General features: G+C 42.4%; 1 protein-coding gene across 2 annotated transcripts; it reads right to left on the reverse strand.

Moving 5' to 3' along the window:
- Positions 1–16,489: 16,489 nt before the first annotated feature.
- On the reverse strand, positions 16,490–87,632 carry RAP1B (RAP1B, member of RAS oncogene family). 2 transcript variants are annotated; one of them, XM_048835869.2, is made up of 8 exons: positions 87,477–87,632; positions 54,034–54,120; positions 41,212–41,280; positions 37,826–37,882; positions 29,795–29,935; positions 22,375–22,518; positions 20,707–20,822; positions 16,490–17,729 (listed from the first exon to the last, which is right to left on the reverse strand). In XM_048835869.2, exons 2-7 carry the CDS (start codon positions 54,088–54,090, stop codon positions 20,736–20,738), a joined length of 555 nt encoding a protein of 184 aa, XP_048691826.1. In that variant the 5' UTR covers positions 54,091–54,120; positions 87,477–87,632; the 3' UTR covers positions 16,490–17,729; positions 20,707–20,735. The 2 variants fall into 2 exon arrangements, with proteins under 2 accessions (XP_048691826.1, XP_048691827.1); XM_048835870.2 differs by lacking the exon at positions 87,477–87,632 and adding an exon at positions 84,859–84,881.
- Positions 87,633–144,179: the final 56,547 nt, after the last annotated feature.

Below are 144,179 nucleotides of genomic sequence, written 5' to 3' on the forward strand. Positions count from 1 at the left end.
CCTCCCTCTCTTTTCCCCTCCTTCCTGCTGACCAACAGTTTTTCCATTGCACCAGGGTTCACATAGGCCCTAATTTTTGAGGCAACACTGATAAGTGGGGTGGAAAGGGCCATGTTGGTTCCTTCTAAGCTACTCTGGCTATGTCTACACTACACACCTTAGCTGTGCTGCTACAGCCGTGCCGCTAAAAGGTGTGCAATATAGCCACTCTTTGTCGGTGGGAGAGAGTGAGGGCCGACAAAGCACGGTCCGCACCCACGCTTTTCATCCGTAAAACTTGTATAAACTTGTTCGGGGAAGTGTTTTTTCACACCCCTGAATGACAGAAGTTTTATTGATGAAAGTGCAGTGTAGACAAAGTCTAAGTCTTATTTAAAACCATCTGCAGTCACCCCTACTGGTCAGAACCCTTCTTCTTAGAAATTTCCCATGATTTCATTAGTTATTTTTTGAACCAGACATTTTCTCTACTTCATTCCTTCTGGCCTTATGACTCTACTTTCAAGGCCTTCCTTTTTCTTGCTAGTCTGGGCCTTTCTTTACAACACACATATTTCCTTACCCAAATTTAAGCTAACTTAATTCTTTCATTTCATATTTATTCTATAACTGTGGTTTCAGACATTTCACTGGAACACACGGCAGTTAATTTCTGTCCTCTCATTCCATAAGTGAGGGCTAGGAGAAAGACTTACCAGTCTATATATTTATAGAGGAGCTCTATTCATTACAGACCATTTCATGAAAGTTACCAGATATTATATTTTCTCAGACCTGTTCAGAATTCAGTGACATCAATCTCCTTCCTTATAGTTTGTTTATAAAAAGACATAAACAGTAGAAAACACCTTGCTTTGTTTATTTTAATTGTCCTAATTGTTGATTCCCTTAAGACAATCCTCCATCCTCATTGGAAAACATGATTTATAATAGAATCAAGAAGAACAGGAGTACTTGTGGCACCTTAGAGACTAACATATGTATTAGAGTATAAGCTTTCAAGAAGCTCAATCTTTTTATCTTGAAGAGTAGGTTAAGGGGTGACTTAATCACAATCTATAATTACCTACATTGGAAATAAATATTTGATAATGGGCTCTTGAATCTAGCAGATAATGGTATAGCAAGATCCAGTGTCTGGAAATTGAAGCTAGACAAAATAAGGCATACATTTTTAACAGAGTAATTAACCATTGGGACAATTTACCCAGGACTGTCCATCACTGGCGATTTATAAAGATTGGATGTTTTTCGAAGATATATGCTCTATCCCAAACAGGAATTATTTTGGGAAATTGTATGGCTGTATTATGCAGGAGGTCAGATGAGATGATCACAGTGGTCCATTCTGGCTTTACAGTCTAGGAATCCAATTTACAGGTAGCGTATGGGCAGTGGTAGTACCCATACCATCTTCTCCCCCCGCCCCCAACTGCTCCACCAATGTATCTCAACACCCCAAGGCAAGTCAACATTCAGGAGTATTCAGCCCTTACCTTTTTGATCAGACTGCTGAGGAGGAACGTAAGAGCCAAGCGTCCATTAAGAATTTGACTGAAACCACCCACCCTTTGCACTTTCATTTAATTGGAATGATACTAATAAATAAGGTGAAACTGTTGGCTTTACAAACTGTTTAAGGCAAACCTACAGCCTGGATTCGGCCCGCTGCTTCATTTCATCCAGCACTGGAGGGAGGGGAGCTGGAGGGAGTAGGGGGCAGGGCCACAGAGAAGGGGCAGCAGGGGGCTGGGCTGGTATAACAAGCCTTGGAGATCTTCTGGACTACAGTCAGAGAGAGTGGGTGGACCCCACAGCACTCTACCAGTGCATGGGGCTGTGCCCCCTGCATGTCCCCTGTTGTGTGCTCCAGGAGGTGAGAGCAGCTTTGCCTCCTGCTTCTCTCGCTTTCTTCAAGTGGATCCTATGGGAGGGTGCTCCTCACTCACCCCTGACCCTCTGGAACTTGCCATGGGGCCATTGCCCTGCAGGCCTGCCCACCTACCCCCAACAGGTTACCTGAGCCAGCTGCACAATATCCAGAGAGTCAGTTTCTGAACCGTGCCCAGGGAACATCTGTATGTGCTCATGCTTCACCCCATCCACTTCCTCACCTTCATGTCCTTTCCCGAGATTGAGTGGTGGGACCTGTTCCCTCCCAAGGAGGGCAAGACACCCCAGTAGGCCAGCCTGTACTCCACTCTGGTCCCACTACCCTCTGGGGGTATTAGTTGGTGGCTCCTCCGCCCAACTGTGAGCACAGGGATGTACCTGGCATGGTTCACAAAATCCCTGGACGCATGTCCCTTCTGCAGTGAGAGGGAGACCCTGGCACACATCTATTTAGGGTGCATCAAATTGCAGCCCCCCTTCTGACTCCTCCAAAACTTCTTACTATGGTTCTGACTGTACTTTTCTTTTCACCTCCCATCCATGGCACAGGACCTCTTCCTCAACCTTCTCCTGGCACTGGCCAAGATGGGCCATCCATCACACCAGGGGGAGGAAGCTGAACAGAGTGATGCTCTGTGAGTGCAGGATCTATTTCTGATCCTTTATACAATCACACCTCCAGGCAGAGTTCCTCTAGGCAGTGTCTACTGACTCCCTAGACACTTTGAGGAGCAGTGGGTGCTGTTGGGGGTTCTCTGCTCAGTGTTCCCACTCTGGATCTCTGATTTTCAACCTTTTGACTCCACTCCCACTCCTTTTTTTTCTCATTTGTTGTCTCTAGACATCATTTGTTGCCTGGGATCTGTGATTCCTCACCCTTAATTGAGGGAAAGGCCTTTAGTTTTGGGCAGGCCTAGACTCACCTGTCCTTAGCACTTCAAATAGTACACACTCTCCAACTTCTTCAACAAATGAGGCAGGGATTCTAGAGACAACAGCCTATTTCATTATACAACCCTGATGCATTCCCTGGGAATTGTCCATTCTGTGCAGTGAAAATGTTCTCCCATCCACCTCTGTCTCCCAGTCTCCTTGCCCAACCAGTCCCAGTCTCATCAGACTTCTTGACCCAATCTACTCCTTTCCCTCCCCTGGTCTGCCTTTTGTCCCCTCTGCATTCAAAACAAACAGCTTCCTCTTCCACTCTCCCTAGCTGCCAGCATAGGGGTTATTGAGAACACAGGGGAAAGAGGCTCCTTGCTTTCAGCTCTCGTGCCTGCCCAGCCACTACAGGGAAAGTCTAGTTTTGCCATTGTAGCCCAGGACTGGCGCATTCTCAGTTGCTCAGAGATAGTATATGCACAGTCTGGTGACAGAGCTGTGAGGAGATAGAGCCTGCTCCATTTGCTTTGTGGGGACAACACATGCCCACTCTGGCCAGCAGTATGAGTAGTGAGAGGCTCAGGCATGCTCAGTGAGGATAGAATCTTCACAGATTTTTGTCTGTTAAAGCCTCTAATAAGCATCTAAGGGTATGTCTACACTACCCGCCAGATCGGAGGGCAGCAATCGATCCAGCAGGGGTTGATTTATCATGTCTAGTCTAGACACGATAAATTGATCCCCGAGTGCTCTCCCGTTGACTCCTGAACTCCACCACCGCGAGAGGCGCAGGCAGAGTTGACGGTGGAGTGGCAGCAGTCGACTCACCATAGTGAAGGCACCGCGGTGAGTAGATCTAAGTATGTCGACTTCAGCTACGTTATTCACGTAGCTGAAGTTGCGTAATTTAAATCGATCCCCCACCCAGTGTAGACCAGGGCTAAGGCGGATTGCTTAGTCAAACTCTTGGGGTTTATAATGGGGATGGCAAAAGCCACATCCCAGACCACAAGGCCATCCCTGGTTAAGGACCTAGGGGTGACAGTGGACGAGAAGCTGGATATGAGTCAGCAGTGTGCCCTTGTTGCCAAGAAGGCCAATGGCATTTTGGGATGTATAAGTAGGGGCATAGCGAGCAGATCGAGGGACGTGATCGTTCCCCTCTATTCAACATTGGTGAGGCCTCATCTGGAGTACTGTGTCCAGTTTTGGGCCCCACACTTCAAGAAGGATGTGGATAAATTGGAGAGAGTCCAGCGAAGGGCAACAAAAATGATTAGGGGTCTGGAACACATGAGTTATGAGGAGAGGCTGAGGGAGCTGGGATTGTTTAGCCTGCAGAAGAGAAGAATGAGGGGGGATTTGATAGCTGCTTTCAACTACCTGAAAGGGGGTTCCAAAGAGGATGGCTCTAGACTGTTCTCAATGGTAGCAGATGACAGAACGAGGAGTAATGGTCTCAAGCTGCAGTGGGGGAGGTTTAGATTGGATATTAGGAAAAACTTTTTCACTAAGAGGGTGGTGAAACACTGGAATGCGTTACCTAGGGAGGTGGTAGAATCTCCTTCCTTAGAGGTTTTTAAGGTCAGGCTTGACAAAAGCCCTGGCTGGGATGATTTAACTGGGAATTGGTCCTGCTCGAGCAGGGGGTTGGACTAGATGACCTTCTGGGGTCCCTTCCAACCCTTATATTCTATGATTCTATGATTCTATGATTAAGATCCTGCTCCAAAGCATGGGGACAGTAATTTTTTTTTTAAAGAAAAAGTTGTTAAAGATCTTTAATATGGACAAAACCCTTTCCCCTAGCCTAGTTCTCAGAAACTGCTGACCCAGTTTGATTGAAATTTTCCAAAAATAAAAACTCAGCCAGAAGAAAAGATCCAGCATGTAACATTTCAGACTAAACAATTTGCAAAGTTATAAGCAACTGAAAACAGGGTTTTATAATGTAAAGTGTCAGGCAGTCTTAATAGGCAGCCCTACAGTTCCAGCTTCACCTATAATTAAACTCAATAGACCTTACTGAATGGGGGAAGCAACATAGTGACAGACGATGTGAAAAAAGCTGAAGTACTCAATGCTTTTTTTGCCTTGGTCTTCACAGACAAGGTCAGCTCCCAGTCTGCTGCACTGGGCAACACAGTGTGGGGAGGAGGTGAGCAGCCCTCAGTGGTGAAAGAACAGGTTAAGGACTATTTAGAAAAGCTGGACATGCACAAGTCCATGGGTCCGGATCTAATGCATCCCAGGGTGCTGAGGGAGTTGCCTGATGTGAGTGCAGAGCCATTGACCATTATCTTTGAAAACTCATGGTGACCGGGGGAGGTCCCGGATGATTGGAAAAGGGCAAATATAGTGCCCATATTTAAAAAAGGGAAGAAAGAGAACCCAGGGAACTACAGACGTCAGTCCCCAGCAAAATCATGGAGCAGGTCCTCAAGGAATACATTTTGAAGCACTTGGAGGAGAGGAAGGTGATCAGGAACAGTCAACATGGATTCACCAAGGGCAAGTCATGCCTGACCAACCTGATTGCCTTCAATGACAAGACAATTGGCTCTGTGGATATGGGGAAAGTGGTGGATGTGATATATCTTGACTTTAGCAAAACTTTTGCTATGGTCTCCCACAGTATTCTTGCCGGCAAGTTAAAGAAGTATGGATTGGATGAATGGACTATAAAGTGGATAGAAAGCTGGCTAGATTGTCAGGCTCAATGGGTAGTGATCAATGGCTTGATGTCCAGTTGGCAGCCGTTATCAATTGGAGTGCCCCAGGGGTCGGTCCTGGGGCCGGTTTTGTTCAACATCTTTATTAATGATCTGGATGATGGGATAAATTGCACCCTCAGCAAGTTCGCAGATGACACTAAGCTGCGGGGAAGAGGTAGATATGCTGTAGGGTAGGGATAGGGTCCAGAGTGACCTAGACAAATTGGAGGATTGGGCCAAAAGAAATCTGATGAGATTCAACAAGGACAAGTGCAGAGTCCTGCACTTAGGAAAGAAGAATCTCATGCACCGCTACAGGCTGGGGACCGACTGGCTAAGCAGCAGTTCTGCAGAAAAGGACCTGGGGATTACAGTGGATGAGAAGCTGGATATGAGTCAGCAGTGTGCCCTTGTTGCCAAGAAGGCCAACGGCATATTGGGCTGTATTAGTAGGAGCATTGCCTGCAGATCAAGGGAAGTGGTTATTCCCCTCTATTTGGCACTGGTGAGGCCACACCTGGAGTATTGTGTCCAGTTTTGGTCCCCCCCACTACAGAAGGGATGTGGACGAATTGGAGAGAGTCCAGCGAGGGGCAACGAAAATGATTAGGGGGCTGGGGCACATGACTTACGAGGAGAGGCTGAGGAAACTGGGCTTATTTATTCTGCAGAAGAGAAGAGTGAGGGGGGTTTTGATAGCAGCCTTCAATGACCTGAAGGGGGTTTCCAAAGAGGATGGAGCTTACCTGTTCTCAATGGTGGCAGATGACAGAACAAGGAGTAATGGTCTCAAGTTGCAGTTGGGGAGGTCTAGGTTGGATATTAGGAAACACTATTTCACTAGGGGGATGGTGAAGCACTGGAATGGGTTACCTAGGGAGGTGGTAGAATCTCCATCCTTAGAGGTTTCTAAGGCCTGGCTTGACAAAGCCCTGGCTGGGATGATTTAGTTGGTGTTGGTCCTGCTTTGAGCAGGGGGTTGGACTAGATGACCTCCTGAGGTGTCTTCCAACCCGGATATTCTATGATTGTAAAAAAGCCACAAAATAAATTTCTCCTCTCTCCCCCACCCTTGCACCAAAATTCCTGTGCGATGAGCCTGCTCCAGTTCAAACCAGGACACACTAAGAGTTCAATATAGTGTGGATAAATACACAAACAATAGTAGCTAATTTATTTCAGAGATGATACTCACACTTTAATTGTTAAAATGTTGCTATTGGAATTGCCCTGTGGGAGCTTCTAGTAACCTTCAAATTGACAATTCCAATAATGTGGCAAGGAGGAGCACACAGATTGGTTTTGAGGAGGGAAAGGAGTCTATTAATCCTTATCAGCTGATTCACTGATAGCTAGGCATTAGTAATTGCTTTAAAGGAGAAACCTGGGCTGTATTGGCTGAATTAAGATGGTCTTTGCTGGTAACTAGGTAATGCCCAAAAAAGGAACTGAGCTGATTGTGCTCTAGAAACCTCACTTGCCAACCCAGTCAGCAGTATTCACTATAGCCACTGTCCCCACCCCAGATGGATCCTTGGGATAGGAAAGGAAACGACTTATGGCTTCAAGAAAGGCATGGAGGCTGCCCCAAAAAAGTGGAAGAGGAATAGTTGTGGTAGTTAACAAATTAATTCCTCCTCATTTATTTAAAAATGCCTTTCATATCCCTTTCTGAGGCTGATCTTATTACCAGTAAATATGGGTAACGTGGTGTTGGCCTGGTAGACAAGTTGCCATGTTATAGGCTTAAGTCCTGGGCCTGGGAAGGTGAGTACTACACATTCCTCCTACAGAGGAGCTTCTTCAAGTAATTGCTTGGCAGACTGTAGAAGGAAACTGCATTCAGCTATTAGAGGGAAGACACCTAACAAAGGGCCATTGAGGGAGAAGTGAAGGGAGCGAGGGAGGAGTCATTGGATAAAAATGAGAGAAATCTCACTACCACCTGAGAGGGTGGAAGAGAACAAAACCTCATCAGCTTTGGTGGCTGGAATGTTACTGAAGTTTTGTCCAATGTGGGGGAGGGAGGAATTACTACTACTACTACTTTTGTAAATTGATTGCAGCATGAAAAGCTGCTGCTTTTGTGCAAAGGTGACTAGCTAGTACCTCATGGCAATCGGAGCTGTGTTTTTGTAAAAGAAAATGTTTAAACACTAAGTAGACTAAAGGCTCAAGGTAAGAATTATCTTTACGTATTAATTTCAATTTGAAAACCAAAGCTTGAGGGCAAATACTTCTAGATACCATTTTAAAAACAAAAATCCATGTTAATTCTACTAGTTAACTGAAAGAAATACTGTTCCCTCCAATATGACAGCCAGCACAATTTAGGAATGTAGATGGTCCTATTTCTGTTTTCTTCTTATGCTATGATGTCCCTCAGAGAGGTTGAGTTTATATTGCGTCCCCAAAGACACAGAGAAGTGTCCATGTTTTTAAAGAAGTTTTGGCTAGGAAATGTAAGAAATAATAACAGTATAAAACTACCGGGAAAGTGATGCAGGAGTTTTCCTAACAATTCCCACATTTGACCATCTCTGAACATTTCTATAGAAATGTGGTATTCTTACCTACCTGCTGCTTCTTGCAAAGTTATTTTACTCTTAAGAAACAAACTGTAGCAGGCAAAAGTTCTAACTATTTGATTTTTAGCTTAACCTAGAATTGGCACATCTATAGGTATTAAATTAGTTTCTTAACAAAGGTTCCTCTGAAGGTAATACTTATTCCCAAAGGTATAAAAATACTTAGGAACAGTAGGGTGTGGGTCTCAGGACAGCCTGCCTTCTATTCAGAGTTCCCCTACGGAGGTGCTATTACCTTGGGCAAGTCACTTAACCTCTCTCTCAACTTTCTACTCTGTAAAATGAATATTTTTACCTACTTATCTCACAGGGGTGTCTGAGGCTTTATTTGTAAAATGCTTTCAAATCCCCAACTGAAAGCGACATGAAAATTATTACTCTTATCTCAGGTATCTAATATCTTGCAGAAAGGTATCAGATGCTCAGTTGATTTCATAATAAGATGTTGATAAAATAGGAAGGATGTTTTAACACAATTTACAACTTGTAATAATAGGTAACTTCTTGGGTGGAAAAAGGTATATGCATACCCGTACTTTAAATCCCAGCACCCATAAACTAAATTCTATGTATTTACAGTGCCTTCTTGTTTGGCCTCCAGGCACTACTATCATCAACATAATTGTACATTTTAGACTTAATAGTATAAAAGACTATGCAAGTGTTGCCATCTGTCAGTTCTAAAGGGCTACTCCACCGAGCTCTGTAACCCCTAGAAGTAGACCTAGTTGAGCCAAACCTGATACCATCAGTAACCTATAAAATTGTAGCAGAAGCATCAGCAGTCGCCCAGATGCTTTGTTGGATGCTTTCTCCAAATGGATGCAAGCCCAGGCATGCTCAGTGTTTCCTTCCAGCTTCTTCTCCACCAACGACTATCAACGACCTATCTATCTGTCTACCTGTCTATCAACGACCACACCACCTATTGTCCCTTTTCCTTTTCTAAAACCAAACTGCTCCTTTCCTAAAATGGGCTCCACTGTTCAGCAAATGTGACAACATATGATTCTCTTGGACACTTTCATGCAGTGGGATAGCAACTTAATTCCTTGGTACTCTGACTGGTCCTGTATGTCACATTTTTATTTGTATATCAGTACCAGTATGGACTTTCTCTACTCTCTTGGGATTTTCTTCTCTTTTCAGACTTCATGCAGGACTCAGGTAAGCCAGCATACACCAATCTCTCTCAAGACTTTGATGATTTCTATTGTGACTTTGTCCAGTCCTGCTGCTTTTCCAGGTACCGTCTTCAGCATTGTAGCCTTGACATCTGCCTCTGACAGATCAACATCCATAATAATTGGTTCACATGATGGTTGTGTAGCATATAAAGGATTCTGTGTAGCACATAAAGGATCCTTGCAGTGTTCTCACCGTCACTTACGTGTCTTCCATCACAAGCAGTCTGCCCCCTCTATTCTGTATGAATGGTATGTTCCTCCTTTTTCCTCCTTTTGTTTCTTGTTCACACGATTGCATATACTTTTTTTTTTTTTTTTTGGAAAGTTGAGAGCAATTGTTCATCTCATAGAGCAGGGGTGGCCAACCTGTGGCTCCGGAGCCGCATGCGGCTCTTCAGAGGTTTAATATGCGGCTCCTTGCATAGGTGCCGACTCTGGGGCTGGAGCTCCAGCCCCAAACTTTCCAATGTGCCAGTGGTGCTCACTGCTCAACCCCTGGCTCTGCCCCCACTCCACCCCTTCCCCCATGGCCCCTGCCTCTTCCCCTGAGCCTGCGCACGTGAAACAGCTGATTGAGGGAGGCGTGGGGAGTGAGGGGGAGGTGCTGATTGGTGGGGCGGCTGGGAGGCACTGGGGGCTGGAGGCGGGGGAGCTGAGAGAGGGCTGCTGATGTATTACTGTGGCTCTTTGGCAATGTACACTAGTAAATTCTGGCTCCTTCTCAGGCTCAGGTGGGCCACCCCGTCATAGAGCTTGCCTAAAGTTAGATTTCTTGCCTTTGACTGCTTTGCTGCTCGCTCGGAGGCTTTATAGGTGGCAACTTCTTTTTGCAAAGAGTTATTTTACATCACTTTTCTGGCTTCTCTTATTTCTTTCTGCACCTTCTTGTTAAACTACCATTCTTCATGAAACTGTGGTCTACCCAGCTTAGCATGTCTACATACCGTCTCAGCTTCTCGGATCAAAATGTTCTTAAAGTTACACCACTCCTCTTCCGCTGTTCCAATTTGTGTACCTTTTGGCTTAAACCTTCCAGCTGTTTCCTTAACCTTATCTGCAGTCACCCCACACAATCTCCATATCCTGCTGAATGTCTTGCTGGTACACAGCTCATGCCAGGACCATTTGTCAGTTGCAACTGTTACCAGTGGCTTGTGTTGGGGTGTGACCATTTTTGCTCAGGTTAAGTTTACAATCCTTAACCTCCTCCTCTGGCTCATTTAGGTTAGCAAGAAATCTATTTGCTGCTTCAGTATGTGCAAAGATGACTTTCTCTTCTGTTGAACCAAGTGTTGGCATTTGCCCACTGATTACCTAAACACCTGTCAAACAGTGCAGCGTCATCTGCATTCTGCAATCCCAGTGCATATTGTCCCAGTATCTGGTCATAGCCTGATCAGCTTGAGCCCGTATGAGCAATAATTCCTATGGTTTGGCCATATCTTCTAGTTTCTGTAGACCCTGCCTAACCTCTTCCTCAGGACAATGTTGTTGTGGGACATATACCAGCACCACAAACAACCCTCAAGTCTTTGCTTCTATTCAGATAGTCATTAAATGGTCATATACCTTGATGATTTCCTGAACAGTGTTACCATTTGTTGTGAACCACACTCCTGCACCATTTCTCCTTCCACTACCACTTGTGTAGTAAAATTTACAGCCCAGACCCAGTTCTTGAGCTGCATTTCCTAACCATCTGGTGGACGTATATGTGGTCTCCCCTGGTCTCTCCTGTCTTGAGAAAATTTATTCAGAGTTTTCCTTCTCCTTGGTAAGTTGCCTGCCACGGCTAACAGTCCCCACCTACTCTGACCAGCCTGGTTTTAAAGCACCAGATACTTGCCTTTCACACCCCATGCTTTTTGTTTAGAATACCTGCGGCATTAGAAAGCAAGTAGGAGAAGTTTGGTGATCAGCAGCTGTGAGACACTGGCTATTTGGAGCCTATTTATAGGGACTGAGAACTTGACTCAGTCTGACCCCAGGCCATGGCAACCCTTTAGGAGGTATGCCTCAGTTCTTCATCTATAAAATGGGGATAACAGGACTTCCCTGCCTCTCAGGATAATTACATTAAAGTTGTGAGATGTTCAGATAATGGGGACCATTGGAAGATTCTCTGCACCCTCTACTGTAATGGAAGTGATAACTCTACTCTTGTACTAGGCTCCAATTATATACTTTCTACTGAATCCGTTTTACATTATGCATTGCAAAGTGCTCTAGTTTTGTGTAAATACTCTACATTTTTATTTCTTCATAATGCTTAAGTTTGATAAACCCTGCTAATCTTTACCTGCTGGAAGAAGGATCGACACAGCTGTGTCCTAATGCATGGTTTTTGAATTCATTAATGAAGCGTATAGTTTTTAAAAAAATCTTTCAAGTGCTAGTTTACAGCATATGCTGTGGCATCTCTAGTAACTAAGGTCTTCTGATTAGTTGTGGGTAGTCTTAAGATATTGAAAACTGGTCTGATTAGACTAAAAATATTGGGTTTTCAGAGCTGCTGGCCTAACTTTCCCTAGCAGTGTCAGGAACTTGTAGCTAAATAGTGTGGGAAAGAAGAGTGTTTCTTACACTTACTAGCCCTTAAACCAGCGGTGGGGAACCTTTTTTCTATCAGGGGCCATTAACACACACAAATCAGCCGTGGGTCACATACAGCCCCGTGGCAGGAGGTGGGGAGGCTCGGGGCTTCCTCTAGGCTCTGGGGTGGGGCCAGAAATGAGGGGTTCATGGTGCGGGAGGGGGCTCTGGGCTGGGGGTTGGACTATAGCAGGGGGTGAGGGCTCCGGGGTGGGGCTGAGGGTTTTGGGGTGAAGGATGGGGCTCAGGGCTGCAGTGCAGGAAGAGCTTTGGGGTGCAGTACTGACCGGAGCCGCCAGGGGCTGTTTTTGAGCTGGTGCTCCCATCAAAAACTGGATGTTCCAGCTTGTTCCACAGTGTGGTGGGGGCTGAGTGCTCCATAGACTCAGCCAAGCCCATAGACCCCTGGCTGCTCTCCCGCTGGGCCTCATCAGCAACCCCATGGCCTTCAGGTAGGGGCTTTCGGGCCTCTCCCTCACTGGTAGCAAAACCTCAGTGCAGTATCACCTGCACTGCATTCTCCACCTTGGTCCCCAACACAGAAGTGAGCAGCAGAGGGAATACAGAGGCCCCGGAACAAGAAGGGAATACAAATACCACCCTCCAAAAAAGAGACTATGACACTCAGGGATAGCAACAGGATGGGAGGTGGAAGTGGAGGGATCAGGAATGAGATTGGGATCCCCAATGGCTAAGCTGTGGTACCATCTCCCTAGGCACAGGGGCTGACTTGGCCGCTGTGGGGCCCCCTTTATGACACCAGGCTCGGGTGCCATGATGGGCTTGGTGCTCACACCCTTGGCATCAGGTTGGACAATGATTGATTTGGTACACATGGGAATGACTGTCTTGATTCAGGAGGGGGCCCCAGAAAGCCCCAAACCTGGCTGCTTGGCCCTAGCCATCTCCTCAATGGGCTCAGTGGCCTTGAGCAGGGGGCCAGCTGCAGCTGGGCACATGGAAGGAGCAGAAGCTGCCCCCATCATCTAGAGCAGGGGCAGTGTCCCACGCAGTACCCTGAGAAAGGAGCAGCAGGCCCTGTGATGGACTTGGGGCCCAGATCAAGGCCTGCTTCAGAATGTCATCCTCGACCTGGGCTAAAGGAGTTAGATCCAGGGCCACAATCTCCTGGCAGATCACATGGAGACCCCTGCCTGAGGGGGTGATTGAGGTGAGTTCCATCTCAGTGGGGTGGGAGTAGGGGGGCAGATGGCAGAAAGGTGGGGGGCTTCCCCTATTAGGGACTCTGAGGGGGGGACATCTCTGCCCCTTCTGCTGCCAGAGCTTCGTGAGGCAGCTCCAGTAGCTGGGCTTTCTGAGGGGGCCCAAAAGCAGGCCCTCCAGATGCCTTACAGGAGGCATCCTCCTGCTTCTTGACAGGGAGAGGCTGGACCCACATGTGATGTTGAACTCTCTATGATTTTATGAAAATATGCTAATGTGTGAATATAATGTAACTGAAATATGCTTCATGCAAAAGGTATCGTTATAAAGCTTATAATCTACTGAGTGTGGTCATCCTATTTGTATAAATATATCTCTCTTGTATCTGAAACTAGACATATAACTGAGGTCCTATTGTAATTATGCAAAGTGTGGGCCATTAATGGTAGTTTGGAATCTTGATGGTTCACATCAACTAGGACAATTGACTGTAGATGGCTCTATTTACTTGTAAGTCTTCCTGTATACCTGTGTGCTGGCAAGTGGGTAATGAAGTCTTACAGGGACATGTGATCATGTCACCTGAACTGGAATCCATCTTTAACCTGGTGCTTTTCCATTTAGAAGGAAGGTTGGGAACCCAGAGAGGGGAAAGAGATTCCTACCTTGTGCAAAAGCTATATAAGGGGGTGGTACAGAACAATGTGGGCTGCAGTCATGAGAAATCCCCTCGCTACCACCTGAGCTAGAACAGGAACTGTACCAGGGGAAAGGATTGGATCCAGCTTAGGAAGGAGTCCAGTCTGTGATAGCTTACTGAAACATCTGAAGTTGAGATTATCTGTATTCAGTTTTCTTACTGTACTAGGCTTAGACTTGAACGTTTTATTTTATTTTGCTTGGGAATTCACTTTGTTCTATTACCTGGAACCACTTAAATCCTACTTTTTGTACTTAATAAAATAACTTTTTTCTTACTAATTAACCCAGAGTAGGTATTAAAACTGAGGGCTAAACAGCTGTGCATCTCTCTATCAGTGTTATAGAGGGATAACAACTTATGAGTTTACCCCATATAAGCTTTATACAGGGTGAAATGGATTTATTTGGGGTTTGGACCCCAGTGGGAGTTGGGTATCTGAGTGCTGGAGACAGGAGCACTTAAGTTTTCAGTTAAGCCTGCAGCTTGTGGGGGGATGTGGTTCAGACTTGGATCTGTTTGCAGCAGGCAAGTGTGTCTGGCTCAAACCAGGCAAGAGACTGAAGTTCCAAGTTGGCAGGGAAAACAGGCTCAGAGGTAGTCTAGGCACATCAGGTGGGTTTCTGTGATCCAACCAGGCACCAGAACTTATGTTTGCTGCACTTCCTCTCCTCATAGCCAGTACCCAGGCCTCTAGGGTATCCTTGAAGGGCTGACCAGAAGGGGAGGGCGTGGTGCACAGTGCAAGAGAGATCACCTCAGGGGAAGCAGAGATGGTCTCCCCCTGAGATAGCCGAGGAGAGGACCTCTCGTCATCACCACCTTCTTTATATACACCTCCTCCCATCTGCCAGAAAGGCTTTTATCAAGAGCAGCATCTGTCATCTTGGGTGAGCATATGAGGGAGGGCAACCCCTGCACCCAAGCAGGATCATCAGCTGGGGAACTAGGTGGATGGGGTCAGCAGCAGAAGCAGGGCCTACACCCTCCTGAGCAGTGCAGGTGCTGGACACCCCTCCACACCAGGCCAAGAGACAGTCCCTCTGGATGTTCCCCAAAACCCATCAGAGGAAGCACCAAGCCTTCCCTAATGAATGGACCTGGTACAGGGCACCAGGAATGACCCCTCCAAGCTCCCCTTGCTATGCAGTCTGTCAGCAGAACAAGATGACATGGCAGAGAGTGGGGTCCTTAGGGCTCAGCCTAAGAGTGCTGAAGGGCAGTGTTAGGGAGGAATGGTGAGATGGAGGTGAAGACATGTACACCTAGGTCCTCCAGGGGTTTGAGGGGCACAAAAGAAGTCATCCCTGAGATGCCTTTCTCCACTACCTCCTGGGCAGCAGCCTCGGATGTCAGGTAGAGGACCTTCCCATACATCTTGGAGGCTGCTTCAAAGGCCCCACCACCCATGACAATGCCCACACAAAAGTTTTGATGTGGGGCAAGGCAGCCCCCAGGAAGCAATGGATGCTGTGCCTCCTGGTCAGGGTGGGGCAGGGGGCCTTGCCCCTGTTGATGTTGGATGAGACAGTGGCAGCAGGGGGCAAATGGCGATGAGGCAGCAGACTAGAGTTCAGGCACCTGGGCATAAGCTCAGGGTTCCAATTGGCAGATATGCTGAAATTCACAGCTAGAACTGAAGTCCATTAGAGCTGGGCTTTGAACATACAAAGTGCCTCACAATGCTAAGTACTCTGAATAATTAGGTCCTGGTCATCTCAAGCTGGGTATCCACAATTAGCAGAAATTTTTGAACCTTAATGTGTGCCTCAGCTTCCCATTTTACAGATGGTGGTATCACATCATTCCCTCACCCCATAGAGATGTTTTAAAATTAATGTATGTTTGTGAAGCACTCATATTACAGTGATAAGTGCCACAGAAAGCCCCATGAGGAAATTATTCAAACCCTTAACTGAAAACTGAATTATCTGCAGTAACACACGTTGACAATGAGGATAAAACAAAATAGTGGTGATCACTAAATGAGCAGTTATTCATCTATTCTGTGTACTGACTAAGGAAGGGGTCTTGTGGAAAAAGCAGTATGTGATAATGTCATGTAAGAGACAATCATAATGCATATGCAAACAAGGGGCTGAATTAAGGTGGCACAGGCAACCTTAATTCTACTATTTCCTAACTAAGTGCTTGACTTTAAGGTTGCAAAGTGTTTAAACTGCGTGTGAGTGTGTGTGAGAGAGAAAAAGAGCTAATTCTGGACCTAGCATGGCATAAAATATTTATTAGAATAAGTAAGTTTGCCCAAGATCAAATAGAAGTATGTTTTAATCCAGAAAGAAGCAGTATGTTAGTCCACTTCATAGAGACTTTAGTCATAACATGCTGATTTTAGAGATAAGGTAATTGTATAAAAACACAATAGTTAGGTAACACTTTCAAGTACCCCAGAACTGCCACCGAACATCAAAAACCCTTTTTATAGATTGCTTCCTTTAGTGTTTTTTCCACAGGGAAAGAAAAATTCAATGTGGTACCACTAGTGCTCTGAACCTCCCACATGTCTAGGTAACACTAGACAACATTTGTAGTCCTGGTCATCAATGGGCACTTACTCACCCATATTAAACTGGATGGATTCTTATGACCTGTGTTATGCAGGATGCCAGACTATGATCATAATGGTTCCTTTTGGTCTTAAGATCTATGAAGCCTCACAGTGCAAAATGCACATTATGTCTAAACTTGTTAAACCCGTATTTACTGGCACTGTTAAAACACTACACAAAACATTCAAGTAGTAGATAATTGTAATGCAAGCCCTTGCATGGCAATCCAAATTTATTGAACTACTGATGCTAAGTCATACAAAATTGCACCACTTTTAATTAAGGCTTTTAGTTTACATTTGGCCACCTCAAAGCAGTTGTAACATTAGGTTGGTCAATTTAAATACTGTGGCTCCCTGTTGGATATACACACAATCTTTACACCCAAACGTTAATTCATACAAAGCAACAAGGCATTGTTAAATAAATCAGCAAAAGTTAATTACTGCAACTTAGGCCCTGTGACCAATTACACATGATTAAAATTACTTCCCACATTCACATCCACAGTACTCTTCCACCATTTAACATCTCAACCAAAACGTTACACATGTAAAACAATCACTAACAGGCAAAAGTACTAAAACCTGTATATTTGGTATTGCAAATACACTTATGCATGAGCAAGCAAGGGAATTAACAGTGAGAATCTACAGCTGCAGAAGCCTGAAAATGATTTACAAAATTGTTAAATCATTAAAAAAATCATTTTAAAATATACACTTCTTGTTGTAGACCCCCACTGTACACACAACTATAAACATTGTTCCCTATGTAAACAAGGAAAAGGAAACATACAATAAAAGGTTGAAAAGTCTGGACATTTCCTTCCCAACAGATATTAAAGGCAATGTCTTTAGTCAGACATACTGAAAGGACTCTTATTTTAAAGACTAGATCACTGTCTCCACAGGTTTTTCCTAAAATTAAAAAACTAAAGCTGTTGTGTTAATCAAAGCGGTTTTGTATAATATGATGATGATGATCCTGTATTTCTTTAAAAAAGTTACAATAAGCTACAAATACCGATGAAGCAAAGTTATCTGGAGTAGTCTATATAGGAGCTCTTTGGACTTTCTTTTATTATGCTAAAATAGTGGTGCTTTCAGGATTTACATTATTGTACTCTCCAATAGAAAGTATGGGGATTATTGAAGTATACAGTACACAGTTTTCATACATGTACAACATCGGTGGATGAATGTCTCTTATCAGTAATACTGGATGTAGGCTCTGGTTTTACCAGTTGCATACAGTTAGAATATTTATAAGTAAAAATCTCTCGTGACACTGGAAAGTGATTACAATGTGCAAACTGATGTAGTAGCTTTCATCCACTTCTTAAAGGGTACCACCACAGGAAAGTCCATTTAAAATGTTGGTAGGTTTAATAAAGTTGGAATGCTGGCACTGTTGAATTGGGCAACAGTTCTTCAGACCTGTAATGAAACAGGAGATTAGTATTAAAGCACAGTTTTCTAGGATTGAAGAGTTCTGCATCTCAGTGTAACAAAGGTGAATTAGTAAATTTTGAAAGTAGCATTTAAGACCCTCACTCAGTAGTGTTTATAGACCCAGTGACATCAACTTCAAATCTAATGAAATTTAACAGTGAAATAGTCGTATTTTTAAGTGCAACTTGCAACAATAGGTAGAGTTTGATTTAAATTATGTCCCTTTAAAAAATATCCATTACCTATTACTAACACACATACCCCCCACCCGCCAAAAAATCAGCTCTCAAAAGTTCTGCATTTGGTCTGAAACAGCTCACGCACATGCTTAGGAAACAGGCCTCAACTTTCACACTGGAAAGTAAAAAGTTGTAAGACATTTATACCAGCAACTTTTTTCTTTAAGTCATGTGAAATGATGCATTTGACAGATTCTGGATCAGGTACAATGGAAGATTATAATAAAAATTGTTAAAAGGGCTCTGAAAATTAAGGTTTTTTTAAAAAACTTTCTGAATTTTTATAGCACACTTAATCCAACCCTTCATGAACAGATTTAGTTCAACAAAATGGGTTTTAAAGATCTTTTTCCAAGTGTATTTTGGTCAAAAGCAAAATTTTACAAGTACATTAAACACAATTTAGTTATAAAAGGGACCTTAGAAAAGGAAGTCAGATTGGTTAAGGAGGATATTGTGAGAAAGGGGGACTAGCTTTATGGGCCAATCAGCCAATGTGTCACCATAACTGAAGTTTTTGATAAGTGCATTTTATTACTTGTGTACTAGTGCATTACCTGGCCTTTTGCCTCAATACTCTAAAGTCATGGGTATTCACTGTAATTGGACACCTTTCACTTTCACCCTTTCAATGAAAACAGCCTTGGAAGCTGCCTCTTTAAAAGTTTCAGAAAACTAATCAGATGGAGAAGTTATGATAAATTTTGAAATGGGAACGTAGCATTATACGGGAAGAGGAACAAAAACAAAAATCTACCCAAAGAGATACCCCAGGTTTATTAAAAAATAAGTGTAAATTAAGTGTAGTTTCTACCTTTGTACCTTCCTTGTTAAATATTAAGAAGCAATGAAAAGCAGGAGTTTAAGTTTTCCTTTAAAAATTTCTTTCCATGTGCTCTGCCTACTGTGAGTCACTAGTGCAGTCATGTGAAGAACTAATCTCCGACACTTGGATTTGTAAAGACATTAGATGGGGAGCAAAAATACCAAACAGGTGGATGCTGATGCCCCATAGGCACACCATTTGTCAGTGTGAATTTAATGGGATTAGGGAAATATAGGCAGAATGCATTTAAATGACCTTAAACAGTAGCATCCATCATTTGCTATTAGAACCTTGTGATTCTGATGTAGAGTGATTGAAGTGGTGAGACTATGCAGCATCAAAGTATCAAACCCCCAATTTGTAGTACCAGGTTTAAAATTTCAGTGACTCAGCCATGAACAAAAATCTTTCCTGTTTGCTTGATTCTTGGATAAACTCTACACATGATTGAGTTTAAGCAGATTAACTTTCACTTCTGTACCAGCTTGCATTTTACACTGGTGATGAGCCCAAACTATGCAGTTAGGGTATGGATTATTATTAATGCATAGAATACTACCACTTCTACCAGTGTTCAGGGGCATCTATCCAGGGTTTTGGTCCAGACCCATCAGTTTACCTTTTTCTTGACAATCTCTCCAGATGCTTCTGGAACCAAACAATCTCAAATTTTATTTGGATTCAGACACTTCACTCAGCCTAGACTGTTTTTTGGCCAGATACTGGAAAAGACAAGACCATGCACGGTCTGAATTTTAAGACAGGTCTGCATGTTATCATGGTACTAATGATACCATAGCTCAGACAGCAAAACTCCTTCCACTCACACAAGCTTCAAATACACTGAGTGGGAGGGCTGAGGCAATCCTGTACCAGAACACCAGAAAGAATAGAACTACTGAAATGCAATCCTATCCATCTGAACAGGCTACTGAAGGGGGACAACACACCTGAAAGAATCAAGGTGAACCAGTGACAGTTATCCACTGACAGCACAACCACAAGAGTATAGCATTGTCTCCATATCCAGGCTGAAAACGCAAGTGACCAGGAAAAAGGAAATCAGAGGACACCCTGTGATGTCAGTGACTCACCAATTTCTCAGAAATCTTGCCAAAAAAAAGTGCAGGCTTGAGCTTGCTCTTAGCTTTCTTAAAATAAGGCATTAGTTAATTGTCACACCAAAAAAAGTTAATCTAGTAAACCAATAGCTCCAGGTAAAAAAAGTTTCAAGGAGTGATGCATATGAAACATGATTTTGACCAACAGCTCGCTTCCAAATATACACATTGCAACGTATCTTTCAAAAAAAATAAAAATGAATAACTCCTCTATCAGGACAATGTACTCTTAAGTTAGGGAAACCTACACAAGGCTCTTACAGTCCAGAGCAAGTTGTTAAATATAGCTTAACACACATTCTATAAGCCTATGTACATATTTACAGCAAATCACATAGCAAAAGATGACATTTTAGCTGTAGTATACTACAGTCTTCCAGAACTGCAATTTTGTCAGTAAGATACATTTTGTTTAATCGGACTTCATACAAGCCTGCCTATTTTTGGCTAGCTACATTTAATGCTTTAAGATATCTCATATGATATTTACATTTTCTGATGCCTATGCAAGGTTGTTTTTTTAGCCAGTCAAAAGATTTTGGTCCATCAGTGCGAGAGGCATATCTTATGCATGCCTTTGCATTTGACTCTGGAATGGAAGAGCCCAAAAAACTATTTTAAATACTTCTATTTCTATGTACAAACAAACAAACCAACCAACCTCAGATCCTATTTTGCACTCCTATTCTTTAATAGCTAAATTGAACCTCTGAAAACGGTTAGTGGTAGCTCAACAACAAAAAAGCTGAGAAAATTAAGAAAGTGAGCGAGCTTACCTGGCTCAGAGCTACAATACATCTATGAATTAAAGTAGCTGACACGATGACTTTTTGCGTGCTTTTCCAGGCACTGGAGTTTTTCTGTTAATTTGCCGCACCAGGTCATAAAAGATCTGCGAGCACAAGAAGTTCTTAGTTTAGGCAATTTAAGCCACTTCTCTGACTTCTAGCCTCTAAGCTTTTCATGCGTTTGTTCACTTAAAAAATGTGCACGTTTAAACCTTCATGTTTTGCGATCTATTTAAAATGTGACTACATGTTTTCTGTCTCCCCCTCTAGTTAAAGCTGCCAAGGTATAATACTTCACTTAGCACCAAGAGCAGCTTGTCTTGCAGGCAAAGTTTCCTGTATCCACATATATTTGAACTGTATTTCATACTCCAACATGATTAACTACATGCATCATTTTGATTTGTAATTAAGTGTTCAGGTCAAATACAGTGGACAAAATTGAGCCATAAGCAGTTTGTCTTTTGTAGAATCACTCCTTCTAAAGAGATAATGTCCCTTTAAGAGGATTCTACTAGAATTCTACTGTATATTTTAGAATGTTACATGCTTTTAACCAGTCAGATATAAATTACACATTTGATAAGATCCATCAATTTAGTGTTTAAATAGGAGAAAAAAATCAGTACTCAGATATTAAACGAGTTATTAAATTAGACTATCCTGATTTTTAATCAAAATAAAAGTTTCATTCAGCAGCTTCCTCAGGGGTAAAATGTGGCAATAATTGAAAAGCTCACAGCAAAAAAATGCATAAACTAGGACAGAAAGTGTAGGAACACATCTAATTTGGAATTGTATGAGGACTAGAATTTCGTGAGAACGCTAATTTAGATGCAAGTCAATCAGATCTAAATACTACAATTAAATAGCATGTGCTTCACTTATAAATAAGGTTCTTCCTCCTCTCAATCTCTGAACATCTTGAAACAAGTTCATAGTTTGTAGCTGCACTAGTTAGTTCCCGGGGCATTTTCCACATTGGAATATAGTCTATTCCTATCCATTTCTACTGCATGAAGTTCTAATCCAATAAAAAGCATTACTTTTACCATTAACAAAATGGATTTATCTATTGGCTAAAGGTAGTCTCCAGAAATTCTAAATAGGAAAGTATACATATTAGCTGTGATATAGTTTAAAATTAGATCTGCTTAAGGCCTACAAGACCCCAAAAGATCATTTATATTAACACAATTGGTAACAACATTTGTACAACACATTTCTTGTGGCAGGGATACTCCCTACTGGTCTCCAAAGAAGCTACCCTGCAGCTCCATCTCTATCACAAGAGTCAAAAAACTTGAAAAAGCAAGAGCACAAGTGTTCTGCCCAATGTTTTTTCAATGAACAATTGAGTACAATAATGAATTGCTTGCATGTTCGGTGAAAAATCTGTAACAAGCAGAAATGAAAGCAGTTGCAAGCCCAAAGCCTTAAGTTTATACTAGGAAGCTAGCTGTAAACAGCTAGGTAAGTCTTAATTACAAACATCTGACAATGTAAAATTTTTTGCAGCAATAGGGTACAGTTCTGCCCACTGAAATCTAAGGGAACTTAACATGAAGTTCAGAATTTTGTCCTTAGATAGCAAGAAGCAGCAGCAAGTTGTTAGAAAAGCAATTCATTCATTTTTCATAAGGTATTAAGCCTTACCTCATTAACATTTATTTTTGATTTTGCAGAAGACTCTAAGAATGCACAGTTATTCCACTGCCTTGCTAGATTTTGTCCTTGCTCCTTTCCCACAACTCTTTCATCTTCCAAGTCACATTTGTTGCCAACTAGAATCATTGGCACCTAAATAGGACAGATATTTTAAATTTATATATAAACAAAGCCAGAAGCTGAATTTCAACTGATGGGGAAGGGAGAAGAGAGAGAAAAAAAAGCAACGCAAGAGAAACCGGATATCTTACATGAAGCAAATTTTGTGCTACTTGTTAACAGTTACATCAAGTCACTTTGATTTGAAGATGAGGTTACAGAACTGTAAACTGAACTGCTGATTATCCCAGGATCTGGTCACATGTGCAAAATACTTCGAGTTCATTTTATTAATCAGCTCAAGCTATTCACCCCAAAGCCTTTCCTAACTGAAGACTACCAGCTGTATTCAGCTACTGAAAAAAAACTACTTCACTGGTTAAATTACAAGTTGAGATCACACAGCTCCTGTTCAAGTTTCCCACCCTTTCTGAACTTGAACTCTGACTTCAGCAGCACATGTGAAGAGGTGGAGGGTAGCAGTTGTATGGGTTTGCCATGTTTTACTACACTGTAGTTACTATTTTTTTTCAATGTGTACAATGGTTATATTTCTCATAAAAAGCAAACACCAAAAAAAAAAAAATTCTTCCAAGCCCCCAGAACCTTGTTTTCAGCCACATTACGGTGGAAAGGTTGCTCTTGCACATTCAAATCAACCATGTATAAATTGATAACCACAGTATTAGCGTTTTGCTCTAATCTGAGGCCCACATCAAGAGAATTCACTCCCTCTGGTGCTGACCTTATGCAAGTTCTCTAACTAGGTGGATCTTTGTTCTGAAAGGAGCAGTGTCATTACTTGACTAAGAAGCTTCCACATATAGATGGAGTTTCAATGAGCAACTGCGCTTAAGGAAAGGGCTATCTGGAATTCTCTGGACCATGACACCCTGAACACAGGCCTAGTGCTTTTTTTTGGGAACAATGAGCGTAATTAAACCACGGAACAACTTAAGGTTTGTGGTAGATTCCCCATCACAACATTTAAATCAAGACTGGATGCTTTTCTAGAAGGTATGCTTTATAGTTCAACAGGAATTATTTTGGAGAAGTTCTATGGCCTGTGTTATGCAGGAGGTTGTGTTAGATGATCAGAGTGGTCCCTTCTGGCCTTGGATTCTATGAATCCTCCAGGTCCTATTGGACCAGGATTCTTTAGAAAGTATCTGTATTGTCTAGTTTGTATCACTGTGTAGGACCCTTCACTGCACTTACCTGAATGGCTATCCGCAGTATGCAATATTTACTTCACAAGAAATTTAACAGTGAATTATTCAATTCCCAAATTTCACATTTACCAGAATGTTTACAGATACAGCATGAACACAGCCAGTTGTGTTTGATCAGTTAACACATTCAATACCTCAACTACCCAAGAAATCTATGAACAATGCAGAGTTTCTTAAAAGCATTTATTTTAAAAAGCATTAAATAGAGTCTTAAAAGTTCAGTTGAATCGTGTTAAAGCACAAGAATAAGGCCAAATATATAGCCTATTTTTTGGTTTTTAATATTGAATTTTAAGTTCGTTTCCCTAACCCACCAATGCTCCCTCTTACCTACATACATACCTATTCAGTCTACCTTGGCAGTAGTTGAAAGGAATAAGTGCAGCAGTAATCACAGCAGCATGCCTTACTCAAAAGTAGGAGTAAGAACATATTCTGCAGTGTGGAATAGCCAAATTCAAAGAAAGACCACCAGTGAAATAAAAAAACCCAAGTACCTCAGAAGTATCTCTCCCCCTATAGTATCTGAGCAACAAAGAACCTGCTTCAGAGGGTAGGAAAAGGTATTCATTCTTCTTTCCCAGCTCTTAACATTCAGAAAGACCCCTCCACTCTAAGCAGCCAAGAGGGAGAAGTAGATTGGGCTCTGAGTGTATAAACTGCACTGTGAGCCATATATGGCCCTCTAGAACTTCACAGATATTAATGGGACTGTAAACTGAACACTCTCAAAGGTTTCTCCTGTGTGCTCAAAAGAGAAAATCTAAGAAATATTGATCTGCATCCCTCTATGTCTCCCTCAGAAAGGAACTTACGAAAGTGTCAACATTTCCTACTCTAATCCTCCAAAAGTTAGCTTTACACTGAACTGAGAACAGCAGTCCAGGTGCCTCTGAAGTATTTCAAGCAAGACAGCTAGAGGACAAGTGAGCTACCCCTCTCCAGCAGCTGCAGTATTTTTCAGACAGCTCAGAGAATTTACTTTTGTTAGAGAAAAAATTAGGAGCCAATTTACCTTCTGAAGATATAATCTATCAGATGCCTGCAAAGTTTAGCAACTGAACAGGAACAGGGAGAAGGTAGAAGCAAAGGCACAAAACCCCAAGACCTGTAGTATGTGTTTTACACACGAACAAAAGGAAGGAGTAGAGAAAAGATTCACTATTTCCTTTGACACCTTATTTACATAAATTGATGTTAACCATTGTAATAAGCCAGAACCCATGACAAGGTTAGTGATGTCACATGCATTTTTAATTTAAACATGGTTAAGACATCAAGCCTCTGAAACCAGCCAATTAGAATATTTTGTCTAATGCCCAGAACCTTAATGTTTAGTTGTTACTATACCAGTACATGTCTTTGTTTTGCTCTACTAATAAGGCAGTCACAAGAGCAATTAAGGGAACTCATTCAGACCCTGCAATTAAGATGCTGTGTGTGATGCACACACGCTCTCTTGCTCACATCTCCTCTGATCTGCTATCCTGTGACTTTTACATTGGAGACAGAGCTGAAACGTGACAACAGCACCAAAGGTAGCCTGGGAATAGGATACCAGGCAACCTCTAACTGTCCAACAAGAGCTGTGGCCTCAGTCAGAACAGTGAGCTGCACCCAATTTTTTTTTTTTTTTTTTTGCAGGCTTATTTGCCCCCTGCAAAGAGACAAACTGGAATACAACAAAAAATTAGGAGTGTCCTTGGAAAATACGAAAGAAGTAGGGCTGATCCATCACAGTTCACTCACAAAATTAACTCAAAAATTAATCGTGATTAATCGCAGTTTTCATTGCGCTGTTAAACAATACCAATGGAAATTAAATATTTTTGGATGTTTTTCTACATTTTCAAATATTGATTTCAATTACAAGTATACAAAGTAGACAATGCTCACTTTATATGCTTATTTTTGTTACAAATATTTGCACTTGAAAAATGGCAAACAAAAGAAATAGTATTTTTCAATTCACCTCATACAAGTACTGTACTGCAATCTCTATTGTTAAAGTGCAACTTACAAAAAAAAATCTACATTTGTGTTATGTAACTACAATCAAAACAATGTACAACTTTAGTGCCTACAAGTCCATTCAGTCCTACTTCTTGTTCAGCCAATCGCTAAGACAAACAAGTTTACAGGACATAATGCTGCCCTCTTATTTACAATGTCACCTGAAAGTGAGAACAGGAGTTTGCATGGCACTTTTGTAGCTGGCATTGCAGGGTCTTTACGTGCCAGTTATGCTAAACATTCATTTGCCCCTTCATGCTTCAGCCACCATTCCAGAGGACGTGTCCATGTTCATAAGGGGGTTCTGCTCGACTGGCTGAACAAGTAGGACTGAGTGGACTTGTAGGCTATAAAGTTTTACGTGGTTTTGTTTTTGAATACATTTTTTGTACATAATTCTACATTTGTACCTTCAATTTTTATGACAGAGATTGTGCTATTGTACTTGTAGTAGATGAATTGAAAAATACTATTTCGTTTTTTTTTAGGGCAAATTTGTAATCAAAAATATAAAGGGAGCATGTACAGTTTGCATTCTGTGTTGTAAGTGAAATCAATATATTTGAAAATGTAGAAAATATCCAAAACTATTTAAATAAATGGTATCCTATTAACAGTTTGATTAATCGTGCAATTAAGTACGATTATTTTTTTTAAATCGCTTGACAGCACTAAAAAAGTTGATATCATTTGGTAGAAAATACATGGCTGTGGAACCTAGCTATAGCATTCTAAGATTTCCAACTGATTTGGTGGAAAGAACAGTTTTGATGCAATTTACTCAAAGCTGTTTGCCAAATTCTTTTAGCCTTGTCAGAGAAAATTTGCTTCTGCACTGCTCTGTCTTTCCCTAAGTATCCTTTCCTAAAAGACTGCAATAACGCATGATGGGGCAAACACTCAGAGAAGGCTGTGTTATTCAAATATCTGAAGTGAAACCAATCTTATGCAACATACTTAATTTCTGACCTTGAATTAATGACTAACAGCTGAGTTACTTACCTGTAACTGGAGTTTTCAAAGTGGATAATGTCCATAATCCCCACTCTTTGCCTGTGCATACTTGCCATTGGACCCAAGAGCTGCTGTTTCAGGAAAGTTTGATGCACACGGAGTGGCTGGCACTCAGTGTGCATCAAACTTGTATATAAACACATGGGACATGTGTGTGACGTAAACAAACACCTATATACAAACACACGGGAAATGTTCTCGCTTCAGTTTCCATTATCTGTTAGATGTAAATAATCCAAAGTGATTTGGGAATGGCAAGTAGAGCAGATAGGATTAGCTATTTGGAGAACTTCAGTTCCCAATAAGTAGCCCAGATTTTAACTCCATACATCGCACTTCTTGTGGAATAAAAAGCAGTAACCCATAAACACACCGATGAGAAGGTTATAAGGCTAAGAATTAAAGGGGGGGCGGGGTGGGAGAGAATCTAATCTGATCAGTGTATCAGGTTCCATGTCACATTTTAAAATTATGATATGGTTGGTATAGACTGGAAGCTGCTTTACCACTAGATTTCCTGAGGTACCCTCGAATACACTTGGAAAAGCCCTGAAATACAGCTATTCATTTAAAATGAGATTTTATGTACAGTGACCCCTATTTAAAATGAGATTTGCTTCTTCTATTCAAAGTCAGATCTGCTTAATGAAGCAAGAAGTTAGTTTTACTTCCAAAACTGGTTAGTTCTGCAGGGCTAACAAGAAAGAGAAGTGCAAACTGGATTTCATTCCTTCTTGTGCAGTGCCTCAGTAGAATTGTTTACTTTATCTCCATTTACAGGCAAATTACCCTGTGAAAACCCACCAAATACAAGGTTACACAGTATATCACAATTTAGTTCACAGGGCTGAGATGATGCACAAGAGAAAAGAAGCCAGCTGATAGCACTAGCAACTAGAAAAAAACCTAACATTTGACATGGATGGCACCGAAACAGCCCCACAAAGCCTTTTTACTTAATTTTTCAAAGCAGAACTGCACTTTACGTCCTACAGTTTGTCAAGCAAGACTTCGTTGAGTTTTATTACTTGAATACAGATTGGATGATCTGGCCTTGAGGAGTTTACCTAGACCTAGCTTGCGCTCTTCATAGATTCCAAGGCCAGAAAGGATAGTTGTGATTTAGTCCAGTGGTTTTCAAGCTGTAGTCTGCAGACCCTGGGGGTCTGCAGACTATGCCTACGATTTCCAAATGGATCCATACCTCCATTTAAAATATTTTAGGGGTCTGCAAATGAAAAGATTGAAAACCATTGATCTAGTCAGACCCCCTGTATAACACAGGCCACAGAAATTCACCAAAATAATTCCTAGAGTATATATTTTAGACAAACATCTAGTCTAGATTTAAAAATGGTCAGTGATGGAGAATCCACAACTGTTGGTAAGTTGTTCCAATGGTTAGTTACTCTGTTAACTATTTACACCTTATTTCCAATCTTGATTTAACAGGAAAAACTATGAAACCATGTAAAGAGGATTGTTTTTAGCCAAAGTGGCAACCTGGAACTCTCATCCTCTATATCAGTTCTCTTCTCCCTTCTTCCTCCACTTCTTTTGAATGACTTTCAGATTTGAGTTTATGAAAGTAGTATACATGTTTCAGTACCAAATCATTCTACATACACCTCTCAGGCAGCCTTTGGATTTTTCCTATTTGCTCAGAAAGGCCTGACAATTTGAAAGAAGACTCAATTTAAAAATCTTTTTCGAGTTGCCTTGGTTTTCATCCAATTCCTTACAATGCTCGTTTGTTGCTAAATAGAAAAATAACTTGTTCGGGTTTGGATGAAAATAAAAGATTCACATTATCTAGAAATTACTTTCTTCTTCCATTCAGGACACTGGGATGATATTTGTTCTTAGGGTTCCATTAGAGAGAAGAGAATTAACTGAGGTGAAGACATGCACCAGATCTTGTGCATGTACTAGTACACCCACAACAAACTTTCCTGAAATTTAAGAGTTCAATGTCTCCTGGGTCCATGCAGTAGTGGTAGCAGATGTAGCTATATCTATTCAGGGAAATTAGTCAAGATTCCTCATGAACATTAAATAGATTAATTAAAAGCTGGAGGTAGCTTCCCTCCGCCCCCCCATTAATGTCTGTTACAGTAAACAAGATTATGATCTTCAGAAGCCAACAAAACAAATGATTCTAAAAAGGAAGTGGAACAGGGTGTTACTTGTTGATATCACTCCCTTTAAAATATTTCAAAATAAGACATTTGTTATTCAGCTGTTCACATTAAATCTACCTCTTTTTCCTTTATGCAATAATTTTTTTTGCTCCTCAATACAAGTTTAAGCAACACTCAAACTTTTGAAAGTTATCCCTCACTCAAGTGATAAATTATCCATATACATCCTATACTGTAGTAATATAGCCCCAATTAAATGCTGAAATGCTCAGTCTCATTAAGATTTTCAAGACCAGTCATTAGTAACAGAGGGATATAAATTAAGATTGTGTGAAAGTAATACTAAGCTTAGTCTTGCAAGTACTATTTCAAAAAAGGAAACTGTTGAAATCCTCCATTTTGATTAACAATGACAGTCTTTCTGTAAGCAAGAAATTCAAATGTGTCCACAGCTAAAATACTCATTTTATAACAATACCGTTGAAAGCAAAATTGGGTTGTAACTAACTGTTATAAGCACTCTCAGAACAACAGTGAAGTCTGAAATTGCAAGACCAAACTCAGCAGCTTTAAAAACAGGGGTCCTTTGCAGAACTTTTGTTTTAGATGTACTAGTCAAAATAAGCTTATAGATACACTTACAGAGTACTTAAAAGCAAAAGATTAACAGACTATGTGACAGATTCACCTTAGACACCATACAAAAGTGCATATGATTTTTTTTCCTGACTGCTTGATGCAGAAGTCACGTTTTCAGTACAATGCACATACTGGTCAATTTGCCTTTCAAATTAAAGCCTGGAATGAATTCAATGATGTATCTGATCAAAGCAAGTACAGCTCTAAAAAGCATTTATAATGAGGACTTTAAATACAATTTTTTTTCTACAAAAACAGGGGACTGCTCACATCATCAGTGTCTTTGACCCGAAGAATCTGTTCTCTTAGGTCTTGTAAGTCATTAAATGTGGACTGTGCTGTGATGGAATATACTAATGCAAAGCCTTGTCCATTTTTCATATACAGGTCTCTCATTGCTGTAAATTGTTCCTGTAATGAAAAAAAGACATTCAATGGTTAATTTGAATTTCTTTCTAGACGCTGCCAGATCACCAATATGCACATAAAGCCAGACAAGGATCACGAGTGGTGAAGTTTTACATTTTTGGAACACAAATTGCACTTTAAAAAGCTTATCCTGTCCATTGTAACCTTAATATTATAGTCCTTAGATATTCTTATAGATCTGACTTTTGGTCTTTTTATATATACACTGGGAGATAACAGCTCTAGGATCTGTCAAGAAATCTCTATAATGCCAGAAGAGTGACAAATCAGAGCTACTGTAATTCTCTTCCCAAAAAACAGAGTGAAATAAATCCACAAAGGTCTTGTTAAATGAAAAAAACAAATATACAGCAGAACCTCAGAGTTACAAACACCTTGGGAATGCAGGTTGTTCGTAACTGAGATAGGTCTGTAACTCTTTAAAAAGTTTACAACTGAACACTGACTTAATACAGCTTTGAAATTTTACTATGCAGAAGAAAAATGCTGCTTTTTTTAGTAGTTTACGTTTAACACAGTACTATACTGTAATTGCTTTTATTTGTGTATCTGCTACTGCCTGATTGCATACTTCCAAATGAGGTGTGTGGTTGACTGGTCAGTTATCAAGTATCTCGTAACTCTGAGGTTCTACTGTACTGTGTTATTCAATATATTAGTCCGAAAAGGAAAATTGTCCAAAATGAAAGCCTGCAGTTCTGTGAGGAAAAAACAAGACCAGCAAGTTCCGTTTAACTAGTTAGAACTTTTATATTCTCTTTTATACGAAGTTATTTGCTTTTGCAGCACCTATCCTTTTACAGTAAAATCAATTCAAGCGCGCTAAACAAATTTGATTGGTGCTAAGCACATTGGACATGAAGATTGACAAGATTTTTGTACTTGACAGTCTTCTGGTCTGTTTTACATTTATTTGATTAACTGAAATATGAAACATTTGAAAATATGAACCTGAGGTACAAATCTAGATTTTCCATTTTAAATGCTAGCAAAGAGGGAACAAATTAAAGATTATGTTCCCATCTGCTACATTTCTAACTGTTCTGGGTTCAGCCTATTTTATTTGTGCTCTAGAATCACATCCATCTCAGATGATTTGATTCTTGTAAGTGGTTGATCCTTACAAGCAGAACTGCAAAGAATAGATGAAATTGACCCTTTAGACATATACAACATGGAAACAAAACCATACCAGCATTCTAACGGAGCAATATGCTATCATCATCATCCAATTGTTTAGCTGGTGCTTTTATTCAAGGCAATTAACACTGTACAGCATGTTACTTTACACAAAGTGTAAGTTAGCAGGGCTATACACCTCTTAAAGATCCAAAGATACAAAATTTTTAAAATGTTTTATGTTTTTTGCAGTCTGAAAGTGCATGACACTGACTTTTATACCATAAACATAAATGTAAAAACAAAATGGACTCTAAAAGTATTCACCCACGTTAATATTTATTTTGCAGTGTCACCATCTGTCACCAGAGTGGCATGTCTGTGAATGCACAATGCAGAGACAGTCACTGTGATTACAAACTTGTCCAGTGTTCTCTGGATCAATGCACAATCCACAACATTAACCTCCTTTTCAAGGTGATGTAGGAGGTTAAAAATCATTGAAGCCCCTTGTATAATAGCCATTTGTCAAAGTTTTCATCACATCTGTCATTTGTGTCAAGGATGGGACCATTACCTCATCATCATCTGCCTCTGCACTGTTTTCGGGTTTCACTTCAAACTGGTCTGATTTCAGTTCCTCAGAGACAGGTTGTGTAACAAAAGCATTGTCATTATGTTTATCCACTCTTCCAAAATTTGTGTGCATTGAATTCTCTCGGTGGCTCAACAGTTGCTTGGTGCTATGGCCAGACCTCCTTTCTCCCCCACCAATTCCAGATTGTTGAAGGATCGACATCATACTAGGCGTTTGCAAGCATTAGAATGGCATCTAAAAAGACTCATCTTCCTGGCAATTTCCACAGCAGTAGCTTTGTCGTCATCAATGTGGTGCAATACCATGCAAACCATTTGCTTGTGAAAGTATGTTTTGGCAGTTCTGATAATTCCCTGATCACATGGTTGAAGGGTGAAGATTGGGAAGAATTCAAGTCAGATATTCCTCAGTGCTACACCTGTCATCACATGGGCTGTGCAGTTGTCCACTAGTGTCAACATCTTTTTCCTTTGCTGGCCCAACTTTCAATCCCAGTCCTTCAGCCACTCAAATAGGTACCTCATCATCCAGGCAGATGCACTGGCAGCAAAGAGGACTGGAGGATGTCTCACATTTTTAAAACATTGCAAGTTTTGACTTTTCCAGATGATGAAAAAGGTCCTTTTTCTTACCAGTCATGGAACAGTTTACCAGAATAGTAATTCTCTTTAGACTTTTCCTCTTTTTATTGTCTGATTTTAAGGTGAGAATGCCATCAGGCAGGGCTTGAAAATAAATTCCATTTTCATCTGCATTCCAAATGTCTTCAGCAAAGCCACATCTCATTTCAATCCACTTGTTTTCTAATCATTCTTCATGTGACCCAATGTCCAGGTCTTCGAATTCTCCATGCATTTTCTTAAAAACAACCCCCTCTCATTTTTTAAAGTGCTCAAACCAGCCAGAGCGGGCCTTGATGTCGGAAGCACCCAGTGCCACTGCCAGTTCTTCTGCATCACCAACAGTTCACTTGGGGGCATTTCTCTCTCTGGCATTTTTGATCCACTTTGTAAGTGCTGCCTCCACCCTACGTGATTTGCCTGCTTTTTCCCCCTCTCTCCCTATCTTTGAGACTCTGAGACAATATAGACCACGGAATGCCCAATTTCTGAGCTGCATCTCTGGCTGGTCTTGGGAAAACGATCGTAGGACTCCAGGTGGTGGTGTTTTTCATCTACAGAAAGTGTCTTTCCTGCTAGATCAACTCACAAAACTTGACTTTTTTTTCTACACAGGGATTAAACTTTATACACACTACACGCCTAATAATGCGAGATGCGATCAAATTCAAAACAACTTTATTGGCTTATTACATGTCATTGCACTTGATTATCGTATTACATGTAGTCAGCTTGTCCCAAAATGATTCTTATAAGCGGAGTATTTAGCATGGTTAGTATAGGAATGATTTTATCCCAGTAGTTTTGATCACTATGCGGTTAAACTGAGTACATTGGTATTTATCATTCATGTTGGCTAAATAATGGAGAGGTTCCATAGTTTCTACGATTTTTTCTTGCTTGCATTGTTCCAGTTTTGTTAATTAGATCTAAACAGATTTCTTTTGAGATGGACCCCCACAAAAAAAGAAACAAAAAACCCAACACCACGGATCTGGCACCTGCAGAACTTTACAGAGAATAGAGTTGCAAAAAGAATTGAGTCTCATGTAAAAATGTGTGAAATTTTGATGAGAGTCCTCATGCTCCATGTAAACTGACACAACCTGGTAGCTGACTGGAAATGTAGCCTTCCAGAGAGTCCCAAATACCAACAGGAAATAGTATGCTATCATGTATGAGGCATACTGTGGAAGTTCAAGTCATTCTACAACTGCTGCATGCTTTAGGACTACATTAAATGTTTATTTCTCCATGGAGGTTTGGATAGTGTGCTAAACGTCCATATACCAGAAGTTCAGAATGACTGTACCTGAGAAGTCTCTTGTTTTATTTTCACTGTCTGAGCAAGTGGCAAAGATCTGTCACACTTATCTGCATTACTGGAGGTCATCTTCAGCAACTTGAACAGCATGCTATCCTTTTTTCAGGAAAGAATCAATAGCAGTGACAAGGAGTGCATTTTTCCCTATGTGGATGCTTGTAGACATTATTGGGTCATTTCATACATTACACCAACCATCTTACACAATGTTACAATTTAGCTCTTCCTCTAATTTTTCCTTTCTTCCGCTGCAGCGTCCAGCATGGGAGCTGCAAGCTGAAATGTGTGGAGAAGTATACTCAAGGTGAAATGCTTCAGTCATTTCTTTAAACTGCTAATTTTGTGCCACTTTGAAGTAAAATAGGTTAATAGGTTGAAATTTTTCTTATAAAGTTCAAGTTTTCAATTTTATGGAACACCATGGATCTTTACAATTTTGGGGTGCTGAAGATGAAGAGTGTGTGTTTCTGAATTAAGCTGATACTGAAGATAAGTTCCTGTTTGAGGCCTTCCAGTATATCATGGCTCATTTCAACAAGATCGTTATCAGAAGTATCTCACTTGGAGGATTCAACTCAAACTTTTGTTCTTCCACTTCAAGAGTGGAAGCTACATTCAATTATACATTTGATCTTGAAAAATCTTGGTGATATTCCACACCTTTTGAGAGGACAGAGACTCCTTTCTACATGGATACTTCACTTATACATTTTACTTTTAAATGTCTTTTATTACTTCGGTCCATTCAAATCACTTGTTTCCTTCCAGTTCCTTCACCTTTAATTAAATTCATACTGATTGACAATTCCTATACCCACAATTGCAGCTTTTCACATTCAGTTAGAATGAGATTTGGTACTTACATCGGTATAATTACGCTGCTCAGGGGTGTGGAAAACTCCTGGTGTAGACTGCTGGTGTAGACTCTTAGAGAGGTGGATTAACTATGCCGACAGAAGCAAGTCTCTCGTCAGCATAGTAGTTGATTCACTAAAGCGGTGCAGTTGCACCGCTGTCTGTGGGGACAAGCCCTGAGAATCAGCCATCCTTGTGAATTCAACACTGAATACGTTGAATCAGATAGCTTAAAATAGGCCCAATATAGACAGACAGGTATCTGAAAGTTTCAGTTACCTACAACCCAATCTACCCAGAATAGTTCCCAACTCCATCCACACCCCTCTATTCAATATCTAAACGACAGCACATTTCACTCATTAGCTTCTCCACTCACCATCCATTCACCTTCCCTTCTATGCTCGTTAACAGTTCTATAATTTATTGCTTAAGAGCCATAACAAGCATTTTGATGGTCTCATTCCTCCCTTTATTCTAACAGGTTAAGAGTTTTTATTCACAGTTTCAAGTAAAAACCCTGTTTCTGTCAAACAAACAGGTGTTCTGTGTCAACTTACAAAAAAAATGAATATGCTTGATAAAACCCATGGGGGGAGGGCTTTCTAAAAAACCACCCTCAGGATTCTTCCAAACTATGGGCATGGGAGACCCAGTTACAGAACAAATGAGGAGTTTTTAGCAAAATAGTAATTTATGAATTAGTTACCATAAAATTAACAATGCAACAGAAGTGCTGAGTTATCAGAGTTCTATATTTAAGCCATGGTTTAGGCAGATAAAGTAGAAAAGGATGGCTAAGCTTATTCAGCTCAATTTTAGCAACAAAACCAAGTTAATCACGCTAAAGGATGTGTGTTAAAAAGAATGTGCCTAAACCTAAAGTTTTGGTTCATAAATGAATGTATTATACGCCATTTACATTCTAACTGACAACAGAGTTAAATGTTAGGGGGTAACCATTTAAGTAAAGGAGAAGCCAAAACACCACAGTAGAGAAACTTATATAATGGTAAGGATTTATCATACAATACACAGATTGTAGTGTTAAGACTGCAACATGTACCAAAAACCTTGTGATTGACATCAACATAAGCTGAGACCCAATAGGAGATAGGTGACATGAACAGGACGTTAAGTTCCCTGCTGAAATGAATAAAGATGATGCAATGAAGGAAGCAGTAGGGCACTAATTTTGGAGAGTTTGTATATTATGCAACATTCAGAGCTTTCATTAATTACAGGGGAAAAACACCAGTGGACAGAAATAGTAAAGAATCAGAGAATGAAAAACCTGGTGAAAATGTTAAACTAGATGCAACATAGGAAAAATGAAACTTAATATAGCTAGAGAGAAATAATTTAAGGGAAATAAAACTGAGTAATGTTGAAAAATGAAAGCAACAGAAGGCCAATGCAACTGAGACACGCCTCTGCCTTTTCATATCATCCTGCTACAACTACATCTGATAAAAGCATTACCTGTTTTGGAAAGAAAGAGGCCACTCGATCCATCTCATTTTACACATTTAAGGAGAACTTTGTTTCTAATTCCCAGGGAAGTGTTATTGGACCAGTCTGCTGTTACCGTTGTTGTGGGGGGGAAGGTCTGCTGTAAGAGTCTTGATCCAAAACCCATTGAAGTCAATGGGAGTCCACTAAAACTGTTTTTGGATCAGGCCATAAAGGTGAAATTCACTCCTGTATAGAGGACCACCACAAAGCCTATACATCTCACAAGTCCCCACGTAAGCCCAACTTTGGCTGCTAGGAAGAGAGACTAGAATAAAACAATACCACCATACCTCATGGGAGGACAAGGTATACAACAGGGGTTGGCAACCTTTCAGAAGTGGTGTGCCGAGTCTTCATTTATTCACTTTAATTTAAGGTTTTGCGTGCCAATAATACATTTTAAAGTTTTTAGAAGGTCTCTCTCTACAAGTCTATATATTATATATCTAAACTATTGTCATATGTAAACAAGATTTTCAAGATGTTTACGAAGTTTCATTTAAAATTAAATTAAAATGCTGATATTAAGCTGCCAGCCTGCTCAGCCCATTACCGGCCTGGAGTTTCTGTTCACCTAGGCTGGCAGCGGGCTGAGCGGGGCCTGCGGCCAGGACCCGAGATTGGCAGCGGGCTGAGCGGCTCAACCCGCGGCCGGTCTGGGGTTCTGTCCACCGGCTCCTGCCAGCCAGGGTCCCGGCTGCCGGCCCCGCTCAGCCCGCTGCCAGTCTGGAGTCCTGGCCCTGTCCACATGGAGAAGATAGGTACCTTCTCCCTGGTTCTAGCCATTCTCTTCCTCTCTCTGCACAGAGTTGAGGGTGGGAGTGTGCGGAGAACAGGGCTGGGGGTGAAGGAGCAGGTGGTTTGGGTGTGGAGCGCTTACGTGGGCAGCTCCCATTTGGTGCGAGGGGTGCAGGTGGGAATGGGAGGGGGGGTGCGCAGGAGCTCCTGTTTGGTGCTCAGGGTGGGAGTGGAGATGTGTGGGGTGCAAGAGTCAGGGCATGGGGTGTGGGTAAGTGCGGGGGGGGGGGGTGCTGGAGTCAGGGCAGAGGGCTGGGGGGTGTGGGCTGGGGTCGTGGGAGTGCTTCCAGACCCCTGCCCTGAGCAGCTCACAGCAGGGGCTGGAGGGGATATGCCCTGATTCCACCCCCTTCCCCAAGGTCCGCGGAGTAGAGCACACTCTGAGGCTCCGCTTTTACCTCTCCCCCTCCATAGCAAGGGCCATCAGTTGATTGGCCACAGGGAGGGAGAGAAGGAGGGGCAGGAACCCAGCATGCTGGGGGAAGAGGCTGGGGGAGGGTGAAGCTTGCCTACCCTGCAAGGAGAGACCGGTGGGCGGAAAAGAGTGGGCCAGGCTGGGCAGGATTTTTTAGTGGCATGCTGCTGTCTGCCCAGGTCCGGCAGACAGCAGCATGCCATTAAAAATTGGCTCGCGTGCCGTGTTTGGCTCGCATGCCATAGGTTGCCGACCTCTAGTATAGAGAATTCCCCATTAGAAATCAGGATTACCACCTTCTGGGCTAAATTTAAGACTCCTACATAGAGGTGAACTATCCCTTAGAGAGGGCTAACAAGACCTATATTGCTTATATTATGTAATTTTAGGTTTTCCAATTACAAGGTAAAGCAATCATAAGCAGCATACAATTTACTTTCTGCAGTGTTACTTCCAATTTTGCTTAAATACTGGTTGGTGGAGAGCTATGTGTAGGGGAGGGTAAATGTGGTCGGTGTTGTACAGCGAATGATTAAAAACTAGTGTACCGCCACTGATAGTCATTCCACTTTTCTATTTTGGAAGTATTTAAAATACATATATACAGAGGCTAATTAGTTGTACATACCGTTCCTGCAGTATCTAGGATTTCAAGCATACACTGTTGTGCATCTACTTCAACTTGCTGTCAAGGAAACAAAAATCAGGTTAAAATTTTTCTTCTCAAAACAAGAAAGACTGTCAAATAGGCAACTTGTTTCCCTTTACAATTAATCTAATACACAAGACAAAGTAAGGGAAAATAAGATCCTAGCTTTTAATAAGTTTGTGTATGTACTCTGAAAGCAGGAGATACAGATAATTTTTTTTTCAGAAGCCCAAGTGATTTAGGAGCCTAAATATCTTGAAAGCAGTACTTAGGGACTTTTGAAAATGATACCCATATACTAAAGAGTATTATAAATCTTTACAGTCTTCTATAAGCAGAGAACACAGCTAGTTTGTGCTTGGTCCAATGGGCATTCTCAGCAAGCACGTACACTTAATATTTGTGAGGAAAAGCACATATCAAAAGCTAGAAAGTTAAAGTGGCATGTTGATGATCATTAAAAGGGCAATTTGGATCAATGGAGAGGTGGCAGTAGATTACAACACGGAATTATCACTTATCAGTTTGCTTTAAGTGTGCAATAATATGACAGCATCTCTCTCCTTCAGGGTATATGGGGCCATCTCATCTGTCACTCCACCCATGAAGGAGGATTGGCAGAGTTGTTTGCAAATTGATAAGTTTAAGGGAGCTTGGTACTTAGTCTGTATTCTCAAAAAGAAAAGGAGTACTTGTGGCTCCTTAGAGACGAACAAATTTATTTGAGCATAAGCTTTCGTGAAAAGCTTATGCTCAGATAAATTTGTTAGTCTCTAAGGAGCCACAAGTACTCCTTTTCTTTTTGAGAATACAGATTAACATGGCTGCTACTCTGAAACCTGTCATTAAAGTTTTGGTTCAGAAAGGAAGCCTATTTAAAACTAAGAAGGAAAGATTGTTTTTTCACATTTCGTCCATTTTCTTCTCCCTCTGAAGAGAATAAGGCCTTTTCAGTAGCCACTACTGTACTATGAAGGGATGCTGTTAAGTGGTGTACTCAACAATTTCCTTTATAAGACATCTTGGCTTGAAATCTCAAGTCAACAGTATGTTAAAATAATTTAGATATTGTAGTCATTGAATTCTGAAGTTTTAAAAAGCAGTTTAAAACTTGAAGTTCAGACTGTAAGCTGTTTTATGTAAAGCTTTTATTTAATATTACTTAAGATTTAATAAGGTGTGTACATAACTACAACAATTGCCAAAACAATGCTTTCCAAACCACAAAACAAGTTAGAATGTCATTGCTATTGCCCTTGCTTGAAGGAAGTGTATTGATATTGTTCAGACTAAGTAGACCTTCCAGAATCAGATCAATTCAGAGAAGAAATCCATGGGATTCTTAGTCATTCCAGGACCACATGTAGTCAGACAGATGTTAATTTTTGTTATGAAGCCTAGTTGAAAGCCCTCATTAACAGAAGCAGAGATTAATGTGAGACCATTTGACCTTTTCATACTTCATAAGAATAACTAGTGGCTTTAGTTTCTTTTGAAAGCTGATCTTTCAAATATATGCAAATGTTAAGTCTAAGGTGAGATCTACTGAATAATCTAAATACATGCAGTAAGGAACATTTCACCACCTTTATAATGCTTGCTAGCATTTTTGGTGTAATTTACTGCAGGTGCTTTGAAGTGGTGAGGGTCCAACAGTTACTGGACAGGACCGGAAATTCTTGTCCCTTACTTCCAAGGCTGAGATTAAAAAGAGTACCATCAAATTGTTTAAAAGATTTTTTTAGATTTCCTGTATACGTAGAGCTAGACCAAATTTCACATGAGTAAAATTTTCCACTACAGTGACTCTACCTGGTCATCAGGAAAGTAGTAAGTCTGGGATATTCTTCGCGCTCAGTGATTCCCCTTCTATCACCGAGCTAGCACAAAGCCACCAGCTAGCTGCTTCAGTGCCTTGACAATAGGGAGTTGAGGTAGACAACAACAGGGAACAGGTCAGAGGTGAGCCTACCCCCCCAGCTGAAGACAGGACAAGGGATACTCGTGTCACTGCAGTTTGTCTGGATCAGTCTTACCACAACTGGATAAGCTCTCTCTCTATACACCCCCCCCCCCCGCCCATCAAAGGGCATCAAGGTAAGGCTATTTTAATATTTCATTCTAAGTAAAAATAATGAATGGTCTCAAGCAGTTCATTATGGTATAGAGTTTGAGAACCACTGTTTTAGGAGTTCACTAATGCAACCTTGCACTAACTACAAACTCTAGCCGGACTTCCCCAACTTCAACACTAGGCACCAACCCACCTTTGTAGACAGCTTTCAGTAGGAGTCAGATCCTATTCTATTCAATGCCTCCCATGTAGAAATTAAAACATACATTTTCCTTAAGTAAAATAAAGGGGTTTTAGCAGTCATGGAAAGGCTTTGAAAATATAGGGAAAAATTTAACAAGGCCTTGAAAATATTAGGTTCAAAAGATAGAACAAATGTGGCATCTAGAGCAAGACAAGCTTTGGGGAGAAGGCTAAGCTTAGAATGTGGTTAATGAGAAAAGATTTCCGTGAAAAGGGGTCTCTAAATTATAGATGAAGTTACAAACTGGTTCTAATAGACAAATAAGGATGTTGTTTTGTGATATATGATTAAAAACTGAAAGTAACCTTTAATATACCAATGTTATCTTGAAGGGGGTCCAATCCTAAAATTGTATCTACTCAGGGACAGGAAAGAGGTCAACCCCAAACTGGTTCTTAGCTAAAAGTTAGCAACTGGCAATGACATTACTTATTAGGATATAAACAAGGTGAGCTTTTAAGGGTTCATTGTTAGTAACCGCCTTACCAAGTTGGAGCCAACCAACATGGGTTTGAACACCTTGGGTCTAGTCCGTTTGTAAGTATCTTGATCAAGTACTTCTGTGTTACTGTAGGGTGTAATAATTGCCTGAACTTTTATATATGTTTAGAGCATTCAGGATTGGATTTTATGAAGGAATTTAGGACTGAATTGGTGTTATCGTTTATGCACAGTATCATGACATCAAACTTAACACTCCGATATTGCACATTAACTTATTTATAGACAGTAAAATATTTAAGCTTAAATTGCAATATTTGAAAGCTGTACTTGCATTATCTCTTTAGGTAGGCTCTTCAAAAGGTGGTTATGTCATCACCAGAAGCCATATTGATAATCACGTGCTCTGGTTCATTGACTCATGAATATTTCCACTTCATATATGTCAAATGAGTTAGTGATGTTAGATGTGTTTAATGCTCTTATCATTCAGATTTTATGGTCAAGTACTTGCTAATTTTTTAAAATAGTGTTCATTTTAGAGTTTCAAAAATGATCTTTGTCTTGTATGGTTAGTGTAGCATCACTGTTAATTCATTGCATTACCTTTCTGTAGGAGTCTTCTATCGTAGGATCGTATTTTTCAACAAATATTCCTTGAACAAACTGTACAGTCTGCAACACAAAGAAGTTCCCTTATACAACTTTCTTTATATATTTTGACATTATATAAAGGTCTTAAACACATAATATTGTTCTAAGCGTACATACAATTGGCAAGAGCACGTTCCTATATTTACTGAAGGCAGACATATGTCTCTGTGTAAAATACCTGAATACGTATAAGACAACAGGCAGACATTTCTTCCAGACTGTAAACAAAATGCATTAGAGGTACATCCGTGTTCTAATACTTACATGTATTTATCCACCCAAGTTAGGGTGGATAAGTCATTTTTAAAATAGGACTGTTTAGAGCAAATGAGATCATAATCTATGTCTGAAAGACTAACATTACTATGAAATAGTTATTTACATATCCCGGGGAAAAAGTCAACTTAATACAGTTAGATAGAAACACATGTTGTATAGTTATACAGTTTGACACAAATTCAAGAGCTGTTTTGTATGGTCTACAACCTATTTTATTCGTACTATAAATTCAAAATGTGTATCCTGGACTACTAAATGGCTGTCAATATTTTCTAGAACAAGGGTGGCCAACCTGAGCCTGAGAAGGAGCCGGAATTTACCAATGTACATTGCCAAAGAGCCACAGTAATACATCAGTAGCGCCCCCCCCCCATCAGCTCCCCCCTCCCATCAGCTCCCCCCTCCATCCCCACACCTCCCGATCAGCTGTTTTGTGGCATGCAGGAGGCATGGGGGGAAGCAAGGGCACAGCAGGCTCAAGGGAGGGGGCGAGAAGGGGTGGAGTGGGTGCAGGGCCTGTGGCAGAGCCAGGGGTTGAGCAGTGAGCACCCCCCAGCACTTTGGAAATTTGGCGCCTGTAGCGGCAGCCCTGGAGTCGGTGCCTATACAAGGAGCCGCATATTAACTTCTGAAGAGCCTCATGTGGCTCCAGAGCCACAGGTTGGCCACCCCTGTTCTAGAACACTGAACTTCAGGCCAAGTCTTGCTCCCTCCTCTGCCTTCGCCGGGGGGGGGGGGGGGGGGAGAAGGGAGGAGTGTTCTGTAAACTGGATAGGCAGAATTCCAGAAGCTGACACACTGAGGGTATCTGTGTAGGCCAGAGACACTGGCATACTTTGGTATGGGACTTGTGGATCTTTGACTAAAAAGTCCAGCGGCTTAGAGCATAGGGGCTACCACTCAACGTCAAAACTGCAATACCAATGCAAGATGATTCCATTACCATAAACTCTGGATTCCTTCTATGTCAATGCCAGCTTAAGACAGGTTTGGTGCAAAATTTTCCTTTTAGTGTCTTTTTGCAGGGAAAAAGGTTTTATTTCAGCCAGTAGTCCATGGATGTAAGCTAAAGCACAAAAAAAAGTTGAAATCCTGGAGCCCAGAACATTCATAGTTCCCATGCATGTTGGGAGAGTTATGGCCCAGGGTTCCTAAATTTTTCCACAGCACAAGCCATATTTTAATTAAGGCATGGTCTCATGGACTACCTCCCCTCAAATTCATTGTCATAGCACCCATGGTAATTGCACAAATTGCTTACACAGAAGATCTCAAAGTACATAACACGTTCATAAGATCCCTTCAGATGCCATTTAACACCTGGAAAGGAGACATCAGCATGGTGCAAAAACCCAGTTACCCACAGACCACCATGAAGTGCTCGGAGACTTCTGGTTTAGAATATTATGGGTTGCTGTAAGGCAGCTGAACAACTCCTCTGTAGAGACAAATATACTTGAGAAAAAAATTAGTTGCTTTCTAGTTTCTTTCTAGTGTTTTTGCACATTTATTAGCACTTAAGGACCCAAATGGGATTAAGGCTCCCATTGTAGTAGATATTAATCAAACAAAATACTCGGACAAGGATTTTGACAATATGAAACATGTTGCATTTATCACAAGTAAATGTCAAAGGATGATGGACAGGAGCGAGAGGGAATAGTTTCAGTTGGGAGATCTGCGAACCACTGGCATAAGGGACTAACTGAAGGCAAGCTTGCTGATAACTGTCGTTTTTGGTTTTATCACAGCTGGTGTTTGGGGCCCCATGAAAACCACAATCACAGATCTCCCATTTAGTGGCCCCAGAAATGCTCAGATTTTATTCCCTTCTTTGCAAATACAGGTGCAATATTTTTAATGCAATATTTCAGGTTTCTTACATGTTTCTTTTGATTCTGAATGGTGGTATGATAATGGCGGACCACATTTTGTCTGGAAAGGACCCGAGACTGGTGAAAACAGTTCACAATTCTACCCCAAAATGCTACATACAGATCTATCTACTCCTTGTTCTCATGTGTATTGGGAAGGGAGGGGGAAGGAAGAGGACTCATGTTTTAGGGCACCAACAAATGACTACTCCATAGAGAATATTTGGAAAGAGTCAATATTTGTAGCTATTGACAGTCAGAAAGGTCACATGTCAAAGAATGGTAGAAATTTTGCATTTTGGATAATGTGGCTGCTGCAGTTGTTGCTTTATGATTAATGCTATATTTGTTTATGTCACAGAGATTATGGAAGTCACGGAATCTGTGACTTCCAGAGACCCCTGACGTTCTCTGCTTCAACCCCAGGGGCTGCAGGACTCTGGAGCTAGCAGCCAGCAGGGCTCTGTCGGGGTTCCAATGACAGGTGACAGCAGGCCCTCTGCAAGGTTCCAGTGACATGTGACAGACTCCTGAGGGGGCCCTCCTCACGGTTCCAGCAACAGGCAACAGCCTCAACGCCTCTGGTGAGCAGCTGAGGGTGTCCCCCCTGCAACTTCCAGCTGCTGCAGGCAGAGGGGGAACCCACCAGCCAAAACCATGGTTATGATTTATAAATTCAAGACTCTATATTTGCTAGTATTAAAACCCACCTACCATTTAACAATCCACTCTCCTAGCACATTTAGATTTATTTCTGAAGAGGCAGTCACTCAAGGTATGCTTCCAGTATTATCAGTAGCAAGTTTAACAACTTCAGTAACAGGCCTACTTTAACTTAAATATACCGAAAAGCAACACCCTAAGTGTTCCTCTTTAGGAAGTTCTCACCATCAAGATCTATAATTTAATTTTATTATATATACAACCATTTAACCAATTTGCTATTCAGTTTATATACTCCAGTTCTAGGACTCACTTACGTAGTGTCAAAACCTTCATCCTTGAACTCTTGTTCTTGTTTAAATACCCTTCCAAACTACCTCTTTGAACAGCAGGGTTTCTTTGCATGCGGATATCCAGGTTAAGCCTATCCATAATGAATAGACTTCTGCTCCAAAAAGTGCCTTAGTTCCCCATCAAAAAACTTTAGTCTATACTAGGAACTTATCATAGGTAACACTAGGCCAAAAATATAAATAAATAAATGGGGGGAAAAAAAAACAACATGTGAAGAGTAGGAAGCTTTCCTGGGTGAGTACCATCAAATTCTGAAGAATCCAGACCTTCAACACATTTAAGGACAGCACTCCAGTAGGAACCCCAAAACCTTCTGCTTTCCCAGAAGCTAGGGTGGGCAGAAGAGAGGCAAGAGTTCCTCATTTTGGCTCCTTGACAGCCAAAGTAATAACCTCTTTCATATTAGTCTATAGATGGTAGGTCTGTCCTCTGGCTAGAAGATGTCTGGTACATTTTCCAAGATCTGGGCATGCATGCATAAGCAAGCATGAAAGGACAGAGAACAGAAACAATAAAGTATACTGAGCTTTATGGAACATCAAGGGACAGCCCTCAGAAAGATGCAGCATGATACATCATAGATAAAGAAATGGGAGCACAGCAAAGAAATAAGGTATAATCAATGCAAGGGATGCACTAAGTAGGAGTTTCAGGGTAACCACACCTTTTTTGCCTCTTCCCCTCCCTCCTTTCCCCCCAGGTCCACTCCAGGAGCACTTAGTTAGATCTCCAGCCATTACTTTGTCCCAGGGCAAGGACCTTACCTGCTTGGAGCTCTGTCCCCAAGGGGTATGAACAGTGTATTGCCAGCAATTACAAGTTACCACACAGCTCTAAGCAAGCACATTTATTCTTAAGGTAAAAACATTACAGAAAACATAATAAAAACAAACATTTTAAATCACACATTAAACATACTAGGAGTCACCCACCCGTGTTATGGGGCCCTAGAAGCCAAAGTCTTGCTAACCCTTTTGCAAGGGTTCCCTCCCGGACAGAAGGCCCTGTTTGCTGAATCAAAAAAGTTCCCGAGTCAGTTTAAACACAGCCTTTACATGCCAAAAGCTCTCTCTGTTGGTCTCTGGAAAACCCAGTTTAAACCAGTATATGTAAGCTTCCCCGAGGGGGCAATAGCTCTCTGGAGGAGTTTAAGATGAGTCACTCAGGTTGTTATAACCTTCCACTGTTCTTAGTTCCTAATAATGCTGTAGCAATCCTCCCCCACATAGAGTTATATACAATCCTGGCCTACCTTGATATATAAACAGATTCATAAACTTAGCACAATATGTTGCCTTAAAGTTACTGCATGCAGTTGTGATATCTGTCACAGAGCTGCAAATACTGTAGAGTGAATATATTTTTCAAAAAGTTTCACCAGTGTTCAATGAATGTGTAACATATCCAATGTTTTCTCCAACCTGCTCTGTAGCCAATTTCTTCCTCCAACTTTCCCCAAGAACTAATTCTACGTCTGATTTCCTGCATAATCTTGTCTCCATTACATTGTCTGCTCATTTTCTTTTACTCTATGCTCTTCCCAATCTCATCTCACTGCTTTGCTTTCTAGGTTTGAGACCCACGTAACCCAGGGGATGCCAGACCTAAATTCTGTGGTGCTCTGGTGCAGCAGACTGAAGATTTTGCAACAGCTTTATTTTAAATTGAAAAGCCAAAGTACCAATCGTATTACTCATTTTCATATCAAGTTTATTAACTTTGGCTGACACTGGACAGGATGCTGCATGCACAACTGATTTCCCTGGAGGGGAAATTCAACTTTCAATAATTTGGGAAATAAGACTATAAGCACTTCAGGATGGATTTTTTTTTTAAAAAAAAAAACAGTGTCGAACACCTGTATCAAAGTATGCAACAACGTCAGAACATTCAGATATTAGGTGTTGACGGAGTTTAGACTTGCTAGCAAGATGAAGCCACCGTTAGTAATTTTTTACCCAGAACTTGAACATAAATGTGCATGTCTCCCTACCAAGAAGGGGCTGACATTTAAAACAGTCTGATTGACAGGAATCTGGAGACCTCGGTTCTACTTTGGCTTTTACTAGCCTTCCCTTCTGTAACTCAGTTTCCCATCTGTAAAATGGGGATAATGACATTTACTCATCTCTGCAGAGTGCTCTGATATTCGGGTGAAAAGCGCTTTGTAAGATCTAAATATTTTTCTGCAAGTGATTGAGAGTGGCAGAGTTTGACAGAACAAAACTTGCTAACAAGTAATCGCTGCCCCAAAGAGCAATCTACTGGTGGCCTGCAACTCCAGAAAGCAGATCCATCAGTGTCCCATCCTTGGTCCTACAGGTTTTTTTCCTCCCTCCAGCTGTGATAAAATAAAATCCCTTATATGTGCGATTGATAGCTGAGGACTCCTAAAGTGGAGATGGAATATGTGTGTGTGTGTGTGTGTGTGTGTGATCTGCACTGACAATCTTGAAGAACCACAGTTACCGTAGGGAAAGTAGCAGGTCTCTTCTTCCTGAATGCGTCAGCGTACACCCCACTGTAGATGCGTAACAAGCAGTATCCTGCTCATGATGGTAGCAGTGAGGAGTACCTGCTCTGTTAGTTAAAAAGTGATTTCAGAACTGCTCTCCTGAACTTAGCAGCCAGGTCCAAAGCCAAGTCCAAAGCTTAATGCTTGACAGTCAGTGAGTTACTCCATGTCAAGGAGAGAGCTTTGCAGATTTCTGTCAGCACATTTTTGAAGCAGGAGAAGGATGCCACTTGAGTTTTGGTGAAGTGAGTCTTAATGTTCGGTGGGAGAAGTGTAGTAGCCAGATGGGAATGAGACATGTTATCTATTTCAATATTCTCTGTGAAGAGATGGCCTGAACACATGGCTATAGCCAGAAACAGATGGGGACAGTCTGAACGGTTTAGTCTCGTCAACATAATAGCACAAAGTCCTGGAGACACTGAATGGGTGCACAGTTTTTTCCCCCTGATACAGTGCGAGATAGAGAAATGAGAACTTAGTGCTACCTTATGCCGGTCCTCTGGAATATCATAAGGGGAGTTTTAGCCATAAGTGCTTCAAGCTTGCTCACTTTTCTGGCTAAAGTGATAGCCACTAGAACACCTTCAAAAGAACATTCCAAAAGAGATTCAGAGGGAGGCTCCATGAGTCTAAGGAGGACTTTGTTGAGGTTCCTGGTGGGAAGAGGGTCTCTGGTGAGTAAGCATGCAATAGGTCGAGAAACTTAGATACCATTAGGCGAGAAAAGAGAGCATGACTATACAGGAGGATGGGAAGCTGAAGTTGCTGACTGTAGCAAAACTTAATGAAAGACACTGTTTTACGTGCAATAGATAGTACAGAATCTGTTTTCAAAGGTTGGTCTGGACCCAGTCTATTTTGGGCTGCCCATATCAAGAACCTCTTTAATTTTAGGATATGTAGGCAGCAGTCATGGTGTGTGGTATTCAGCTAACCTCACTGACAGGTGCACTGACTTAAAGTCTGGATGCAGTATCTGGCCACAGTGCTGTGAGATTAGATCCGGGCAGTCTGTGACTGAGACAGGTTGATGAACAGATATTTGTAGAAGATCTGTCAACCAAAACGCTCTCTACCAGTAGGGAAGCATAAGCATGGTTGTGGTTGTGTCATTTGATTTTGACTTTACCCTGGAAATTGATGGAAAAGCATATAGAAGACCTTGTGACCACTACAAAAGAAAGGTGTCAAGTAATGACCCCAACCTCACACCTCCTCTGAACAAGAGTTCTGACACCTAGCACTGAACAAGTATACCACCAGGATCTGCCAACACAGGAATATTGGCATGTTAAGGTTCCTTCCCCACTCTGAACTCTAGGGTACAGATGTGGGGACCTGCATGAAAGACCCCCTAATTTTATTCTTACTAGCTTAGGTTAAACGCTGCCACCACCAAAATGTTACACAAAGAACAGGGGAAGTGCCCACTTGGAAATGTCTCCCCTGCAAAATATCCCCCCTCAAGCACTACACCCCCTTTCCTGGGGAAGGCTTGATAAAAATCCTCACCAATTTGCATAGGTGAACACAGACCCAAACCCTTGGATCTTAAGAACAATAAAAAAGCAATCAGGTTCTTAAAAGAATTTTAATTAAAGAAAAAGTAAAAGAATCACCTCTGTAAAATCAGGATGGTAAATACCTTACAGGGTAATCAGATTCAAAACGGAGAATCCCTCTAGGCAAAACCTTAAGTTACAAAAAGACACAAAAACAGGAATATACATCCCATTCAGCACAACTTATTTTATCAGCCATTTAAACAAAACAGAATCTAACGCATATCTAACTAGATTGCTTACTAACTCTTTACAGGAGTTCTGACCTACATTCCTGCTCTGGTCCCAGCAAAAGCATCACACAGTCAGAAAGAACCTTTGTTCCCCCACCCCCCCTCCAGCTTTGAAAGTATCTTGTCTCCTCATTGGTCATTTTGGTCAGGTGCCAGTGAGGTTATCTTAGCTTCTTAACCCTTTACGGTGAAAGGGTTTTTTCCTCTGGCCAGGAGGGATTTAAAGGTGTTTACCCTTCCCTTTATGTTTATGATATGGCGCTATGACTGATCTCTACAGTGACCACTTGAGTGGTACTAGATTGTCTGTTCAGGAAGTCTGCCAGGTTGTTGCTGACTCCCGGGAGGTGAAAAGCCGTCCAGTTATTCTGTTCTGGTGGCATCATGATCCGAGATTTATGTCTGGAAGCTATCTGAGAAATGAGTGCATGCTTCCTTGCACGTTGCCAGTCAGAATCTGCATGGTGGATTTTTGAAAAACAGGCAGGAAAGCTATGTAGATTAGCCTGATGGCTTAGAGCTTCAAGACACTGATGTGGAAGAGTCTCAGGTCTTATGGGGACCAGTTCCCTTGCATATGCAGGTTGTCCAGGTGGGCTCCCTGTCCCATTTTTGGGTTCCTTCCACCATGTCAGTCCTATTTAGTGTTTTGCTAGAAAATAGACTTATCCGAGTTAGAGCTGGAATGGCCATAAGTCAGTGGTCTCCAACCTTTTTACGCCCAAGATCACTTTGAATTTAAGGGCAACCCAGAATTTACCCTGCCCCTTCCCCAAGGCCCCGCTCTCTCCACCCCTCCCCCTTCCATTGCCTGCTCTCCCCCACCCTCACTCACACATACCAGGCTGGGGCAGAGGGTTGCGGTTCGGGGGTGGGCTCTGGCTGGGGCCAAGGGATTCGCAGTGTGGGAGGGGGCTCTGGGCTGAGCCTGGGACAGGAGGTTGGGGTGCAGGAGAAGGTGAGGGGTGCAAGCTCTAGGAGCGAGTTTGGGTGCAGGAGGGGGCTCCGGACTGGGGCAGAGTGTTGGGGTATAGAAGAGAGTTTGGGGCGCTGGCGCTGGGAGGATCAGGGTGGTGCTTGGGGTGCAGGATGGAGTACTGGCTCTGGGAGGGGGTCAGAGTGGGGCTTGGGGTGCAGGCTCTGGGAGGGGGCTCAGGAATGGGGTGCAGTCTCCCGCCGGGCAGCACTTACCTCCGGCAGCTCCTGGTTAGCAGCACGCACAATAAGGCTAAGGCAGGCTCCCTGCCTACCCTGGCCCTACACTGCTCCCAGAAGGGGCCAATACACCCCTCTGGCCCCAGGAGGGGGATGACAATTGGCTCCACGCACTGCCCCTCTCTGCAAGCACCGCCCCCCACAGCTCTTTTGGCCAATGGGAGGTGCGGGAATGGCGTTTGCAGGCAGGAACAGAGTGCGGAGGCAGACCCCTGCCCCTTCTCCCTGCCCCCAGGGCTGCACTGGCCGCTTCTGGCAGCGGTGTGGGGTCAGGGGAGGCAGCAAGTCTGCCTTAGTGGCAGCCATGCTGCACTGCAGGAGATCGTGATCGACTGGCTGGTGACCACTGCCATAGGTGAAGTCTAGCAAGCAACATTACGTGTGAGCATGCTGACATACGGCTTAGCAGCCCCAAACACAGGTACCATCATTGTTGGGTTTACTTTTATCTAGAATAATAGCTAATGCATTCACAAGACCGTTTTTGGCAAGGTACACTCACTGACCTGGAATCGATCAGTGTCCACACTCTTATCTAACAGGCTAACAGCTTATTTTTCTTAGTTCACTAAAAAACCCAGTTGAAAGAACAGGCTAGGTTTGCTACTATCTCCTGCTGAGAACTGTCCTTGAGCCAATTTGATGTGGAAGGAGACAGAATGAGAGAGACAAGTGTTTCCATTCTGAATCTGAGATGGTGTAAGTATTTGTGAGTCTCTCAGATCTAGGAGAGGATAGAGAATCCCCTTCTTCACTGAGACAAGGAAATATTTGAGTAGAAGCCTCTTCCTCTGTACTTCATAGGTACCTCTCAGAGCTCCCAGACAAAGCAATGACACCACTTCTAATTGTAACAGGCTCTTGTGAGATGGGTCCCTGAAAAGGGAAGGGGATAGGTACATGATTAAGGAGTGGAAATGTATAGCGTAGCCCTGGGAGATGTTCAATGCTCATTTGTCAGCTATGATGGCCACCCAGGCCTAGTGGAAATGGAATGTCTCCAGAAGGGATATGGATCCCTCCAGGACAAATCTCAGGCCCTTACTGGGCTCAGTCACAATACCAGGAAAGAGGTCACCATGGCATCTCTTTTCTACCAGGCCATTCCAGTTCTGATTGAGGACACAGAGGCTCTGTCCTTGGAGTAATGTTGGATCTCTTCTTTTTGTAATTTTCCTTAGTGCCTGGAGCAATGTTTGAATATCTGGCTTTGATTCAGTGACACCTCTATAGTGAGAAGTGCTGGCTTTGCTGCCTGGGCAGCTGGTGACTTTGAGGGGGTTGGCTAGTCATTAGTGCCAGCTCTGATGGCATCCTTTTCACCTTCTTTCTACTGCCCAATTCCAATGTATAACCTGTGCTTGACTTGAGGGAGCACTGGCTGATATTGGCTTATCTGGTGTCGCTCTGGGAGCGACTATAACCTCTAGGTCTCAAGTGACCCATAAGGACTGCCCTAGCAGATATAGCTTGAGCTGCACATCCCTGGATTTGCAGGTGCTGGAGAAAGAACACTTGCACGCAGAGGCCTCTCTGGGATGTGGCTCTACCAGAAGCAAAAGAGGCACTAGCTATGTCCATCCTTGACAGGGATCAGTCAGTCACAGGACAGGCAGGGTATGAAACCTGAAAGTCTGGACTTTGCCATAAGGCATGGTGGTTAGTATTAAGCACCCACCCTGCTGTACACAGAAGGTGGTTTACAGTTTTTCAGAGCATCTAATTTGATGGGAGCATGAAAATGAAAATTTCTTCACAAAGTTGGTTTAAAAATGGTTTCAAAGTTTCTACAGAGTAGCAGGTTGGACATTTGCTAAATTGTTTTGTTGCCATGAGCAGCAAGACTGAACTGAGGCAGGATTCCAGTTGACTGTCCTTTATGAATATAAGGAGACAAGTAGCCCCAGACACTGCTATTCAAAGGTCTCTGATCTTCAATACATGTGCACCTACAATGGGATACACACACAGAACTATAGTTTAAAATACAAACAAGCTCCTGAACAGATTTAATATCAAGTTGCTCAAAATTGTACCTTTTTGAATTTTTACATCAATCATCAAAGCAAAAGCAGGCAAGTTATAAGCCACCTCAAATACAGGGTTCATAATGAAGACACTGATTTAATGCCTATTGCAGTTAAGATTATTAGAACATTTTAGGCAAATTAAGTGCAAATATAGATTCACCAACAAAAAGTCAATCACTTCATTTATCAACAGGCATAAATCCAAGAGATATTCCAAATCTGCACTAATGGTAAAAACAAATCTGATTTTACGAAACTGTACATCACCCTAGACTTACATATGCTGCACTGTCCCACTCATACAACATTTAACACTAATTTAACCCAAACTGAGAGCAAACCAGGACAATTTCTATACTCAGATGCATAAGAAATAAGTCCCTGCAAATGGCCTCATTCTCCGACTATGGCTAAAACGGTATGGCTGCACACCAATACTAAATATAGAAATATGGTTGGCCAGAATAAATTAGGAAGTAGAGAGACTTACTACTTTTATCAGATTAACAACCAAGCAAAAGTGGGCAAAATTGAATGAACTGAAAAAGTGAGATTAAATTTTACAAAACCAGTATGTATACGTACTGTAACCCAAGTATGCTGTTTCAACTTCGCTGTACTAGGTTTTGTATTTGTTGCCCTTAGAACTGTTGACCATACAGATTAAGTATTATGTTTCTCCAATTAGTAATTCAAATGAAATTGCAGCAACAAAAATACTGTCTAAATCAGTGGTGTTATGCATTCTGTGGCAAGGGCCAAATTACTTCTTCATTTAAGAGTCCAGGAATAGAGTGGACTGGCAAAAGGCAATATTTGTGGTCTTGCCCAACTTCAGAACATGCCTTCTTAGCCAGGTTAAGTATCACATTTACTTAAACATTTGAAGCCTTCCTTCCTCTGTCCATTAACTCACTCTTTGTGTAACCCTCCTGCTCCTCCCTACCCCCAAGCACTTTGGGAATCCCATCACTACTTCAACACTTCCTCTTCCATCTGAAGAAATCCTTTCCCCTTCTCCCCATCACATCTTTGGGGAAATATACTCCATTTCTCTACCGCTGCAGAATTCCCTTCCTTCCTCAACTCTGGACATTTGGAGAGAGTAAGTAATGAACAGAAGCATCCTCTTTCCTCAGCCTGGTCTCACGAGGCTCAATGGTGGCAGCAGCAGCAAGAGCCAAGAGAAAGCAGAAGCCCAACCCTGCAGGCTCAGCTACGGTGGTAGTGAGGTGAAGGGAGGGTAGGGAGAGGCTCAAAAATAAACCACTCCAAGACTCTGTTGTGGCACTGGGTGGAATGGCTTTGGTACCAGTGCCCAATCAGGCATGAACTCCTCAGTAAGTTTTCCAGAGCAGTATATTTCCTCACTATACTGGTGAATGTAACCAAGACAATATCAGGGTGGGGGAGAACAAAAAAACAAAACAAAACACCGCACCACCATTGTCTCAGTAGCTAGCACAGTCATCCAATGAACTGGGAACTGACCTGACCAGAATCTGTTCCACTTCCACCCCTGTAACTGACCAAATATATGAGTGACCTTTGATAAGTTATTTCACCTTGATAGCCTCAGTTTCTCACCTGTGCAGTAGAGATGTACTTTCCTTCCTTTGCAAAACATTGAAAGCTATGGCTAAAAAGCACTATGACTGCGAAGTATCAGCAAAACCAGACATAGATAAAGTAAAACTTAGATCTTAGACATATTTCAGGCTTAATCTTCAAGTTGATGAGATCAGAAAGAATGTGTTCCTAAGGGTCTGATTTCCAGCAGTTTGGCAAGTGTACATTCATGCACGCAAATGGGCACCAGATACTGGATGTGCATGCACAAAGCCCAAGCTTGCCTATATACATGGGGAGGTGAGTGTCTATATCTAGCCGTGCACATGCTAGTCATTAGTTTCCATGCACATATGGAAGTGTGCATGAAAGTACACCTACCTACTAACTAAAAATAAGGTCTCAAGTCAGTAGAAAAAGAAAAGTCTAAACTGCTGCTTCAAAAGAGATTACAGTAGTTAAAGGAATACCACTTACCAGAGCAGACTTTCCAACACCTCCTGATCCAAGAACAACTAGCTTGTATTCACGCATGGTGAAAGTGTTAAGTCACCCCCTTGATACCTAAAATACACAAAAAAAATTAGATCCCAAACTTCTGCTAAAGGACAACCACATTACAAGAATGTAAGTATATTACAGTGTTAATGTATTGTAACTATGCCTACAGCTATGTATCTATCGGATGTTCACTGTTTGAGAAAACTAATTTAATATCGGCTGATAACTGCAGGATACCTACTACTACATGAACTAAGGCAGGCATAATCTAAGCAAGCTGCCTCTTGATTTACTATACAATATGGAAACAACAGACCCTAACTGGCAGTCATAACCTGTACTCAGGATTACTATTAATAGCAGCAATTCTACTTATCCACCAATTTAAAAAGTATGCCTCCCGAATACTTTCCTCATTGCCAGAACAGTTAAATTTATACCATTTTGAAAACTGTTTCTAGTTCAATACCAAAAGGATCACACTATGTATCTCTGCATGTGCTGCCTGCACTAAGATCCATTACAAAATATTTCAGCCTTGTGAGTACAACTAATTATATATCAATAACTAGTTTTTCCACTCTGTAAAACAGCTTGTGGCTTTTACTGCACTGCCTAGGGTTAGAATGTCTTTATCTTGCTCAAGGTCTCCACCATTGTGTCCACTGGTTTACTGAACAGTTAAATTCTCTCCCAAGTATTTGGAAGCAGCCAGCAATTTTCTTTACCTACACACAGGCTTTCCAATAACGGAGGCACATATACATACGGGACACTTTTCACAGACTAAGTCAGAAGGGACCATTAGATCATTTAATCTGATCCTGTACAACACAAGCCTGTTTTGAGAATTTCATCCAGTTACTCCTGTGAACCAAACAACTTCCCTTGGTAGTTTGTGCCAATGGTTAATCAAAAAATTGGTATCTTGCTTCTAATTTGAATTTGTCTGCCTTTAACTTCTAAATATTGGTCTTGTTATACCTTTCTGATAGATATAGCAGACCTCTAGTATCTCTCGCTCTGTGAGGGAACCTGCACACTTAATTATAGTCACCTCCTGATTTTTTTTTTAAATTTTTTTTTGAAGCACTAAACAGACTGAGCATCTTCAGTCTCACTGCAAGACTTTTTTCAGCCCTCAAAAAATGTGGTTATTCTCTGCACCCTCTCCAGTTTTTCAACATCCTTATAAAAATGCTGACTCCAGAACCGGATTCAATATTCAGGATCTCTCTCACCATTACCATATGCAGAGATAATAGGAATAAGGAAGGTTGCTTTTAATTACTTCCCTACTTATACATCCAAGGACCACATTAGCTTGTTTTTGCTACTGCACTGCTGGGGCCCTACCAAATTCATGGTCCATTTTGGTCAATTTCACGGTCAGAGGATTTTAAAAATTGTAAATTTCATTTCAGCTATTTAAATCTGAAATTTCATGGTACTGTAATTGTAAGGGGTCCTGACCCAAAAAGGAGTTGCAGGGTGTAGTGTTGCAAGGTTATTGTAGGGGGAGGGTTGTGATACAGCTACCCTTATTTCTGTGCTGCTGCCTTCAAAGTTGGGTGCCTGGCCAACAGCCATCGCTCTCTGGTTGCCCAGCTCTGAAGGCAGTGCAGAAATAAGGGTGGCAGTACTGTGACACCCCTCCCACCCCCCCAAAAAACACAAACAAAAACATACTTTGCAAACCCCCCTACAACTGCTTTTTGGGTCAGGACCCCCAATTTGAGAAACACTGGTCGCGCCCATGAAATCTTTATAGTATAGGGGAAACACCAGATTTCAAGGTCCATGATGCATTTTTCATGGCTGTGAATTTGGTAGGGCCCTAATCATTGCAGTGGGAGCTCCTGTTCAGTTGTAACTCCACTAATGATCCTTAAATCCTTTTCAGAGTCACTGCTCTCCAAAAATAGTCTTCAGCTCTGCAAGAATGGCCTTCTTCATTTTTTGCTTCCAGATTTATCACCTTGCATTTGGCGATAGCAAGTGGTCTTTGATCAAATAGGCCCAGCATACCAAGTGATCCAAATCATTGTGACTACCCTGTCATCAATATTTACCACTCCACCAGTCTGTATGTCACAAGATTTTAAAATCAGCAGCTATTTTATATTTACTTCCAGACTACTGATAAAAATATTGAGTGGCATTGGGTCTAGAAGAGATCCCTGGAATTCTAAATTTCTAGTTCAGAAAGCTGCCCTTAACATAGGAACTTCTGATAAAACCTATATTTAACTGTTACGTGTGAAGTATGAGGGTAATATTTTATAGCACTGAGTGGACATAGCTCCTTAAGCCTTACCCCAAAGGCCTTCTAAACTAGCCTTAATACGTGTTGCCATTTTCAAAGTCCTTGAAAACCATCTAGGAATTTTGCTGTCTAGTCCTGAGGAATCTGTAGCACGTATCCACTGTAGTTTTTTATTCTTTATCCGAAGTATTTTGCCTCCACCGTCCACTAAGTCTGGAGATTTAATTTAGTAAAAATGCTTCGGGCATACCCCCAGTTAGTTTGAATAAAGGAAATATCTTTAAGAATAGTTAGCTCTCTTCTTGCCTGGAAAAAAAAGAGAAGCATTCCAACTAGCAGTTATAAAAGTTTAGAAAGCTGATACATTTTTATTCTCCCCTTACTCAGTGTTCTAAAAGCTTGAGGGAGTTCTAAACAGGAATGCATATATTATCTATAGATTTCTTCCAGCAACAGTTATAGCAAGACTAAGATGTTCCACAATCAACAAAAAAAACCTTCCTTTCATACACACACACACACAGTCAAGATGCCCTGTGACCTGAACAAAAACAAACAAAAAAAAAATCATCAATGTGTCATCTTTCAGGAAATGGATGCCTGATGGCGTGGAAGTTACATAATACTCATATTTGAAGTTCACTAACAGGCTGATCTGGTGATTGACTACTACCCGAACATCCATTGCTCTGCTTGTGTTTGGAATAGCTGTATCAATACTACCATGGTTCTTCACCTCTTTGCTGCGATACTGTCTATCCATGCTTCCCAAAACCTCATTTCATGCTATACAAAAGTCATCTACAAGGTACCATCATTGTTAGCAAGTCTATGTAGTTACATACACTGTTATTGTAGCAGTGTTCATTCCAGGATATTAGAGAGTGTGAGTGAAATATCTTTTAGTGGACCAACTTCTGTTGGTGGAAGAGACAAGCTTTCAAACTTGGAGCTCAAAAGCTTGTCTCTTCAACCAACAGAAGTTGGTCCACTAAAAGATTACACCTCACTCACCTTGTCTCTCTCTGAGGCGTTACGACAGTGACCCCACTAATACTTGACAAGTAAGCAAGTTTTAATTGAGCTCCAGATAAAATCTCCATTGTACACTTGCTCCACAGAGCATCACAGCATAACAGAAGTAATATACAGACAAAAAAATACACCAGACATGGGAAACCTAAGAATTACTTTGATCTGACCAAGCATGTATACAATCAAAGCTGCAGGATTGTCATTTTAACTTTACTTGATGAAGTAATGCCCAGAATTTGTTTCTGAATGTAAAACATCAAAATATAGGAAGTACATAGAATTGGACATTGCTAGTTAGCACATTTTGTACTGTGTGTGTCAAAGTAGTTATATAGCAATGTTTCATTCAGTTTTTATTTTTACAAAATGGACTATAGTACAATTAGAATGATTAGTTAAAAACTAAAGTTATATTGTCAATGTCCTAGCCCTGCTTTTTAAAAGCAACATTTGTAAAAATAGTGGATGTTGCAAGTTAGGAAGTGAACAATTGTTCTGGGTGAACTAATGAGTTTTAGTGTACAAGAATTTTTGCAATAACTTCGAGAAAACAGTAATGTAAGGTACAAGGAATGATATAAAAGTGAAGACAGCATGTGCTTTCTTTTTTCCCCAGGGGAGAGGAGAAAGTTTTTCTATTTTTTGGGTAAGTACTAACAGGTGTCAGCTAAAATAAGTACACTTGCAAAGGAACTGCCACACTAGAACACACCTGAGATCCATACAGTCCAAAATCCCTATCTCTAACAGTAGCTATTTCCAGATGCTTCAAAAGATGCAAGAACCATTTAGTAAGTAGAATTGGGATAATCTGCTTCCCATAATAAGTTGCTATGTTTCAAGTCTTAAACCAATCTCTAGCTATTAAAGTTTAATATTCCTTCCAAAAATGTTACCAACCATTATTTATAAAAACTCTAGACATTTAAATGCCTATAAACTGAAATTCAAATCCTGAAACTCAAAGGAGTCATATCAAACGTGGAAACTAAGTCAAAATACAAAGGATGAATATAAAAACCCAACAAACATGTACAGACAAAATTAGAAAGTCAAGGCAAAAAATTAGATCGAACTAGCTAGGGACAAAAGGAAACTTTTTCTTTATTAAAGTGGGAAGCAAGAGGAAGACCAAGGACAAGGTAGGCCCCATTACTCTATGACAAAGGAAAGACAGAAAACACAGCAACTGCTGAAGCGTTAAATGCCTTTGTTTCTGTTTTCACCAAAAAAAGTTAGCAGTGATTGGACAACATAGTTAAATCAGTGTAAATGGAATAGGATCAGGGGCTAAAATAGAAAAAACATTAAGAATTACTTAGACAAGTTAGAAGTCTTCAAGTCAGCAGGGCCTGATGAAATACATCCTAGAATACTTAAGGAACTAGCTGAAAAGATCTGAGCTATTACTGATTATCTTTGGGTATGTCTTCACTACCCACCGGATCCGCGGGCAGCGATTGATCGGGGATCAATTTATCGTGTCTAGTCCAGACATGATAAAAATCGACCCGAGCGCTCTCCTGTTGACTCCTGTACTCCAGCACCACGAGAGGCGCAGGCAGAGTAGACGGGGGAGCAGCAGCAGTTGACTCACTGCGGTGGGCACACCATGGTAAGTCACGGTAACGGTAAGTTGCATAACTCAGATTGAACCCCACACCCCTAGCCTACACCAGGGCTCTGAGAACACATGGAGGATGGGAAAAATCCCAAATGACCAGAAGAGGGCAAATATAGTACCTATTTATAAAAAGGGGAATAAGGGCAACCAAGGGAATTATAGACCAGTCATCTTAACTTTGGTACCTAAGTGAGCAAATAAGCAATTTGTAAGCACCCACAAGAAAATAAGGTTATAAGAGCATGGATTTGTCAAGTACAAATCATGACAAACCAACTTAATTATCCTTATGAAACAATGAATTCACACTGCTGTGGCTCTTTTGGGAAATGCTGATCACTAATTTGATTCCTGAATCACCGAGTATCACTAGCCTAGATGAACCTTCTATAAAGGTGTGCGCACAAATGGTTGGAAAAGCATACTCAGGATCACAATCAAGCTGGAATGGCATACTGGAGTGGAGTCCCACAATGATCTGACCTGGGTTTGGTTCTATTCAATAGCTTCATAAAGGATTTGGATAATGACAGAGTACACTTATAAAATTTACCGACAATACTAAACAGAAAGGTTGCAAGCACTTTGGAGGACAGGATTAGAATTCAAAATGATCTGGACAAACCGGAGAAAAGGTCCAAAATATGAAATTCAATAAGAACAAATTATAGCATTATCTTTAGGAAGGAATAATCAATTGCACAAATAGAAAATGGGAAATGACTGCCTAGGAAGGAGTTCTGCAGAAAAGGATCTGGGGATTATAATGGAACACAAACAATCTGAGTCAACCATGTAATACTGTTGAGAGAGAAAAAAAGCAGACAGACATTCTGGGATATATTAGCAGGATTGTTGTAAGCAAGACGTAAAAAGTAATTCTTCCACGCTACGCAGCACTGATAAGCACTCAACTGGAGTATTGTGTCCAGTTCTGGGCACCACATTTCAGGAAAGATGCTGAAAAATTGCATAAAAGGCCAGAGGAAAGTAAAAAATGGTTACACACCTTCTTGTAACTGTTCTTAGAGATGTGCTGCTCATATCCATTTTAATTAGGTGTGTGTGCGCTGCATGCACAGTTGTTGGAAAGTTTTCCCTTAGCAGCTCCCATTGGGTTGGCTAGGGAGCCCCCTGGAGTGGCACCTTCATGGCGCTCAATATGTGACCCTGCCGACCTGAGCCCCCTTCAGTTCCTTATTGCCACTCATAGGACTTTCGACAGGCCGAAGGTGAGGATCGTGAACTGGTAGTGTTTGTGGTAGACTACAAACCGCAAGAATCGTCTGTACACAGGTCAAATGGCTATGTAAAAGTATGAGTCTTTCATATCGAGGGTGGCATACCAGCCTCCTGGATCCAAGGATGGGATAATAGAGCTCAGGGAGACCATGTGAAACTTCAGCTTTATCATGAACTGGTTGAGCCTTCGCAGGTCTAAAATGGGTCTGAAACCCCCCCTTTGCCTTGGTGGGGTAGGAAATAGTGGGAGTAGAATCCCTTGCCCAAAAGCTCCTAAGGAACCTCCTCCACTGCCCTTATGGCAAGGAGCTACTGCACATCTTGGACAAGGAGCTGCTTCTGAGAAGGGTCGTTGAAGATGGACGGGGAAGCAGAATTGGAGAGAATATCCCACTTCTACCGTGAAGAACCCTGTGGCCCAATGTTATTTGGGACTAAGCACAGTAGAAGTGGGACAGACAGTTCAGAAAACATGGGTAAGGATCCGGCGGAGAGACAGGTGTGCCATCCTCAGTGGCACCTTCAAAAGGCCAGTTTCGAGCCTGATGAAGGTTTGGACTGGCCTTGGCCCTGCCCCAAAGGGGGATTGTAAGGCTTGAGCCGCTCGTTCTTGCTCCTTCGTCTACAGAAATCCTGCCTCGGCTGAGGAGGATATGGGTGCTGTTGTTGTGGCTGGGGCTTGAAGTGCTTGGGTTTGGTGCCGGCATGTGCATCCTCAATGACTTCATGGTAGCCATGGAGTCTGTCTGCTTGGAGACTAGCCCTGCGCCCTCAAAGGGAAAGTCTTGCAGGGTTTGCTGCACTTTGGGGGGTAGCATGTACACCTGAAGCCAGGATTGTCCTCCTCATGGCTATGCCTGAGGAGAGGGTACGGACGGTTGAGTCTGCAGAGTCTAGGGAAACCTGCCGCAAGGTCTGTGCCATCGTCTTCCCTTCCCTGACAATGGCAGAGAATTCGGTCCTAGAGTTTGTAGGGATCAGCTTGTTAAACTTCAACATGGAGGCCCATGCGTTGAAGTTATATCTGCTGAGGATAGCTTGCTGGTTAGCTATCCTCAGCTGAAAGCCCCCAGTGGCAGAGACCTTCCTACCAAAAAGGTCCATCCTTTTTATCTCCTTAGATTTGGGGGCTGGCCCTTGCTGTCCCTGACGCGCTCTCTCGTTAACCGCCGACACGACCAGAGAACAAAGCTTGGTGTGAGAACAAATATTTGTAGCCCTTGGAAGGGACGAAATATTTGCATTCCACACCCCGGAGGTCGGCAGAATTGAGGCTGGGGGTCTGCCACAGAGTCTTGATATAGCTCTGAATTGATTCACCGCAGATGGACCTTCAGGAGTAAGGTCTACCATGGGGTTCTCGGCCTCGAACAATTCCTCTGCTTGAAACCCCATGTTCAAGGCAATCCGCCTCAGAAGGTCCTGATGTGCCCTGTGGTCAATGGCCCAAAGCTGAAGCCCCTGCCACAGCCTTGGCAGGGGATGAAGATGAGGTGGCTGTAGCCAGGCCCTGCAGCTGGTCCTGTGCCGGAGTCGCCTCAGCTGTGGCCAGAGCCTCAGGGGGCGGCTGGGTCAGGGTGGCCTAGGATCCCCAAGATGTAGGCCTGTCCCTGGCAGTGAGAGGTGGTCAGTGTTCTGAGGTAACCGACCATGAACCCCATGAAAGCAAGCCCTGGGCCTGATGGTAAGCCCAGGGGGTTCAGAAGGGCCACTGCGTCTGTGCCTCCCTTCGCTGCCTCTTGGACCTATGCTGACTGTGCCGGGAATAATATGAGTCACCATCTGAGTCCGAGGAAGTGGATCCTGATCACGGTGACCAAGGCAGTGCCGAAGGGCCATGAGCAGGAGACTGGTGTCGAGTGAATGAGGTGGGGAAATCTGACAGAGACTGGTGCCGAGTATCCTGTGCTGGCGATCAAGGATGAAGGCCTGGAGCCGGGGACTGGTGCCGGTCTGCTCTTGGTGCTGGAGAGGAGGAGCTTCACACCAGTGCCAGAGATGCTCTAATAGACTTTGGAGCTGGGGATCGGTGCCACAGCAATAGTGACTAGTTGCCGAGCCAGGGACCGCGAGAGCCGCATCATAGCTGGCTCGCCTCTACATGGTACCAGACGTATCAGTACCAGAGTCTTGTCCCTCAGAACTGGGGGCCGTGAAGCCATCATTTCGATCAGGTCTCTGGAGGCTTCAAGTGTCTGGGATGGAAGGTGGCTTTAACTCATTGACCTGGCACTGCCATTGCAGAGAGTCGCTGCGTGTCGGACCGAACGGTCTCCTCTGGGGCACTGAAGTCAACAGCAATGAATTTTGGCAATGAATCCATTCTGGAGTGCACCTGTGTATCCCCTGATGGTCTTGTGGTTTCGGAGCGGGTGAGCGCCCCCTTTCGGTCTTCCTATGCTGCTTGTGGGGCACTGGTGAAGTCAAGTGGTGCCGGGCTATTGCCCCTGGCACTGGTGCTCCCTGGCACCGCAGCCAAGGATCTCTCGTACTAGAGTCCTTCCTCAGCACCATGTCACGTACTGATGCGCTCAGCGCTGGGTCCTGGCGGTTTGCAGCAGGCTGGGGATGCAGAGTGGATTTAATGAGAAGTTGTTTGAGGCGGAAGTCTTGCTCCTTTTTGGTTCTCAGATGAAAAGCCCTGCAAAGTTTGCACTTCTCAGTCTGGCACGCTTCCCCCAGACACTTTAAGCAAGTGTCGTGGGGCTCACTAATGGGCATAGGCTTGTTGCAAGCAACTCAGGGCTTAAAGCACTGGGCTTGCAGCATGCCCTGGAGCCTGACGAGAGGTTAGGTATTGGGGAGAGATCCTGCTCCCAAACCTCTCTCTCTAGTTACTCGTTTTAGTTTAGTTAATAACGCTGATGAGAGTTCTTGCTGAGCAAGCAAATGATGTTTCAACGGCTGTCATGGATGGTAAAAAGGAACTTGGGGGGGGGGGGGGGGTCGGCAGGATGATATATTGAGCACCATGAAGGCACCACTCCAGAGGGCTCCACAGTCGACCCGATGGGAGCTGCTAAGAGAAATCTTTCCAATGACCGTGCACACAGCGTGCACTCACCTACTGGGAATCGATATGAGCCATCACTCTAAGAAGAGCAAAAGTGATTAGAGGTCTAGAAAACATGACCTATGAGGAAAATTGGGTTTATTTAGTCTGGAGAAGACTGAAAGGGAACATAAGTCTTCAAGTATGTAAAAGGTAGTTATAAAAAAAGGATAAGTTGTTCTCCTTAACCACTTAGGACAGGACAAGAAGTCCTTGGCTCAAATTGCAGCAAGGGAGATTTAGGTTAAACATTAGGAAAAAGCTTCTTAACTGTAAGCGCAGTTAAGCATGGGAACAAAACACTTTGGGTAGTTGTGGAATCTGTCGTCATTGTCTAACCTGTTAAAAACCTCCAAACATCTGTCAGGGATGGTCTAGATCAGAGTTCCTCAACCTTTTCAAAACCAGGGACCGGCTTGTTGACCTCCTAAACTGTGTCAGGGAGATCTCAGGGACCTGAACCAGTCCACAGACTGGTCATTGAGAAATACTGGCCTAGGTAATGCTTAGTCCTGACTCAATTCAGGGGACTGGACTAGATGACCTACTGGGGTGTCTTCCTATTCTATATTTCTACAATTTTATGATCCTGTATCAAGAATATCTAATTTTTTGTGACTCTCGATAAGTTCTTGGCCTCAATGACTAACAGAGTTCCAGTCTAATTACACAATGTGTGAAAAGTAATTTCCTATCAGTTTTAATTTTGCATCTTGTAATTTTATTGAATGTCACCCTGTTCTCATGTTAACAAAGAGAACTGAAGCTCCTGATCCATCTTCTCTATACCATACCTTGTCATCATGTCCCCTCATCTCTTTTTTTAAAGGTAAACAACCAGTTTTTTCTATCTCTTCATGTGTTTTTCCCATGCCCCTAATCTGTGTCACCCTTCTCTACCCACCCCCCAATTCTGCAATATCCTTTTGGGGATACGCTAGAAGTAGTGGTTCATAGTATTGAGAGGTTTCTGCATCATTAATTTATACAGTGGCTTAATTTTTCCCATATGCTCCATCCTATTCCTTATGTATCCCCATCTTGTATAGGGATACAATAAAAACCAATCAGTATCGTGAACAGCTCAGCGAAGACCTCTGCACAAGGATGCCCAGATCCCTCCCGAGTTGATACAATTAATTTAGAACCTTGCAAGCTTAAGTTTCTCTCTCCTACATGCATTGCCTTGCATGCATCAACATTGAACATTTGCCATTATGTTGCTCAGTCATCTAGTTTGTTTAGATCACTCAAGTTCCTCACAGTCCTCCAGTCTTAAATAACCTAAGTCATGGCATTTGAAAATTTTGCTACCCGACTACTCAGCCTTCCTTTCTAAGATCATTAAACAATATAGGGCTTAGTAAGGAACCTTGAGGCACTCCACTGTTAGCCTTTTGCTATGATGAAAATGGACTATTAAATGGTTTCCCCCTCTCCGAGTCAGTGTTTGATCCATGACAAAACTATGCTTCTCAATCCATGACTACTTCCCTTCTTTAGCAGCCTCTCCTGAAAGTCTTTGTCAGAAGACTTTTGCAAGTCTAAATAAGTCATGTCAACCATGTCTCTTATATACACTACTCTGACATGTTCAAGTTTGAAGTGATTAGTGAGACAGGATTTTTCCTTTGCAGAAACTGTGCAGGTTAAACCCTTATCACATGGTCTTCCCAGTGTTTTATTCTATTTATTAGTTTCAACCAATTTGTCAGATACAGAGGTAAGACTTACTGGAGTGCAATTCCCTAGATTATCCCCAAGTATAGGTAAAACATTTGCTACCCTCCAATCCTCTGGCACAGTATCTGTTTTAATGAGAATACTTTGATTTCATGTTATTGCATTTCTTTTAAATATACAGAACAGCCTGGGAGCTGAAGCAGTGCCAGAAAGCTTTAGCAACAAAATTCCTCTGGGGGAAGTGCTTGGGAGTACAGTGTAACTGTTCTGAACCATAAGACTCCCAGAACAGGATCAACCAACCTCTTCCTTGCAAGGTTAAAAGGAAGTTTTCCAAAAACCCAGTCTGACTGAATTTGAAGGCTGATTAAATAATTCTATTAGTTGCTAAACTGTAGTCAGAATTCTCCACTTCAAGAACCAGCATAATGCCAGGTATGCAGCATACTACAGTCTCTCCCCCAGTCTAAATCATTTTTAGAATAGTCAACAGCCTAAACAGACATTTTCAATAGTGTACTAGCTGTAGCATGAGAAACAAAAAGCCAGCTGCTAGTTGATTCTGTTCTTGTGTAACACATTGCCCATGTGGGAGATCAGAGTTACTCATCACACAAATTCTCACACCTTCAGCAAGCAACAGTTGGAAGCGTAGGGAGGTGGCGACAGTGGAATAATACTGACTAGATGTTCAACATTGCTTCAACATAGAAGGTACTCGTCCAGACTGGTAAGTTAATGATAAACAACACTAGTACTTCCAGTGAATTTCATGTGGAAGTTAAGACGCTTTTAAAGCGGATATGGTTGTAGGTTTAAAAAAAAAACCACCACCACACACACACAAACCCCATCTTCTTTCCAGCCCCCTATCTGAGAACTGGTCTTCTGCCACCTCCCCAACCTGCCCTTGAATTTTGGGTGCTGCTAGACAGCAGAACCTATTCAATATACTGTTAAGGCCCATCCTCACTACATATTTTAAGCTGTATTGTAACCAGGTCCCTAGCTTCATAATGTAGGAGACTCTAATGTCCTCAATAGCTAAGAAATATGAATTGCTACCAATTCATCTCAGTGAAGTGTAGACTCCAAAACACAACGACAAGTTAAAAATGTGCAATTTGTCACTTTTGCAGATACATCCAAATGATGTGCTTATCCAGTTTTCGTTTATTCCTTTCGTTGAGGATATACCACTAGAACAAGGCTGCAAGTTCGGCGGGAGAGTAATGAGGGTATATTCTGAAGAGGTTTGATGATTAAAAAGATCTTCTACACTTTCCACAGTATGCATCTGATGAAGTGAGCTGTAGCTCACGAAAGCTTATGCTCAAATAAATTGGTTAGTCTCTAAGGTGCCACAAGTACTCCTTTTCTTTTTGCGAATATAGACTAACACGGCTGTTACTCTGAAAGTAGTGGGCTTGCAAGACAGCAGAATGGAAGAACAAGTAGTATTTTCAGAACACTTACCAACCAGCACAGGGATCAATTTAAGTTACATATTCAATCCTCCTCTGCCCTTAGTTTACTCACTAACCCACTGCCTTGATCTTGTTCTCTTCACTACTGGCTGCTCTCAGCTAATTTGGTAGTCACTGACAATTCCCCTTCTATCATAGCTCTGCCGCCGCCTATGCGCCACAGCAGCCTAAGAGGGAAAGTTCCAGGCAGCGAGTAATGAGTGGACTTGGAGAGGGAAAGGACCATCATTACCAGAGCGGGGCAGAGCAGCAACAAGAGAAGGGAGTCAAGAAAAAACCAAGAGCGCTTACAAGCCAAACCTCTGCATCCTGGCTGTTAAAGACCAACACTCATTACGTTCAAGAGAAGAGCAGGACTTGCATCTTGAGATTAACAAGTTTAACATAGTTGCAGATTCTGCTAGCACTAGACCTACGTTTTGAAGTCTAAAAATAGAAGCAGCAACTTCCCTCACAGAAACAAATATCATCCAAACAAACTAACAATATTGCCCACAGACTGACAAATTGTTTTCTCAAATAATTCAGTACAGAATTCACAAATTAGCTCTATGTCATGGAAGGTGCTGTGAGAATAGCTCTGCATATACTACTAACACCATGATTGTTCATATATGCACAGGGTTGACTGAGGATGGCCTCTCCAATCACAGAAATGCTTTCTTCTATTTCCTGGTCACAGGGGTGGGGAGGAGAGAATGGGACAAGAGAAGGAATAGAAAACATGGAGGAACACCCAATCCCCTCCAGGTTCACTACAAACAGGAATTCTCCTATACCAAATTTCAGCAAAACTTCTTAGCTTCTATATGGTTTTCTGTGGCTCAGATCCATCCTCTGCCGTGGGGAATTAACAGTACAAAGGTATGTAGAGGCCAGGAAATTAGTGACCAGTGAACCAAATGGGTTGAAGTGCATTGTTGAATACACCAACTCCTTCCCCCTGGTAAGAATCTTTAAGGATGCATCAGAATGACTGTTTGGAGGATTCTATATCTGAAGGTTGCAGTTGCTGATGCCCTTTGCCCTTCTCTGCACTCCCCCCCCCCCCCCATCCTAATATATCTTTTTTTAGGTTAGGGCAATCAAAACTGCATGCATGTATTCAAGGTATGGATGTACCATGGATTTACACTGAGGCATTATGATATTTACTGTCTTCTTATCTATCCCTTTCGCAATGGTTCCTAACACTTGTCAGCTTTTCTGACTGCTGTGGCACATTAAGATATTTTCAGAGAACTATTCACAACCATGACTTGAAGATCTGAGTGGTAACAGCTAATTTAGAAAAAAGAACAGAGCACCTCAGAGACTAACATATTTATTAGAGCATAAGCTTTCGTGGGCTACAGCCCACTTTATCGGCTGCATAGAATGGAACATATAGTAAGAAGATCTCTCTCTCTCTCACTCACTCACACACACACACACACACACACACACACACACGAGAGAAGTCGGAAGTTTCCATACAAACTAAGAGGCTAATTAGTTAAGATGAGCTATTATCAGCAGGAGAAAAAAAAACTTTTGTAGTGATAATCAAGATGGCCCATTTAGACAGTTGACAAGGTGTGAGGATACTTAACTTTAGGGAAATAAAAGGAGTACTTGTGGCACCTTAGAGAATAACCAATTTATTTGAGCATAAGCTTTCGTGAGCTACAGCTCATTTCATCGGATGCATTCAGTGGAAAAGACAGTGAGGAGATTTATATACACACAGAACATGAAAAAATGGGTGTTATCATACACACTGTAAGGAGAGTGATCACTTAAGATGTATTGATAGATTTCCACTCCATACGGCTAAATGCAGTGCCTTGCATAATGACAGGTTTCAGAGTAACAGCCGTGTTAGTCTGTATTCACAAAAAGAAAAAGGAGTACTAGTGGCACCTTAGAGACTAACCAATTTGAGCATAAGCTTCCGTGAGCTACAGCTCACTTCATCGGATGCATCTTAAGTGATCACTCTCCTTACAATGTGTATGATAACACCCATTTTTCATGTTGTGTGTATATAAATCTCCTCACTGTATTTTCCACTGAATGCATCCGATGAAGTGAGCTGTAGCTCATGAAAGCTTATGCTCAAATAAATATGTTAGTCTCCAAGGTGCCACTAGTACTCCTTTTCAATATGTGTAATGACCCAGCCACTTCCAGTCTCTATGCAGACCCAAGTTAATAGTATCTAGTTTGCATATTAATTCAAGCTCAGCAGTTTCTCGGGGAAGGGGCCTCATGGAAGGGGTGGAGTGGAGGCGGGGCCAGGGGCAGCAAGGTGGGGGTGTGTGTCAGTGATGCAGCCCTCGGGCCAATGCACTAGTCCTCATGTGGCCCTCGTGGTCATTTGAGTTTGAGGCCTCTGATCTAGCAGTTACAGGTTGATAATCCTATGATAATTTTTGGAGCCTTTTATATATAAAAACACCCCCCTGTCCTCCCAAACTGGCATTATATTAGCCATCCTCCAGTCATCTGGTACAGGAAGCTGATTTAAACAATAGATTACATACCACAGTTAGTAGTTCAGCAATTTCACATCTGAGTTCCTTCAGAACTCCTGGGTGAATACCATCTGGCCCTGATGACAAATTACTGTTTAATTTATCAATTTGTTCCAAACCCGGCTCTACTGACACCTCAATCTGGGATGTTCCTCAGATTTATCACCTAAAAAGAATGGCTGCGGTGTAGGAATCTTCCCCGTTCTTGAGGGAGCAAAGAAGGATGCAAAGAATTCACTTAGCTTCTCCTTTAGCACCTCAATCATCTAGTGGCTTCACTACTGTTTGGCAGGCTTCCTGCTTCTGATGTACTTAAAAAAAAAAAAGTTTGCTGTTAGTTTGCGTGTCTTTTGCCAGTTACTCAATTTCTTTTTTGGCCTGCCTAATTGTACTTACAGTCTGGTGAGTCGAATGTAAATGTTCCTTTATTTTCTCAGTGGGATCGGACATTTAATTTTTAAAGGATGTATTGTCATCTCTAACTGCTTCTTTTACTCTGATTAGCCATGGGGTGGCTTTTTTTTGGTCCGCTTAAAAAAATATTGGGATATACATTTAATCTGAGCCTCTACAATAACTTTTTTTTATAGTTTCCATGCATCTCACTTGTGTGACTGTTCCTTTTAATTTCCATTTGACTAGCCTCCTGATTTTTTAGTAGTTTGCCTTTTTGAAGTTCAATGCTACTGTGGTGGGTTTTTTTGGTATTCCTCCCCACCTGCAAGGATGTCAAATTTAATTACATTATGGCCGCTATTTCTAAGCGGTTCAGCTATATTCACTTCTTGGACTAGTTCCTGTGCCCCACTTAGGACTAAAACAAGAACTGCCTCTCCCTTTGTGGATTCCAGGATGAGCTGCTCCAAGAAGCAGTCATTAATGGTGTTTAGAAATTTTATCTCTACATCTTATCCTGAGAAGACATGTTTCCAGTCAATATGAGCATAGCTGAAATCCCCCATTATGACTGGGTTTTCTGTTTTTGTAGCCTCTCTAATCTCCCTGAGCATTTCACAAGGACTTTCAACATCTTTGTCAGTAGTATATTCCTACGGCTATTCTCATTATTCAAGCATGGAATTTCTATCCGTAGAGGTTTTTAAAAAAAAAAAAAAAAAAAATGTCTGACTCTGTGCTCTCTTTCACACACAGTGACTTAGTGTTGCAGGAAGTGCGGCTACTCCAACGAGACCCTGCCCCATGTCCTGTGCAGTTGCAAGCCCCACTCCGGAGCCTGGCAGCTGCGCCACAACGCCATCCAGAACCGCCTAGTGAAAGCCATCGCACCGTCCCTGGCGAAGGTCACCGTGAACATCGCCATCCCCGGTACTGACAGCCAGTTGCGACCTGACATGGTAGTCACTGACGAGGCCCAGAAAAAGATCATCCTCGTCGACATCACGGTCTCCTTCGAGAACAGGACCCCGGCCTTCCGTGAATCCAGAACTTGTAAGCTGGAAAAATACGCCCCCCTGGCCGACACCCTGAGAGTGAAGGGCTACGAGGTGCAGATGGATGCCCTGATCATCAGAGCCCTGCGCGCTTGGGACCCCTGCAACGAGCATGTGCTGTGGACCTGTGGGATTGGTCGACGCTACGCACGACTCATGCGGTGCCTCATGGTCTTGGACACCATCCGATAGTCCAAGGACATCTACATCAAACACATCACCGGCCACCGACAGTACCAGGGGATGTGAGCCAGTACGACATCGTGCATCAACTATGGGAAAGGGACAGAGACTTTTTCCATTGGACCATATGAACTGGAACCATAAACTCACTGAACATTAAATCCCACCAAATGAGGGTAGATCCATCCTCATCATCGTATCTGCTCATTATACTCCACAGCCGAACATAGCCATTATATGGACAACATACTCCCATATCTCAATGCCTGTACTTTGACCCATTAAAGTTTTACCCCCAATAGGGGAGATTGCAGATTATGTATTCCTTCTGCCACCTGCTCCTAAACCGAATTTCGCACCCCTTGATAATCTCTACCTTATTCCCTGATAACCAGAAACTTCTATGCCTAAACTCTGTACCGTTTTCTTTCTACTTCAACATTATATTCCTACGGCTATACTCTTATTATTCAAGCATGGAATTTCTAACTGTAGGTGTTTTTTTGTGTTTTTTTTTTTTTTTTAAAACATGATGTCCGACTATGCTCTTTCACACACAGTGACTTTCCGCGACCAGCGCAACCTACTCTATCATTTTTGTATATTTTGTACCCTGGTATTATTATGTCCCATTGATGATCATTATTCCACTTTGTTTCTGTGATGCCTATTATAAAATATCCTCATTTAATACCAGACATTCAAGTTCACCCATCTTAGTATTTAGACTTCTTGTATATGTATACAAGTACTTATAAAATTTGTCAATATTTAGTTGTCTGCTTTCACTTTATATAATTGAATGCGACTCATTTGATTCTCTTCACTTCCTATCTGTACTCTAGCAACTCCTCTCCTCTTTACTAGGATATAGAGTATCCCCCCAATAATTCCTCCCTGAAGGATTTCTCGGTCCAAACAGTGTGCTCCTTTATACTGGTCGGCTTTCTGTCACTCTGTTTAAAAACTCCATGACCATTTTTATTTTACATGTCAGCAACCAAAAGATTTTATATTATTCCAACAATGATGATTTAGCCCATTACATGCATCTGCATTAGGGGTGAAAACCTGACTCTAATCAAGTCAGTGGGAGTTTTACCACTCATTTCAAGGAGGCCAGGATTTCATCCTAGAGATTTGCTCCCATTTAATTAGATTGATTTAGTTATAGTGGTGCAACTTTTCAAGTTTAGAAAAGTCCATAAGAGACAGGAGCAGAAATACTCATGTCATCAAAAGCCTTTATGCCTATGGCTCCAGTCCAAGAGTAGTTAATTCTTCCTGAATATACATACCCTTTAAAACAAAATTCAAGCTGAGAGACAAAGAAGTGTTTTGATTTTTTTGTTTTTAAATAAAGAGGAGAATGAAAAGGACTGCTGTGTTTACAGCTAGCAGTAGGATAGACTACCAACTCTGTAAGTGAACCTGCTATTTTGGCAAATGAGAAAAGCTGACACTTGTTTTATTTCTTCCTTTTGCAACCACAAAAAGCTATCAAAGCAGGCAAAATTAAACATTTGTTTCATCAGATGGATGCTGACTAGTTCCTCAAAAATAATCTCAAAATGCAAAACGATCTTTACACAAAGTTTCCTGCTCAAATGACCATCTCCAAATATCTAAACTAATGTCTCAGCCTATCTTCAAAATGTTTACTACAAGTTCTGTAATGATGAAGAAATTTAACTATATGGAGCCCATCTTCACTATAGTGAATTCAAACTGACCATCACATGACACCAGTTTAATATAGTTAGCCAGAAGTTACAAGTATAACTTCCAACTACAATTCATTTATGAAGTATGTGTGACCCTACACCCCACATTCTTCATAGGTATATGCTTATGATATGAATCTGGAATAACTAAGATGTATTTTAGGAAAAATGGGTCATTGGAAAGGTTATAATTTACTGAATGTAATTATCCAATTTGTATGCATGTATCATTTCTGAATCTGAAGTTTAATTATTACATTGTCAATATTTCTGTTTTCACCTGCGGAATGCCCACCAGACAGTATGCAAACAGCCTGGATGGGCCATTAGGAAGGACAATAGGACTTTGAAGATACTAATCTCCCTCCTTCCTGAGAAGTTTCCTGGGCTGCTGCTTTGACACCGCCCCCCTGCTCAAGAAGAAAGACTGCTGAAAATACTTGAAGAAACAAAGGAACTAAGCTGCGGGGGCCAAGGGAGGGGAGCACAGGGGCTGAGCCCGGGCTGGGAATGGTGTCTGTCCTGTGAAAAATATACCCAAGTTTTAAGCTGCAAGAGCTGTCTGTCCACAAAGAAATTCTGCAACCTGCTTAAAACATTTAGGGTGAGAAATTATTATTTGTAGCCAGTATTCTGTAGTGTATTAAGCTTAGTTTGTGTATTTTGTTTTATTTGCTCAGTAATCTGCTTTGTTCTGTTTGCTATCCCTTATAATCGCTTAAAATTTACAGTTTATAGTTGTTAAACTTGTTTGTTTATGCTAAAACCCTGTTTGTGCGATTCATAACTGGGGTGGCAAAGCTGTGCATATCTTCCTCCACATTGAGGGAGGGAACCAATTTCATGAGCTTATGCTGTATAGATCTTTATACAGTGCAAGACCATATAATTTTGGGTTTACACTCCAGAAGGTGTGTGCAGCAGACTGCTGGGCAATCCCTGATCTGTCTTCCCACACAGAGCCGATTGCAGACTCAGATTCTACACCTGGGAGCATCCGTGCATGTGTGTACACATGCGCAGGAGGACAGGGTGAGGGAGCCCAGGGTGGTGGAATGGGCAAACTCAGTGGGACCCCAGCACATCAGGTGGCCCCCTGGAAGTGGGGGGGTCCAACCCATCACAGGATGGGCAGAAAATTTTATGTAAATGTAATGTAACTACTATGGTATTTGAAAGCCTTGTGAGGTACAAGCTGCATACAAACTGTAGGATGCATTTTGAAAAATAAAGTTATATGCTCTGTATTTTAGTCAGGCAGAAATGCTGAACTGCTACAAATTCAGCTCTACTATAGCCACTGGTGCTTTTCTACGAAGTTTAGATCTCGTGAGCTACAGCATACACAAAGCCTGCACAGAAGTGCACTTTACAGAAGTCTCTTAACCTGGGTCTCTTCCTGTCTGTACAGGTCTATTTGACCTCTAGCTGGGCTCAGTCAAGAAGCTGAGGCTAGGGTTTGAGAATTGACAAAATCCCAAATGGAACTACATATTTAAAAAAAAAATAAAATAAAAAAAATCTAAATGAACTGATAAGTTCATGAGAAAATTAGTTTGGGGATATTTAACTAATGGTAGTCCTGTCTTGGAAAGCGATCTAATACAGTATATCACTACAAACATCATTGCTTAAATCTAAACCATAGTCCAAAACTTCCTAGAAGTGGTACTGTTTTGAAGCTAAAATGACTTAAGTTTGAGGAGCTCTTTCCTCCCCCTTTTTTTAATACTATAATTTTAATGATAGGTTTCAGAGTAGCAGCCGTGTTAGTCTGTATTCGCAAAAAGAAAAGGAGTACTTGTGGCACCTTAGAGACTAACAATTTATTTGAGCTCACGAAAGCTTATGCTCAAATAAATTGGTTAGTCTCTAAGGTGCCACAAGTACTCCTTTTCTTTTTATAATTTTAATGTTGGGAAAGCAGGGTTAGAAGTAATAGGACCATGTTAACATACATCTTACTGTGGAAGTTTCAAAGAAACAATCATGGAAGACTTTTTTCATTGAAAGTACACTCATTGGGCTGTTTGGAGGACAATGCTCACTTAGCAGAAGTTTATTTTTACTACATGAAATCATTCACTAACATTTTTTCCTTGTGAAGAAAAAGGTATTTTAACATTATCTGCAGAAAAAAATAAGATCCAACTTGAGTTATCCATGATATCTGCTTATACTTGCTGATTCTAACTCGATTCTGCTTGTTATATTGATTGCCTGCTGAGCCAGTCATCCTATGTGTTTGGTTCCCTTGATGTGACTGGCCTTTATTGACATTAGATGTTCTGTCCAATTCAGGAACCCTGCTGTTATCCTGATGTGACAAATCCTTTGTCTGCCATAAACAAGCAGGGAGAGAAAATTAACTGATATTATATACATCATTAAATGTTAGCAACTGGTGATTTTGGATGAATCACCACCAGGGATCCTAGAAATCGGCTGCCACAGAAAAACATGGAATTTGCATTTTTACACAGAATTTTTAGTTATTTTTTCACAAAATGTAAAAATAACAGTAGAACCCTGTTTATCCGCACCTCGGTTATCCTGCTCTCCACATTAACCGCCCCAAGCGGGAACCGCAGCCAATGGGAGCTGCGGGGGCGGCGCCTGCGGGCGGAGGAAGCATGCAGAGCTGCCTAGCTGCGCCTCCGCCTAGGAACAGGTCACCGCTTGCAGGGAACCACCCAAGGTGAGTGCTCCCCACTCTGGATCCAGCACCCTGAAACCCCTCCTGCACCCCAACCCACTGCCCCGAGCCCCCTCCCACCCTCTTAGTTAACTGGAATTTTTCCCCACTTACCGACACCCCCGGTTCCCTCAACATGCCAAATTAAAAAAAAGCTTTTACTGTAGATGGTTTAACAAAGTTGTTTTAAAATAAATAAAAAGGGGTTTTTTTTTGGGTTCCCTTGGTCTTTCAGACAAGAATCTGTTCTTACTGGATTATAGTGGCATTGACTTTACTGGATAGACCATGTCAATTTACTTTAATGAGTCACACTAAACCTGTGTTCCATGGAACACCATTAGAGCCTCCAGAAAAGTTCTATCAGACTAAGAAAACCCATTTCTTGTGGCTGAAAGGAACCCTCTAATTGTGAGCCAACGCCTCTCAGTCTTCCTCAGTATGGGCAACTGATAGCTCTTATTTATACTGTGACCATAAAAGTATCTGAGGACCTGTTACTGCTGCTGATGACTAACCTCACTATTTAAGAGTGCAACTTTGTTAATTTCATGCAAACCATTTCAGCAGAATCATTCAGCTATTCTGGGTGAAGCTTAATACTAGGGGCAGAAATTGAGGCAAAGAGTCACTATTTTAAATTTTAACCAACTTTCAATATGAAAATTTTATCCCTTCCAAGTTTAATCAATCAGTTCAGTCTCTGCTGAAGTTGTCTTCTTTTGATACCTATGTTTTAAGGAATATTACTACTTTAGTTAAGTTTTGTCAGGGCTTTTCTGCAGGAACAATTAGTTCTCAGCTGGTGTGGGGGTCAATCTTTGGCAGGTGAGTGAGAGAAACTTGTTTATGTGGACCCTGATGATGCACATTAACGGTTTGTTAATGCGATCTGATCTAGCCCCATTTCTAAGAGGGCCAGACTGCATTGCATTAATGAACTGTTAATGCACATCAGCAAGGTCCACATATGGACAGTTAGTCTGAGGCAGGCCAGCATGTGGCAGATACACACCTCAACTTGCTGCATATTAAACATTTTGCCATTGTTTCTTCAATCATGTACTGTTTTTGCTACCAGAACAGAGTTAAACACTCAAATTAAGAAATGACAAGGTTAAGAGTTCCGTAAGAGTTAGAATACTATGTTTCAGAAATACAGTAGTAAGAGCCGACCAAAATTCAGAGTTCTTGGTTCATGAGACATTCCAATATTTCGGCATCTCGTTTTGAACTGACTCCCAATGAGGCAACACAGGGAGACAGCTAGACCAGGAGTTTGGAAACCTTGGGATTCCCAGCCTGGGGAAGTCTGCACTGCATGGCTGCCCCAGAGGCATGGACCCTGAGAGCTGGTCACAGGACTTACAGCTCCTTACTATGGATCCAAGAGTCTACCAGTGACTAGAGCTGGGGCATTTAGAACTTTCAGGTTCTTGGCTCCAAGCAGGGAGCCTGGAAGCCCTGACATGCCGGGGCTGCGAAGGAGCCCCAGCTGGAGCCCAGGTTCTCATAGTTCTGGGCTCCTTGCAACAGAGCAGGAAGCCCAACAGTGCTGCCACAGAGCGGGTCATCCAGCAGTGCTGAGAGCAGGGCTGGCTGACTTTCTGGAACATTGACTCCTTGACAGATTCCTTGAAACCATTACAGACTTGCCAAAACATTTCACTTCAGCAAACTGGTATTTTCCAATTAAACTTAACATTTGTCAGAAAACTTTTGAAGAGCTCTAAAATAGTATCTTGCAATGAAAGACTATTTGATATACACAAGAGTTAAAAGGTAACCACCAAATACTTTTATTATTTTTTTTTAAAAAAAGCTGAGCATAAGCACATTTGCTTCTTTATGACATGAAGGAGAACTGGAAGTTTAGTTGCTTTTAAGAAGGTTTGTCTATTTTTTAATCATCTTTGAAAAAACCAGGAATACCAACTCATCTTTGTTTTCAATCAGTGGTTGGGAAGTCTCAATTTGTATAGTTAGCACTTTACCATTTTAGGTAAGGTGTGTTTCTTCAATTTTAAGACATCCTTTCTTCAAAATTTTACTATAAAGAAAGATTTTAAGATGACTAATCTTTCCCCTCTCAATTTTACCTTTGTTCTTCTAATGTCATTGTACTAGTTCTCCAGTTAATCTTCCAGGCTACACAGGACACAAATTTCTAATGCAACACAAGTTAGAAATTTCAGAACTTCTTATACATCATGAAAAGATTAAAGGGTACAAACACCTTTTTTCTTTCTTTGCAAGTCACCTTTAAGGCCGCACGTACAACATTGTCATTTCCTGATTCAAGTTCTTAACCACACAAATTTAACTTAAGATTCTATAAGAGTTCTTTTTTCATAATCTTGCTCTAAAATGTTTAAGTAGAACTTCCAAGCTTTGCTAACTTGCGAGAGAAATATTGATGGTGCTTGTAGCAATGCCTATATAGTTAAGTTTAGCTAACACTTTCCAGTAGAAGACCCTGCTTTCAGTTACTCAAAAATTTGCTAAATTTCAACCACTCAGGCTGAAGTTTTCCAAGTAGGACTTTTGCCTCAATGCCTTTGAATTTTTCAGTTCAGGCATTTCCTCCAAAATAAGGGGAAAGGGAGTTTTGACAATGTTAAAGTTTTCTTGCAACCATATCACCGAGTCCTTGCTCCCCCCATATTTTAGCTCAGAGACTTAATTTGTCAAAGGAATCACACCTGCAGTCAAGCACATGTTTTGGACACAACAATCTACCCAAATTTAACTAAGTTAATATGAACTGAGGTTTTTCAGGAACTAATAATAGTCTATCCTTTATACGGCACTTTTCCTCAGTAAATCTTATGCCCAGTGGAGATGTTCGAAGCATTATTCTCCAAAGATTTCATCTGCATTGAGATTATTCCATCCCCACTGTTCCTACATGCTGGCCAAACTGAGAATGCAAAAGATCGCCACAGAACGACTGAACATGCTCTACTCCAAGGCTGAGTAAGACTTCTTATGCATTTGTTCCTCCAAGCACGAGAACTAGAAATAGGGAGACATTCTTGTACTCTTTCTCCTTCCTGGCACACAGACAGTGTGAAGTATAAAGAAGCTGCCTGACTTGCTTATATACAGAGATGTAATGAGAGGAGAGGGGCCAGGTGTAGGCTGGGGAAGGACACACAAGTTAGACTCTTCTGCATCTATTAGAGCAGGTGTGTGTAAACTTTTTGGCCTGAGGGCCACATCTGGGTGGGGAAGTTGTATGTAGGGCCATGAATGTAAGGCTGGAGCAGGGGGTTGCGGGAGCGAGTGCGGTATGCAGGAAGGGGCTCAGGGTAGGGGTACAGGAGGGGTTCAGGCTCCGGCCCAGCTGCAGGGCTAAGGCAGTCTCCCTGCCTGCCTGCCCGCCCACCCTGGCCCCGTGTGGCTCCCGGAAGTGGCCAGCATGTCCAGCAGTGGCTCCTGGGGGTGGGGTGGGGCAGGCGGCTCTGCCATGCGCTACCCTCGCCTGTGGGTACTACCCCCGAAGCTTCCATTGGCCATGGTTCCCTGTTCCTGGCCAATGGGAACCATGGGAGGTGGTGCCTGCAGGCGAGGGCAGCGCGCAGAGCCCTCTGGCCACCTACCTTTCCCCCTCCCCCTGTATCCCAGGGGCTGCAGAGATGTGGTGCCACTGGCTTCCGGGAGCAGTGCAGGGCAGGGTCAGGCAGGGAGCCTGCCTTAATCCTACTGCGCCATGGGGCTGGCAATCCCATGGGCCGGATCTGGCCTGTGGGCTGCAGTTTGCCCTCCCCTGTATTAGAGCATAATCCTCTGCAGAACCTGGAATTGAATCCAGGATTCCAGAGTCCCAACATTTCTTGGTTGTCATCAAACAGCTGTGAATACCACTGGCAAAGTGTGCCTCATATCTCTCTCTAGTGGCTGGTCCACATGGAGGATAACAGCCCACCACTTTTACTAGTTACCCCTTTTTAAGTGACAGAAGTCTGTGCTGCGGATCTGAAAGTTCCAACTCTGATGACCGCCTTATTCAGTGCACAGAACCAACCTGTGCGCAGGGAATGAGTCAGCGTTGTGTAGAGAATGAGGCTGTTGCCATCATTTGTTGAAGAAGCTGGAAGGTATGTGGTAAAGGAGGCAAAAGGATGCAGGAAGAGAAAGGATGGTCTTACAGTTAAGGCAGCTGAATGCCACTCTGAACTGGATTCTATCTCTACCACAAAGTTCTCATGCAATGTTGGGCAAGGCACAAAACCTAACACACAATGGCCAGTCACCTGTAAAATTCCTCATTTCCTGTGCGCCTACCTTGAGCCAACCCAGGCTTGATTTGCAGAGTGACAAATGCTTAAAAATGCGATTCAAAATAATGGGAGAGCTGTGCTTTGAACATATGAAGAACTTTAAAAGTGCTAAGTACTGAGAAGTCAGGCCTTAGTTATATCAACTTGGGCATCAAAATTAGTGAGTATTTTTAGCTTTAGTCGGTGTGCCTCAGCTCTCCATCTGAGAACTGGGAATAATACCATCTTACTTCAAGAGATAAATTCATTAATGTTTGTGAAACATGAAACAGATGGTATGGTAATGAGTGGTAGCATAGAAAAACCCATGCATAAATTAATACAGTAATCAACTGAGATTTTAAATAGCATGCAGCAAATAAGGCATGGGGCCACACACTGAATTAGGATGAGGAAAAAAAAGTTGAATTCACCATTCATCCTGCACACTGAATGTGATGGGACCTGTTGAAAAAAAATACTGTATCATGTTATTAAAGACTGTAACAGCAACCCCACCCACCCCCAACCAAATTAATATCCTATAGGCAAGCTTAATTCTGGCATTTCCTAATGTTTGAGTGCTTGACTTTGCCATCTTTGCATTCTTCTAATGTAGTTTTTTTTGTTTATAATTTGCAACTTGTGTAAGCCTCACATAGGCACTATTTTAGCTACACTCTACTGCAGGGGTGGCCAACCAGAGACTGGCAATGTACATTGGTAAATTCTGGCTCTTTCTCAAAGAGCCACAGTAATGTGTCAGCAGCCCCTACATCCACTCCCCATCTCCTGCCCCCAGTGCCTCCCACCTGCTGGTAGCCCCACCAATCAGCAACTCCCTCTCCCCCCCACACCTCCCACCCACCACAGTCAGCTGTTTCACAGCATGCAGGAGGCTCGGGGGGGGCGGGGGGAGAGCGAGGGCATGGCAGGCTCTGGGGAATGGGCAGGAGTCTTGGGGGAAGGGGTGGAGTGGGGTCAGGACATAGGGCAGAGCCAGGGGTTAAGCAGTGAGCACCACTGGCACATTGGAAAGTTGGCGCCTGTAGCTCCAGAGTCAGCACCTATGCAAGGAGCCGCATATTAAACTTCTGAAGAACCGCATGTGGCTCTGGAGCCACAGGTTGGCCACCCCTGCTCTATTGGGTCATCTTTTCTCATCTATTTAGCAAGAAGCTGTTCTCCTGACAACTTGAAGCGCTTCATAGCTGAGGAAAACTTAGAGGAGGACTCTTGCCTGTGTATCTTACAAAGTGACCAGAAATCCATTTGAACTTCTTCACATTTAATAAGGTCACAAGTATTGAGCAAAGAGCACGTGCAGAGTAGCTGTATCAGATCACATGCATGCCTAACACACTTGCTTCGCTACTCAGCTGAACTGTCCATGCATGCAACAGCAGTTTAGTTTCAGCTGCAAGTGCTACAAGCTTAGCACATTTCAAATGGGATTTTATTGCTAAACGTGAAGAAAGTCATAACTGGAATTCAAGAACAAGTTTCATATGAACACTTCAATAATCATTTCTATTCTATACCTTTTTAATCTCAAATATTTAAGCTTTATGTTATTTTAAAGTGTTTGCAATATTTTTAAATAGGTAAAAGATTATTCCTTTCTTTCCCCATATTTAGGAAGAAAAGTAAATTTTTCTTACAATTTCCATAAGGCAGTTTGCCTTTTATAGGCAAAGCCTGGAAGATATCCAATCAAAAAAAATTCATAAATTTGTATTTAATTGCACTCATGGGAATTAAAATTACACAAGCTTACTTATCATAGGAGCAGTAGTGACAGCTAAGTGCCCAAGCAACCCAAAATTATACACAAGAATACTACATTTTGCAATTAAGCTTCATCTTAAATGAGCAAATTAATTTTCCATCAAGCCTTTTTAAAAAACAAATATAACTGCATGGGCCTGATCCTGCAGCTACTCAACACACAAATCTTAGACTTCAATGGTGTTTACATGTGCAGAAAAGGAAATCTGAAATATTTAGTTTTCCCTCCTCCACTTCCCCACACTCCTCCATACAGCTTGCTGACAAACTGTTCATTTGCAGGTCATCTTTAAAAAAGCTTTATATATCATGAAGAAGCAAGAAAATTGCACCTATTTTCTTTAAAGTTTCATACATTAGAAACTCAAATGCAATCCAAATTAGAAGCCTCTTTGAGGACTGGAGAACTACAGTAGAACCTCAGAGTTACGAACACCTCAGGAATGGAGGTCGTTTGTAACTCAGAACAAAACATTATGGTGGTTCTTCCAAATTTTTACAGCTGAACATTGACTTAATACAGCTATGAAACTTCACTATGCAGAAGACAAATGTAAACTACTAAAAAATAAAAGGGAAAGCAGCATTTAACACAGTATTGTACTGGCTCCCTCCCTCCCCGCTGCTGCCCGATTGTGTACTTCCAGTTCCAAATGAGTAGTGCTATTGACTGGTCAGTTCATAAATCTGGTGTTCGTAACTCTGAGGTCCTACTGTACCAGAGTGACATCAAAAGCAAAGAGAATTAACACTGAGCAATGGAAAGGAAAGAGCTTTAGTCAGGAACAGTCCAGATCAGGGTGGGCAAACTACAGCCCAGATCAGGGCACTCAGGGCTTTGGATCCAGCCTGCGGGATTGCCCTCCGTGGCGCCGCAGGCCCCGCACCACTCACAGAAGCAGCCAGCACCACATTCCTGTGGCCAGAGCAGGGGAGAGGAAAGAAGAGGGCTTCATGCATTGCCCTTGCCTCCAGGCACCGCCCCCTGCAGCTCCCATTGGCCGGGAACGGGGAACCGTGGCCAATGGGAGCTTTAGGGGAGGTACCTGGAGGCGTGGCAAGGGCAGTGCACAGAGCCCTGTGGCTCCCCTCCCCCAAGGGCCACATATGGACATGGTTCCAGCCGCTTCCTGGAGAGGCGTGGCATGGGGCCAGGTCAGGCAGACAGGGAGCCTGCCCTGGCCCCAGTGCCTGCTGCTGCTACCCTGGAGCCACTTTAGTTAAGCAACGCCAGGCTGTAGCCCACACCCCCCTGCCCTGAGCCCCTGCCGCACCACGCACCCCCCTGTTCTGAGCCCGGGTTGCACCCTGCACCCCAACCCCCGCCACACCCCTCCTGCATCCCAACTCTGTGCCCTGAGCCCTCTGCCACACCCTGCACCCCAACCCCGTCCTGAGCTCCCTCCCACAGTCCGCACCCCTGCCCTGAGCCCCATCCTGCACCCCAACTCCCTTCCCAGAGCCCCCTCATACACCCCACACTGCTCCTCTGCCCCAATCCCTTGCCTGAGCCCGTTCCTGCACACTGCACCCCCCTCCCCACACCCCCTCCTGCACCCCTGCCCTGGCCCTGCATACAACTTCCCTACCCAGATGTGTCCCTCGGCCCAAAAAGTTTGCCCACCCCTTGTCCAGACTATTAGGAAGGGTTAGATCAGGTCAGGGTTAGCTACAACACACTACCGCAGTGGTCAACAAAAGGATATCCCCTATGGCCAATCTTGACCCACTAAATCAAGGAACGAGTGCTAAACTTGGCTTATACTAGGGGAAAATGGCATGGTTAATCCAGACCTCTCCTCTTAATCTACAGAAATTCAGACGGTTAAAAACTGTTTAGGAGAATTAGTTTCAGCAATTAAGTACTCAAACAAGCAAGTCTGTTTAGCATTCAAACTTCTCTACCCTTTATTTAGGTGAATAAGAACTAATAATACATTCCCAACAAGCCCCCCACAGCAAAATAAGAGAAGGCCAGAATTGCAATTACTGATATTTCCAAGGTTACAAAAGAAGAGGACGTTCAGTCCTAGCAGAAATACCACAAAGCAAAAAAGGACACGTCCAATAAAAAAAATTTCAAGATTACCTTTAACAGTGTCTGCAATTTACAGGAACTTTCTATTTTATAAAGCTGTTCTAAGATTATTTGTCCATGTATTAGTCCTGGAGATACTAGTAACACTGGCACATAATATACTTTAGAGGAACGGGATGCAATTAAGGTTCAAATCATTCACCCTTTAAGTTGCAATGCCTGCAGGAGGGGTACAAGTGGCCCTGGAAACTGAGAATCCCCTTACAGGATTAAAAATTAGAGGCTTGCAGAAGAGACCAGGGATGCAGCCTCTGAGCCACATGGTTTTCAAGGAAGAAACCCCTTCAACAGAGGGGCCTGATCTGTGTCTCTGTGCTGCTGCCTGGCCTTCCTGCCCTGGCAGGGTCCTTCCATGGCTGCACAGCAGCCCTTGCTTCAAGTAGTGTCCGCTCCCATTTGGCTTTCCAGTTGGGAATCTATGGACTAAGCATAAAGTGATATTGCAGAGTGGCTTTTCAAAGTTCCATTGCAACAGTTGTTTGGGGTGCTGTCTGATGAACTTCTGTAAGGTCCCACGAATGACTAGAGTGTACTTGGTGAAAACCATCACAGAAGAACCAGGAGTCAAAATATGGTGACATTAAGGAGAAGTATCTCTGGAATGATGGAGCTATATCAGCAGCAGTTTCATTTTGTATCCAAAGTTAACTACTTTATAGGTTTGACAGTCATAACCCTCCTCCCTTTGTTTATGGCTAGAAGGGAGAAAGCGCCTAAAACCTTTTTCTGTAAGAACATGCGGTCACAGCATACAGGTGGTTGAGAACCACTTAACAGTATATAAACAAGTGTAAAACTTAAATCACCCTTATTTCAGTAGCCTTAAATATTGTATAGGTTTTTCTACGTGGAGGAGACATGGTCGTCTGCAGCTAAAAAATAATTCACAGGACTAATTTCATTTCTGGAAGAGGGATTTTACCACAACAATGCTAGAGGGAGGGATACTGATCTGCTCTGTACGATGGCTACCAGGTAGTGCTTGTCTAGACTTGGGACTTGTCAACATGGGGAAATTGAACAGCCTAGCTATAGCAGAATAGCTATTACACTAAAGCGGTGCCAGTATAACTTCCCTATGTGGACACTATTCTGGACTAAGAGTGACTAGCTATTCCACTATTACTATGCCAGTCAGTTGCCCCATGTAGGACAAGTGCTAGGAGAAGAGGTGTTTTTTAAAGAATATTTTGCTAGATGTTTTAATTAGTGCTGTTTAAAGTGTATTAGCACTTGAACATGTTTTCAAAAGTGTTTAACTCCTTGTCAACTCTACCAGAGTTGGTTTTGTGTTTAAAAAAAACAAAAACAAAAACACACATTAAAAAGAACAGCACATGAGATCTCAGCTAACTTTAAAAAAAATAATGAAACTCAGCTTTTTCTAACTCTTGACAAGGCCCTAGAGAAACTACCCTATAGTGCCAGGTGTATGATCAAGGACAGTAAACTGGTATGTGTATGTGCACGTGAGGAGTTGTGTTAGTTACTTCTGACACTCTTTCATCCATTAGGAAGAAGAGGACCATGAATGTAGGGTTGGGTTTGGGGGGGGAGTGCGGTGTGCAGGAAGGGACTCAAGGCAAGGGGTTGGGGTGCAGGAGGGGTGCATAAAGGGGCTCAGGGCATGGGGTTGGGGTGCGGCAGGGAGTTGGGGTGCAGAAGAGGTTCGGGCTCTGACCCGGCGCTGCTTACCTTGAGCAGCTCCATTGTGGCAGCAGCACACAGCGGGGCTAAGGCAGGCTCCCTGCCTGCCCTGTTCCTGCACTGCTCCCAGAAACGGCTGGTACCACATCCCTGTGGCTCCTGGTGGAGGCGGGGCAGCAGAGGGCTCTGCATACACCGCCCCCTACAGCTGGCATTGGCCAGGAACGGGGAACCGCAGCCAATGGGAGTTGAGGGAGGTACCCGCAGGCGATGGCAGTGCATAGAGCCCTCTGCTCCCTTACCTCCCCCAGGGGCCGCAGGGACATGGTGCTGGCCACTTCCGGCAGCAGTGCAGGGCCAGGGCAGGCAGGGAACCTGCCTTAGCCCCGTGGCACCACGGGTTTGGGGGGGGGGGGGGGAGGGAGATCCCGTGGGCTGGATAAGGCCCAGGGGCCTTAGTTTGCCCACCCCGATGTAACTTTTAGCTGGTATACAGCAGTTTATCAACAGTTTGAAGAAGCAAGCTTTGCTTAATCTTAAATCTTGCACTTAATTGTGGTCTAGCAATCTCACAGTTTCAGTAGAGGAGATGTCCATGTAACAGGCAGGTACCTAGAGATGATAAATGGCCTTAACTGACTAAACAGAGACACTATCATATATAACAGCAGACCACAGAGGTTTGCAAAGACAGTTAAGACTTAACTATAGTTTGGCATAACAGTTTTTTCATCTCAAAGCTGAAAAAGTCTACTACTCTGCTGCCAGCATCTCTCTTTAGGGCAGGGGTAGGCAACCTATGGCACACGAGCTGATTTTCAGTGGCACTCACACTGCTCGGCTCTACATTTTAATTTAATTTTAAATGAAGCTTCTTAAACATTTTAAAAACCTTATTTACTTTACATACAACAATAGTTTAGTTATATATTATAGACTTTTAGAAAGAAACCTTCTAAAAACGTTAAAATGTATTACTGGCCCGTGAAACCTTAAAATAGAGTGAATAAATGAAGACTCTCACACCGCTTCTGAAAGGCTGCCGACCCCTGCTTCAGGGTATGTCTACATAGCACCTGGAAGGGTGGCTTCCCACCACAGGTAGACAGAAATAGTAGTGTGGCTATGACAGCAGGGGTGGTGGCGGCTCAGGCTAGCTATCTGAGAATATATACTGAGGGGGTCAGTGCTTGAACTCACAAATCTCAGAGTTCCTATACAAGAACTGCTTGTTATATTTAATTAAACGTGCTATCAAAATTTCCAGATGAGTGAGTCCCAACTGCATTAAAAATGCTTGGTTTGTGATGTTGTCTAAATATTCCCTTTTGAAGTCACACAAAGTTACACACTTATACCACAAGTAATACAGAAACTCTTTTCAAAATGGAGAGACATTTCCTAAATAGCATTTATTACCCATTCCTTTTAAAAAAGTCAAAGAACAACAGCATTTCAGTAAATGTTGCACAGTCTAACTTGTGTCAATTTGGACTACAGTATAATGATCACATCCTACAAGGCCTCATTTTATTCTTCTGTGGCATAAATTTTGACAGCTTTCAGTCATGCCACCCTGGATACCTTCCTAAAATATACTATACCTCAAAGTTGGGGACTTGATACAGAAGTTATTGGGTGAGGTTTTTCAGCCAGTATTATGTAATAATTCAGACTAGATGATCAAGACCTACAAATTCTCCAGGTTTCTTTTCCTTTTTTATTTGGATAAGGGTCAGAAGATTCATAAACATTAAATGACTGCAGTGTTGTCTATTTACATGGCAAGCTCTTTCTGGGCAGGCACTGTGCCTTCTTAGTCCCACTACCAAAGTGCTCAGCACACTTGGGGCACTGTATAAACAGCACAGAAACCAGAAGCAAAAAACAAAACAAAAAAACCCACCACCAGCACGAAGGGATGAAGAGAGAACGTTTCGCGAGGTAAGAGCCAGCGCAGTCTTAATATGTTGCCCGTGATGCCCGGACTTTGGGGGCCGACACCATGGCAGGGGATCACCTCAGTCCAATGCAAGTGAAACGGACGAGGCCTATGGGCAGGACACTCTCGCCCCACGCCGGGGGAGGGTGATGGAAACTGTGAGCAGCTTCTCTCCAGCGGCTGATACTGCCGGCCTAGGTGGGGCTGGACGCAGACTTCCCACAACGGGCTGACAAGGCGAGGGTGAGAACTTTCTTCACCGCCCGGAGCCGAGAGGCCCCTGACCCCCGCCGGCCCAGGCGCGGGCTGGGAAACAGCTCAGAGCTCTGGGGTTACAACTTTCCGCTTCCGCTCTAACTTCGGGGCAGGCGGGCGGGCGCCGGGGCGCCCCCCCCCCCCAAAGCTCAAGGGGCGGGGAAGCGAGTGGCAGCCAAGCCCCAGACTCTCCCCCCCCCGCATGTCCCCGCTGCCGGGGGCAGGAGGCGGCGGCGGCCGCTCTCGGTTCCTGCTCCGCCATGTTCAGACACTTGCCCCCTTTCCACACAGCGCGCTCTTCCAGCCGGCGCGGCGGCCGCCGCCGCCCCGGCCCCCTTTGCCCGCTCCGCTCCCTCTGCCGCGGGGCCACCTGTACCAGACACGCCGCTGCCGCAGCCACCGCCCGCCCGGTACCGGAGTGTCCCGCCCGGGGCCCAACCACCCCGCTCCCCTCTCAGCCGCCGCCTACCGGACGGCGCCGCCGCTCCTCCTGTCGCCTCCTCCCCGGCCGAGCCTGCTCCGCTCACCCGCTCCCTCTCTCGCTACCGCTGCCTGGGCGAGGCTTGAAGCCGTCGTCGTGACGCGGACGCTGCACGCCGAGCCTCGCTTTGGTTTCCCTAGCTCGTTCCGGCGGCGGGGGTGGGGGTGGGGGTTGGGGAGAGGTGACCTCTCCGCCCTGCTCCGAAACTGCGCACGCGCGAGCCCTAGCCCGGCGGCCCCGCGGCCCCTCCCCCGCCTCAGATGGAACCTCCCTCCCCTTCCCGCCCGGTCAGGGTGACTCCCTCCATCCCCTCGCGGGGTAGTGGAGCCGTGCCCGAGAGAGGGCGGGGCGGGCACGTCGCGCGCTGGGGGTGTGCTGGCGGGTACGCTAGGGCAGAGGGGTGGGGGCTCGGGGGTAGCACGGGTGGGTTACTGCCCAACACCGTGTGGTTTGTACCTGCCTGTGACAGACGCTTTTGCTATCTGTAGAAGTTGGTCCAATAAAAGCTGTTACCTCGCCCGCCTTGTCTCTTAAGGGTCTGAATCAGCTTTAGCCTGTGACAACGTGTGTAGCTTGTCATGCCAATGGATTCTCACTGACTTGGTCTGTTACGCCACAACCGCCAGCATGCCCTCTGAGGGGTCAGACCCTTGCACTGACTACCCTCTTACCCTTCACTGCCCCACTCAGGGTCCTAGCAACTCACATCAGGGAGATCAAGGGTGGTTGCTGAGCCCGATTCCCCAATCTCTGTGTTAGAATTTGCATAATCGCAAATACTTCATGATTGGCATTTCTGCGTTCATGCTTGTCATGTACTGCCTCAGAGAGAGAGTTTGGGGAATGAAATAAAGCAAGATCTAGTCTTCCTGTGGTATTGCCATCAGTCAGGAACTGAAATATGAGAAGGCTAACTCTAGGAACATACGAAATTGCCATATTGGATCAGAGTTATGGTCTGTCTAGTCTTGTATCCAGTCTCCAACCCAGAGAAGCACCATACACTTCAAAAAGAGGTGCAAGAAACCCCACAATAGGCAGATAAGGAAGAATCTACTTCCCCACCAACGTCTCTTCCTAATTCCTAATAGTTACAGATCAGTTAAAACCATGAGATTGGTTTAATACTGATCTCAATGTATAAACAGCTCCTTAAATTATTAAAAAAAACTGGGGGGAAATGTAAAAAATTAAAACAAATGCATAGACCCCCTTAATTCTTACCCATGTTTGTAAAGTGCTTTGAGATCCTTGGATAATTGGTATCATATAAACACAAAATATTATTACTCTGGACATGCCTTATTAAGCCTCCCAACCCTTACAACTTATCATTAGCCTCCACTGCCACAAGGGCAGGGGACCGATTAAAGTTGAAGGAACTATGATCTTTCTTGAGCCTTCTTCCCCCATTCATATTAGTTTTATGTTGAATAATATAAAATGCCTTTTTTCTTAAAGTCACAAGTGTTCTCTCATTTGAATAACAATGTATTTAAAGACTTAAATGTTAGGAATAAATGATTTATATTTATGGGAAATACTTATTAAGCAAATGGTTAATGTGGTGTGTTCAGATAAAGCTCTTGCTTAGAGGAAGTTCATCACAGAGTGTGTGAAACTGACAGGAAGTTACAATGAGATTATTGGCAAAGGGAGTGGGTGTGGAGGAAGCAGAGGCTTTCTGTTTGTAGCACAGAGATAGAAAAGACAAAAAAAAAGATTAAATTTCCCCAAATTGCATGATAGTGGAAAATTATTTGGTATGCCGCTTGGAGTCCATGTAGCTCATGATAAATATATAGTAAATACTATACCTCAGAGTGTTAGAGCAGAGGTGGCCAAAGTGCAGCCAAAAGAGCAAATAGATCACAGCATTAGATGTTCCATCTAGATCCAAGGCACTAAGAAAGTGACAAAGAAGTTCTTATTTTCCCCTTTAAAAATATTTTTCTTCAGAGCATTGCACTAAAATAAAATCCAAAACATCATAAAATCTCTTCCAAAGTCCAGACAAATATCTTGATGTTTTACAGCTAAAACGCTGTACAATACTTTGATAATGAACCCTTGTACGTGGCAGATAATTCAAGAGAGCTCAGGTTGCAAAAAATGTAGTACTTTTTTTAGACCCCCTTTCAAGGTAAAAATAATTAAGCTGAGAGACTTTAGTTGCTAATCTAGGTGAATTTGTAATCGTATATTTTAAATAAAATTATATTCATGGTGTTTCTTGTAAGTATTTTTACAGTAGATTTACTGAAAAAATGTGAGAATATTTGTGTCTCAGTATTTATTTTTTCTATTTGTATATATTTTTGTCAGCTCCCTCAAAAATTCAATATAGAGATTAAAAGAACAAATTGGAGGACATCTCCTCCTCCCTCTGGTTAAAAAAAAAACATACACAGCTTTCCTCTGTGAGCTAGTTTAATCGTGTACAGTATTAAGTGCTAATACACATGCTGTTAATTATAACAGGAGTGATAGCAACCACAATGGTTAAGATTTCAAGTTAGTTTCCATTATGAAAATATTTTACACAGTGCCTTTCATTACCAAGTGCTTTACAGACAGTGGGCCAAATTTTGCCCTTTGTCATACCAGTGATCAGCTGGAGGGGTTTGGTGGGAGTTTATGTGAGCCTTTTGTTAACAGAGCTTGGCCTTTGAGCTTCATGAAGGGGAAAATCAGAATTTGTTTAAAAAAATTATCCTTTGTGTTAGTGAAGGTCAGTTTTGCTGGAACTAGGGGTGCTGCCTCACCTCTTGGCTTGAAGTAGTAATAAAAGCCACTAAATACATGGTTTCCATCATCAGCACTCCCCTATAAAAATGGTTCCAATACCCCTGTGAGGGTGGCCTTGAAAATGTAAATTGCTGCAAATTGATAACTAGGCTCAATAGAAACAGGCAGCTAGGATTCATTTCTGCAGTAGGATGCTGGGTCTTCCCCCTTCCTCCCTTTTAATGTAACATGAGTTCTTAATTTTGAGGTGTAAGTCAAAGAATCACCTTGCTAACCCTCACCAAAATCCTCAGGCCAGTCATACTCATAATGATGTGACTGTGGTGAATGGAATTGGTTATGTTTGGGGAGGGAGGAGGCAAAATATTGATTCACAGACCCACCCTGCTTGTTAAAATGTTTTGGATTTAACGGAGGCTATGTCTACACTAGCACTTTTGTCAGTATAACTTATGTCGCCCAGGGGTGTGAAAAAACTATCCTTCTGAGAGACATAAGTTACACCGACAGAAGCGCCAGTGTGGACAGTGCTATGTCGGCAGAAGACGCTTTCCTGCTGACATAGCTACCACCGCTCATTAGAGGTGGTTCAATTATGTTGATGGGAGAGCTCTTTCCCATCAGAAAAGAGCAGCTATACAAGCGATCTTACAGCAGCACAGCACTGCAATCTAAACAATAACAAACATCAACATTACTTACAGAGTCTGTTTTCCTCTACTTAGACTACTTTATCTGAGATAACAGCAGTATGTGTAAAAAGTGTGGAATAAGGTCCAGCATGACTGCTTTCAAAGCACACTACTCCGTATCATAGGGGGATTCAAGAAGATGCCATTAGTCTTGAAACTTAAACTCTTAAAGTAAGGGTTAATTTGGAAACAGAAAAGCCTTCTTTATTTTATTTTCTGTTGAAAAGATCTGTCAAATTGCATTGGGCAGTCAGCTAATCAGATAAGGAACAAGATTGTCACAACAGCAATGTTTTGGGAGGACAAAATTAAGAATAATGTATCGAGTTGAACTAGAGAGGGAATGTAACTACCTGAGGTGGAATGTTGCCAGGATCTGAGCTAGCACTCCTACCCTTGCAAAATATCTCATGGTATTTTAATGATTTCAAGTGTTAGGACCTTGGCTTTACTTCTCTTTCAAGAGACAGCACTTCCACAATGCGCGTGTCATGAGTAACTAGCTCAGTACTGACTCAGAAAGAGGATTACTGCTTCCTGAATCACCAACTCCGCTTCCTGCAGTACCTGGATTTTTCTTAGAAGTCTCCCATCAAAGGCACAACCCCACTTAACTTATGAGAGGGATGAAACCACATTTCAAGATATTAGGACTGCATAGAGTTTAACAAACCAAATTTCAGTTTCTCCCATGTGACTCTGAGTTGCATACTACTGGAAATTGACACAAAGCCTTTCCCCGCTCTGCTTTTATATACTTTGTAGAACATTGCATCTAAAATAAAACCTAAAAAGTGCAGGTAAAGAGAGTGCTTGGGCTAAGTACTGCAGTTCTGCAGTGAAGTAAATGAGAGTTTTGTTTGAGTTAGAAGTCAGATGCACGAATAGTGTTGATGGGCTCAGAAGGTACCTGGGTCCAGCCCAACTTGATCAGAAGGTCAGGGCAATCAGTCTGATACAGGGATGGTGTCCTTGTAACTCTGAGACCACTCTTTCCCTTGGAAAGAGAAAAATAATCTTACCTCACCGAAAAACGGCAGGGTTTAAACTTGAAAAAACAATATTCTTGAACCTTAAAAACTATACTTTGATTTGTATGTCAATTTCAAAATGTTGGCAACTTTTTATTTTTTTTTCTTCTTCATATTTGAAATAGTCTTTAAAGGCCAAATTCAAAACCTATTGAAGTCAGTGGAAAAACTCCCATTGACTTTAACAGTGTTTGGATGAAACCTTAAATTCATTGATCTTCCAAAGTTATGTAACATTTAACAAAGCTGATATTTAAAAATAGCTCCATTTCTGGTTTGACCCAAAATTTAAGCAAAAGTTAGTATATTTAATAATGACTGGTCTAAAAATATTTTCTACTTCTGTTGTTGTTAACAGGGAGTTTTGAGAGGGAGTTCTCAAGATGAAGGAGGAGCAAATACAGGACCCTTGGGGTAAGTGGATGTCTGTAGTGTGTGTTTGTGTTTGGGGGTTACTTGCTGTTTGCTGAGCTTGTGTTTGTTTGTTTGTTTGCTTGTTTGTTTGAAGGGCTGTGCGCTGTGGCCTGCAGTTGGAAGCTGGGAGCTTCGAAACAAGGTTTGAAACCTAGAAGCCTCTGTTCTTTGGCTGACCCTTAGTCAGGGGGCAGGGCTATCAAGAAGGCCAGGACTTTATAAAGCAGTGAGCAAGTGACCAGGGACAGCTAACAGGGAGTTTGGAAGGGGAGTGGGAAGGGGGCGAGGTACACTTGCCATTCTTTAAAACCTTTAAACTAACCTATAATCAAAACTTCTTGATTTAATCAAAAACCCTATCATTAACCTAGGTAGCTGTAGGAGAACATGCAGGCAGAAGCCCAGCAGAGAGCGGGTCGTTATCCTGTTTATTGCACTCAGTGTAGCATATATGATTACCTGCCCATGGCGTATGTGTGCATTTGGTGCATGGAACTCCTGGCCCTCAGTGACCATGTACGGGCTTTGGAGGCCAGAGTGGCAGAACTGGAGGAGCTAAGGGAGGCAGAGAGGCATGTTGATGAGGCTTTCCGGGACACTGTAGATTTGTCCCACCTCCGGTCAGACAGCCCCTGCGCTGTTAAGGAGGGTGAAAGGCACAGAGAAGGAGAGAAGTCAACAGGAACAAAGGGAAACCTTCCCATAGTTGGGACCCTCCTTCCAGATGATGTTGGGGTTTCCTCTCGCACTGAGGTTACCTCTCCGGGGGAGGGAACTCCAGTCATTAGGAAAAGGTAGGAGTTAGTAATGGGGGATTCGATCATTAGAAACATAGATAGCTGGGTTTGTGATGACCGGGAGAATCGTATGGTGACTTGCCTGCCTGGTGCGAAGGTTGCGGATCTCTCGAGGCATCTAGATAGACTTATGTGTAGTGCTGGGAGGAGCCGGTGGTTGTGATACATGTAGGTACCAATGACATAGGGAAGGGTAGGAGAGACGTCCTGGAGGCCATATTTAGGCTGCTAGGAAAGAGACTGAAATCCAGGACCTCTATGGTGGCATTCTCAGAAATGCTTCCAGTTCCATGCACAGGGCCAGGTAGGCAGGCAGAGCTTCAGAGTCTCAATGCGTAGATGAGACGATGGTGTAGAGAGGAGGGGTTTAGATTTATTAGGAACTGGGGAAACTTTTGGGATAGGGGGAGCCTATACAGGAAGGATGAGCTCCACCTAAACCAAAGTGCATCCAGACTGCTGGCACTTAACATTAAAAAGGTTGCAGAGCAGTTTTTAAACTAAGAGATGAGGGAAAGCCGATTGCTGCAGAGGCGCATGTGGATCGGACAGAGGAGTCTATTGATAGAGATTCTCTAGGTTTTAGTCAGGAGGAGGGAATGGAAGAGAAGAAAGTATGGGCCAGATCAGACGAGAAACATTCACATAAAGAATCTGAAACATCAGAAAAGGGCAGACAAATAAACAGTGACAAGTTTTAAAGTGCTTGTATACAAATGCTAGAAGTCTAAATAATAAGATGGGTGAACTAGAGTGCCTCGTGTTAAAGACAGAGGAGGGGGGAGGGATAGCTCAGTGGTTTGAGCATTGGCCTGCTAAACCCAGGGCTGTGAGTTCAATCCTTGAGGGGGCCATTTAGGGATTTGGGGCAAAAATTGGGGATTGGTCCTTCTTTGAGCAGGGGGTTAGACTAGATGATCTCCTGAGGTCCCTTCCAATCCTGATATTCTATGATATAACAGGTATCACAGAAACCTGGTGGAGTGAGGACAATCAATGGGACACAATCATTCCGGGGTACAAAATATATCGGAAGGACATAACAGGTTGTGCGGGGGGCACTATATGTGAAAGAAAATGTGGAATCAAATGAAATAAAAATCATTCCATAGAATCTCTATGCATAGTAATTCCATGCTCTAATAAGAATATAACAGTAGGGATCTATTATCGACCACCTGACCAGGACAGTGATAGTGATGATGAAATGCTAAGGGAGATTAGAGAGGCTATCAAAATAAAGAACTCAATAATAGAGGGCGATTTCAATTATCCCCAGTCAATATGGGTACATGTCACCTCAGGACGAAATGCAGAGACAAAATTTCTCGATACTTTAAATGTCTGCTTCTTGGAGCAGCTGGTACAGGAACCCAAAAAGGGAGAGGCAACTCTTGATCTAGTCCTGAGTGGAGCACAGATCTGGTCCAAGAGGTAACTATAACAGAACCGCTTGGAAATAGTGACCATAATATAATAACATTTAACATTCCTGTGATGGGAAGAACACCTCAACAGCCCAACACTGTGGCATTTAATTTCAGAAAGGGGAAGTATGCAAAAATGAGGAGGTTAGTTAAACAGAAATTAAAAGGTACTACAGTGACTAGAGTGAAATCCCTGCAAGCTGCATGGACACTTTTCAAAGACACCATAATAGAGGCTCAACTTAAATGTATACCCCAAATTATAAAACACTGTAAAAGAACTAAAAAAGAGCCACCGTGTAAGAGAAGCAGGGAGAGATAAAAAGGCATCTTTTAAAAAGTAGAAGTCAAATCCTAGTGAGGTAAATAGAAAGGAGCATAAGCACTGCCAAATTAAATGTAAAAATGTAATAAGAAAAGCCAAAAAGGAGTTTGAAGAACAGCTAGCCAAACTCAAAGGGTAATAATTAACTCAAAAGGTAATAATAAAATCACCTTTGCATTACACTGACTCTGTGGCAGAGGTGCATCAGGAGAATCTCCTTGTGTAACTTGCAGTAGCCTGAAGGCTGTTCTAACTTGTGCCCATTGCCAATGATCCCAAGGTGCTATTACAATATCCAAAGATTGCTAGGATGAGGGGAAGCCCTGGCCATGCCCCTTTGCCATGACCTTGCTCCCTACATCAGCCACAGGGAGAGGAATAGCATAGGAGCTGTTACACTGGCTCTGTATCATCTGTGCTGGGGTGATAAAAGCTGTACTGGCTTTAAAGCTGCTTTATGCCAACAGTAAAGAATTTGGGCCATGATCTTGATCATATAACCTAAAATTAAACTCATCTTTAAAAAATTGTGTTGTGTTTTTATTTTTTGCTTCTCAGTGTTGCTTTAAAGATTTATTTGATCCTGCTTTTCTTAACTATTCTTGTTATCTTCTACATAACTCTCTTTTTGTTAAAAAAGAACCAATTGACTTTCATGGCAACTTTGACTAAGAACTGCAAGACTGGTTCCAAAATGAACACAATGTTAGCTGCAGTTTACTATTTTTTTCTCTAATGCATATACTATAATTTATTCCAGACTCCATTATATTTAATTCCATTATTTTATAATATAGTTAAACTTTCTCCCTTTTCTTTTTCTGTATCTTTATTTTGTCTCCTTTTCATTTCAATGCAGCAATGTGAAGAAAAGCTTTCAAGCTAGCTCAGGAGTGTGGTTTTTTAATATATAATCAACTTTAAGATCATTTTTAAATCTGCTATAGCCTCCATAAAACTGAAACCTATTCTGTGAGATCAGCACTTGATCTTATTTTATTCATTTATGCCCCTTTTGTGGCAGAAAACAAAAAGGGACTGTAGCTGTTTCTTGAAGACACCCTTGTCAAACACCACTTTAGTCCAGAGTCTTCCTACATAGTATAGAGTTATGGGAAAGATTACAGCCTCTAATTTATAAGCCAATTTGTAAATTATTCTTATGAGTAACACTATTTGTTCTTTACTTTTATTTTGTAGATTTAGTGCTGGAGTGAAAACCCCGAAAATGGAAACCTTCCATTTACAGAATGTGTTTTGGAGTGGTAGCCGTGTTAGTCTGTATCAGCAGAAAGAATGAGGAGTACTTGTGGCCAAAAACAAAACAAACCAAGCCTGGTTGAGCTGCTGCCGAAGTGCTGCCGAAGAGGACAAGAGGGCCTGAAGGGCCCACCGCCAAATTGCAGCTGAAAACCCGGACGTGCTGCCCCGATGACGGATGGAGTGCCGCCCCTTTCTATTGGCCGCCCCAGGCACCTCCTTCCTTCACTGGTGCCTGGAGCGGGCCCTGCTTGTGGCACCTTAGAGATGAACAAATTTATTTGAGCATAAGCTTTCGTGGGCTAAAGCCCACTTCATCAGATGCATGCAGTGGAAAATACAGTAGGAAGATATCTATCTATCTATCTATCTATCTATCTATATATATACACACATATACAGAGAACATGAAAAAATGGGGGTTGCCATACCAACTCTTAACGAGACCAATCGATTAAGGTGAGCTATTATCAGCAGGAGAAAAAAAACTTTTGTAGTGATAATCAGGATGGCCCATTTCAAACTGTTGACAAGAAGGTGTGAGTAACAGTAGGGGGAAAATTAGCATGGGGAAATAGTATTTAGTTAGTGTCATGACTCATCCACTCCCAGTCTTTATTCAAGCCTAATCTAATGGTGTCCAGTATGCAGATTAATTCCAGTTCTGCAGTTTCTTGTTGGAGTCTGTTTTTGAATTTTTTTTGTTGAATAATTGCGACTTTTAGGTCTGTAATTGGGTGTCCAGGGAGGTTGAAATGTTCTCCGACTGGTTTTTGAATGTTATAATTCTTGACGTCTGATTTGCATCCATTTATTCTTTTGCGTAGAGACTGTCCATTTTGGCCAATGTACATGGCAGAGGGGCATTGCTGGCACATGATGGCATATATCACATTGGTAGATGTGCAGATGAACGAGCCTCTGACGGTGTGGCTGATGCGGTTAGGACATAGGACAACCTATGATGGTGTCCCTTGAATACATTTTGTGGCAGTTAAAACTTTCCCATGATGCCCCACCTCCTGGCATATGTTTCAGACCGGTTCTAGGGATAAGCAAATAGTTTAATTTTCATGACCATTCTATCCTTGACTTCTATGCTTAAACTGCTAATTAGTGCTGCTCATAGTTTGTGTGATCTGGACACTTATCCACTAGAAAATGAACGGAAACCACCAATCTTATTTTACATAGGATTCCAGGTAGTAACAACTTTCAATCAGTACTAAATTCAAAAGAGTATCCTAGAGGTAAAAAGCTCCATATGCCATTATGTAATGTATGCAAATCAACATTTATGGAAAATAAATCCTGGCAAACTATCTTTTTTGGATAAAATTACAAGTATGCTTGATAAAGGTAATTTTGCTGATGTAATGCACTAGAAATTCTGTAAGGCAGTTGACTTGGTACCGCATGACATTTTGATAAAAATACTAGAAAGTTGAAAAATTAACATGGCACCACATTAAGTGGATTAAAAGCTGAATAATTGATAGGACTCAAAATGTGATTGTAAATGGGGAATCATCTTCAAACAGATGTGTTTCCAGTGGGGTGCCACAGAGATTGGTTCTGGGCTCTATGCTATTTAGCATGTTTATTAATGACCTGGAAGATAACATAAAATTGTCACAGATAAAGTTTGTATATGACACAAAAATTGGTACAGTGGTGAATAACGAAGAGGCTAGGTCATTGATACAGAGTGACCTGGATCACTTGGTAAGCTCAGTGCAAGCAAACAATATGCATTTTAATATGGATAAATGTATTTGTATACATCTAGGAATAAAGAACATAGGCCATACTTACAGGATGGGGAACTCTATCTTGGGAAGCAGTGACTATGAAAAAGATTTGGGGGTCATGGTGGATAATCAGCTAACATGATCTCCCAGTGCAACGCTATGGCCAAAGGGCTAATGCAATCCTTGGATGCATAAATATCTTGATTAGGAATAGAGAGGTTATTTTATCTCTGTATTTTGCACTGGTGTGACCACTACTGGAATACTGTGTGCAGTTCTGGTTTCAGTTCAAGTTTGATAAATTGGAGAGTTGAGAAAAGAACAACTAGAATGATGATAGGATTAGAAAATATACCTTATAGTAAAAGACTCAAGGAGCTCAATCTATTTAGGTTAACAAAGAGAAGGTTAAGGTGTGACCTGGTCACAGACTATAGGTAACTACATGGGGAACAAATATTAATAGTGAGCTCTTCAATGTAGCTAATAAAGATATAACAAGATCTAATAACTGGAAGTTGAAGCTAGACAAATGCAGACTGGAAATAAGGGGCACATTTTTTAACAGTGAGAGTAATTAACCATTGGAGCAACTTACCAAGAGTTGTGGTGGATTCTTCATCACCCACAATTTTAAAATCAAGATTGGATGTTTTCCCAAAAGACATACTCTAGGCATTATTTCTGGGAACTTCTGTGGCCTGTGTTATACAGATGATCAAACTAGATGATCACAACGGTCCCTTCTGACTTTGGAATCTATTAATCTATTCAGCTGCCACTCACTTAACTTGTGTGGGCCACTTCAATTGCTCCAGAAGGGTATCTGGTAATTGTAAACTCTTCAGGGGGAACAGGACCATCTTTTTGTGCCGTTTTTGTGCAACAACTACCTGGTCTAGGACCAGGGCTCTTGAGCACTAAAGTAATATAAATAATTACAATGCATTTCATTTTAAGTGTCACAGTGACCAAGAGCCAGCCAGCAGAACTTGTGGGGGACCTGCCATTTCTTGAAAGGTTAGTTTAAAATATGTTAAGTGCTGATGGGTTGATTGTTTGGCACAATCAACCCATAAAATACATTTAGCTTATCTGTCATAAAATATCTGCAGTTCACTTTTTAAGGTTCACAGAACTGCCAAAATACTGCTGTCTCATATGTACAATCACACAGTATATATGCAATCATACAAAATAGTACATATGTACACGTAGAAAAATGTGCAGTTTAAACATAAACTATATACAATCAATTTATTCACACAAATTTGTTGGAAGAACAGTATACAGAAAAGATCAACCAATGAATTTTTTTCTATTTTTCTGTATATTTTTATTGTATCCTGATTTTGGTGGTTTTCCATTGTCAGCCATTTTCAGCCAAAATCTCTAAAAAAAATTCTCTCCGGATGAATAAGGGCTCATTAGATTATGTCTGCCTTCTCATGAAGTTTCATAAATCCTTCAAAAATTATGGGTATCGGAGGAAAATTTTCTTTAGCAAAGAAAAGTCCTGAGATATCATTTTCTTTTTCCTTGTCTGTGGGGGGAAAAAAGCAGAAAAATATGGAAAATCTCTTGGGTGATGGGTGTGGATGGAGGAGGTAGAATTCCTCTGGGGAGGAGGAAGAGGGCATCATAAGAAGATCTCTGGAGAAGAGGAATATTTCTCCAGGGTTTTAGGTGGAAAAATTTGGGGTAGGAGAAACAGGGAGGCAGCTGGTCTTTGGGAAGGAGAAGGAAAGAGAAGTTCATTATAGAACAGTGTATTTTTAATATATATCCAGAGTGAAATTCATGTAACTCCCTATCCACTTACCTACAGGTTTTACAAACAATTGTGCAGTTTTTGAGTAACAAATTTTCTTAGAATTTGCTAAAATTTTCCATGGATATTTTCAATGGCTCTACTGTGCTCTTACTGCGGATGTGTGTCCAAAGACACACTTAGAAGTGCTCTGGGAATCTAACTCTGAATTTTCTCACTTTTATGTGATTAAAGCCTCAACTTTTACAATGTATTGACATACAGTGTTTAAAAAAAATGAATATACAGATGAAATTGGGACAGAGGAAACATCTGAATGCCTCTGATTACCTCAGGACAACGGCACCTTCCTGGAGTTGCTCAGCTGCTAGCATTAATGGTCTTTATAATAACAAAAGCAGCATTAGATAAAAATCATTCAGATGAAATATCTCTAATTGTTTGAGCATATAAGAGTAATTGGCCTCAAACAGCAGCTGTGCTTGGGTGTGGTTTATGGATATCATCAAGAAATATTGATGTATACGCTATATATGGATGATATATGGATATAATCAAGAATTATGCACTAGGTGCTGTGTCATCCTCTCATTTTAATTGACAATAACTTTATCGCTTATCCACTCTCTGTATTTACAAATCTTGATTAAACCACAATACTTACAGTCTATAAAATCTCTGTGCATATATTGACATTTAAGTGTTACCTACTACTTTTTCTGTTTGAATAGTTCATCCACAGACTATAAAGGGCACTCATTTATAAACAAGAGTTGGTTAGTGCCAGCTGCCCATAGGAGACATTGAGAATATGTAATATAGTAGAAACTGTTTAATGAAGACATCCCAGTAGATGGCTTCTCATCCTGACTAAGCAGCCTTTATGAATAAGCAATCTTCCTCAGGCCCACTGTCCTGGGTGAGGTCTAGCCCTGTTGCGGCTGGACCCAGATGAGGGAAACTTTCAAGCTCTACAGGGCCACTATGAAGCTTCTAATGGACTGGAATGGAGCTGCGTCCGTCTACGTGGTGCTTACAAGTTCTGTAGAAGACCCTGTAGACATGTTTTGCAAATTGTACTCTTTGCTTCTCAGCCCTCAGAGATCCTAAAAGTGCCTCTGCTTCTTCCCCCTTATACGGGCTCACCTACCTTGTCTCTCACAGAAAAACGAAAATATTTTTGCTTCAACATTTGTGGCTCCTTTTTCCACCCAGAGCATTCACAAATCTACTTTAGAAAAACATATAGAAGCTCAGACTCTCCCACTCTCCTCATCTCCCATCCTGACACCACACTCCTCCCACCTCAAACACTGAGCTCTGTAGAAGTTTTATTCTATGGCTTCCACTACTAGAATGAAGTCGGGATACAAATTCCCCAGACTCAGTGTAGGCTACAGGTCCGCTGTCACAATGGGGAGTGACAGAATACTCCAATCCTCACCACAATTCTTACTGAATTTTGAGTATGCAAGACATCGGAATCTTCAGTTCACAGTTCTCTCAAAGAACAAAATCTATTCCTAAAGTTTTTCTCCAGTTCTGGTAACAGCCAGAAATGTAACTTCAGAGGAGCTATGCCAGTTTATACCAGCTGAGGATCTGACCCATTTTCTTCTTATAAGCAATGAAGAGCTGTAAATGCATAGATTATAAGGCCAGAAGGGACTACTGTGGTCATCTCATCTGACCTTCTGCATTACACAGACCACAGAACTATCCTGGTGTTTGAACTAGAGCAGATCTTTTAGAAAAATATCCAATTTTGATTTAAAAATTTCCACTGATGGAGAATCCACCAAAACCCTTGGTAATTTGTTCCAATGGTTATTTACCCTCACTGTTAGAAATGTGTACCTTATTTCCAGTCTGAACTTGCCTAGCTTCAACTTCTAGCCATTGAATCTTTCTATATCTTTGTCTGCTAGATTGAAGAGCCCATTATTAAATATTTGTTACCCATGTAGGTACTACAGACTGTGATCAAGTCACTGCTTAACTTTCTCTTTGTTAAACTGAATAGATTGAGCTCCTTGAGCCTATCACTATATGGTATGTTTTCCAATCTAATAATTCTGATGGCTCTTCTTTGAACCCTCTTCAATTTATCAACATCCTTCTTGAACTGTGAACAGTAGAACTGGACACAGTATTCCAGTAATGGTCATGCTAATGCCAAACACAGAGGTAACATAACAGACCTCTTTTATTCGATATTCCTATTTATACATCCAAGGATTGCATTTACTCTTTTGGTCACAGCATTGCACTAGGAGCTCATGTTCACCTGATTATCCACCTTGAATCCCAAGTCTTTTTTCAGAGTCATTGCTTCCCAAGATAGAGTCAACCATCCTGCAAGTGTGGCCTGTATTCTTTGTTCCTAGACGTATACATTTACATTTAGCTATATTAAAACACATATTGTTTGCTTGCACCTAGTTTACCATGCGATCCAGATCGCTTTGTATCTGTGATTTGTCCTCTTCATTATTTACTACTACCCCAATTTTTGTCTCTTCTGCAGATTTGATAAGTTATGACTTTATGTTTTCTTCCAGGTCATTGATAAAAATATTTTATAGTGTAGGGCCAAGAAGCAATCCTTTCAAGACCCCATTAGAAAGACACCTGCTCGATGATGATTTGCTGTTTTACAATTACATTTTGAGAACTGTCAGGCAGTTTTTTAATCCATTTAATATGTGCTACATTAATATTGTATCATTTGAGTTTTTTAATCAAAATGTCATGTGGTACCATGTCAAATACCTTACAGAAATCTTTTGCATCAAATCAATTACCTTTATCAACCAAACATGTAATATCTTAAAAAAATTAATTAATTTGACAGGATCTATTTTCCAGAAATCCATGCTGATTGGCATTAATTATATTATCTTCCCTTAATTTTTTATTGAGTCCCCAATCAGTCATCCTCCCCTCTGTTTATTTCCTTTCTTAGCTTGTCTGCCTAGGCCTGACCTGCTCATATTCCACCAATTGGATTTAATTAAGCCCTACACAGAGGTTACTTTGTATCTTGTGAATTATCTTAAGTTTCTGATGCCCTAACTGTAATGGTTACACTGGGACAGAAATTTTTTGGAAGGCATTGACAGCTATCTGTCACTTGGCTGAAGAAGGAGCAGGAAGGATGTTGGCTTCATATCCATATGTCTTTTTATATGCCAGATATTTGAGGGCCTATTGGCAGAACATAGCCTGCCCCTTCTACAGTCAAGGCCTCTCTCTAGAAATTGGGAAAGATATTCCATGATAGCTGTCATAACTGCCATTGCCTCTCTTTGTTTGGCAAGCCTGAGGAGTAATGCTCAGTTCCCTAACTATTCACAGTCAGGCCTTTTTCCCTCTCTCTGCGTTTCAGCTCCCTTTTTTAAAACCACGAGTCCTTAAGTATGGATAAGGTTTGACTTTTTTGTTTCTAAGTATGCTACCCAACTATTTTCCACCTAAGGATATATCACTTATCTTCACTGGCATCAGGTAGGTCAAATCTATTGCTTGCTTAGCTATCTTACCCTAATTGCTGGGGTAACAACCAATACTGGTACAACATGGCATCTTATAGGACCAGTGGAGACATAAGAGAGAAGTCAACCAATTTAAATGAAATTACAATGTCATCTAATACAACATCTCTACAAAGACCAGAAAGATGATCACAAACTTCAGAATACTTGAAAGTTCAGAGATAGGGCTTTCCAGTAACATCAAGCACAAACTACAAATAATTGCAGAGATATCTGCATTAAAGCAAATTATAGTAAATCCCAAATAACTCAGCTCCTTTTTCTTTCCTGCTATTCTGACCATGTCACTCCCCTCTTCAAATTCATAGTGTTCAAGCAGCTTGACCTCACCACCAAGGTTTTACAACTTCTCCCCCCGCCCCACATCTCTGCTCTCATTTCCTCCTTCTCTCTCCACTTCCTGTGCTCTTCCCAGACTCTTTCTTAACTATTTCATTTTTTGTCCTTCTCTTTTATTTGCATTACTCCTACCTTCACATTTGTGAACTAACTGCTTCTTCTTGTAAAACAAGGGCTTCCTATCATCTACTAAAGAAAAAATACCTCATTAAAATGCCTTTATTTCACAAAGCCGTTCAATGTCCATCTCCTCAGAGATGAAGTCTGCACCCCTTCATATTTAAGCAGTTTACAGTGTATCATATAGGCTGGCCCTGTTCTGCTTGAAGCTCAGACAAGTGGGAAAGCCAGTGTAGGTAGACACTTGAGGATTCCAACATGGCGGAATCCAGGCTCTATGCCCCCATCCTGCCCCTTTGCTGCATGTTCCAGTGTAAAGAACATGTCAGGGGTGTGGCCATGGGGAGTGGCATGGCCAGAGTGCTACTGCACAAAGTCAATCCCTAATCGGTATAACATTCTCTTGAGGATCTTTGTCAGCCAGAAAAAGGTACAGTAGGCTTGGGCTGCTCTATATTGGGTTCAGGTCTTTACTGGCACTTGGCAGTTCTGGGGATTGACATAAAAGGTACTTTTGCACCGTCACCCTCCTTCAGTTCCTGCACTGATCAGAGCTTGGCTGCACCTATTGTGGGACTTAGACTCTGATCCGGTAAAGGGATTGCCTGATGTATTCCTTTTCAGGACTGAAACATTACTCTATAAATGCAGTGCAGGAAATTCATTTGTCCTGTGTTTGTACAGCACCATGTACACCTGCAGTGCTCTGTAAATAAAAAGTACCAAAGAACAGATCACCTCAGAAACGCCTTATTTTCTATCATAATCATACAACATCTTCAAAATCCTTGTAAACACTAACCTATTATTATTCTGCAGAAGTGTTTTGCATTGCTGTCTTACAGAACTCATTTCTAGCTGAATTTCTTTCAAAAACCTAAGGGTAATTTGGAGATCTTTTTAGGCATGTTGCCCATTGTTCAGTGTGTCTTGAAAACAGTCCTCCAAGGGTCTGAGCAGGTTTGTCATTAAGAGATAATTGGAGTGTAAGATGATATAGTGATAGAACTGTAGGAACTTGGAAAAAAATGTGTGTTGATAGACTAAATTAAGCTCTTAGTTATTCAAAATGTTAAATTCTTTCTCTTCCAAAGAGATGATCTTACTGCAACCCTTCCCACATGCCTTTTTAAAATACAATATGGACTCAGCGGTACCATCTTGGCACAGTCTTAAGAAGTGGGCATACAGAGCCACATCTCTTTGATAGACTAGCTGTTTGAGAGAGACATTGTACCTGAGTTATTCGTCTTCCTGGAGCCTACCACTGAACAGGGGGAGTGTGCAGGCTGAACGAACCTTTAAGATGTTTTAGCTTGTTTCCTCAATGTAGAAAAGGGGTTGGGGCATGGCCCTGCTTCCTTTCTCTCTCCTCAGATACACACAGAAAGGGCAATACTTGTGCTTCCTTGGGTCAGGGAATGCTGTTGTCTTTGGTCACTGCACAGGGTTGTTCCTTGTGCCCTCCACAAACACATCACAGAAGAGTCAGAGATAAAACTAGCCCTGTAGTATTATATTTAACTCATCTTTTGTGCATAGGTGTAATTTGACTTCTATATTTGGGGGGAAGGGAGGGGACAGCTCCAGTTAGGCCAATGAGGCCATGTGTGTGTAGAGGGGAAAATTCTGCACCTGCCCCAGGCTTGTAGCTTGAGGAGGGGGAACACCCCCCTTCCCACTTCAAACTTCACCCATGCTTTTGTGTAGCATCTTTCATACAAACTATCTCAAAATATTCATCACAGTTAAATAGCTTTTGGGAAGCCAGGTAAAAATTCTGGATCCTTTAGAAAGATATAGGGCCAAATTGTGCCCCTCAGGGCAGTGATTTCAATGGGAGTTGTATCATGAATCTGGGGGAAGTGGCATGAAATTAGCCTTTAAGGTAGAAATGTCAGACAGATTTCATATTACAATTTTTTTATTTCTTTCTGAAATGCAAATGGTATGTTAATATAAGCCCTTGTTCAAGTTAGCATTTCCACGATTTCTATTCATGTTAATTACATATTTTAGGGGGGCTGTGTGAAAGTTAAAGAGGCCATCCCTTATATTTCCCTTGGTAACATTAAGAAGGCTAGCTTACCCCTGGTGTGTTTGCTCTTCCACATGAACCTAGCTATTCACTTTCAAAGAGTGTCAAACTTTTTCTTGGGATCAGAAGAGATAAAAGAAGACAGAGTACAATGACCAGCTCATCACCTGAGTCTGTTGACCTTCAAGGCATGTTGCAAAGGTCATCTATTTAGCTGGGCCTTTTTTAAAGGAGGAGGATTGAGAGGGGAAGGTTTAGTCACACTTTTTGTGTGGTGATCTCTTTGGAGAAAGTGTTTTTAAGAATTATTTGCTTTTCTAATGTAATTTTTGTAGCACTTACAGACTGATAGCGGCTGAGTTAAAATAAATACTTATTTTGATTGGTTCACTTTTTCTTGCAAGAATGCTCTATTGTACCTTGTAGCCACAGGCCTGCACTGGACCTCCCAGATATATCTGCGTGTCCATGGAGAGTGTATCGGCTGTCCCACACTTCAACAGAGAGTAGCATATGCTTCCCTCTGCAGCTGGCCACATCTGTGGGTTGGTGCAGAGAAGGGAGAGGAAAGGGATATAGGAATTGCCGTGCTAGATAATCCACCTGTATTCTGTGTCTTATAATAGTTACTGAATTCTTCAGAGAATAATGCATGATACCCCAAAATGAAACCCCATTATGCAATAATGTGCCTAAAGAAAAAGTTTTTTCCTAATCCCTATGAATTAGAGCAGGGGTGGCCAACCTGTGGCTCCGGAGCCACACGTGGCTCTTCAGAAGTGAATATGTGACTCCTTGTATAGGCACCGACTCTGAGGCTGGAGCTTCAGGCGTCAACTTTCCAATGTGTTGGGGGTGCCCACTGCTCAACCCCTGGCTCTGCCACAGGCCTGGCCCCCACTCCACCCCTTCCCCCCTCACCCCTCAGCCTGCCATGCCCTCGCTCCTCCCCTGCCCCGAGCCTCCTGCATGCCACAAAACAGCTGATTGGGAGGTGCAGGGAGGGAGGGGGAGGTGCTGATCGGCAGGGCTGCCAGTGGGTGGGAGGTGCTGGGAGTGGGGTGGGGGAGCTAATGGGGAGTTACATGCTAATGTATTACTGTGCTCTTTGGCAATGTACGTTGATAAATTCTGGCTCCTTCTCAAGCTCAGGTTGGCCACCCCTGAATTAGAGGATGTCTTACAGCTAGGAGTCATAGTCCTGTCTCCATCGTATCCCTTTTGGCAAGGCTAGTGATGCTACTTTCTCAGTCTTTGGCCAGATCCACAAAGGCATTTAGGCTCCTAACTCTCATGGATTTTAGTGGGAGTTAAGTGCCTACATACCTTTGTAGGTCTGGGCCTTTGTGCTCAGGTGAGTGCAAAGAGTGACTGTGTTTAGCCTCTGCACAGGGTAGAGGTTCTTCCTTAGTGTCCACTGACAGCTGGCCATGTAACATTATCAGTGCTTAGATACATATCATGGTGAGGGATGCATTAGAAAGTCCACAGATGGATGGATAGATAGAAATAGAGAATAAATATGATTTGGGTTCATTAACTTTAAATTCCAAATAGCTACTCCAGATTCCAAATGCCTGAGTATTTATTCCAGGCAGAAAGGTTATGGAGTCTGGGACATAGCATGATGTTATCAGAGTATATTGAGATTCTATCATGAATCTACCTTAATCCCTTAGAAAATTATCTCTGACCTAATTTTTACAGCCAGCTATTCTTATGGTTACAGCAAATAATAAGGGTGACCTTGGGCATTCCTGTTACCTCTGTCTCTCTCTAATGTACTCCTTTTCTCTCTCTAATGTAAATTATTCTAATCTTAGGCCATTTACTTGTACTTGTGAAAAGACAAAGTCACAGATCAGTCCTAGCCAGCTGATACATTTCTGCAAATTCATATCTGACAGTACTGCAAATAGGTAAATATTTCCAACATATGTTGATTGCTTTTCCGCATCAATTGAGAGTACAAGAGTTGACGGCTGGATCTTCATTATTTTGAAATTATATCTAATGGTCTCTGATGTTATCTAAGCTGTATCATCTCATTGTAAATCCCACTTGTTCTGAGCATTATCTGCTTTGTTGGAGCTTCTAATCTTTCTTACCAACATCTTTCTGAACATCTTGTAATCCAGATTTAATAGGGAAATACTGTAGGTTGCTAGCCGTGGGTCTTTGGTTTTGATATTATCAAGATTGTGGCCCTTTCCACGTTGTGGAGAATTGTCTGTTTGTTAACATACAGATTATTGCTGCTTGGTACAATGGTACTAAAGTGTCCGAGAGTCTTATAAAATTGTCTTAACTAGCTGTCTGGCCACTGGTGCCTTATTATTTTTTAGTGACTTGATAGAGTCTATTATAGTCTCCTTCATTATTAGGTCTCTTATACTGTTGATTTAGTTAGAGGAGTCCCATCTGTAACGGGTGGTACAGAACTTTCAGGACTCAAAAGGTGGTCCATATTACCACAGTTTCCTTTCAGTCCAGTTTTTCTAACAAAGGGAAGCAACTGTCTACCTGGGAGCTGGGAATCTAGGACACAGAGGAGTTCCTTCAGGAACTCAAAGGAAGAAGGCAGGAGAATTGGACACATGTTCAAACTCATATCTACTTCAGGAAGGGGGCTGTTATAATAATGGAGACAACCACTCTCCATTCCTGATCTCTGTATTTTTGTTAGTTTATTTTGTCTTAAACTTGTTTTGGATAAACAGTCAGAGGCACTGTAGGCTTTTAGGAAGGGACTTTACTTTGTGTTTGTGCTAAAAGAAATAACACGGCCTCTTTCCCAAAGGAAGTTTTGCTTCTGTGCCAGAAAAGGGGCTTCTGCTATTTGTGGGATGGACTGTGGAACTGGGCTCTATTATATCATCTAAATACAATGGCTGCAGTTAGAAAGGAAACATCTTATTGATCACACTATTATTATTAATTATATGTACTATGGTAGCATCAAGAGGCCGCAGTTGGATCCCAATTGTGCTAGTTGTTCAAAAAACCTGGTGCAAAACGGCATTCCCTGTCTCAAGAAAGACATACTTACTTCAAGAAAAGGAGGAAATCTAATATTCCTGTTCTTGACATGACTGTTGGTGAATATAGTGCAGAGACCTGCAAGAATAAATAAAATCAATAACATAAGATGAATGCTTCCCTTTAATAGCAAACACTGCATGGAGTAATTTAAGAACCCTATGTCTTTTACAGGTTATGCAAGTATACAGTGACTTACTTTCACTCTGACTTTACTATTTGTTCTTCATCCATAGGGAGGGCATAATTTTACTGCTAACATTCTATTTCCTGAGTTGCTAGACCAAGAGTTCACCTGCTCTATTTCCATATTCAGAAAATATGTGTGTGGTATCTCATTTGTTTCTCTCTCTCTTTTTGTAACAGGGTAGGTAGGTTCCTGATGAGTTTGTCTAAATTCCCCTTTTCTTGCATTCACCTTCCAGAAGTTTAATTGTCCCTTCTAATTCAGGAGGACATCTCTGGCTGACGCCGGCATGAGTGTTTGAGAGGAAGGACCCATGGAGTCTTCCTTCCTCCCCACCCCATACAGGACAGCTCGGGACAATCTCTGTCACCAGGACTTTTCTTGGTTAGTACTGTTAGCTACCTCAAAGGAACAGAGTGCGGGAGGCAGAAGGGCCATCTTTCTTGGGGCTCGATTGCTTAAATGAGCAGGTGGGAAGGAAGAGGCCTCCTATGTCCTTGTCCCCACCTTGTGCAACACAGAGCAGAATTTAGCTCATAAAATGTTTAAACAGCCATAAAATTCACTATTTGGGGCTCAGTTTTGCAGCTCTCATGTGCACACAACTGCCACTGAAATCCGTGGTAGTCAAGTGTGCAACGGCTGTAGGACTAACCATGTGGACAAACACTATTGACACTTTGGCTAAGGGAAGAATTCTAAGTTTTTGTTTTCCTTTGTTTATGGCATGGCTGCATTATACTTTAAAATGAACTGTGGTAACAACTTTGGAAAATTCCCCAGTAAAGATCACATTATAAGGAATGACCAAATTATCTTGCAGACTAAAATAATTGATTTATATTGCAGATGCCATTGAAGACCACATTGCATGGCTTGTCTCTTCCACAGTATTTCTGCAGAGGAATATGCTTGTCTGAATTCTGAAACTATACTACAGTACGTGCCATTGATAGGTGCCATCCATTATCCAAATTCAGCCTTGAGACAAATAGCTACCCCTCAGTGAAGTTGGTACCTTTATACTTTCTTGCACCAGGGCTGAATTTTGCCCATTATATTTTATTTAAGAAAAATATAGTTAAGAATAGGATAAATAGCAATTATTTAATTTTCCATCCTGAAGTTTCATTAGGAGTTGTTATGATAGGGACAGAGGATACGGTCATTAAACAACCCACTCTTGCATTTGGCTCACAATTAGATGAAAGAATGCCTTGTGTATTGCATAGCTCCAGAGACTTAATTCCCTTCACTTCATTCCTCTCCTGTGTTCATACGTAGGAGTAGGCCCAATATTTCATTAACTCTGTGTTGTGGGACCTGGCAGATATAACCCCATAACTGGCCACTATTGGCAGCAGGCACTAGGAGCAGCACCCCTTCGTTGTAAGAGGCTCTGCAGAGCATGTTGTCTGTGAAGGCTCTGAATCAGGATGACTCATAGGCCCTCCACTTGGACACTCTTGCTTGTTCCCACCTACCCTGCCAAAGAGTGAAAACTAACAACTGATTAAAGTCAGTGACTTCAGTAGGCCTTGGATCAGGCCCTCAGAGAGACAAGAGCAGGATATTGCCCGTAATCTGTCTTTCTAAGTATTCATATTAATAAGTGTCTTGTCTCTGTCTTTTTCTCAAGTAGGTAAATTGAAGCAGAAATGAAGAATTGCAAAAGGAGGAGGTCTGCAAGGTTTCAAAGGAGAGTGCCTTTTCCACCCTTCTTTTGTCCCCAAACCAGCTCTAAGTGCTCAGGATGGAGGCTGCCAGCTGCTGATTAGACATTTTGAACAGTTTACAGTTTAAAAATTGAGGGGCTAATGGCTACCCTCTTCCTGATCTTAATAATAAAATCTTCATCTCTGGTCTTTCTGTGAAGAAGGGAAATTGAAGCCGAAATGAAATGTATTAGGAGGGCCAGTTGCACTATGACTATGGTAAATGTTGAGATATTTGCTGAATAGAAATGCTTTTAAAACAGTGTAATCCTTCACTGACCATCTAGGATAACCAACTGGAGAGCAGTGATTGCAGAAATCGTTTAGATCATGCAAATCAAGCCCCAGCAGCACCATATCATGCAGTGAGAAAGGAAGACTTAGACTGCACTAGTAAGAAGCCAGATAATGATAAAACATGATTAAAGTGATTTAGAAGAAATTACCAAGTGGGGGGGTCAAGAAGTTCTAAGAGGGGGAGGTGATCATGGAACTGTGCTTTTAAAATGGACTATTTCTAGGAGAGGATGTATTTCATAATCATACATAAATGGCTGAGCAATAATCACACCAAATTATAGCCCTTAGGGTGGCTTAAGATAGTTTAGATGCCTTTAATACAGAGTCAATATAGACCCGATGATGTAAGAATCTGAAATTCTCATGAAATGTTTTTACAGAAAATGGCAAAGCTTTTCTCTTGACTTAAATTTAAATGTCACTCAGAGAAAAATCAAGTTACACAACATTGTACAGTAAGCAACGAAAAGTACTGCAGCTAGGGCTGCTGCAATAAGCTTTATTATATGGAGAAGCAAGTGCTGTCGTTTTCAGATAGTGGAGATGAATTTCTCACACACAGATGCAGAGCTGCCAGCCCAACTGCATGAAGACAAAATAATTACTTTCTTTAATGGAGGGAAAGAATTTGGGATATTTTTATGGGTGGCAAGACCTAGAGGAAAAATATCAAACACAATATTTGATTGGTTACAGTAGGTAGTATACAAGCCCTTCCCAACTAACAACATTAGCTCTGCGGTAATATTGCAAAGCATAGTTGAGGAGTGCCACTTCGTAAACTAATGCTTATAAAGCAGATTGAACAACAATCTGTCTCTTGGCAAACATTGAGAACCACTTGCTGTTTTTTCCTCTGCTTTAGTTCTTTCCATTTACTTTTTCCCCTAAGATTTTGGTAAGAAAAGGCCATAGTTCTGGTGTATGTGGGTAGCACTCATCAAAGTCAATGGCACTGAAGACAAACAAGTGGCATCTGCTGACACCAGGTCTGAATTTGGCCTGAAGTGTTTTGGAATTGCCAATTCAGAATTGTGTTTTGAAGAGTACACATTTTTGACAAGCTACAGAATCATGCAGTTGGCTAACTACCGGGCCACGCCAGCTGCATATTAGCCTTCCTATCCAAAAGGAAAATGATATTGGTGGTTTAGTAAAGAGAAAAGTTCAGGAGGACAATGGTGGCCACTGGAGTGAAGGAAAAGGGAGAACAAAGGCCCTCTTTGGGCTGGCATTAGAGTTGGCAGCAGCAATTAGAGTTGTAGAAAAACTCACACTCAGGTATCTAAGGGTATTCAGAAGAGCTTGGTAGCTAATTACATATGCAGGTGTTACAGTGACAGCACAAGAACTAGCAGCACCTGAAAACTTAGTTTGAAAACCTGAAACTAACATAGGGAAAATAAACAGCAAAGAGGAGAAGACTAAACCAACAGAAGGAGTGAAGAGTAGAGCAAGAAAAAATAATGTAACAAACTCAAAAGTAAATACAAAGGTCAAATTAAAATTCGGAAGGAAGGGGGAGAGAGCGACTATTAGAGTAAGGGGACCCTGAGGCAAAAACAACCAGAAATCATCTTTTTTAAAGTGTTTAGTAATATGAAAAATGGGCTTACAGGCAAGAAATCACTGAAGCCATCATTATGTTGCATCCTCACACCATATCGCTTTAGACACTTAGCTACTATCATTTCATATGAATAATTAGTCACAATGCATAAGGAATCTAGGCTAATAAATGGGGTACCATTGATACATCCTCTTAGATGATATTGCATTTTGTAAAGTTAGGCATTAACTTTTTTAATGTTTTCCACCTCTTCCTCTCAATACTCATTTGTTCATTACTCTGGTCAGTTTGGCGGCCCTTTAAGGCTTTAGTGTCAGGTACTGTACGCCTTTAGAACCGTTCATATTTAATGGTTCTGGAAGAACCAATTATAAAAAGGAAGGTTTTGTGGTACAGTGCTGACAAGAGTGTGATGAAAGTTAATGAAAACATAGTTTATTTAAAACAGCTAAAATGTGTTATTGATTTAATTATATGCCCAGCTTGGAATGAGAAGTAATGTACAGCAGGCATAGGCCTCCTACAGCAACTGAGGTGACAACCTACTGTAGAGATCAGAGAGGTAAGACTGTACTACTAATGAGTGAAACATTCTCTACCAACAAAATAATTATCAGGCAATGAAATGAGCTTGAGCCAGAAAATATGAATCCAGATTTCAACCATAACAAAGTTCATGGATTCAGGATTTTGGTTTAGATTCCTCTCTCTCAAATCACCAGGAAACAAAAGGCAGGGTTCTGTGCACACCACAGCACAATGGAACCCAACTGCACACTCACATCCTGACATTCTGGTAACAGAAATATACTCTAGCTCCATGCAATGCAATTTCTAGGGTGGATGGAACTTTAACCTTCATTCCCATCCTACAAAACCCAATCCCACCCCCACAGCTGTGGCCCATAGAAAAATGCCCAAATCCTTGGTCATGGAATCACAGAGTGTGAAGAAGACTGTTTGTACCTCTCAGAGCTATTTGTCAGGCTGCCTGCAGACTGAGGCAGGCAACACTGAATAAGTTTACAAAGGATTCATATTTTAAAGGTTATCTTTTCAACCATAAGGAAAATACCATAGAAATGTAAGGCTGGAAGGGATCTCAAGAGGTCATCTGCTCCCTGGGACTGAAGCAGGACTAAGTATACCTAGACCATCCTTGATACGTGTTTGTCGAACCTACTCTTACATGCGCCAATGATGGGGATTCCACAGCCTCCTTAATAACATATTCCAGTACTTACCTATCCTTATATTTGGAAAGTTTCCCCTAATATCTAGCCTAAATCTCCCTTGTTGCAGATTAATTATGACTTCTTGTGCTACCTGCAGTGGACATGGAGGACAGTTGATAACTGTCCTCTTTATAGCAGCCCTTAACATATTTGAAGGCTGTTATCAGGTCCCCCTGTCCTCTGGTGTTCATGCCTTGTCATGGTGGGACAGTTTGTGTGCTCTAATGATCCCCAGAGTCTGTATCAGTGGGGGCTTTTTGCTCCTGGTAGGTTCAACCATGCTGGATTGGTCTGTGGGGGAGGGGCCAGACAAAACAGACACCCTAGTCCTCCAGGTTAGGGGTTATGCACAGGGCTAACAACCCTGTCCTATAAAAAACAAAATATGTTACAGAAACAGCAATGGAGAAATCGACCATTACTCTGTGTGACGGCCTTCAGGAGTCAATGACCCTATGACTGCCAGTGGTGAAAGACAAAAGGAAGCCACTGGCATGAAGACTGAAGTGCTCAACACCAAGACAAAAAACAAATTTGGTTTTTGGAATGTACAGACAATGTATGAAACACGGAAGCTAGGTCAGGTCACAGTAGAGATGAGACGCTACAGCTTACATACCCTGGGTGTCAGCGAGAGTAGATGGATGGGATCAGGAAGATTAACAACAGCCTCGGGAGAAACTTTGCTGTTTTCTGGACGGGATGATGGACAACACCATGAGGGTGTTGCCATACTTTTGAAGAAGGGAGTGGAGCATTCCCTGCTTGAATGGAAATCCATCAGCAGCAGACTTATGAGAGCCAGACTGAAGGGGAAATACAATAATATCACCCTGATTCAGTGCTATACTCTGACAAATGACAGTGATGAAGAAGTAACGGACAAATTCTACCTTACACTACAGGCGGAGTTAGAGAGAGTGCTACGCCACGACCTAACTATTGTCATGGGAGACCTGAATGTCAAGGTCGTTAAGGACAACACAAACAATGACAGAGCAATGGGAAGACATGGGCGTGGCACCATGAATTAAAATGGAGAAAGGCTTGTTGATTTATGTAATATGAATGACCTAGTCATCAGTGGAACCCTATTTGAACATTGTGAAATTCACAAGCTGACACGGTGTTCTCCAAATGGCAGAGATAAGAATCAGATTGACCATATCATGATCAATGGCAAATGGCGACGCTCACTGACAGATGTGAAAATGAGAAGGGGTGCAGATGCTGGCAGCGGCCACCACCTTGTGACAACCTCCATCTAGCTAAAACTGAGAAGTGTGGGTCCACCAAACAAGGGACATAGACATTATGACATTGACAAGCTACAGTCCCTTGAAATACAGAAAGCCTTCGTTTTGCAGTTAAAGAACAGGTTTCAAGCACTTGCAGACCTTGATGAAGAGGAGGGGAATGCAGATGAGGAGATTAACAAAGAAGTGGGACAAAGTAACAGCAATTTATAAACAGTGCAGTGGAGGCTGTCTAGGCTACAGGCAGAAGAGAAGGAAGGAGTGTATTACACCCAGCACATGGAAAGCCCTAGAAACCAGAGGATCCCTGAAGAAAAAAGTTTTAGACACAAAATCCCAGAAGCTAAAGGACAAATACCACAAGCAGTACAGCAAGGCACACCGGGAGGTCAAACGCCTTGTGAGAGCAGACAAACAGCAATATATTGATAATCTGGCAACACAAGCAGAGGATGTAGCTGCTTGTGGTGAACAAGGAACCATCTACAAAATGATGCAGCTTATCAGTGGTAAATGGCAGACACCAACAAACACTCTTATCAGGAACAAACAAGGACACCTACTAACAACCGAAAAAGAACAAGAAATGCACGGGACAGAGCATTTCAAAGAATTGCTGAACAGGGAGCCACCTAAAGAGGAAGAAAACATCCAGGAAGCAGAAGAAGCTTTTCATATCAACATAGACATCCCAAATAAGGAAGAGATCATTCAAGCCATCAAATCCTTAAAAAATGGGAAAGCGCCTGGCAAGGATAACTTGAATGCAGAATTGTTCAAGATAAATCCTAAATTAGCAGCATCTATCCTGGCCCCTCTATTGATATCAGTCTGGGAAAGGGAAAAAGTTCCAGATGAGTGGACCAAAGGGTTATAGTGAAGATACCAAAGAAAGGAACTCTCAGGGATTGTAATAACTGGCATGGTACCACACTTTTATCTGTGCCAAGCAAAGTATTGTGTAAAATCATAGTCCAGCGTATATCAGAGGCAATTGATAGTGTTCTCAGAAAAGAGCAAGCTGGTTTTTAGAAAGGGCGTGGATGCACAGACTAGATCTTTACTCTATGAAACATAATAGAACAGTGCTTAGAATGGCAATGGCAACTGTACATAAATTTCATAGACTTTGAGAAGGCTTTTGATAGCATTCACAGGACCAGCCTATGGCGCATTCTGCAGGCATATGGAATTCCTTTCCGTATAATCAGCGTCATCAAAAACTTCTATTTCAACTTTACATGCAGTGTTGATCACAGTGAGCTCAGTTTTGAAGTCAAAACAGGAGTACGTCAGGGGTGTGTCATGTCTGCCATCCTCTTTAACATTGCCATCAACTGGGTAATATGGCGTACAAGAGAAGACATGCCAACAGGCAATAAATGGACACACTTCTCATCCCTTGAAGACCTGGACTTCACAGATGATGTCGCTCTCCTATCACATACCCAACACCATATACAAGAAAAAACAACTCGACTCAACGCATTTAGCCAGCAAATTGGACTAAAAATCATCTGCAATAAGACAGATATCATAACCTTTAATATTGTCTCACCATCACCAGTACGGATAGAGGATTATGTTCTCACCAATGTAGAAACATTTGCACAATTGGGCAACACCATCAGCCAGGATGGTGGAACAAGCCAGGACATCCGGAACAAAATCAAGAAAGCCAGGAACACCTTCAGGAGCTTAAATACAGTCTGGAAATCATCAAAATACAACACCAAAACCAAACTCAAGCTTTATCAGAGCTGCATACTTTCAACACTACTTTATAGTGCAGAATGCTGGGGCATGAGAAAGTAGGACATGTCCAAACTGTCTTAATTCCATACAACCTGCCTCAGAAAAATCCTCTGTACCTTTTGGCCCAGAACAATCTCAAACAAAGATCCATTGACACAGTGCAGCCAAAAGGATCTGAGCACCATCATTGCCAGGAGGCGTTGGAGATGGATTGGTCATGTGCTTCAGATGGAAACTGAATCCATTACCAGAGTAGCAATAAGATGGACACCCGAAGGCAAGCGAAAGTGTGGCCACCCAAAAACAACATGGCGAAGAGCCGTGGAAGCCGAAATGAAAAACCTGGGGCACAGCTGGGGAACCATTGAAAGACTTGCCAGAAACAGACAGGAGTGGAGTAGCTTCATCAATTCCCTAAATGCCAGAGGTGTAATGGGAACATGATGATGATGATCAAGTCCCCCCTTGGTTTCCTTTTCTCAAGACTAAACATGCCCAATTTTTTTAGCCTCTCCTCATAGGTCACCTTTTCTAAACCTTTTATCAGTTTTGTTCTCTTCTGAACTCTCTCCAATTTGTCCACATCTTTCTTATAGTGTGGTGCCCAAAACTGGACACAGTACTTATCAGCTGTAGCCACACCAGTGCCGACTAGAGCGGGACAATTACCTTCCATATCTTATATCCAATATTCCTTTTAATATACCCAAGAATGATATTAGCTTTTTTTGCAACTACATTTATATTGTTGGCTCATATTCAATCTGTGATCCACTATAACCCCCAGATCCTTTTCAGCAGCACTACCGCCGAGTCATTTATTTCCCATTTTATAGTTGTGCATTTGATTTTTTTCATAAGTGTAGTATTTTGCATTTGCCTTTATTGAAATTCATCTTGTTGATTTCATACCAATTCTCCAATTTATCAAAGACATTTTGAATTCTAATCCTTCCTCCAAAGTGCTAGTAACCCCTCCCAGGTTGATGTCACCTTTAAAATTTATAAGCATACTCTCCACTCCATTATCATAGTCATTAATGAAAATATTGACTCATACCAGACTAAGAACTGATTCCTGCGGGGCCCCACTATTTATGGCTTCCCAGTTTGCAAGCAAATCATTGATAACTATTCCTTGAGTATGTTTTTTTGACCAGTTATGCACCCACCTTATAATAATTTAACTTAGAGCACATTTCCTTAGTTTGCTTATGAGAATGTCCTGTGGGCATTCCTAAACTAAAACTTACTAAATTACAACCTTAATAAAATTAAGATATATCTTGTCTACTGCTTTCCTTCTATACATGTGGTCAGTAACCCTGTCAAAGAAGGAAAGTAGGTTGGTTTGGGATGATTTGTTCTTGACCAACCCATGTTGGCTATTACTTATCATCTAATGTTCTTCTAGATGCTTATACATTGATAGTTAATAATTTGCTTCAGTATCTTTCTAGGTATTGAAGTTAGGCTGAGTGGTTTATAATACCCTGGGTCCTCTCTGTTGCTCTTTCTAAAGATGAGCAAACATAGTATCTTTCTGCAGTTCTCCATGACTTTTTGAAGATAATTGCTAATGTTTCCAAGAATGCAACAACTAATTCTTTAAGAACCCTAGGGTGAAATTTGTCAGGCCCTGCTAACTCAAATACATCTAATTTATATAAATATTCTTTAAACTGTTCTTTCCATATTCTGTCTTGTATTTCTTTCTCCTTGTTAATATTATATTAAGCATCTGGTCACCATTAACTGTTTTTAGTGAAGACTGAAGTAAAATAGGCATTAAACACCCCAGCCTCCTTGATGTTGTCCATTATTAGGTCTCCTTTCCTGCTAAGTTGTGTACCTACATAAAAATATAAATAAAAAAAGAAACACAGACTTCCTATCACCTAAACTAAATCTATGTCCCAACTCACTCATGAAATACAGATATATCAGGTTAAAACACAGCAATGGGGTTACTCAGAATAATAATACTTAGCTCTTTTATATAGTACTTTTATCTACAAATCTTAAAGCACCCTACAAAAAGGAAGGAAGTGTCACTGTCCCCACATTACAGATACTGGGGAAATTGAGGCAGAGAGCAGTGATGTGACTTGACCAAGATAACACAGTAAGTCATTGTCAGAACTGGGGTTAACCACTGGATCACACCGCATCCCAGTGAAATAATTTCAATATATGGGTTGAGTTTTGTTGGAGACACACATAATTCATAATTTTCATAATTCTTCTGTGCAAATGTTGACACATTGGTAGATTGCTAAGGCTATATTTTCAAGACCAAATTTTTCAGGGAAAACCTTGTGGTACATGTTTTTGTGCACACAAATTGGGTAAGTAAGCAATTAACTAAAGTGAAACCTGAACTCCAGCAATTAAGAGTTTGCCACAGGGACTGTGTACTTTACAAATGCAACTGAATCAGAGGACTGAGTTACAACACGGTGGTAGTCTGACTCAGTATTCTCAGATCTCACTTTGCAGGTAGATGGGAATGTTTGTAACAGTGTTTCATGCTACACTATTATACTGATTTTATTCTGAATCACTTGTTCCCAGCACATTTGCAACTTTTAAAAAGGTAAAACCTAAAATTTACAGCTATTTAAATCTAAACACTACAGTAGTTAGCACCATTACCTAAATAATAAAGGCTCTAAATCTAAGCAGGCAAGTTTTTGTTTCATTATGTCTAACTACTTTCTCATTACAGGCTGTTTTAGGCCAGTCTTAATCATCAAGAAAAGGTAAAGGAGAAAGCAGTGCCTCAGGGATTTTAGTTTCATCTATTATCTCAGTTTGTAGATCCTGTGGTACAAAGCTACTTGGGACCACTGCTTCTGAACATCCGATGAAATGTACAGCTCACCATAGTGAGCACTATGCAGGAGTTGGGCCCCTAGTGATTTAATAGCCAGGACAATACCTGGTCACCACTCATTATTTCTATTTCCTAGGAAAGCTCAAGGATGTTACATGCAACGAGTGTATTAATGCAATATTATGCTTGCAATTTTGCACAAAAGTCAGGAAATTCAGTCACATTTCCTACAGCTATTGAATTCTGCCACATTAAACACAAATATTAAGGCACTTTTAATTAACACTAATAGTCAAAGTAGGACATATTCAAGACGGGTGAGTTGCAGTTACTGTGGGAACCATAAGTGAAGACTGTACAGTACCGAGTTATATCTGAAGTATAATTTAATACTCTGAATTGCACCAGAAGTGATAATAAGGGCTATAAATACCATGATTATAAGGCATGATACTTGTAATACCACTTTCTAATTTTTAAAAAGCCAAATATAGAAAAATCCCTCCCAAATTGTGTCAGGAAATGGAGCAGCTTCTACATGTGCTCATCTGTTTTTGTAGGATATCCACATACCACCTGAGGGAAACACTGATTGCTAGGCAGATATGTCAATGTTAAATATGGAGTGAGACTTGAGCCTTGACCATGAAGAGGAAAGCAGATTTTTCAGCATGGATGTATCTGAATGAACTAGTGAAATATTCAGGATTCTAAAATTCATTCCAGGCGAATTGGTGAGTGCGATCACAATCGCATTTCAGTAGCAGTCTAGCTACGTATCTATTAATGTGCACCACATCCTGAGAGCCTTGCTATTCACAAAGCAGTTCTACTGCCCTAGGGGATTCAAGTTCAAGAATACAGCTCTGTTAGAGTTTAGGACAGCTAGTAGCACAGTATGACATAACACTGCCTGCATAACACCCTGCCTGTATTCTTTATGGCCAAACCCTAATTCTGGCACTCAGTCTACAGACATGGGCTATACCTAGGAAAGAACTGGTGAGATCCTTTGAAGGTTGGACAGGTGAAGGAATTTTCTCCCCTCATCTCAATCTATGCTACAAAATAACAGAGGAGCTTCAGGGCTTGGGGTGTTCTCTCAGGCCTGCAGTAGCCCCCATGGCTATTTGCATGCCCCCATCTCACCTCTCTCTGGGAAACGAACAGTACAGCAGAGTTACAGATGCAGTCTCCCTCCTGCACAAACTCCTACACACTGGGATGAGAGAGCCCCTATGGAATTGTGCCTACTATGTAATCTTCTGCACCCCTCTGCCCTCTCTCCCCTGCCCAGTACATCAACGTATGTCTCTGCATGGTTCTCCTGTGCCCGGCGCCCTCCACACACATAGCCCTGGTCTACATTAGGTCGAATTTAGGTCGAATTTAGCAGCGTTAAATCGGTGTAAACCTGCACCCGTCCACACAATGAAGCCCTTTATTTCGACTTAAAGGGCTCTTAAAATCAATTTCCTTACTCCACCCCTGACAAGTGTATTAGCGCTTAAATCGACGTTGCCGGCTCGAATTTGGGGTACTGTGGACACAATTCGATGGTATTGGCCTCCGGGAGCTATCCCAGAGTGCTCCATTATGACCGCTCTGGACAGCACTCTCAACTCAGATGCACTGGCCAGGTAGACAGGAAAAGAACCGCGAACTTTTGAATCTCATTTCCTGTTTGGCCAGCGTGGCAAGCTGCAGGTGACCATGCAGAGCTCATCAGCACAGGTGACCATGATGGAGTCCCAGAATCGCAAAAGAGCTCCAGCATGGACCAAACGGGAGGTACGGGATCTGATCGCTGTTTGGGGAGAGGAATCCGTGCTATCAGAACTCCGTTCCAGTTTTTGAAATGCCAAAACCTTTGTCAAAATCTCCCAGGGCATGAAGGACAGAGGCCATAACAGGGACCCGAAGCAGTGCCGCGTGAAACTGAAGGAGCTGAGGCAAGCCTACCAGAAAACCAAAGAGGCAAACAGCCGCTCTGGGTCAGAGCCCCAAACAAGCCGCTTCTATGATGAGCTGCATGCCATTTGAGGGGGTTCAGCGACCACTACCCCAGCCGTGTTGTTTGACTCCTTCAATGGAGATGGAGGCAATACGGAAGCAGGTTTTGGGGACGAAGAAGATGATGATGAGGAGGAGGTTGTAGATAGCTCACAGCAAGCAAGCGGAGAAACCGGTTTTCCCGACAGCCAGGAACTGTTTCTCACCCTAGACCTGGAGCCAGTACCCCCCGGACCCACCCAAGGCTGCCTCCTGGACCCAGCAGGTGGAGAAGGGACCTCTGGTGAGTGTACCTTTTAAAATACTATACATGGTTTAAAAGCAAGCATGTGAAAGGATTACTTTGCCCTGGCATTTGCGGTTCTCCTAGATGTAGTCCTAAAGCCTTTGCAAAAGGTTTCTGGGGAGGGCAGCCTTATTGCGTCCTTCATGGTAGGACACTTTACCACTCCAGGCCAGTAACACGTACTCGGGAATCATTGTAGAACAAAGCATTGCAGTGTATGTTTGCTGGCATTCAAACAACATCCGTTCTTTATCTCTCTGTGTTATCCTCAGGAGAGTGAGATATAATTCATGGTCACCTGGTTGAAATAGAGTGCTTTTCTTCAGGGGACACTCAGAGGAGCCCATTCCTGCTGGGCTGTTTGCCTGTGGCTAAACAGAAATGTTCCCCGCTATTAGCCACAGGGAGGGGGGAAGGTTGAGGGGGTAGTCACGCGGTGGGAGGAGGCAAAATGCGACCTTGTAACGAAAGCACATGTGCTATGTATGTAATGTTAACAGCAAGGTTTACCCTGAAAGAGTGTAGCCACTGTTTTATAAAATGTGTCTTTTTAAATACCGCTGTCCCTTTTTTTTTCTCCACCAGCTGCATGTGTTTCAATGATCACAGGATCTTCTCCTTCCCAGAGGCTAGTGAAGCTTAGAAAGAAAAAAAAACGCACTCGCGATGAAATGTTCTCCGAGCTCATGCTGTCCTCCCACACTGACAGAGCACAGACAAATGCGTGGAGGCAAATAATGTCAGAGTGCAGGAAAGCACAAAATGACCGGGAGGAGAGGTGGCGGGCTGAAGAGAGTAAGTGGCGGGCTGAAGAGAGTAAGTGGCGGGCTGAAGACAGGGCTGAAGCTAAAATGTGGCGGCAGCGTGATGAGAGGAGGCAGGATTCAATGCTGAGGCTGCTGCAGGACCAAACCAGTATGCTCCAGTGTATGGTTGAGCTGCAGCAAAGGCAGCTGGAGCACAGACTGCCACTGCAGCCCCTGTGTAACCAACCGCCCTCCTCCCCAAGTTCCATAGCCTCCACACCCAGACGCCCAAGAACGCGGTGGGGGGGCCTCCGGCCAACCAGCCACTCCACCACAGAGGATTGCCCCCAAAAAAGAAGGCTGTCATTCAATAAATTTTAAAGTTGTAAACTTTTAAAGTGCTGTGCTTAAAGTGCTGTGTGGCATTTTCCTTCCCTCCTCCACCACCCCTCCTGGGCTACCTTGGTAGTCATCCCCCTATTTGTGTGATGAATGAATAAAGAATGCATGAATGTGAAGCAACAATGACTTTATTGCCTCTGCAAGCGGTGATCGAAGGGAGGAGGGGAAGGGTGGTTAGCTTACAGGGAAGTAGAGTGAACCAAGGGACGGGGGGTTTCATCAAGGAGAAACAAACAGAACTTTCACACCGTAGCCTGGCCAGTCATGAAACTAGTTTTCAAATCTTCTCTGATGCGTACCACGCCCTCCTGTGCTCTTCTAACCGCCCTGGTGTCTGGCTGCGCATAACCAGCAGCCAGGCGATTTGCCTCAACCTCCCACCCCGCCATAAACGTCTCCCCCTTACTCTCACAGATATTGTGGAGCACACAGCAAGCAGTAATAACAGTGGGAATATTGGTTTCGCTGAGGTCTAAGCGAGTTAGTAAACTGTGCCAGCGCGCCTTTAAACGTCCAAATGCACATTCTACCACCATTCTGCACTTGCTCAGCCTGTAGCTGTACAGCTCCTGACTACTGTCCAGGCTGCCTGTGTACGGCTTCATGAGCCATGGCATTAAGGGGTAGGCTGGGTCCCCAAGGATACATATAGGCATTTCAACATCCCCAACAGTTATTTTCTGGTCTGGGAATAAAGTCCCTTCCTGCAGCTTTTGAAACAGACCAGAGTTCCTGAAGATGCGAGCATCATGCACCTTTCCTGGCCATCCCACGTTGATGTTGGTGAAACGTCCCTTGTGATCCACCAGAGCTTGCACCACTATCAAAAAGTACCCCTTGCGGTTTATGTACTCGGCGGCTTGGTGCTCCGGTGCCAAGATAGGGATATGGGTTCCGTCTATGGTCCCACCACAGTTAGGGAATCCCATTGCAGCAAAGCCATCCACTATGACCTGCACATTTCCCAGGGTCACTACCCTTGATATCAGCAGATCTTTGATTGCGTGGGCTACTTGCATCACAGCAGCCCCCACAGTAGATTTGCCCACTCCAAATTGATTCCCAACTGACCAATAGCTGTCTGGCGTTGCAAGCTTCCACAGGGCTATCGCCACTCGCTTCTCAACTGTGAGGGCTGCTCTCATCTTGGTATTCATGCGCCTCAGGGCAGGGGAAAGCAAGTCACAAAGTTCCATGAAAGTGCCCTTACGCATGCGAAAGTTTCGCAGCCACTGGGAATCGTCCCAGACCTGCAACACTATGCGGTCCCACCAGTCTGTGCTTGTTTCCTGAGCCCAGAATCGGCGTTCCACAGCATGAACCTGCTCCATTAGCACCATGATGCATGCATTGGCAGGGCCCATGCTTTCAGAGAAATCTGTGTCCATGTCCTGATCACTCACTTGACCGCGCTGACGTCGCCTCCTCGCCCGGTATCGCTTTGCCAGGTTCTGGTGCTGTATATACTGCTGGATAATGCGTGTGGTGTTTAATGTGCTCCTAATTGCCAAAGTGAGCTGAGCGGCCTCCATGCTTGCCTTGGTATGGCGTCCGCACAGAAAAAAGGCGCGGAACGATTGTCTGCCGTTGCTCTGATGGAGGGAGGGGCGACTGAGGACACGGCTTACAGGGTTGGCTTCAGGGAGCTAAAATCAACAAAGGGGGTGTCTGTACATCAAGGAGTATTTCAGGCAGGACTTCACGGAGGGTTCCAATAAGAAATGGTGCACCTAAGTTATCGTTCTTATTGGAACAAGGAGGTTAGCCTGGCCTCTGATTGATACATGGCTAGATTTACCTCGCTGCACCTTCTCTGTGAGTGACTGCAGTGTGACCTAGAGGAATGAGTCCCCTAGACAGGGGAGGAGGCAAATGAGTACAAAACAAATCTGGTCTATTTCTTGTTTTGACCCACTCCATCTATCTTTTACATCTTTGGCTGGCAGCAGACGGTGCAGAAGGACTGCATGCCATCCACATCTCATGGCTGCTCAGCAGAAGATGGTACAGTACGACTGCTAGCCATCCTCATCTCTTGCCTGCCTGGCAGAAGATGGTACAATACGACTACTAGCAATCCTCATCTCTTGCCTGCCTGGCAGAAGATGGTACAGTACGACTGCTAGCAGTCCGTATCGCCTGCCCGCTCACCATAAGACGGTTCAATAGGACTGACTGCAGGACTAAAGAGAATGACCTGGTCAAGTCACTCCAAATTTAGTCCCTGCGCCCATGTCTGCCCAGGCGCTCCCAGCCGACGTGGCCAGGAGCACCTCGGACACGACGAGGACGACTACCAGTCGTATTGCACCGTCTGCTGCCAGAAGGCAATGGGTTGCTGCTACTGTGCAGCAAAGCCGTACCGCGTCTGCCAGCACCCAGGAGACATAGGGTGACGGTTACCTGAGCGGGCTCCATGATTGCCGTGGTATGGCGTCTGCACAGGTAACTCAGGAAAAAAGGCGCGAAATGATTGTCTGCCCTTGCTTTCACGGAGGGAGGGAGGGAACGGGGGCCTAACGATATGTACCCAGAACCACCCGTGACAATGTTTTAGCCCCATCAGGCATTGGGATCTCAACCCAGAATTCCAATGGGCAGCGGAGACTGCGGGAACTGTGGGATAGCTACCCACAGTGCAACGCTCCGGAAGTCGACTCTAGCCTCGGTACTGTGGAAGCGCTCCGCCGTGTTAATGCACTTAATGCACTTAGAGCATTTTCTGTGGGGACACACACACTCGAATATATAAAACCGATTTCTAAAAAACCGACTTCTATAAATTCGACCTTATTCCGTAGTGTAGACATACCCATAGAAGGAAGCTTTTACTTTATGTGTATTGGGTAAGGAGAGATTTTTCACTTTATTCATCATTTAGCCTAATCACTGCAGCACACTGGAAATCATTGGTAAACTGTAAAGAGACCTTTCATACTGAGGAAGACAAAATTTCACATATTAGACCTAAAGTATAAACCCTTCATCTTTTCACTTGTTTTTCATAGCATTTCTTGCCTCATGTCTGCTAGTTAGTGAAAGCATTTAGGTTTGAACAAGGCTTTGGACTTCTTCCCAGTCACGTTCTCTTCCTGCTTAGTCCTGTGGTGAAGTCGTAATCCTGGCTATACATCATCACATTGTCTCCTTCTACCTAGATGCCCTCCCCAATACCTTTCTTTCTCAATCCCTGTAGACAACACCATCATCCTGCCCATCACTCAGGCCCATAACCTGGTTGTTATCTTTGACTCAGACCTCCCTCTAGCTCATCACATCCAGCCTATGTCTAAATCTTGCAGATTCTTTCTACATAACTTGCTAAGATACAGTCTTTCCTATCCATGTAAACAGCTACAACTCCAGCTTTTTCTCTTGCCTTGACAAATACAGTCTTGCCCTGCTCATATCACTTCCAATGCTACTGCAAAGATCATTTTCTTAGCCTGTTGCTTTGACTATGTCATCCTCTCATTGCAGCCCTCCACTGCCGCCCCTTTCTCTATTGCTTCAAACATAAGTTGTCTGTCTTCCCTTTGAAGGCCCTTCACAGCCTATTCCCACCCTACTTACCTTCTCTCATGTACAGTCATAGTATTGCCAACCTTAAGGGTTAAAAAATCATGAGTCAGACCCCCCCAGATTATGGGGTTTTAAAAAAGATTGTTTCTTTTGGTTTGTCTTGATTTTTTGAACTCCCCCTTTCCCCCGCCTTCTCTGTATTACCACCTCCCATAAGTAAGGTGACTTGGCCCCTGCTTCAGGAGCTCTCACCCCTGTATCCCCCTCATCTCCCTGCCCAGCAATTAATTCTGCCCTCACATCAATTCTTCCCCTCCAGTCCCCACATCAGTTCTGTTCCCCCAACCCCACCTTAGCTCCTGCTGCAGCTCTAGGGGTTCTCACCCCATGCTCCCAGCCCTGAGGGGCAGTTGCAGAAAGGTTCCCTTCTCCGCATTCCCGGTTGGACGCTGCAGGGAAGGAGAGGAGCAGAGAGGTTTATCCCATTCCTCACAGGAAGGAGGGGAGCAGCAGTGATGCTGAACCCTTTCTGCTCCCTCGCCTCCTGTGAGAATGGTGCTAGCTTCTGGGGGATGGGAGAGGCAGCTCTGCCTGCTCCTGCAAATGGCTCCTCTTCCGAAGGAGGCAGGCTAGTGGGGAAGGCAGCCAATCCGAGGGGGTTTCTCTGAGGCAGGGCTGAAATTTGTGAGAGGGCTGGAGCTTCTTGTGTCACAGTGAGACTAGCTCCGGCCCCAGCTGAAATCCTATGACTTGTGAAAAAATCACGAGAACTGGCAACACTGTTGTCAATATGTTGACTCCCATCTCTGATTAACCCACAATGCCAGCCTCTCTTGCCCCCTTGTTAAATTTTCAAACAAGCACCTTCACGGTTTCTCCCATGCTGCCTCTCATGCTTGGAAGGAGCTCCACAATAACATCTGCAAATCTGAAGATTTGCCTTCACTAGTCTCATTATCCACTTTCAAATCCCTCCTTTTCTGGGATGCCTACAAAGACTTGACAACAGTAAGGCAGCTAGTGTGCAGAGACCACTGCCTACCATGCAGCCCAACACTCTTTCATTGTTTCCCTATACACCCCCATCAGTCTATCCATCTGTTGTCTTATCTGAGGTTGGGGCAGGGACTTATCTTTTTTCTGTATTTGCACAGTGCCTAGCACATGACTAGGGTTCCTAGGCACTGCAGTAATACACAATTAAAAATCAAGTTTCCAGGGGAACAGATTGTGAAGTCACCAGCACTAGATTATGACTTCTTCTCTGGATCAAACATTAGGCAAGGTGGGGTTGTGAGGGAGGGAGGAAGCTCTTGTTCAAACACATATCAGATATAAGAGAATACAGAAAGTGACCAGCCAAGCACACTGGGCCAAGTTCTGCTGTTACCATTGAAGTCAACAGAGTTGCAGTAATCGACAGTAGAATCTAGCTCACTCTTTTCAATATATGTGTTGGATAGTTTTAGATTTGCTTCATTACTAGGGATCTCTTTCGATACATGAGATCTCCTGTATATAGCACCAAAGGAAAGAACTAAAAAAAAGAGCATTCTGGTTCTGAAGTTGCATGGTTGTGATACTGACAAGCAACACTGGACCATGGTGTTATGTCATTGTCTACCAAGAAACTACCTACAATTCTGTATTCTACTGTATAGTCAGGTTAAGTTTACTTACTCAGGGTTTTCCTGATAAATTAGCCTAGACATGCAGAAAGCCTTGTGCCTGAAACCAGTTTGGTAAGAACACTTTTGTTACACTTGAAGTCCATATGTTAACACAGCAAAGCCATTTCTGTCCCTGGTTTAAAGTGACCCTTTGATTTGGTGTTCTATTATAGGTTAGTTAAGTCTCCTCTCCGCAGCCCAGTCTGTAAATTCCATCACAAAAGTTTTCTTTTAAACATTAAAAAGAAGAACCTTAGATAGGCAAACGGATGACAGTGATTCCTATGGCTCCCAGTTCTTGAGGGGGAAAGCTGTGGGGAAGGAGAGATCAGGTGACATCTCACAGCAGAGTGGAAGAACTTGAGAAGGGAAAAGCCAGGGGATATTTCAACAAGAGGGAAGTTCAGGACAAGGTAAACTCTCTAGGTACTAATATGGCCTTCATCACCATAGAATTGGGGCCCACAGAATAGGGAGAACCAGTTATTTTGGGGACCCTATCAAGAAGGCTTAATGTCTGGGTGCATTTAGGCTCATTTCCTCTTAATCCACACTATGTTCTTCCACAGAGCCTGCATTTTAATTTGATCAATCGATGTTGAGATAGCGGGAGCAGGGCAAACTACACTTACCAATGCCCTCTACCTCCCCACCCCAATACTGCTCTTCCCACATTTATTGGAGTATAATTATGAAATACCTATTCAGCAGAACAAGCTGGTGCCTCTGTTGGCTGCCAAGCACTGTGTACAACATCTACAGTGTAATTCTTTTCCTTCCAATCAGAGAACTGTGAAAATGTCAGGCCCAAGAAGAGGTAACATGATAAGGCTTAAAAGAGTGATAAACTTGTAACAAACTGGTCTAACTTCATCCCCAATAAGCTGTGATTTTAGGCTATTCTTAGTGTCAAAAGAAATACTGTGTCAGCAGTGACTCTGGCTCAAGTAATGAGCATATAATAAAGGAAAAACAATATCTGATTAAATGCTAGTGGATGCAGGCAATATCCTCTCTCTGAAATGGTTCTGGGCAAGCTCCCTAAAAATTGGTCCGACTGGATAGTTATCTAGCGAGCCACATCTCTGTGCCCAAAAGATAAAGCTATATTTGTACCATGCTGATCCAGCTTGTTGACTGATTTGAGGCGGTTTGGGAGGGGAACTATTAAGGAGAGAAAGTGCACAGCGGATTTAGTACCATTTTGTCCTGCTTACTGCTCTTTTATCTTCTCTGGCTTTTGTTTTTCTCCTCACTCTAGAAATGGTGCTGAATGTGTTATAAGGTAATATCAGGTGCAAAACATTTTGGGTATTGAACACCTGATTATTTGGTAGCAGCATCATATATCCTGACAGGTTGGATCTTTCAATACCTCGCGCCTCATTCACTACACTCAATACACACTTAGCTAGCAGGTCTGTCTCATGATTTAATGACAAAGTTCAGACAGAACCTTTTGGTAACCACAAAAAAGTGCCTCTGAAGTCTATTTCAGTAATAAGGAAAGTAAACATACTTACTGCTCAAAGTCCTGTCATTCACATAATCAATATGTTGAACAAACAGTTCTACATTTATCAACACAGAACCATCTATTCACAAGTTAAAAATTCCAGACCACTCTGTCTGCGGGAAATACTGGAAAAAATTATAAAATGCAAGGTTGACTTGAGAGGTCATCTGGACTAGTACCTAAAAACGGGGCTTAGAAATCAGGACTCGTGGGTTGTAGCTGCAGCTCTGCCAATGACTTGCTGTGAAAGACTGTGAGCAAATCACTCACCTTCTCGGTGCCTCAGTTTATCCATCTCTAAAACAGGTATAATTAGAGCAGGGATTTTGCCATGGCTGCAACTTCTTGTCAAACACTGTGACTGGTAGGGTTATTTAATCCAACCTCTTCTCTGGCTGGTCAGCCTGCATGCCACGCTCCCACCCCAGGACAGAGTGAAAAATACTGTGTAGTTCTGCAAAATGGCCAACCTTCTGGAACAAGCTGCACTCAAGTTTCCCTTCTCTGGAATACAGTGAAGATATAGGCAGGGGTGAGAGAGCTTAGAAGAGAACCTTGCAGTAGGCAAGGATCTCTCTCCAAAGGATCTCTCCTCTCTACAAAGGGATCTCTCAAAACTGGGTGACTGGGCAACAAAATGGCAGATGAAATTCAATGTTGATAAATGCAAAGTAATTGCACATTGGAAAACATAATCCCAACTATACATATAAAATAATGGGGTCTAAATTAGCTGTTACCACTCAAGAAAGAGATCTTGGAGTCATTGTGGATAGTTCTCTGAAAACATCCCCTCAATGTGCAGCGGCAGTCAAAAAAGCGAACAGAATGTTGGGAATCATTAAGAAAGGGATAGATAATAAGGCAGATAATATCATATTGCCTCTATATAAATCCATGGTACGCCCACATCTTGAATACTGCATGCAGTTGTGGTCGCCCCGTCTCAAAAAATATATATTGGAATTGGAAAAGGTTCAGAAAAGGGCAACCAAAATATTTAGGGGTGTGGAACGGCTGCCATATGAGGAGAGATTAATAAGACTGGGACTTTTCAGCTTGGAAAAGAGACGACTAAGACGGGATATGATAGAGGGCTATAAAATCATGACTGGTATGGAGAAAGTAAATAAGGAAGTGTTATTTACTCCTCATAACACACGAACAAGGGGGCATCAAATGAAATTAATAGGCAGCAGGTTTAAAACAAACAAAAGGAAGTATTTCTTCACACAATACATAGTCAACCTGTGGAAATCTTTGCCAGAGGATGTTGTGAAGACCAAGACTATAACAGGGTTCAAAAAAGAACTAGGTAAATTCATGGAGGATAGGTCCATCAATGGCTGTTAGTTAGGATGCACAGGAATGGTGTCCCTAGCCTCTGTTTTCCAGAAGCTGGGAATGGGCGACAGGAGATGGATCACTTGATGATTACGTGTTCTGTTCATTCCCTCTGGGGCACCAGGCATTGGCCACTGTCAGAAGACAGGATACTGGGCTACACAGACCTTTGGTCTGACCCAGTATGGCTGTTCTTATGTTAGGCAGGGAACAGAGTGCTCTCGGAAACCCATGATGACAAGTGCAATACAAATGCCTAGACGGACAAGGGGGGAAAAAAAACAGATGTCACACATTTTGATAAACTTGGTGACTATCAAAATGTGCAATGGATCATCCATGAGTTTTCTCAAAGCTTCCTTTCAGGAGTATTGAGGCTTAATTGACTACTGTTCTGAGATAAAAGGTGCTGTGTAAGTACAAAGTACTATGTAAAAAAACAAAACAAAACAAAAAACAAACAAAAACCTAAAAAGAATGAAAATTCTTCTTCTTGCCTCTGTTCTCATTGAATTCTGTAAGTTTCTGGCATGGTAGTGTTCAGATGGTGCAGTACCTTGGTAATGTTTCCTGAAGGCTTTTCATGACCTCCAATCATAACTGCTTTGAAACCCACAATGATCTCTGTAGATTCTTCTTAGAAGGATATCACAAAATTAGTAATTTAACTATTTTCCCCATAGTCTTCAGATGAAAGGATCACATTTTCTGAAGTTTTTGAGTGGCAGAAATCTGCTTTCAGATCCATGCCTTTTCTATTATATAATTGAACCATTAGAATTTTTTTTAGCCTTGCTTAAAAATATGAATGCACTAACTTGCACGACTATATCAATGTTTTAGAAGCTACCCAAATCTTACACATGCAAAAAAAGGAAGCTTTCCAGTCTTTGCTAATCTCTAATGCAAGATGTATCCATTATTTATGAAGCTAGCAGACAAAAGGGGAACTGCTGTTGAATGGAATCCTATACAATGCGATACAATAGAAGCCCTAGGCAGCTAAACACCACAGGTTTGCATTATTAGCACTACGGTCCAGTCTCTCAGGAGATGAAGAGTGAAAGTCATCAGAAAGTTTATACTTATTAAGTATGAGCAGGATTAAGTAAAAAAAAAAGATGATATTCCTCATGACGTTAAATTCCTGTTACTGCTCTCAAGCCATCATTTTGTACCACCCCATATTGACTTTCAACAGCTGAGCGTTTTCCTCTCTGCTCTTAGCATATTTTCTAGTTTCAGTTTTAGTTTTATTAAATGCAAATAACTGATGATAGCAGAACGTCACGGTGGAGACTTAGACACAGTAGTCAGGGGCCGACAGTAGCTTGTAACTTTTCTCCCTTCTGTATGGGTAGTAACTTGTATATGGGGCTAGCCTTAATGCTGGCAAATTACATACCAATGCCAAGCTGCAATTTCCTGAAAGCTGAGTTTGATAAATCTTTAAGCACTATTTGTTTCTATTATGGATGATGAAATCGGTCCAGATTTCTATTCCAGACGGGGTTGGGAGAGGTAGCATGTGGGAGGTGAGGAGGATGGGATCATTCCCCCAACATCCAGGCAGGGGGAGGGCTACATAACCAGAAACTAAGACCTCATTTTAGTCTTCCCTTCAGGCGTTTGGTTTCCATTTCTGCTCTCACTGCAGTTCGTATTTGAACTGCAGACCTAAGGCAATGTATGAAATTGTTTCCGAATTTGTGATTCTTTTGTCTTACTAGGTATGTAGATACCACCATTATTGCAAGAGGGTCTAGTAAACCCTTAGTAGCAGATCCAGTCCATGCCTTACAGCTTTGCTAAGTTGTCTTAATATTACACATAGTGCTTTTACATCTTCAAAGGGCTTTACAAATATCTACAAATGTATGGAGCTTCTCTACAATGCAGGTGAGAAAACCGAGGCAGAGAAGTTAAGTTACCTGCCCATGGTCACAGAAGGAATCAAGGTTGGAGATGAAAACTAAGGCATTTTGGCTCCCATTCCTGTGCTCAGACCACACTTTATTTGCTTTATAGATCATTCGTAAAGCTTCCAGATCATTCTTAAAGCTTCTAGAACATTCCTGGTCTACCATGGGAAAAAACATCTGGGACACTGTTTAAATTATTGTACTTAGTTCTCTCTGCTCAGTTTTTCACTTGTTCTTGAGCAGTGACAGAGTTAAAAAAAACAAACCGCTCCTAAAGCCTTGAACAAAGGCAAAGCTATACAGACCGCAAAAAGTACCATGCCTCACCATTTAAAATGGACAGGAAACCTTTCAAAATATCCTGAGAAGGAAGTGACCAATGTCTGCCAAGGGAAGAGCTAATTTAAGGATTTCTCTTACTTACTGCTTAAAGAGAATTTCTTCATCAGTCTTTTGTATTATGTGTATAAATTCGCAAAACAGAAAGGTACTCATGTAAGGGAAAATGTTTTTACTTTCCTGATGTTTTGAAATGTTCAAACTTTCTAAGAATTGTGAAATCTTTTGCCTATTGAGAAACTATATTTTCACCATTTCTCCTTTGTGTCATTTACTAAAAAACAGAGAATGTTTTGAACTTAAAAGTAGTCAGAGAGGAATGAGCAACTTTATGAATATGGGGAGGAAAGTGAAGTTTGATGTCAAATTATTATTTTTCTTTAGAAGTACATTCAATGAATTTTTGTCTTTGGCTCAAGGTTTGCGCAAATTCCCAATTCTTTGTTTTACCACATACAGAGAACACTGCTTTATAGACAATATCAACATGAAACAGGCAAAATGTTTCTATATGTCTGGACTATTCAAGGAATTAAACTTCAGGTGAGTAAAGCTCTAAAGGTGAACTGTAAACTAAAGTTAGTGTTATGTTTTGTGCCTTCCAATGCTCCATTATGATCTATGCAACAAAAATCTCATTTTAAAAACATCTGAAATGTAAGAGGCTCTTGGTTAGATCTTTGGAGGACCTGGAATTGACTTCACAAGATGTTGATACCTGATCCAGATGTCTCCTGGTATGTCTGCACTACAATAAAAGAACCATGCCTCACTTGGGTCATCTGACTCAGGCTCCCAGGGCTCGGGCTGCAGATCTATAAAACTGACGTGTAGATGTTTGGGCTCAGGCTGGCACACAGAATCTGAGACCCATGAGGAGGGGAGGTTTCCAGAGCCTGGACTTGAGCCCAAGTCTGGACATCTAGGCTGCTATTTTGTAGCCCCACAACCCAAGCCCCACAAGCTGCGGCTGTGCCGCTGGCCTTTTATCATACTGCAAACATACCCTCCCAGGCCAAATGTGAACGGGATAGGAATGTTGTTCTTGCCTACAGCAAGTCTTAAGGATGCTGAGTTATAGAATCTTGGTGGAGGGAATCTGGCTATGGAACAATCTTCCTGAGGCAATCAGGCAAATCCAGACCCTGACCAACTTTAGAAAACATTGCCAAAACTTCCTCTTTGAGAAAGTTTTTCCACCATAAATTCTGCTCACAATTTGAACACTCAAATGCCAGCAGTGCCAGAGACTCCATGAAGTCCAGTAAGGACTTCTCTATTGCTATTGATTGTACGTGAAGGCACTCAGACACTACAGTCAGGAGTGACAGTATGAAACCCAAAGGTAGATAATATTCCAGATTTAACATTGTCTCCCTCTCCTTAATTGGAGATCTGAGCCCTGGTTCTGCAAACACCTTTGCACATGAATTGCTTTGCTCTCATGTGTAATCTCATTGAAAACAATAGGATTATTTGTATGAGCAAAGTTGCACATGTGCATAAGTGTTTGCAGAATCACCTCTCAGACAGCTGTAGCTCAGGTTTCAGCCTGTAGTGAGATCACACCATGGGTCTTCCGAAGAGCTTGCTAAAATTCTCCCGCAAAAAGGATAGTGAGAATTTGATATTTCTAATGGAAAAACAAGCTGAAATAATAAATAAAGTGCTGGGGCCATGTTTCCACATAATAAGGGAGCAAGAAGAGCTTCAAGCACTTGTTTGCAATTCACCTTTTAAGCCACTTCTGAAAGCAAGTTTAAAACTGCCTAATGATAGCTCAGGTACAAGTGATTGTGACTCGAGCACATTCATAATGTGCAAGCAGTGTAAAATTCAGGCCAGTAACATATCTACTGGTGCTTTAGCAGGGCCAATTTCACAATGCTGAAAACAGTTATCAGCCAAATCAGCTGGGAGGAAGACTTTAATCAGAAACATCTGAATGATAATTGGGAATCATTTAAGTACACTGTCCTAGATGCCCCACAAGCCACAATTCCACAATTAAGGAAGCTGGATGTTCTGGTTAAAAAACAGCCTGGTTTAGAGGGGAAGTGAAAAATAAAATAAAATAAAAAATAATATTCAACAAATGGAAGAAAGAGAAAACTGATAGTAATGAATATAAATCAGAAGTTAGGAATTGTAGAAAATTTTTAGGGAAGCAAAGGGACACAAAGAGAAATCTATGGCTCGCAGAGTTAAGGACAATAAAGGTATGTCTTCACTACCCGCTGGATCAGCGGGCAGCGATCAATCTAGCGGGGATCGATTTTTCACGTCTAGTCTAGACACAATAAATTGACCCCCAAGCGCTCTCCCATTGACTCCTGTACTTCAGCGCCGCGAGAGGCACAGGCAGAGTCAATGGGGGAGCAGCAGCAGTGATCTCACTGTGGTGAAGACACCACGGTAAGTCCATCTAAGTACGTTGACTTAGCTTATTCATGTAGCTGAAGTTGCATAATTTAGATTGATCCCCCTCAAGTGTAGACCAGGGCTAAGAAGCAGTTTTAAAAATACAGTAGGAACAAAAAGAATCTGGACAATGGTATTGGTCTATTACTAGGTGGAAATGTAGAATTATCCATAATAATTCAGAAAAGGTGGAAGTCTTCAATAAATATTTCTGTTCTGTATCTGAGGAAAAAACAGATGAGATAGTCTCATCATATGGTGATGATAAATCTCTTTCTAATCCACTAGTATCTCTGGAGGCTATTTCAGAAAAGCTGCTAAAATTTGATATTTTTAAATCAGCATGTTCAGATAACTTGCTTCCAGGAGTTTTAAGAGAGCTGGCTGAGGAGCGAGCTGGACAGTTAATGTTGATTTTCAATAAATGTTGGAGTACAGGGGAAGTTCCAGAAGACTGGAAGAAAGCAAATGTAGTGCCAATTTTTAGAAAGAGTAAACAGGGATGAACTGGATAATTATAGGCCTGTCAGCCTGACATTGATCCAGGGCAAGGTAATAGACTGGCTGTTATGGGACTCGATTAATAAAGAACTAAAGAAGGGCAATGTAATTAATGCACAAAACATGGAAAACAGATCCTGTCAAACTAACTTGATATCTTTTTTGGATAAGATGGGTTAATAAAGGTAATAACATTGATGTAATATACTTCTGTAAGGTGTTTGACTTGGTGCCACACAACATTTTGATTAAACAACTAGAATGATATACAATTAACATGGCAAACATTAAAGGGATTAAAAACTGGCTAACTGACAGGGGAATGGTAAATAATGAAGAGGACAACACATTGATTCGGAGCAATCTAGGTAACTGGTAAACTTCAAGCAAACAATATGCATTTTAATATGGTTAAAATGGTTAAATGTAAATGTATACATTTAGGAACAAAGAATATTGGCCATACTTTACAGGATGGGGGACTCTATCCTGGGAAGTAGTGACTCTGGAAAATATTTGGGGGGTCATAGTGGATAATCAGATGAACATAAGCACCAAGTGTGATGCTGTCACACAAAAGTAGTAATGTAGTCGTGGCATGCACAAACAGGAGAATCTCAAGTGAGTAGAGAGGTTATCTGACATCTTTATTTGGCTGTGGTGTGACTGCAGCTGGAATTCTGTGTCCGTTCTGGTGCCAGCAATTCAAGACATATGTTGCTAAATTGGAGATGGTTCACAGAAGAATAATGAGAATGATTAAAGGATTAGAAAACATTTCTTATAGGGATAGGCTCAAGGAGCTCAATCTATTTAGCTTAAGAAAGAGCACTTTAAGGGATGACTTGACTAAAGTCCATAAGTACCTAGACGGGGAACAAATATTTGATAATGGTGTGGGCAGTGGGTGAACCACCGGCTCATGGAGGCTAGCCCCTGGCCCACCCCTGCCGCCTTAGGCCTCTCCCCTCCCTCCCCCGCATGCAAGGCCAGATCCTTCCCCGCGCAGACACGAGTCGCCCCACCTCCAGAGCACCAGGCGGCCTGCCCGCAGCCCCGGAGCACCACGCGGGCAGGTGGCGTGTGCCCCAGCCCCCACAGAGCACCAGGCAGGCAGGTGGGCCCCTTCCAGCCCCAAAGCACCATGTGGGCGTGTGACCCCCCTGAGCCTCAGAGCATCAGACAGTGTGGCCCTCAGCCATGGGTGGGTGGGCGGTGCGTGGATCCTTCCATGCAGCCTCCCCAGCCCTGGAGTGCTGGGTGGCATGGCCCCAGTGCCAGGGCCCCCCCAGCATTGGGCAGCCCCAGCTACCCCAAGTCCCAGCCACCCTAGCCCCAGCCCCAGCAGACTTCCCTTCCTGGAAGAGGAGCAGCCTACCTGGGCTGGGGCCAACTAGCACCAAGAGGGGAGGAGGCCTCTGGATGGAGTGGGGGCGGGGCCACACGGGGCTTTTTTGGGCAGGCTCAGCCCTCCCTTGCCTATTAGATATGCCGCCCCTCGATAATGGATTCTTCAATCTAACAGAGAAAAGTATAACATGATCCAATGGCTGGAAGTTGAAAATAGACAAATTCAGACTGGAAATAAAGTGTAACTTTTTAACAGGGAGAGCAATTAACCATTTGAACAGTTTACCAAGGGTTGTCGTGGATTCTCCATCACTGACAATTCTTAAAATCAAGATTGGTTGTCTTTCTGAAAGATCTGCTCTAGGAATTATTTTGGGGTAGTTCTGTGACCTGTGTTATACAGGAAGCCAGACTAGACGATCCCAGTGGTCCCTTCAGGCCTTAAGCTCTATGAATCTATTATGGCTAGAAATTTAGAACTGCAATTTTATATTTAAAAAAATGATTATATCAGCATTATTGGTAATCTCTGTTGTCATGATTTCAGATACCTTGCTTTTTCCTTTCGTTTGTTTAAAAAATTGTGCATATCTCTTCCTCTCTCTCTCCCTTTAAGTTTGCTCTCAAAAATGGATACTCTCATAAAGAACCAACCTTCCACACAAACTTCCTCGTGGCTGGATTTTACTAAAACTAGACAAGCCATTTACAACGCACACTTTGCTTCTCTACAAAAGAAAAAAGACACTAAACTTTCTAAACTACTACATGCTACAAGGGGCCACAGCAATGGTTCCCTCACCCCACCTAGCAATATTGTTAACCTATCCAACTATACTCTCAGCCCAGCAGAAGCAGCTGTTCTATCTCGGGGCCTCTCCTTCTGCCCCTCCACCCCCACGAACATGATACAGTTCTGTGGTGACCTAGAATCCTATTTTCGACGTCTCCGTCTCAAGGAATATTTCCAAAATACCTCTGAACAACATACTAATCCACAGAGGTCTCCCTGCCAACACTACAGAAAGAGGGATTCTAGATGGACTCCTCCTGAAGGTCGAAACAGCAGACTGGACTTCTACATAGAGTGCTTCCGCCGACGTGCACGGGCTGAAATTGTGGAAAAGCAGCATCACTTGCCCCATAACCTCAGCCATGCGGAACGCAATGCCATCCACAGCCTCAGAAACAACTCTGACATCATAATCAAAAAGGCTGACAAAGGAGGTGCTGTTGTCATCATGAATAGGTCGGAATATGAACAAGAGGCTGCTCGGCAGCTCTCCAACACGAGTTTCTACAAGCCATTACCCTATGATCCCACTGAGAGTTACCAAAAGCAACTACAGCATTTGCTCAAGAAACTTCCTGAAAAAGCACAAGATCAAATCCGCACAGACACACCCCTGGAACCCCGACCTGGGATATTCTATCTACTACCCAAGATCCATAAACCTGGAAATCCTGGGCGCCCCATCATCTCAGGCATTGGCACCCTGACAGCAGGATTGTCTGGCTATGTAGACTCCCTCCTCAGGCCCTACGCTACCAGCACTCCCAGCTACCTTCGAGACACCACTGACTTCCTGAGGAAACTTCAATCCATCGGTGATCTTCCTGATAACACCATCCTGGCTACTATGGATGTAGAAGCCCTCTACACCAACATTCCACACAAAGATGGACTACAAGCCGTCAAGAACACTATCCCCGATAATGTCACGGCTAACCTGGTGGCTGAACTTTGTGACTTTGTCCTTACCCATAACTATTTCACATTTGGGGACAATGTATACCTTCAGATCAGCGGCACTGCTATGGGTACCCGCATGGCCCCACAGTATGCCAACATTTTTATGGCTGATTTAGAACAACGCTTCCTCAGCTCTTGTCCCCTAACTCCCCTACTCTACTTGCGCTATATTGATGACATCTTCATCATCTGGACCCATGGAAAAGAAGCCCTTGAGGAATTCCACCATGATTTCAACAATTTCCATCCCACCACCAACCTCAGCCTGGTCCAGTCCACACAAGAGATCCACTTCCTGGACACTACAGTGCTAATAAACAATGGCCACATAAACACCACCCTATACCGGAAACCTACTGACCGCTATTCCTACCTGCATGCCTCCAGCTTTCACCCTGACCACACCACACGATCCATCGTCTATAGCCAAGCTCTGCGATACAACCGCATTTGCTCCAACCCCTCAGACAGAGACAAACACCTACAAGATCTCTGTCAAGCTTTCTTACAACTACAATACCCACCTGCAGAAGTAAAGAAACAGATTGATAGAGCCAGAAGAGTTCCCAGAAGTTACCTACTACAGGACAGGCCTAACAAAGAAAATAACAGAACGCCACTAGCCGTCACCTTCAGCCCCCAACTAAAACCCCTCCAACGCATTATTAAGGATCTACAACCTATCCTGAAGGATGACCCAACACTCTCACAAGTCTTGGGAGACAGGCCAGTCCTTGCCTACAGACAGCCCCGCAACCTGAAGCAAATACTCACCAACAACCACATACCACACAACAGAACCACTAACCCAGGAACTTATCCTTGCAACAAAGCCCGTTGCCAATTGTGCCCACATATCTATTCAGGGGACACCATCACAGGGCCTAATAACATCAGACACACTATCAGAGGCTCGTTCACCTGCACATCCACCAATGTGATATATGCCATCATGTGCCAGCAATGCCCCTCTGCCATGTACATTGGTCAAACTGGACAGTCTCTACGTAAAAGAATAAATGGACACAAATCAGATGTCAAGAATTATAACATTCATAAACCAGTCGGAGAACACTTCAATCTCTCTGGTCACGCAATCACAGACATGAAGGTCGCTGTCTTAAAACAAAAAAACTTCAAATCCAGACTCCAGCGAGAAACTGCTGAATTGGAATTCATTTGCAAATTGGATACTATTAATTTAGGCTTAAATAGAGACTGGGAGTGGCTAAGTCATTATGCAAGGTAGCCTGTTTCCTCTTGTTTTTTCCTACCCCCCCCCCCAGATGTTCTGGTTTAACTTGGATTTAAACTTGGAGAGTGGTCAGTTTAGATGAGCTATTACCAGCAGGAGAGTGAGTTTGTGTGTGTATGGGGGTGGGGGGATGTGAGAAAACCTGGATCTATGCAGGAAATAGCCCGACTTGATTATGTAAAGAGTTGTCACTTTGGATGGGCTAGCACCAGCAGGAGAGTGAATTTGTGTGGGGGGGTGGAGGGTGAGAAAACCTGGATTTGTGCTGGAAATGGCCCACCTGTTGATCACTTTAGATAAGCTATTACCAGCAGGACAGTGGGGTGGGAGGAGGTATTGTTTCATATTCTCTGTGTGTATATAAAGTCTGCTGCAGTTTCCACGGTAAACATCTGATGAAGTGAGCTGTAGCTCACGAAAGCTCATGCTCAAATAAATTGGTTAGTCTCTAAGGTGCCACAAGTACTCCTTTTCTTTTTGCGAATACAGACTAACACGGCTCTTCCTCTGAAACCTTTAAGTTTAGAGCATGATGGTACCAGTGAGAAGTAAAATCTGGAAGCAGTTGAGGAGGGGATTCAGGGTATCCACATCTCTTTTATGCACACTGGATTAGCAATACTAGGTATATTTAATATATATCTTATTACTACATGAAACATTTAAATTAAAGAAATCACCCTGCTGTCCAGTTTCCTGATGTGTCAGTACATCAGAGTACAGCCACTAAGAGCAGAGAAAGTTTGAAATGAATTGGAGTTTTTGAAGATGCACAGGGAACCTGCAGAAAGGCATCAAACCTGGCAGAAAAAAAAAAAAGAAGTAACAGCTCAGGAAGGAAAACTGGCTTTTAAGAATAGACCTTGGATCCTGGAAAATGATACATGGGCCCACAGAGGATAAGAGATAATGATGAAGAACAGCAGGGGCTGCAATAAACCTGATGGAAATGACTGAATAATGAAAGCAAGTTGGTACAGTATTACCTACCAATACTGTAGGTAAATGATAATAGATATTCAGGAATTGACTGGGAATAGGGTAATTTACTGTTGAATGCTCTGCAGTACCTATGTTTACTTATCCGGGAATGACCATTCATTTAAGCTAGTCAGATCACAGGATTGGTGAACAGACATTTACAGCAATGGCATAAAGAGTCTCCTGGTAGTCTTTAACACTCGGTTGTATGACAGTGTAGAGGAGGCTAGGAAAGATATGAGCCTAAGACATTAGTGAGATAACACCAGGCCTGATCCTGCAACCTTTACTTGCTTTTAGTACCATTAACAGAATCAAGCCCACCATGTGTTAAGTGTGTGCCTGAAAGAGTCTCATACTTAATGTAATACAACAAAACCTGTTTCCCAAGCTGAGATTGATGTGGCAGTTAATTCTCATATATGGATTTAGACTGCTGTTTGATTCCAAGCATTGTTATAGCCATTGTGCTGGGCATTAGTCAGAAAATCAGAATTAATTCCAAAAGACACACGCAGGCAAAAGCTACTCTCATGTTGTTCAGAGAAAGCTATTAGATTCTATGAGCCCAATTCTGATCCTACTTACACCAGTTTAATTCCAGTGACTTAGTGGAGTTACTCCTGGTTTACTACCACATTAGGGAGATCAAATCCTATATGACTCAGACAACAGTATGCCAAGCTATTTCTAAGAAAATTTATAATGAAAACGTTTACCAAAAAATAAAAAAATAAAAATAAAAAAGCACCGCATAGTTGCTAATTTTTTTCCCAAATATTAAAAAGCAGGAAAAGCACTTTTCTACGTAAGCATTTTCCACTCTTTTAAATTGATGACATTCAAGGAATGACACATAGAAACTTAGATGCATCCATGAAGAGGATGACCAAGAATGAGGGCCACCATCGTCCACTCCTTGCAGTCACAGGAAACTGATTATTTCGGATACAGCCATTGGACCATGAGACATGATGGAGCCTCACTTTTCCGAAGGATCATGCCCACCTCCAATCTCAAATCCCTTTCATTATGCTTAAAGGGAAAATTATTTTATAACCCTGAATTTGATAACGCGTTGCTAAATTTGCAGATTTTATTTTTGGAAAGGTTTATTAATCTCAATTGGAAAGACAGTATCTAGAACAGCTTCTCAATTGAAAAGAAATGGCTCCAAGTATGGGCCCAAATCCTGCAAATGCTTTATGTATGCAGGACAGATCAACTCACGTAGGCTGTGTAATTGGAATGTACTCTATAAGGTCAGGCTATAGTTCTGTGCACTGTTTTTACCATTGAAGAGAGACACTGGATATTTGACAGTGCTCAGATGTTCCACTGAACAGTCACTCTCAAAGTAATGTATTATCCTCCAGAGTATTAATCAAGACACATGTACATGTGTTTTCTATTTTGAGATGATGATGATCCTTCCCTTTTCATCTGAGGCTTCCCATTGTGAACTCTTCAGGGCAATGAAGTCAATAGAAAAAGCAAAACTCCTTATGACTTCACCCTACTTTTTTCTGGAAAGCACGTAGCACATGGTGGGTAACAATATCAGAAATGACTGAAAAAATGTGTGTAATTTCAACTGAATCTGTGCCCTGGCCTACACTAGGACTTTAGGTCGAATTTAGCAGCATTAAATGGATGTAAACCTGCACCCGTCCACACGATGAAGCCCTTTATTTCGACTTAAAGGGCTCTTAAAATCGATTTCCTTACTCCACCCCTGACAAGTGGATTAGCGCTTAAATCGGCCTTGCCGGCTCGAATTTGGGGTACTGTGGACACAATTCGACGGTATTGGCCTCCGGGAGCTATCCCAGAGTGCTCCATTGTGACCGCTCTGGACAGCACTCTCAACTCAGATGCACTGGCCAGGTAGACAGGAAAAGAACCGCGAACTTTTGAATCTCATTTCCTGTTTGGCCAGTGTGGCAAGCTGCAGGTGACCATGCAGAGCTCATCAGCAAAGGTGACCATGATGGAGTCCCAGAATCGCAAAAGAGCTCCAGCATGGACCGAATGGGAGGTACGGGATCTGATCGCTGTTTGGGGAGAGGAATCCGTGCTATCAGAACTCCGTTCCAGTTTTCGAAATGCCAAAACCTTTGTCAAAATCTCCCAGGGCATGAAGGACAGAGGCCATAACAGGGACCCGAAGCAGTGCCGTGTGAAACTGAAGGAGCTGAGGCAAGCCTACCAGAAAACCAGAGAGGCAAACGACCGCTTCAGGTCAGAGCCCCAAACATGCCGCTTCTATGATGAGCTGCATGCCATTTTAGGGGGTTCAGCCACCACTACCCCAGCCGTGTTGTTTGATTCCTTCAATGGAGATGGAGGCAATACGGAAGCAGGTTTTGGGGACGAAGAAGATGATGATGATGATGAGGTTGTAGATAGCTCACAGCAAGCAAGCAGAGAAACCGGTTTTCCCGACAGCCAGGAACTGTTTCTCACCCTAGACCTGGAGCCAGTACCCCCCGAACCCACCCAAGGCTGCC

This window comes from Caretta caretta, chromosome 1 (assembly GCF_965140235.1).
Source record: "Caretta caretta isolate rCarCar2 chromosome 1, rCarCar1.hap1, whole genome shotgun sequence".
NCBI classification, from domain to species: domain Eukaryota; kingdom Metazoa; phylum Chordata; order Testudines; family Cheloniidae; genus Caretta; species Caretta caretta.

What these genes read in the sequence shown, in the direction of transcription:
- RAP1B (XM_048835869.2), bottom strand. Translation starts at nt 54,090, where the DNA reads ATGCGTGAATACAAGCTAGTTGTTCTTGGATCAGGAGGTGTTGGAAAG. An exon ending in TCCTAGATACTGCAGGAACG is followed by an intron (nt 29,936 to 37,825) that starts GTATGTACAACT and finishes TTTTCATTACAG; the next exon opens with GAACAATTTACAGCAATGAG. An exon ending in CAAAAATAAATGTTAATGAG is followed by an intron (nt 20,823 to 22,374) that starts GTAAGGCTTAAT and finishes TTGTGCTCGCAG; the next exon opens with ATCTTTTATGACCTGGTGCG.